Raw genomic sequence first — 144,179 nt, forward strand, 5'->3', positions numbered from 1 at the left:
AGATTTCTGTAAAACAGACATTTAAAGGTACCTAGCCACATAGGAGATATTATTCAACAAACAAGTTGCAGTTATATTTTTTAAAAGCTTAACAAATGTTTTTATTTACAGCTGATATTTTTCCAAAATGTAAACTTAGTGACTCTGATTATACAGTATGAGTTTATTTCCCCATAATTTTTAAGTTGGCCAGGAACTAAGGGGAGAGTAAAATAAGTCCTGGGTTAATAAAATAGTGGACAAAACACTTTAATCAAAATTTGATAAATCTATGAAACTTATCAAAATATTTTCCTTTATAGAGTTCTAAGTATTTTTATTATCTTATTTCTAAATCTATAATAAGTCCAACTCTAGTGTGGCTTAGAAAGGATGCACAACATTTTATTATGTTTCCTTTTGTACTCAAATACAGTTAAAACAAAAGGGAATAAAAATAGTATTCCCTTTGCAGAGGACTAGCTTAGTAATTAAATTCTTTTATACAACACTCTCTTCTTTTTTTGTTATCATTTGCAAGTACAGTATACTGAACCCTTATTTCATGTAAAATGAATCTGAGATGCTGCTATTAAGGTCTACACTAGAAACTAGAATTACAAAAAGTACAAGGAATGAGATATAGGGTAAATTTTCTTTTTTACAGTTTCTAAGTATGCTAAGTGATACTCTATTTTAATTTTCCTTAAAAACTCCACAACTTGAGGGTTTTTTTTAATCCTTGGTCTGACATGATGATCCCTAGAATATAATCCAGGTCCTCTTTATCAGTTGGCTATAAAGTGCATTTACTCCAGTTCAGGTATGATGGGTATTGACAACTTCTGACATGGAAGAGGGCTGAAGTAATATGAAAGCATTGAAGAGAGACCTTAAGAAGCCACTCTGGTCTTCAAATAGTGTTAGCAGGAGTATGATCTAAAGATCTTAGCGTGAGAGAGAAGTGTTAACTTTTTTTGGAGCGGGGGAGTACTGAACTCGGGAGCACTCAACCACTGAGCCACATCCCCAGCCCTATTTTGTATTTTATTTAGAGACAGGGTCTCACTGAGATGCTTAGCTCCTTGCTTTTGCTGAGGCTGGCTTTGAACTCACCCTCCTCCTGCCTCAGCCTCCCGAACCACTGGAATTACAGGCGTGCCCAGCCAGTGTTAACTTTTAGTCTTATTAGTTTTTATTCAGGTCCATTTACTCTGGAGAAATGACTTGTGAGTTCTTTGCAGGGAGGAATGCAATTTACTTTGTGAATTAATCACTCTAATGACATGTACACATTCAACATAGTAGATTTCCTGAAAGAGAATCATCTTTATTTCAGAAAGCACATTTACTCTTTTCTAAATTATATTCATGTTTTGAGTCAATATCAAAAACACACAGATAACCAATTACCATAGCCAAAATTAAAGTTAAACCATTATTTGGAGAACACAGATCTTTTCGAATATAATACAGTATATGAAATTTATAATTACAATTTTAGTAAAAGTCTACATTTATTCTTCTCCACTTTGGAAATATAGAGGATGAAATGGCAAATTTCTTATTTTTTCCCTAAATCAAAAATGGATATATTGGGATAGCTAAAATGTATGGATATGTTAAATGTATTATAATTCAAAGCACAGTAAAAATTTCTAAAACAAAAGTACTAAGTAGTACACTAAAAATGGAAATTGATATCTTACTGCTTCCCTGGATGATCGCATACTCAACGTTTACCCTGGATTTAGCAACTTTTAATATGAAATATTCATTATGCAAATTAAATAGAAATTTTTGATTTTCAAAGAATTTAGAGATATTTTACTGCTTTATCGATACTGCAAGAAATTCTGCAATAATGTTGGCAACTGGAGCTGTGGGATAAGATGTAATCTTGGTCTTCCTATGCAATTTCGGATACAGAGTCGGCAGAGTTGGCAGAGAGAACTTGGGGTAGCTACAAAAAGACATGAACATTTCTGTTAATTAAAATCCAAATGAGTTTTTATATATGGCAAGAGAGATGAAACAAAACCATAAGACACTACAAAGCTTATTAGGAAATAAAGATAGTATGACCAGCATACTAGGAAACTTTATGTAAGCATTTATGTTGCTTTTACTTATGAGATCTTGTAATTGAGATATATGCCATGCATGTTCATTAAAACATTATCATCTTCAATATTATGAAACAATCATTGCATTAAGAGCCTAAGAAAGAAATTGGCCTTTTTTTAGGAGATATAAATCAAAAGCCACAAGAAGCATTATATACTAAAGGTGAAATTTAAAAATTATATGTTTTCCCTCAAGTTAGTTTTAATATTTAAGCTAAAGTAAACTTTATTATAGTCTCTGAACCAGACTTAATAAATTCTGTTTAGAACAAGAGTCTTAAGTGTTAAAATCATCCCTTATTATGTTTCTTCAATATGTTACAGAAGGCACATGCTCTTATAAAACAGGGCATGTTTCCAAATATAAATGATAATTTAACAGATATTATATCAGAATACATGTTATGCATTGTCAAAACAAGCTGAATATATTTAACTAGAGGAATATGAAGGTTTAGATATGATGAAAAAAGAGTATTAAAATCATCATGCTATCTTCTTTGTAGACATATTGGAAATATTTCTACTTCCACAAAAAAAATGTTCCAAATTATACGCCATTATTATTTTATATGCCAACAAAAGGTCTTTCAATTTCATTTGTTTGGAGCAAATATACTTTTGTATTTATACATGTTCATATTCACATCTGTCCTTACCTTCATGTTGAAGCAGTATTCTCTCTACCATACTGTTAGATGTAGATACATCTATAGGTCGCAGAAGCTCTGTATTTTTGGCATTGATATCTGCTCCAAATTCTAATAGTAAATTTACAATTTCTGTACTGGATTGTTGAGCAGCAGCATGTAATGGAGTATCCCAATATTTGCCTTTTTGTACATCAGCGCCTACATGTGAATAAGGAGTCATGAAAAAAAACAATAAAAAATTATTAGATGAGTTAATTCCTAAGTGGGGAAGAAAGAGAAAGTCCTTAAAGAGGGGGACAGAAGGGACCTCAACTTTGTAATGGCTTATGCTTTTATATATACATATATTATATATATTCCATATCTTCTTATCCTTGTATATGCACAAATATCTTTATATATACATATATTAATGTATATTATATATTTCTCATATATACATATAAAATCTTAAACTTAGTATGTTTGAATGGGGAGGTACACACCCACAGTATATTTTTCTCAAATTTTATTTGTATTCTTGAAAGATATCGCAATAAAGAGATTTTAAATGATTCAAAAATTAATTGTATTAATTATTATAAACAGTACATGATTAAATGCATACATATCTATTTTCATGATAGATATAGCTCTTAAGATTATTCAAGGGCTTATTACATTTTTTTCTTTTCACTTATTTAAGGCAATAGAGGTCTTTGATTTCTTAGAAAACTCATGAATCTAGACATGTGATCCATCTAGGTAAAAATGGATATAGATTTTCCTGGTACTTTTCACTCACAAAGATTTAATCAATAAATATATGAAGACACCAAGCCTCTCAAGTGGGAAAGCACATCAATGATATCACATGCAAAGTAATTTTTTAAAAAAATACTCACACTAAAAAACCCAACCCTAAAATGTGAAATTATCTATTGCATAATTATTATATTCTGGTGTAGAGCCTGGCATATGGTGATCATTTAATGCATGTACAATAAATACGTGATGTTTAAAATTCTAATATTATAATCCCATTTTCTGGTACATAAATGGTTACAACACCAGGAAATGTCTACCAGTAAAAATGCGTAAGTTCTTTTCAACTCTGTTTTCTGAAGCTGTTTGAAAAATTAATGATGTACATAGGAAACAGTAAATTTTCAGAGTTTTTTATGGTCCTTCTGCTATTTTAAAATTTCAGTATTTTTTAAAGCAAATATAAAACATTTAGTGGGAAAAATTACATGCCATAGTAAAATTTCTATAGAGAAAACAGACTCTTGGTTATAACAATCATATGAGATAATAATAATCAATCAACAATTACTAACAGCACTTTCTTGATATTTTTAAGCCCATTATAAAATGTTCCTAGCCAAAAAAAAAAAACAGGGGTGTTTTATTATTAAAGCACAAGTCCAATGGTTATACCAAATTTATGGGAGAACATGGCTAGAAAATAACAGTCTGCCAACTATCATTAACAAAAGTCGTGTTTAAGATTCTAGGTGTAATGAGAATAAAATAGTAGAAGCTGACTCAGCTTGTAAGATATTTATAAATAAGCTAAGATAATGTGAGTAATATATAAAAGATTTATTATTAAAATATTTCTGAATGTATTTAGGAGATCAAATGACTATCATAAACAATAGTAGCAAGAAATAAATCCATTTAGGTTTTTTTTTTTTTTTTTTTTTTTTGGTATATTCTAAGCATCTACCACATGAGAGGGACCCTGCTAGATAGATGATGGGGGAGGGGACATAATCCACATCCTAATGGAGCTCCTAGTCCTTTTCGTGGTAGAGATCACTATGGTCTCAACAGAATAGGAATGTTTCTCAGAGGGCTACAACTGAACCTTGTGTCATTTCACATAAGTAGAAAAGAGTATTAATTCTTTTGGAGTAAACAGAACAAAACAAAGAGTCAGGGAAAAATGTGTGAGTTTTTATGGTTGGTAGAATATAAGGCCATCCAAGCAGTTACTATCCCTAAAATTTCTTTTCATGGATTTATTCACAGATATATACTTACTCAACAACATTATATTAAACCTTGAGGATCTTAATTTTATGATCTTTTATAAGGAGGGCTTTCAGGCTCCATTACATACTCAAATGTCAGTTAATGCTGTGTGTGTAAAATATAGATAGCATATTAATCTGTGAGCTTCAAAGTATTCTCATCAAGCGTGAGGTTCTTTTATTAGTTATATACTTATAAGGGACTTATAAGGGAGAATGTTTGCAATGAAAATGTTATTAGCAATGAGATATAATTTTTAAAGATGCTTAGCTAGGAAAATAAATGCTTACGTAAGGAACAGAATGGAAAATGTTTTAAAGAAAAGTACCGGCATAAAGAAGTCTCCAGATGCAATGGAATTGCTGTGACATGCAAGCTACATAGAGAGGAGTTCCCAAATGAGGAACATCTTGGTCAACATCTACGCCCCAGGATATCAGTATGTCGAGACATTCATGGTGACCTGCCAACACAAAGCAGAGATGAGTTTACTTTAGCTTTCACTACTCTCCAACACACGTGCACCTCAACCCATGCGTCCCTAAAATTTAATTTACTAAATGGTAAATGGAACACTGAATGTCAAAGAACTCTCTTCCCTTTTGACTTTATCCCCTAACTAAGTTACCTTTACTGGCAGCCTCATGTGTGGGAGATGGAAGACAGGACTCCAGCTGGGCCTTCGCACCATATTCCAAAAGAAGTTCTGTACAGCTGGCACTGCCTTGCGAGCATGCATTGAATAACGGAGTCACACCATCTATTGTGATTGCATTTACCTAAATCAAACCCAAAACCTAAGAATAAGATTTATGAATCATACATGACTGACTGAGTTATGCATTTTCAAGTTATGTGATTGCTAACCAAAGTAACTGGGAATCTGTGTGCTGTAAATATGACAAAGTATATTTAGTTCTTGTAGATTGATAAGAACGCTTTAATACTTCAAGAGGTAAATAAATAGAAATACAATATGGCAGAGAGTTCCCAGGAATAGATGTACAACTAGTGAAAAGCATGAAAAAAAATCTCAATTATTGAACAAAAACGAATTCAATGATTAGGTAAATTTCAGTGAGGGAAACAAATGAAGAAAAAAATGTAATGTTGATGAAAGTTGGGTGGAAGCCACTTTACTGGTGGTTGTTTAAAATGGTAAAATTGGTCATTCTATTTCTGAGAACTTATCTGAGGAAAATTATTCAAAAGATGAGCCATTGTTATAGGCTTGAAGATTATCCTCTAGAGGCATGAAAGCAGAAAATAACCTAAAGAATATTCTATATTATTATGCCGCATGCCACTCATTCATAGGATTGTTGGAAGTCCTTTTGAGAGTGAAATGAGAAGGAAAACGCAATTCAAGGGCTTTATTTTTATTCTATTATTTTTGAAACTACTCAGAAAGAATGACAGAAAAGCAAAATGCTTACATTAGCTCCAGCTTCCAGAAGAGCTCTGGCACAGGCCACGTGATCTCCCAGGCAGGCTTCGTGTAATGGGGTGACTTGGTCTATAGTGACTGCATTCACATTATAACCCTAGGCATGGCAAACAATTTTGAAAGGTGAGCAAAGAGTTGTAGAAAAATCATCTCCCTAAATGTCATTAGAGAATGCTACATTTTAAATATCAAAGAATCTCATGCAAATCATTTTCCGGTTTAATAGGCATGGCCAATTTGAATGCCATGGAGTCAATCAGTTGCCAAAACGCCTTAGCTGTTCTATTCTAGTTATTCATGATGTGAATTACAGGGATTGTGAACTAAAGTCACTCCACTGTCATCTAGAGCACTAGAACTCACCCATGTTCTGTGCCTGTTATACAATCTCCCTCTATTTTCCCTCTCCCTAAGCTTTTCTTTCTCTATAATCATTATTCCACATTCAGATTGAAGGTTTAGCTTTTTTACATGCAGTATTTGTCTTTCTGTGTCTGACTTATTTCTCTTAATATATAATATCCTCCAGTCTCTCCATTCTATTACAACTGACAAGATATCATTCTTTTTATAATCCAATAACATCCCAATGTACCACATCTTCTTTCTCCATTCATTTATTAATAGGCTTCTAGGTTGATTCTGTATCTTTGCTACTGTGAAAAGTGCTGCAATAAACATGAAAGTGTAGACATTTCTTTGATATGCTGATTTCATTTCCTTTGGAGCAGGAAGTTTCCAAATATAGAGTAATGATAAAAAGATGGAATATTAATTACTCCTGATTTAATCAGTATACAGTATATGCATGAATTAAAATTTCACACTGTACTCCATAAATATGCATGATTATTGTTATTCAGAAATTATTTAAAATATTTAAGGAAATGAAAACACTACCTTGATTTGCTTATTATATACTGTATACATATGTTGAATTATCACACTGTAGTCCATAAATATGTATAATTAAAATTTTTTTTTAAATCTTCTTAGCCACAATGTTGTAGTACCATCATGCCTTGAGATAATAATACCTTAAGCATTTTGTTCAACAGATTCTGGTATTTTTTAAAATTTTGCTTTCTTAACTGTTTTGGGGGTGGTTTTTATTTTGTTTGGATTTTTGTGTGTGTGAAATTAAAGACTATTGATAAGCTGGATCACTTCTTTTTTTTAAGAGAGAAAGAGAATTTTCTTTTAATATTTATTTTTAGTTTTCGGTGGACATAACATCTTTGTTTGTATGTGGCGCTGTACCTGGGCCCCATGCATACCAGGAGAGCGCACTACCGCTTGAGCCACATCCCCAGCCCAAAGGATCACTTCTTTTGATTAGGGCTATAAAATTATACGTCAGTCCAGACCGGGGAGAAAAATACTTTAAAATTTAATAAACTGCTTTGTAAATTTCTATCACTAGAAAGATATGGCTAAAATACAGACTAGGATTAAGAACTGTCACTATAAAGCCAGTTAGACAGTTTAAAACCTAGCTCCATTAAGCAGTAACTTTGCAATTTGGACAAATACCTTATCTTTTCAAGTTTAGGGTATCATGAGAATTAAATGAGGTAATGCCTCTGGGCACAGTGGTGCAAGCCTGTAATCCCAGTGGCTAGGGAGCCTGAGGTAGGAGGATCTCAAGTTCAAAGCCAGACTCAGCAACAGCAAGGTGCTAAGCAACTCAGTAAGACCCTGTCTCTAAATAAAATACAAAATAGGGCTGGGGATGTGGCTCAGTAGTCGAGTGCCCCTGAGTTCAATCCCTGGTATGCCCCCGACACAAACACACACAAAAATGAGGTGATGTTTGTAAAGCAATTATTATTATAGCACCCAGTGTATAGGAAATATTAGATTTTATTATTTATTTTAAATATTAGAATTTATTTTTCAGTCAATACTAAATACTTTTTAATTTTAGCTCAATTAAACCTACATTATAAGACTAAAATAGTTAAATATTAGGGCATGAGATCCTTTGCAATCTTGATGTCACTAAGTAATTCATTATCTATTGACACTAATACTAAGCACTACTATTTAAGGAAGAATTTCAAGACAAATACTCCTAACATATTACAGATTGCCAATATTCTATAACTAGAGATTACTAATCTTTAATACCAGAATGGACACGAAGCATCATAAAATGAAGGCACACGTAGAGAATAACACCAAATCTTTGTCATTAGTGAGTGGGAATTTTTAAGATCCTTTAATTATCCCTGCAAAGATTTCAAGTTGCTAGCCAGCAGATTTGGAGGGCTGCCCTAGACTGCTGTAGAGTGGCCAGATGACACAAGCAATTGAGAAGGTGGAGGTTCCCTTCCACATGGTGCTCTGGGGCAGCCTCTCTCTCTTCTTGGCTGGCCTGCCTGTGGATAGGAGATACACGTTGAGAAATACCTTAGGACTGCCCTCTTCTCAGAGAACCGCGTGACACTCTGAGGGATTACCATTTTGAATTACTGACCTTTTGATAGGGCATTTTTTCCCCCTCATCAAGTGATAAGCAAAACAAAATAGTCACATGGTTGTCACAGAACTGGTTGGCACCAAGGGAGTGTCTCATGCATATCTTCATTTTGCAGATGTGAAAATGGAGCTTGGACAGACGGTGGGTCAGCCCTAGTGCCAGCCCAGAATGCAGGTCTCCTGAGCCCCAGGCAGTGCCATTTAAACTGGGCCACGGGACTCTTCCTTTCTCGGCCATTCCTTGTCCTTTGATACTGGGAAACACTAGTACAGTGACTCCTAGAACCGGGTGTATATTTAAATCTGAATGGAATCTTAAAAAATAAATGCACAGGCCCATGCCACATACTCTGTTTCAAGAAGGAATATGTTTTTCACTTTTCCTCTGGGGAGTCTGATGAGCAGGCAGGTGTAGAAATGAGCATTCTGTGCCTCCGTAGACCACTCCCCACATTAGAATACCATGTCACAAAAAGATTGATTCAGAATCTAGTCTAATCACTCTTTGTGGTTATTATGTGACCAAGTCTCCAATTAGCTACACACATTAGACAGAGGTGAGCATATTTAGAATAATTAATAAATAGCCGGGAGCTGGGTTTGTGGCTCAGAGATAGAGCACTCGCTTGGCATGTGATTCTCAGCACCACATAAAAGTAAAAAAAAAGATATTGTGTCTGCCTATAACTAAAAAATAAATATTAAAAATAAATAAATAAATAGCTGGGCGCAGTGGTGCAAGCTTGTATTCCCAGGAGGCTGAGGTAGGAGGATTGCAAGTTCAAAGCCAGCCCCAGCAAAAGTGAGGTGCTAAGCAATTCATTGAGACCAAATTTCTAAATAAAATACACAGTAGTGCTGGGATGTGGCTCAGTGCTCGAGTGCTCCTCAGTTCAACCCCCAGTACCTCTCCCAAAAAAAGAATAATTAATAATACATACAATTATTTTTTGCTTAAATTTCTATCAATGAACAAACATATACTGTATGAGAAATTTAAAATGCCAAAACAAAGGATTATACCAAAATATTTGTAAAGTAATTTCAAAGATAAATGAGAAACTATTGACTAGCCTGACACATGTTATAAAGGTAGTAAATTTAAGCAATTTTAGTAGTTTTGAATTGATTTGTTTTCACAGTGTTCTATGCTGATGGGAAGGGGGCGTGTCTAAGCTATATGTAATATTTTACCTGTGATAATAATGTTCTCAGAGCAAGAAGACGACCTTGACTTGCAGCTTCATGTAGTGGTGATCGATCTGCCCAGGAACCTGTCAAAAAGAAAGAAAACCAAAATTAGTGAGTCAAAGCAAAGCCTAATAGGCTCAATCAATTCCTGTGTCATAAATTATTCACATTCAGCATTCCACAAGGTGACCCGGATACTTATCCTACCTGGTAGGAAATTTGATTTTTACCAGAAGTATCCAAATAAGTAGTTTGCAAATCTACTTATAATGCAGGTTCTGCAATTGACCTACCTCAGACTCAACTGCACCTATTGAGTTGACTTCCAAAGAGGACAATGATTAAGATACTACGTTGGTCACCCCAAAAAATAACCTCTATATCATGATTTTTCAGACAGAACCAGATTTATTTATTTATTTATTTATTTATTTATTAATTTACCGATGACAGCAGCCAAAATATTCACTTCCCCACACTCCCCACCTGCCATGCCCCTGAGGTGCACAATATGTTGCCAAGGAGGCAAATGACGGAGCCCCAAGTATGAAATAATGGAACAGTCAAGGTGGGCCCTAAAGAGAGAGCTCACAGGCTGGGAGGGACACAGGGCCACCGCATTTGAAATGGTGTAGATAGTGAAGAACATGACTCTCCATGTGCCAGGTGTGGATGTCCCCTCTACCCTACGCTTTGGTGATACCACACTCACTCATCATGAGCTCCCAAATTTTTGACTTACATGTTTTTTTGCACCTTCGGTCTCTTCATGTGAGAAAGCCACCTTTCCTTTACCCCAGTACTTTTTGGCAGTCAGCCACTACCCAAAGACACAGCCTCCACTCCGATTTCCCTCACACTGCGGCTGCACAGTTTTTTTCGTTTTTTTTTTTTTTTTTTTTTTTTTTAATATGTCAAGTTGGTGCACAGTGAATTCACTGTAATTTAAACAAGACCAGCACCGTTGGTTCGATTTACTAGACATAAGAAATAATATTAGAGGTTTTGATGTGATTAAATGAGCAGGTTATGCACGCCAGAAACAAATTTCACTCAAAGGATACTACTGGCTAATAAAGCAACATTAGCTAGAGAGAAAGTTGTCCCAACATAAGATGGTTATGGTTGGTATCTGCCTTCTTGTCTACTACCTCGTTTCCTCCCTTTTTAAATCCACAGGATGCAATAAATTAAAATATTTTTAACTGCTGATTGATTCCAGCACAATAAATAGATTCTCTTAACTGGTACTCAGAAATATTAGTTTTATGAAAAGCATTTCTAATGTTTGTTTAAATAGGCTAAGCAAATTATTGGAAACACAGCTGCAGTAGAATACTGTGCTTATTCTAGAAACTGTCTCCTATCCCCACCTTTCTGTGCTTTGAAACAATCTACACATGATTCCTCCTATGATTCTATATTATAGTCTTACCGCAGAGCTTTGCCACCACACTGTAGGTGATACTTAAATTAATTCTATTAAATAAAATGCAGGGCACATATCACAAGGTAAATGCAGCCACCAAGTGAGCTTGGTGCAGAGAGCAAAAGTTAATTGCCAATCACCAATCTTTTTACGTCTAATGATACTATAGGATTTTACTAGAAATACAAATCCTAAGGGAGAGGAGGTAGAGTACAACTTCTTACCATTGATTTACCAGTAATGATCATAATAGCTAATGTTGAATAGCATTTACTGTGTGCATAGACTAAACCCTATGCACAAGTAAATTCTATACACAGTAAAATCACTATGTGTAGTATCTCATTTAGTTCTCACAATGATTTGAGGTACATAAATTACTACTTCTATTTTAAAGTCGAGGAAATAAAATCGAGAAAAACATGCAGTAATATAGAAGTCCACATATTCTAAGCACACAGCTGATAATCCTAGCCAAAACCCTGCTCACTGATCTGGACATTGTTTGTCTGTGGGCTTATGCAGAGTGATTTACTGTAAGGAAAGTAATTAGCTGCCTCCAAGGTCTTCCTGAAACAATGGTGATACACAGAAACCAGAAGTAGAAGGCTCAGCCAGTAACTTGGTGACAGTGAATTCCTGGGAACTTGGGTCTAGAAGGAGTAGGACTCAATTTTTAGGGTTTTGCAAATGCCAGAAAACTAGTATGAATCATATTGATTAAGTATAATTTACAATGCGTAAAACTTTCTCTGTTAAGAATGAAAAAGATCTTCAAAAATCTGTTGATGCACTGAGTAGAAACATAGCTGAATACTTTTTAGTCTTATCACACACATCTAAGGATCTGAGTTATGGAGTGTCTCTTCTCTGAGTTCTTTCAGGTTTCCAGAGTGATTATTTGACAATGTTTGAATTCTTCCTTTAGCCTCAAATACTTTAAAGCTTATTTTTAAAATAACCTTAGTTTTCTTATCATTCTGAAAATTCTGGAGTGCATATAAGAAAATTGTCTTCAGCCATTAGGCTTGTCTTTATCTCATGGTTATATGTGGGTCAGAGAGACCCAATCGAAGGATAAGGCACAAGCATAAAATGACCTTCCTTCCCTGACAGACTTGCAGACTTGAAGTTGTTCTGAATGTATTTAGATTATTACTCTTTTTCTTCTTTTTTTTTTTTTAACAATATCTGGTTGTGTTGTCCAGGCTGACCTTGAACTCCTAGGTGCTATTAATATCCCTATTCAGCCTCCCAATTAGCTGGGACTACAGGAACACATCACTGTACCCTGCTGGATTATAGTTTTCAAGTGTATGCGATTAATGAAACTAATACCTGTGACAGGTTTCTGATTGTGATGCATTTTCTCCTTCAAAAGATACTGAAACTATAGCTATTATCATCTAGAGACTTTAATCTTGTTCAGAAAGGGTTCCTCATGCAATGGGTAAAAATGTTCTGGAAATATCTTAAAGTGCTATTGGCAACCTTTGCAGTAACAGCTTCAGAGCTAGTTTCTTCATGGATAATCTGACTAAATAAAAACAAAAGAATACTGTTATGGTTTGGATGTGAGGTGTCCCCCAAGAGCTCATGTTTGAGACAATGCTAGAAGATCTATGAGAAATGATTGCATTATGAGAGCCTCAATTCAATCAGTGAAGTGATAATTGAGTTTCCCACAGAGTTTCATACACATGTTTATCTTAAGTCCCAAAATAAGTGTAAAATTTGACTAAAGTGTAAAACTTAACATACTATAAGTCTCAAAGGAATACTGAATTATATTTTTTCTGTTTATAATTAGATACATATTTTAAAGTGTCCGCCTAGCATGATTACTTGCTTATCTAGAAAAATTAGTAAGCCAGACACTGACTTGAGTCTTGAGTTACAATAGGAATTAGTATTAGTTTTTGTATATTTTTTATTTGCTGTGTACAACAGTGCTGTCTTATATTCAAAGCAGAATTATAATCATGCACAGCATTAAATAAATATGTGTTCACAGGATGAAATTTGGGGGCAAATAAATAATCTATAAAAATTGGAATATTATGTTCTCACTAAGTAAAATGTAAAATACATCATCATAAATAATGTTCTTTGGGGGAATGACCATGTTTTGAGTTCCAGCTTCTAAGATGAAATCTGATGTTTACATATCATGCACATTTATTTTATCATTAAGAATCTTGATTTCAGAGAGAAAATCTAAAGAACTATAGAATATATATCCATTTTCATTGTGAATATTTAAGCAAAAAAATGAGAATTATAGTATTAATTTTCCAAATATATTAAATTTGAGAAACCACTAGGCTCAGTTTAATCAGCAATAGCAAATTAATAAAAATTTAAATAAACAATGCTTAAATATATGTTTTAAATTAAGTAATCACTTGCAACATTTGTAATGATCAGGTTTTCCCTTCCTGCATAATGATTTAATAAAGTTTATCACCTTTATCTCTAAAAACTATATGCTGAATATACAACGCTGAGTTATTGTCACTGCTGTTATTTCACTGTCACCAGCTAACATGATAATTAGCCAGAGGTAGGCATTGGCAGAAGCCGACAGAAATGGACTTTTTGATTCATTTTGGATCCATTTCTTCAGTATATTATGAAGACCTTTAAGGGACAACAAAGCTAGCAATATTTGCAGCCGAGGGCTACTTGGTATTCCTCCCAGCCAGCTCTCCGCCTTTGCATTCTAATGTGTTTGTTCTTCAAAATGATTGTATTAGCCTTCTGAACAATTTTTGCATTACTTGCCAGTGTTTCAGAGGGGCAGAGAGAGAAAGAAAAGGAAAATGATCATTTTGCAAACGGTCACACAGAGGCCAAAATAATCTTTTCTTTCTGAAATAATAAGAAATAAAGCCATATCAATCATGAAAGGAAATAATTTATACAGCATCTCTGCCACCCAATGAAGAAAACCTTTTGCTTTGAATTCTGCTTGTTCAACTCCCAAGCAATCTCACCTCATTTTGCTTCTTTGTAATTCCTTCAAATAATTTCTGTAATCTGGTAATATGAGAATCAAAATATACTTGGTCATTTTCCAGGTTCTGTTTTGAAGTTAAGTTTTCAACCTAACCTGTGTCTCCCCTTCAAAATCTGAAATTTAGCAACTACAGGTTTCTATTCACATATGTGCAATAATAAATATCTTACCTTTCAATAGAGATGTGGCTTTATATCAGATTAATAAGCTTTACCAAGATCAAAAAAATATAAATCTCTCGATGTATAACTGTTTAGTAGATTTACAATTGTGTTAGATTGGAATAGAGTATCTAGGATAAAAGAAACAAAAGCCCTTTCTTATAAAAAATATCCAATTTAACTCTTCAGGATAAATTATTCACTGTGAAATTGTTTTACAAATTATCTGCAACTTTCATCACGTTAATCAAATGCCTACTGCTACGGCTCTGTAGCTACACAGGAGGTGACTTGGCCTATATTTAGAAACACTAGTTCCCAGACATCTGGTATATAATTTACAGGGTGAGAGCCTGTGCTGTTTTGTAAATATCACATTGCTCTAGCGAAAACATTTATGATTTAAAATATGCGTAGTTTTGTAAAGTTCTATATCATACCTAAATCACCATCTCCCCATGGCACTTCAAGCCAGCCACTGTTGAGGTAGATCCGACTCATGTCTTTTTTTTATCAGCCACGAAAAATAAAATCACTTGTCATTAGCTGGTCTGCTACGGCCATCTTAAGGAGCCCTAAGCTCCTTGTAATATGACCGTTCACCTCCAAAAGGAAAAACAGCTTTTGAAAATCTGACTTATTTTCCAAATTGAAGCCACACTTTTCTAATTGATTGTTCTCCTTTATTTGACAAATTACTGATCCAATTTATTTTTCCTCCTTACAATATGACCCCCTCACCCCTGCAAGGAAATAAAATCATTTCAATTCAATCTGTGTCTGTGTCTATGGTGAAACCATTTCATTATTAAGAGAGCCTTTACTTGTTCTAAAGCTTAGCACCATCAATGGAAGCAAGATGTGAACACATTCAGCAACTAACAGCACCCATGCTGAGGTATTTGGGGGGTTTTGTCACCTTTTCCTTAGTGTTCTCAAAATAGGAAACATAGGACACCCATCTCAAACAAGGAATTAAAGGAGGTGGGAAACGTTGACATTTTCATATAACATTTTCTTTTCAGTGAAAAATGCTAGTACATTTTATAGCTCTCTTAGCTCTAAAATATTAAATCATATCTTCTTCACAGTGGAAATAGATTTACTATGAAGCAAATGCAACTTAAGTTCAAGCCCCCTAACTTGCACGGATCCTTTCTTAAGACAGTATGCAATTTCATGACTTCTTTTTCTTACAGAAGTCCCCCAAATGTATAGCATATAAAATTCAGGCCCAACAACATTTGACCCATCCTTACTCCCAAGTTTACAAATTAGTCACCAGGCATTTATTGACCTGAGCTTTCAGAGAACCAGATTAGTAGAGCTATAGAAATCCTTAAGGAACATGATTAGTAAGGGGGAAGTAATATGTTTTCAAAGCCAGTGACTGTCGTTTTCTTCCCATTCTCAGCTCTTTGAATGCTCCTCAGAAAAAATGGTAGGCCACATGTGAAATCACCAGATTGAGCTGTCCCCAGTTGCTACAGGAAGATACCCAGAATTATACAGACATGCAACTTACCCTAATTAATTTCTTATGGTTCACTGTTTATGAGCCCTTCAGACAGAAAAAAAAAGATAATACACTGCCGTAATTTATCTCAAGAAAAATAATTAAATTTTCAACAAGCAAAGATAGTAGTTTCTCCCATGAATATCCAAAATTCAATAAAACAGAGTTTTAAAATCCTTTTCAGAAAGTAGGGCTACTTTTGGAGGGAGATCATTCTGTCATTCCAAATACCCATTATTGATCATTGGTGTTGTGAGCAAAATGTACTGAACTTGGTTGAAAGATAGCTCTGAGTTCCCATTTTAGGGTAGATGATTACCACTTATGTGACCCTTGACAGTTAACATTTTGGAACTCAATTTTCTTAACTGTAAAGATAAAGAAAATTCTACTTCATAAGGTTGTGGTCAATATAAATAAAGTACTTACTTAGTAACAGTATCAAACACATTTGAGATATCACACGTACAACCCAAATTCCATTTTAAAGAATTATTTTCATATGTCTTCCCATGACCTTTTAATTATATCTTATAAGCAGAAGAATGAATAACTTATTTAGGACTGTGAAATTTTACCTTATCCTTTCCTCTTGCCTACAGCCTGTAGGAGATAGAAATACGTAGGGAATGGTCAAAATTTGGGGACATTATCATATCCATATGGATAACCATGTAATCTAGAGTTCTTTACTTTGCTATCTCCCTGGGATAGAGATATATTTTAGTGGTAGAGTGCTTTTCTGGCATACATGAGGTCCTGGGTTTGATCCCCAGATCAAATGAACAAAAAAGAATCCTGATCTTCCCCCAAAGTTCAGTTCTCCTATTTTAAATTTACTTCTGAGCATTTGCCTACATATTTTGCTGGCTTCTCAACATTATTTCTAAAAGTAAACTCATTGGTTCTTCTTTTTGGCTTCTCTGTTGGTCTAATAGTGTTGTCATTCCCTCTATCACCTGGCAGTAATAATACGATTTTACACTTAAGCATAATAATTTTCAAGGAAACCTCATATAGATTGACTGGTTCTGTATGAAAGGAGGGGGTTACTATCGGCCCAGCTGTTCTTTTCCCCCTTGGATCCTCCTTGTCCCAAGCTCAGTCCCCATGTCTACCTACAGGCACTCTTGAGGAAATCTCTTCTACTCCATTGATACAAATATTATCTATCTGATGATTACCCCAGTTATATTTCTGCAGACCAGTCATCTCTGAACTTGAGACTTTCAGTTACAGTTCTACTGTCAACTTTTCCACTTGACAAACAGACCTAACATGTCCCAAACTAAACTTTTAATTTTTCTTTTGTTTTTAATAGGCAGAATTCTCTTTTGTATTTTTCCATATTTTATTGGTGCATTATAACTATACATAATAGTGGGGTTCATTGCTACATATTCATATATGCACATCATATAACAATACAATTTGGTCACTATTGTTTCCTACTACTTCCCTTTTCCCTCCCCTCTTTTCTTCCCTTGCTCCCTCTTTCCTCTATTTTAATAGTCTTCCATCTATTTTCATGAGATCCAACCCCTTTCTTCTCCTTTTTCCTTTCTAGCTTCCATGTACGAGAGAAAACATACAACCCTTGACATTGGCTTTTTTCACTTAACACATACTCTCAAGCTCCATTCATTTTCCTGAAGATAACATATTTTCTTCTTTTTGGCTGAATAAAACTCCACTCTGTGTGTGTGTGTGTGTGTGTGTGTGTGTTATATATATATATATATATATATATATATATATATATATATATATATATATCACATTTTCTTTATCCATTCATCCATTGACAGACACCTAAGCTGGTTCCATAGTTTGGCTATTGTGTATTGTACTGCTATAAACATGGGTCTGCATGTATTGCTGTTGAATGATGACTTTGATTCTTTAGGATAAATACTGAAGATTGATATAGCTGGGTCATCTGCTGGTTCTATGCCTAGTCTTTTGAGGAAACTTCTTATTGATTTTCATAGTGGTTGTACTAATTTACATTCCCACCAACAGTGTAAAAGTTGACCTTTTGATTTGATACTCCCCAAATCTCCTTGTCTCCTCAATGGCAATTTCACTCACTCGGGTGTAAAAATCTTTTACATATTTCTTATTTTCTCTGACTCCATAGGCCCACACCAGTAAACACATTTTCCTCTACCACTCAAATGTAATCCAAACTCTAACTGTATCTCAACCTACACTGCTGCTATCCACACCACAATTATTCTCACTTTTTTTGGGGGGGTGGGTGTACTGGGGATTGAACTCAGGGGCACTTGAGAACTGAGCCACATCCCCAGCCCTATTTTGTATTTAGTTTAAAGACAAGGTCTCACTGAGTTGCTTAGCACCTCGCCATTGCTGAGGCTGGCTTTGAACTTGCTATCCTCCTGTCTCAGCCTCTGAGCTGCTGATTATGTGTCACCATGCCCAGCATCACCTGACTTTTTATAAAAGCTCCTAACTGGTCAGTGTTTACCACTGTGCCCTTCCAACTGTCAGCACCAAACACAGGAGTCAGAGACTCTTTTTTAGGTTTAGTCAGTTAAACTCCAGTGGCTTCTATTCACATCCAGGTTATCACCCAAAAAATACTCTGAATGGCTTGATTCTTTTTCTGCTTAGGTTAGACCATAACCTCCTAAATGATTTCCTGACATCAGTCTACCCGCCCTTTCTTGTCTATATACTGCTTCTGAATAAGCACCTAGAGGCCCAGATAGTCTATATGGTGCTATATGGTAAACCAGGGAAAGGAACCCCTTTCCTTTCACAGGCCCCACACTGGGTGCACATCCAGCATATGGCTGCCCTAAAATCACCACTAGGACCTTTGGATTTTCAGGCTCAAAATTGCTCATGGCTCCTGACTATGGTCTAACATGCTTTCTCTGTAATTAGAGATTATCTCTTATATGTGTTAGATCTTTTTCTTTTCTAATAGTATCTTCACATCTCCCCTATTTAAGCTAAATTGGACTGTTTTGCATGTTCCCCCAAACAACTTTTTTTTCTTTCTAGCTTCATATTCTCTTTCCTCCACTGGATTCTTTTTCCTATGTTTCACAATGATTTATTGAGGTGTACCTGTGTTTTCTATCTGTTTTTCCTGCTTGGTTTATAGGAGATTATGAAGTCTGAACAGCTGAAGTGGCTTCAAGATAGTTTCTTCTACATCCTGAGGCTCCAATTTGGAAGAAGTTACATAAGTAGGGAAAGAAGGAAAGAGAGAAGGGAAAGAAGAATAAAGTGGTGGGAGAGAAAGTGTGAGAGGGAAAGAATAAATGGCAGAAAGACAGAGAGAGCAATTCAGATAGACTTTTCATATTGGTCCTGAGTAATAGGAAGAATCTAGGTCTATTGCTAGGTCGTACCCCTGAGAGTTAACAAGACCTTAAGGAATAAGGCAAGGAACAAGGAACAAGACAGGCTCTTGTGTCTACATATTTGGGACAGAATCATATGCCTTAAGATTGGAATGGAGGCAATAAATTTGTTGAACTTTTTTTCCAAAGGAAAAAACAGATGGATCAAATTTGTTTATCAGTAGGAAGCCTGTGGAATGAAGGCCAGTTGTGCTACCTAAGTATATCAACATTCACTCTAACTTTTCCACAGGCTCTAAGGGAGACGGGAGAAAACATTATTGAAAAGATGAAGTTCCCAATCAGCCTGGTAGAATGGGAGCTGAGGCCATATTTAAATTGGATACTAGGGGCTGGGTTTGTTGGCTCAGTGGTCCAGCACTTGCTTGGTATGCACAAGGCCCTGGGTTTGATACCGCTCCCACCCTCTGCTTCAGCACTTAAAAAAATTAGATACTAAACAAACCTGTCATATTTTTAACCATATCAACTTTTGAGTAAAATTCTTTCCCACCAAAATGCAATAGTTTCTCTTGAGTCTCCAACCTGCCCATGTGGCAACGCCCATCTCAAAAGCTTTCTCCTCCAAGAAACCTTCTGATAATTTTAGAGAAGTGCTCCCTCCTATAATCCTCAAGTCCTTTATGTGTGAGCACTGAGAGAATGAGGCCTTCTAGTGCTGCAAGTATACAGTCTGCAAACTCTTAGATTGTTTAAAATCACAGCTTTCTAATACTGATAACTCCAAAAAACAGGGGCTGTGGAGGAAGGCATAAGTGAGTTGGACTCTAACACATATTGACTATTAACATTCAGTATGTTTTAAAAATTGCTAAATATATGGTCTTTACATCTATAAATGAAGTCAATACCACCCATATTTTCTACTTGTTGTAGGGGGTTATATGGGCCCATGAGTGATGTCTAACACAAAGTAATATCCTTAATAAAGTCATTATTGTTTCCATGGTACTAACCTTCCAAGAGAATAAATGACTTGCTTCAAGTTACAAAGAATAAAGAATAAATGATGAAGCCAGGAAGTAAACTCAGTTCTTTTGAATGCTCAATGAAGTTTCACAATACAATATTCTCTTCAATCCCAAAGCTCATAATGTACTTAGTGAACTGCTAACCCATAAAGGTTCCACAATGAATAATGAATAAGCAATGAACTAAACAAGTGAAGCAGATTACCTGTTAAAAATGAGAAGACGAGGCTGGGGACATAGCTCAGTTGGTAGAGTGCCTGCCTCGCATGCACCAAGACCCTGGGTTCAATCCCCAGCACCACAAAAAGAAAAAAAAAAAGGCCTGCAAAATTTTGTTTTCCACATTTTTATATAACAGAATGCATATCTGAAAGAGTAAAAAATATACTACAACATAAAAACAATATCTGCTTGTTATGGTGATTGTAAAGGTGATTTTATGTATCAGATAAAAAATGGCAAATTCATAAGAAATCATAATACATATTCCTAAAACAGCCATTTTAAATGTTTTAGTGTATCCTCTACCTAACTTTTTTATAAACACACAAATTTTTAAATCAAGATGCAGCCACACTATTCATTTTTTAAATCTATTTGTTTTTATTTAATAATATCTCATTGATCCATGTCACAAAATGATTACTTTATGGTATGTATTCCATTGTATAATTGTACCATTATTTATTTAATTGATCACCTTTCAAACGTTTAAGTGAGTTTTAGTTTTAAGAAATCAATGTTAATTGCTTATTTTGTGAATATGTCTAATTATTTACTTAGAGTAAATTCCTAAAATTTTTATGCATGTTATCAAGTCACCTCTAGTAGGATTGGGCCTATTTACATTCTCATTAACACTGCTGGGAAAATTTGAAAGTAAACTAAATCAAAGTTTGTTGAGTCTTGTCCTTTTGAACTTTTTTAAATCAAAGGATGAATCATTTCTCCTTTATTATATCTTCAGTAATCAAGCAATGTAAAAAAAGATTACATAAAAATGGATTGTCTTTACACAAAATTAGACTTTGAACATTATTTTATAACTTATTTTCAACATCTACTATCTCTGTGTTGAAGATGTAGGAGAATCACTCAGGCAAATTCATTTACTTTTCTTTTCTTAATTTTGTTTTGCCAAGTCCCACAAATCTATCCTTCCTAATATCTGTGGCCTACTGCATAATTAGGCAATTTACCCTTCATTTGAAAAAATGACAAGATTCTCTTTATTTCTACCATAATTGCCTGTATTCCTCCAGGACTTTAAGGGCCAGGAGGTGATGAGCCTATTTATTTCAGCTTCCCAGCATCTAGAGCACTGCCTAGAACACAGCAAACCAAGCATTGGTTGAATTGTTAATTTGTTTTCTTTGTGGTCAACTTATTTTCATTCATGCTAGTGTGCTCTCAGTTATTGTTAAAAAACAATAAAAAGGAACTGTGTTTGGGCTTAGAAGAGAGAATCCAGTTGCTTTTTCGATCTTGTAAAGAAATGTTAATATTTGATCCTGTTTTAAACTATGCTTTGTTTTTAAAATTTATAATCATTTATAAATAATATTCTTCAAACCGCAACTATCCCATAGCCAATATAATTATTCTTATTTTGAAAGGGGAGATCATTCATTATCTCCAAATCTGCATTTCCAACATTTATGTCTTCCATGGCCCAAAAAATGATGCTCTACTACAATTTACTGTACTTTTCCTTTAAAAAATAATTCCCTTACATAACTCCTCTTTGGTACTGTGCATATTTTTCTCCTCTTATAATTTTCTATTATTAAAGTTAATAACTTTGTGTCAGAGCATTTTAAGGAAGCTGTCCTATTCATTTTCTTGCCTAATCATCCCTTTTAGCTGCTGGTTTAATTCATATGATTTAAAATTTCCATAGAAGCAGTCTTTTCCCTCCCTTAATATCCTGTTTCCGTTTCCATACCAATTTAGAAACACCTGCTGAAACAGAAAAGGGAACACAAAAATCTAAAAGTTTACCATCATCCAGTCATAAAAATGAGACAGCAGCTGCTTTTTCCATATACTAAAAGGTGAAAACAGTGCTGTCTTGTGACATGCCATACATTTCAGAATCCACATTCTGGAAAGCACCCACAGTTTAAAGTTAGTATTTGCAAAAACAGGTCTATATATTTTATTTCCGGTCACCAACAGATTTGCAAAGGCTGCTGTACTAACCTTGACTGGTCAGAATACCCCAGCTAGCTTTTCGTTTAGAAGAATATTCCTCTATACTGGCTAGCCTTCTTTTCATGAGGATCTGCTTAATGCAGTTCCCTTCAACAGCAATATCTGCGGACATAGTTTGGTGGACGTCTCTGCCTGTGACAAGCAGGTATCATGAGTGCAAGTGCTCTAGCCAGAAGGAACATTAGCGTCTGGATTTCTACCTACTTTTTCCTTCCGTTCAGACTTTCTCAAAGGTGCCTGTGTGCTGACTGGAGAATGGCTTCACAGTGAACTCTATTCAGAAACCCTGGGAGCAGGGCTGGTTGATGTAGTGTGGGGGATGGGCCAGAAATGCTGTAGCATTTTCTATTTTTAAAGTGGAGACTCCCTACTGCCTGAAGTCTTTAACTGTTTGTGTGATATAGAAAGAAAAACATGGGTAAAACTGCTTTTCCTGGGTGAAACTGTATAGAGTTGAGCTTTGTCTTTAAAATATAAATGACTATCTAAATCATCTACAAATCGTTCAAATGTGAAATGGCCCATTGATAGTTGCTGCAAGGAGAATATCACAGAAAGCCCCAAAGTGATCAGTGATGAGGTAGTCTTTTTCCTTCATCCTCAAGAATAAATACTTTGTGTGCATTAGGGGCAGCCAGTAGCTAGCTCGATGTTTTAATTTTGTAAGGATCTAAGTTTAGATCTGGCTTCAGTACAAAAATCACAGCCCTTATTTATATAGGCACAGCTCACAATTGTGATTTTTGGGGAGAGGTCACTTCTAAGCCAAAAGACGTCAGCAAGCAGTTTAAGGGCAGCTGAGATTTTTCACCCTAAAAGGCAGAGGAAAGGGTAGCTGGAAAGAGGAGAGGAAAAACCAAACATGTGCCTGTTATTTTTTGCTGGCATGTAGAGCTGAATTAAGCACACGGTCCATGATGGAGTCAGGAGCAGTGACTGAGCCCTGTTGGTCTCCAGGGATTAACTGAGCTGGTGATCAAGTTACTGGTATTAACATATTGAGATTTGTCTGGATGAAATATGGCGACAGATTCTGTTATCTGTCTGTACTTTTTTTTTCTGTCTTTACTTTTTAGTCACTGTTTTTAATGTTCTAGCTTCTGTTGGTATGTATGTACAGGGAACAAAACTGGGAAGTAGCAAGTTGAATAGTAGAAAAGAGCATTCCACCTACAAAATGATTTTCCATGTGCTACCTTATTAATGTACGCTGCTCCATTATGTTGCTGCTGTTGACCTCAAAGACAACATCACTAATGAACACCAAGAATATGTTTTCTTCATCTTGAATTAATTTCTACTGTTGGTGTGACCCAGGGCAAGTAACTTAACAATACCTCAGCTTCCTCTTCCATAAAATGAAGAGCTTTGACATAATCATTTTCTGGTTCTAACATGCTTTGGTTCAAATTTTATCACTAACACACAAAAGGCAATTTAGTATATGAGTTTTAAGCATATTATAGTCCCCCCAAATTTAGAGCCAGCTCAGCCTGGTAATTTGCTTAGGTGGCATATTCTCAAGTAGTTAGAAAAGACTTAGAAGGGGGAGTTAAGAGGATCACAAGTCCCAGGACTGTCTCAGCAACTTATTGAGACCCTGTCTCAAAAAATAAAATAAAAAGGCTGGAAATGTAGCCCACTAGTACAGCACCCCTGGGTTCAATCCCCAAGTACTAAAAGAAAAAAGACAAAGGGATCTATATAGGTCCAGTAAATTTACTTAAACCAATTGTCATTAATCTTTGACTCATTGTTCCCTAGTTAGTAATTACTGAGGGAACATGATAATCTACACTAGCTATACAATAACACTACATTATATTTTTTGTTTAAAATGAATTAAATCAATTAAAAGAAAATTAAATTTTAAGCTTATCTGACTTTTCAGCTTTATGCTTTTATTAGGTAAAATAAATATAGGAAGCTTTACTATAATTATTGGGAATGATTTTTGTTTTTAAAACAATTTTAGGTGCCTTGTATTATGATGATCTACTTCAGTGTCTGTATCTCCCACTAGACTGTGCACTCTTATTACAGGGACTGAATCTGTTTCTCCATTGTTTCACAGTGTAACTCTTAGATAGGGACATTCAAAAAAGCGTCAGTTTAAAGAGTAATTCAAATATGGGGGCTGGGACTATAGCTTAGTAGCTCAGTTGGTAGAATGCTTTCCTCACATGCATAAGGCCCTGGGTTCAATCCCCAGCACCACACACACACACACACACACACACACACACACACACACAAAAGGAACTTGAAAATACTTCAAGAAGGATTTTCGTAGTTGTTGGTGATGATAAATGAATTTCCAGTGCAGTGGGGAAAGAAAAAAGAAAAGAGACTATTGGCTTTGACCTTGACTACAGAGTTAACTGAGATGTGTGCGAGACTGTGGGTTGGTAAGTTTTATTCTCTCAAAAATTTTAAATAGATCAAAAGCAAAAGTAACTTTCAACAGTGATCCCATGAAATTGAAGGAAAATGTCATGGTTAATTCACTAGGGAAAAAAGGAACAAAATGTTGTATAGACTGAGTATACTCAAGTGCACGACTTCATAAAAACAGTATACAATGAAGTGAACAGGTTTGGGGCAGAATCCTTTAAATGTTGGGTATCTGTAATTAAATAAAGGTGTACTGTGGAATCTTTAGACATATAGAAGAATGTGGCATCTTCCCTAGTGTACAAACAAAACAAATTGGATAAATTACAGGATATCATTAAGTCCTCCTGTAAATGGGACAAAAGTTTTAAAGAGAACCCATATCACATACAACATGAGGGAAAATAATCAAAATTAAATGTCATAGGAGATATTATTATTTTATATGTTGCAGAAAAACTTCAAAGATGTACTATAGATCAGAGCTGGACTGTTATTACTACTTACGAAGGCTGGAATAAAATGCTAAGCCTTGTAGGAAGGATAAGGGATATAAAAATCACAATAAGAGGAAATATGGTTGGGATAACAAGAAAACTACATATAAAAACATATCAGGGCCTGAACACTGTGTGCAGGGGGTTGAGATGTAAAAAGGTCGTTTCAACTTTACCAACTTTGGTACGATGAAGAATAATTTCCCTTTAGCTGTTGGTTAAAGATGATTTCTATCTACTATATTCAAAGATTTGTTAATACTGACAGCTAAAAAAACTTCTCAAAACATGACACACATAATGTCTACACACAGAATGGAAATAACATAATACAATTTTAATCCCAGGGCCTAAATGCCTAAAATTAAGACTACCTTAAGCTCCATCTACTAAAGTATAGTAATTTTCAGTTGTGTAATGAATGTACAAGATGGTGAAATATTGATTCATTCATTCACTCATTCAGTGTTCATTGTGTGCCTACCAGGTGTCATGTCCTCCAGACACAAAGATGAAAAGACAATTGTTGCCCAATTGAACACCAAACTCTAGTGAGGGATTTGAGAGGCATTGTAGAATGCACAAAGCTTGGTCATAGTAAGCAAACTCATAGCGAAATGCTCATAGCTAGGTTGCAGGACTGGCCTTAACTGCTAAAGTAGACCGTAAAATATCTAACTTCCATATACATTTTACTGGAGTTAAGTAATTTTTCAAGTAGGTCTCTAAATCAGTGATTCTCAATATAGAGGGCATGGCATTATCATGGATAATACATTTCCATTACTAAAATTTTTATAAACAACAAAATAATCTGTGGAAGAGTAAGGTCAAAACTATTTTTAGTATTGTTACTGTTATTTTTTTTTCAGTTCTGGGGATGGAACCCAGGACGCTATGGAACCCATGCTAGGCCAGCCACTGAGCTATGGCCCCAGTCCTTTCTGTTATTCTTAAGATATCCTTGAAAGTATTTGGCTAGCATGAAAACTGTGAAATTAACAGTGGAAAGATATCAAACAAAAAGATGCCACTCTGAAAGAAAAAAAATAAACAAGGAAAATCTAACCAAAATATTGATTCATTTTTCAAAATAGAACTTTTTTTTACCGACTTTGCTAAATATATATTGAGAAGAAAACACATACTGCTTTAAAATACATATATAAAATATACACAAGTATATACATTTATCTACACTGATTTTACTTTTTAACTGCACTACATCGAAATAAAACATTTTAAACTTGCATTGATAAGACCATTTTTTATAAATGCTACTTGGTCAGGAGTTTACCTACATTTGAATTCAGGATCTCAGTAGAAATGCTCAGAGAATACACTAGTTAGGAGTCTCAGCTCTCTAATCAAAAACCACCAAAATAAGGTCTATAGTCCAGCTCATTCAAATACTAATTTGCTATCTTGGGAAAGCTAATTCATAATTTTGTCCCTCAGTTTCCTCATCTAGAAAATGGATGACACTAGCACCTGCTTCACAGGATGTCTGAATTGCTAAATAATTTCATAAACAATATATAAATAGGAGCAATGCCCAGTACACAGCTAGCTCCAATTAATGTTAGCTTGTCATGGCGTTATTCATAATCGTATATAATGTAGATATTAATGCACTATTCACACATTCTTCATTGAATCTTGCCTTCTTACCAAGGGATAGAGTTAAAAGGCAAATTTAAAAACCGCACCTCAAGCATTCTAGTTATTGGTAACTTCAGATATTTATGGTTCATTACTTGCTTGCTAACTTTGAGACAGTTCTTGGCAGACTGTGTGTAAATTTGCCTCTTTATAAGGGAGACCAAACCAAACCAAAGAAAAACTCCAAACAGAAGCAAACAAAAACAGTCCATGCAAAGGAAGTAACAAGAAAGCAAAGACTAACAGAGCCATTGATTCAAAAATATATCAAAAACTGTGGCCCTGGTAAGTCTATTGGTTGCAAAGAAATAAATGCTGGTAGATACAATATAAAATAGCCCTGTCATTATGATGTAAAATAGAAAAAATAGGAAAAGAACTTAATATATTAGAATAAAGAATATATCCACAATAGAGGGAAGGGAGCAGAGGGTGGAATGAGGGAGTGGGAAGGAGAGGTATTGGGGACTGAATTAGAGCAAGATACATTCTATGCTTTTATAATTATGTAAAAGTGGATTCTACTGTCATGTATAACTAAAAAGAACCAATTAAAAACAAAGTCTAAAGGATCAGGAAGAAGCCACAGAGTTTGAAGTAATTCAAAGAAGTAATACTCTTTTTTTTTTTTTTTTGGCCCTGGAAATTTAATCTAGGGATACTCTCTACCTCTGAACCCTTTTTATTTTTATTTTTTTAGATAGGATCTTGCTAATTTACTCAGGCTGGCCTTGAACTTGTGATCCTCCCGTTTCAGACTCCCAATTCACTGGTATTCAGGTGTGTACCACTGAGCAATATTCTTGAAGCACAGAAATCTCCAAAATATCCTTATTGACAGTCTCCAGGTTCTTGTCCATGGTGATAAAACATCTAATCTGAACAATTTCTCTCTGCAGGTTTACTGAGCTGAAGTGAATATGTAAATTCCAGAGTCCTGGACAAAGAACTGATGACATTTCTTAAATGTATAATAATGAAGCATCATGTGTTCCACTGAAAGTTTATTAATAAATTTAATTGTCGTTACCCTCATGACTTTCAAATGTTGATATGGAAGTATGCATAGTCCAATCCATTGCTTCATCATGTCAATTCTCTACCCTCAAATTTCCCTTGATTATGTCAATATTCTTTCAGTTTTAATATCACCATTGAGATAAAGGCCAGACTAAGCTATTGGAAATATTGTCATCATTGCTAATGGTTCTCCCCACATCATTCTGGTCACCATCTTATCCATTTCCTTTTTATTGATTAAAAGTCTGAGATTTTCTTCAAAATAATCTGCAGGTAACTTTTGCAGGTTTGATTATATTCTGCAAAACAAGATTGTATCTCCTAATAGAGTACTTACTCTGTCTGATCAATTTATGGGTCAGGATGCTATGTAAAACAGAAATACTTATTATGCTATATTTCTTAGAACCTCATGCTAGATTTGGTTTACTGATAGTTATTTTTTGTAGCTATATCAGTAAGTGAGATTGATCTGTAATTTTCTTATGATGACCAGTTCAGTCAGATATCAGTAATGTATCAATTAAGTTTTTTTTCTTTATTGGTGTGTTTTTGGGTTTTTTTTTTAAATTGTACCTGGACATAATACCTTTATTTTATTTATTTATTTTTATGTGGTGTTAAGGATTGAACCCAGTGCCTCACACATGCTAGGCAAGCGCTCTGCTCTACCACTGAGCTACAACCCCAGCCCCATAAGTTAAGGTTTGATCACTCTGAATGTTCAGGAGAAGGGACATATTATGCCAACCATATCTTGTTGTATTGCAAGATCTGGTTAAATATCTGCCCCTGGTACCAGCAAGGAGAACTGATGTCAAGTAGAGGAGGGTAAAGCTGGAATGATGTCTATCAACATTTCCATTCTCAGTGATGTGGATCATCGGAGGAGAAGCTGTTGTCCTTCATCATAGAACTGCACTTGTTCCTGGCCTAGGACTCAGGACAAAAGGGGAGACCTGATGGAGCAGAACTAGCTGTGGAGCTGGGTATTACAAAATTACCTGTGTGACCAACCACAGCACCTGGTGCCCTACACCAAGCTTCAGCATGTACAACTGGCAGCTCCTCACACTGCCATCCAAATCTTATACTCACTTCTCTTCTGGTCAACTCCACCCAGAACAACACAGGAAAGGGAAGCAGTTCTGGCATAACTAAGTTGACCAGCACAAAGCCATCACAGGTGGCCAATCCACAGAAAGTGCCCCAGCTAGAAAGATTTTAAAATAGAGGAATAGGTTAACAGAAAACATTACACTCCAACAGGAGAAGGGAAACATGTGGCTCTTCTCCCCTTGATGTTCTTTATTCCATTCTGTAGTGCTATTTGGACCTCCTGCTCTCCCTAATTGCCCAAATCTGCAGAATCTCTATCTGTTCTACCACTGAGAGCAGTAAGAGACTTTATTTCTCCCATTTGTGCTGAAAAAGTAACTGTTCATCTTTATGGAACAAATAAAGCACCCAACACGACCTTGGAACTTTCTCCTAGTACTGGGAATGTGCACAGTGGAGAGGACAAGAACCTTTGCAGATAGAAGAATACTCCAGAGTGACTGGGGAGCAAAATTGCCCATAGTGTACTCCAAATGACCTTGGATGGCCCTGGAAAGAAGTGAATAAATAAAATACCATTTTCAAGGACACAGAGAGTGAGCGCTTTAAAATAATTGTCGTTGCATGTTAGTTTGTGACTTGAGGCAGTTGTTCTGGGCAGTTCTGTTTATTACATTCTTCAAGTTCTGGAATGAGGTAGCTGAGGTCATGGGTGCACTAAAGTCACAAAAGGTAACTTGGGTTTGCTGTGCTAAAAGCTTCTCTGGGACAAAAAAATGATTCACCAGAAATCGAAATAGCATGAAAGAATCAGCGTTTCAGAACTAAAAGTGGACATAGATGTCATCTACTTTAGTGATTTACAAATGGCTTCAGAGAGCCTTATTAGTTCAATAGAGCCACTGCAGAGTATGCTGGCAAAGTGTGGGGCTGTCTTCAAACAGTGCAGTTTCTACTCCATCAGCTTACAAATTGAGCCTTCACATCATTGCAAAAGAAAGGGCCAGTGGCTTTTAAGACAGAGATTGAAAATCCCCTGATCCTAACTTCTTTCTTTTACAAAGGCAGAAACTGAGGTTGAGAGAGGGTAGACTGTATCCTCAAAGTCACCCAGGGGGTGAAGGGCAAAACAACACTGGAACAGAGATCGCCAGCTTTTACCTTGTGCTTTTTCTGATGTACTCTTTTGCTACCCAAAACCACATGCAAACAAATCTGAGCCAGTGGATATAAAATAAGGAAGGCAAAAAAAAAATCTAATGATCAATAGCACCTACATCACAAGATTTTTGACAGGATCAAATGAGTTTTGCAATGTCACATTTTAGAATAGCCCCTGACACATGTAATAAAAACAAGGAGTTCTCTATTCTCCTAATATGACACTTTTTTTTTGCTTCTTATGTATTTCTCTTGATTTTCCACATACTATTCTATCTCTACCAACTGCCTGCTTGAAATCTTAAAACAATTCATACAAGAAAAGAAGTCAGCAACCTGTTGTCTTGGGGAGAAAATCTGATATGTATCACAGATAAGGGTCTAATGTAAGAACAGTTTTACCCATAATCTTTCTCCTCTCTATACTTCTAGCCACAAATAGCTTTATCACCACTAACCACGTGTTTATGGAAGGTTTACACACCAACAGCAGTTAGAGTGTGTTTTGTTGATATTTTTCATGAAAATTAAGTGTACTTATAAAAGTAGCAAAGAAAGTCAGAGGTCCCAGAGATGCCTCAACAACAGTGTTACATATCAGCTGGGGTATATCATATTGGCAGAATAGCCTGGGTGTCCTGCAGGACTCTGCCTTGGCTTAACCCACTGGGAGAGGAGGGGATGCTACTTTCTCATTGCTTGTTGTTATATCAACAATGGGAAAATTGTTCCTGGTACTAGACACAGAACATTCCTCTCAGTGTGGTCCTCTAGAAGCCCGTGGATGAATTAGCCAGTTGTGTGTATGGCAAAGGCAAGACTTCTTAATTTTACTTGTTTAATCATTTCTATCACTTTGCTAGATAAAACACATACTACAAAATTTGGGGCTCAGGTGTGATGTACATAGTGGAATGAAGGGTCAAGATTTAAAGTTCAGAGGTCTTGTTTTCAGCTAGTTCTGATTCTCAGTTTTCTATCAGCCATGTCCCTTCCTGTGACCCTAGCTAACACTTGACAATGTTATGATCTGCTTTAGGGAAAAAAGATAATAACTGCACCCTCCTTCCAGTTATTATTCAGGTATCTGGTGTTTGTGGGAGTTTCTGTTTGCTGTACACACTTTGAAGTACCATGTTGAGTGTTTAAGTTCAAATGAATAAAGAGACAACATTTAATAATATTTGAAGATTGGCTCAGAAAGTATAAAGCTTTAAGAATTCAAGTATATTCACTCAAGATGAAATATCAAAGGTGAACAAGCAGTGTTCCTCACCAAAGGAAAGAATCTTTGAGTTAATAAGGATGAAGAAGATACTTGAATATATTAACAGCCATTAACTGATCCCAGTTAAAAAGAAATACAAAAAATATTTCTTTTATTTGGGGAGGGGACTAAGGATGATTTCATGAGGATAAAAGGTGTTGAGAAAAGTGACAATAAGACTGATCAAGGATGAAGGCATTACCTATAGATTCAACTTCAGGACAGTATTTACTGTCTTTATTTGTTCTTGGAGATTCCCAGAGTCAATATCCATTAACAATTATTTGAATGCATATGATTTCACAACATTGAATCAGACATGATTAGAGTAATGACTACCCTGCATTGAAGTTGAATGTGGTAATAAAGTCCATTTATTTAAGTTGAATCCTCTCACTTTCTCCCTTCCTTGTTTCCTTCTTCCTGTATTACTTCCAACCTTGAATATTTATTATGTAGCTTCTGTTTGCCAGGCACTTTTCTAAGGATATAATGAGTCCTCATCTTGGTGAGATTTATAAGCTCTTAAATATACCAACCTGACAGTATAGCATGTTGAATTTGTTCAGGTTATCATAATACAAAACAAAGAAGCAAAACCTCACGATGGTAAGTCAGGAGTGATATGAGAAGCAACCTCAGAAGACCCAGGCTTACATTTTCACTTTCCTCTAAGTGGATCAATAACCTGAGTAAGCTCCTCTACGTTTTTAAGCTTCTGTTTCCTTCTCTGCAAAAGAAGTGCAATACCATTGACTTAGAGGACAGTTATAAGGATGAATATGGGTAATATATGTGCAAAAACTTCATGAATTACGAAATAAATATAATGTTTTATCAATAGGAAATGTGAGGTGGGGCATGCCAAGTCAAAGCCTAGGTTTGGGTAATATCAAGAGCCTGGATAATCACTCTATTAAGTTAAATCATAGGGAATTTAAACAAGGGATTCACTCTATGCTGAAGAGGATGTTTATTTCTTTCCATGTTTCATTTTCTCCTCTGTCTAAAATATTAACCACATAGTATTTACTAGAAAGACAACACATGGAGTTACCTCAATTTAAGAAAATGTAGTACATTAGATGAATAAATTATTTATTTTAGATGGGACTCCTTTAAATAAAAAGTTTATATAGTGTAACAAAAATTCAGTAATTTAAGCCATTTTATATACTACATATAAAGGACAGCTGTACACATATACTGGCATATATATTTGGAATTTTAGCAAATTTTAAACATAAATTTTTACAGCATCTAGCATTTAACTATTATGAAAAACAGCAATTCTGTTAAAATACTACTGTTCTAATATCATCACATGGAACTGGATTTCTATCACCTCAATGAACAAATGGTCGGTACCAATATCAGTATTATCCTTAAGAGTCTACCAAAGGGCTGGGGATGTGGCTCAATGGTAGAATGCTTCCCTGTTATGTGTGAGGTTTCAAGTTCAATCTCCATCAGTGCCCAAACAAGCAAAACAAACAAACAGGAATCTAGTTAAAAAACAAACAAACAAACAAACAAAAACAAGATAAACTGAACCACATCCTGAAAATTTTGGAGGTTGCCACAGACTGTTATTACTCAGACGTGCTACTCTTAAATTTGGGAAGTCACCATAATACATTCCACTTTGAGAAAGTTCCTTGTCGTTCATCATATTCCTGCCAAGCTTTCAGTAGTAAAACTTCAATTTTGACTCTAGGCTGAGATTTGCACTTACCCATATTGTAGGAAAATGCTAGCTTCTCAGATTTTTCAACTCTCAACCTTAATTTTCCTATTAGTTCAATTGTCACTTTTCCCCAATTGTAATATTTATAGTTTAATGGTCTCAAACTGAAGATTGAAGACAAAAATTATTTTAAAAATAATCTTCTAGAAAGAGGCATGCCCACTCCCCCCATAGACTTTGCAGTGTCATGATAAAGCAGCAATGGCCCAGGGAGTCATAGCTCTAGAAAGGACACTTCCAAGCCTGTCATAAAACCCTAGGTAATTTAAAATATGGACCAGAGTTGAGGCTTATTGATTACATGAGATAATTCTGTATCCATATATATTGTTCATTTTAAAAACATATTTTTCTCCTGTCTCAAAAAAAAAAAAAAGAAGAAGAAGAAAAAGAAGAAGAACTTTTGTGAGTTAGTCTTAGTGGATAAATTATATTTTGGTCACTTCCTGGAGAAGTGACTTGGCAGAAAAGAGCAGAGGAAAAAAAAAAAAAGAAAAGAAAAAGAAAAAGCCAAATAGCTGAACTGGCTGACTCAGCTCTTCACTACTGTTGTCATTATTTTTTGTCTTCTCTTTTCAGCTGCTGGGGATTAAGAGAAAAGAAAATAAAAGACCAAGAGGCTTTTAAGAAGCATGGCTTGGCAGAGGATGTTAATATCCATCCGGTGCTTTGGTATGTTGGAGGTTAAGCAGCTCCAACTCTTTCTATGATGGTGACTGTAAGAAAGAAGCCAGAAATTTGCCATTACATGTCATTGTGACAGACTGCTACAAATTTGTCAAAGAATTTCTACAAAGGAAAATTCCTTTGATATATAATATGGTAGAAAAAATATCTCCAAGTAATTTTTTAACTCCCAACTTCTGAAATAGGTTTCCCACCATATCATTCTGCCTAGGATCTTGGCCATAGGAGCATGGCTTTGCTCCAATCCTGTAAGGCCTTACTTTGTTTCATAAAGTATACCAAAGAGAGTGTCTGAATAACATGAATAACTTAGTCTTTTTGAAATTTTTTGTTGTTGTTGTTGCTGGACCTTTATGTAATTATTTATATGTGGTGCTGAGACTTGAACCCAGTGCCTCACACATGCTAGGCAAGTGCTCTACCACTGAACCACAACCCCAGCCCATGAAAAACTTTGTTTTAAAGGCATAAAATGCATGGATTATTTTAGTTGTCTGTTAGAAACATTTTAAATAATTAAAAACCTCTGCTATGAAAAAAGCCAGTAGACAAAGTACATGGATGGTAGAGACCTGATGAACTTGATTTAGCTGCTCACACTTGGTGTCCTCAGAGTGAAAGACCACGGAGTGAGAGAGGTCACTGACCAAGAGCGAAAAGCTCAGCCCCAACAGGGTCTCATTGGAAATTCTGCTCCTTCCTAAACCTTCCAGAGCTCCAATTCTCTACCTAATGGATAGCCATGATGCTAGAGCCCAGCCCATGCATAGTAGATTCATCCTGGTATTCTTACATGTTTGTAGCAACTCCTTGGCAAACACAGTTAATTATCTTTTCTTATTGATGATTTTCTGTGTTACTAAATTTTAGCCAGTTCTATTTTGTTTATTAAAAAATTTATTATATAAAAAGCTAACACTTATGGAGTGTGAACTAGATGCTAGATACTGTGTGGAGTGGTTGAAGTAATAAATTGTATCTTATGTAAGACTGACATTAATCCTTTATGAAGTACCAATATCTCCATTTTGCTGCTGCTGAAATTGAGGCCTACAGAGGTCATGCAACTTTTCTAGGATCACACAGCTAAAATGTGCCAAGCGAGTTTGAATAATGTGTGTCCCAGTAAGTCATTAGGTTACATGCCATGTGATCTTAACCTCCATTTTCTCCTAGATAAGGGTTTTTTTTATTCTACAAATATTTGCTGACTTTCTTCAATATCCAAAGCAAGCGTTGTTTTTTCCTGTATGCCACAGACAGTTATTTCAAGGACCAATTGACTTTATGTCTAGTAAACTATCATTTCCTGCTCCAGAATAACAGCATCTTTGAAAGATCTGCTTTAGCTGTCATACCGTTACAATTCAGTCTCCATTCAAGTATTTAGCATAAATTGCATTTGCCCCATGAACTTTAGGTTAATTCCAAACTACTTCTTCCCCTTTTTACTTAACTACTTTGCCTTTCAAATTAATCAAATAATAAAAATATTCATTATAGTGCTGTAAAACCAGATCTGTGATTATAAGTGCATACTTCTTAAAATGAAGCTTTAAATGATCATAAAAATCTCTATCATCAAATCCAATTAACTTTCATAAGCAAAAATTAAAAAAATAAACAATATCACTATTGCCTGTGAATCCAAAATATTGTGCTTATTTAAACAGATTTCTCTTACATATTCTTGAAGTATCTTCCCAATTACATAATGCAAGTATTATTTAGGACTTAACATTCATTATTCTTGTTTTTTCTCCACACAAACCAGCCTTGCTTTGTTGACTTCTCTGAATAGAACTTTGCTCCTACCCTATTTTTACTAGATGAGCAATTTCATCATAACTATGTGGGGGGCGGGCAGGGGTTGAGAGAGAGAATGAGATGCTCAAGTTTTCATTTGTCTTTTGTTTATTTATTTTTTTCTTTTGTACTAGGGATTGAATCCTCAGGCACCAAACCACTGAGCCACATTCCCAGCCCCACTTTCTTTCTTTTTTTTTTTTTTCTTTATTTTGAGACAGGGTCTTGCTAAGTTGCTTAGGGCCTCTCTATTTGCTGAGGCTAGCCTCAAACTTAGGATCCTATTGCCTCAGCATCCTGAGTTGCTGGGACTTTGGCCGACTCAGCTCCTTGTCTTTTAGTTCTTGGAACATCACTATGAAGAAGTACTTGTTCTTTCTCAGAAAATGAATCTATGATTCTGTGTATCTCAACTCAAAAGGACCAGCATTTTTTCCTTTTCTACATTTGCCCTTCTGGATCATAGTTCAAGCGGGAAAGAAGACATCTAACTTCCGGATTCAGCAATACATTTGGTGCAACATTTTATTCTAAAAAGTTAATTTTACTTAATGGGCGATAGAAATGATCGTTTCTTAGTGAGTGAGGTAGAATTTGGAAAACAGTGTTCATAGATCTTCTGAGTGGTCATCAAAGACGGGTTTGGTTGTCACTGAGGAGCTGAGTCAGTCCTTACTCTTGGTGGTCATTATTTAACTGCTGCTGGAGTGTGTTGAAACCTTTTTGGAGAAAGATGACTTCCTCTCACATTTTGGTAGCCTTACCTGATTCGCTCTAATAACAAGGGACTTTGCAGCATTATGATAGTGAAGAGTGGATTTTCAATGGATGAGGCTTGACTTTAATTTTATCATTGTCAGTTTTCATTTAAAGCTGCACACTTGACAGCTGAGGCAATCCAGTGCTTCTATTTAAGAACATGAGTGGCATTTCGGTATTAAATTTCAGTTTGTTTGTACCGTGCCCATAGTTTAAGACTATAAGCCTTCTGGAAAGAGCCTACGTATTTCTGAAGGTTTCTATTTTACTCAGTAGGTAATGGTGACATGGAAATTTTAGCTGCCTAATGGAGACAGGATGCCCTTGTGCCATTTCACATAGTTATGCACATTCCTGACAGGCCCCAAATGTTAACTGTTCTTCTAATCCCTAGGAAAGAATGTCGAAAAGATGTTCAGTATATGACTCATAGAGTGAAGGTCTGTAACGCGATGCACATAACTTAAGTAATATTTTAAATAAACTGGGACAGTTTAGTTTTAAACATTATTTTATCTCTTCCTTTGAAGAAAATTTCTCCTAACGTCCAACTTATAGAGATTCATGAAAGCAGAGTTGATCTATATAAAGAGGAGAAAGAGGGCCATGAGAACTTTTCCCCTCACACCACTCAAGCCTGTCAATCCCCAAGACTCTTCTAGAAAACTCTTACATCTATTTAGAAGACACATTTTCAAAATCCTGTCCCACAGAAACCAATGGGGCTTTGTAGGACTGAAAAAAATTACTAATTATTCTAAAATGTCTGCTCTTAATCTAAATTCCACAGAGCGGGCTTGTTTACTCACAGACCACAGGGAAGTTTCTTTTGGCACTAACAATTTGACAATTATGAAACCCTTTAGCATCTCCCTTCCTGACTTGATAGTATTTTGAGTATTTTCATTCTAAAAAGCCAATGGTCTACTTTATAGCATTGCAGGGGGAAGGCTAGAAGAAATGAATCATTGTTCCCTATGCAGCTGGTGAAGAGGAAATGCCAAAAGTTTTATACATAAGGAGTAAGAAAACCCCTCTGTTTCTTCCTCCTCCTTTCCTTTTTCCACCCTTTCTTCCTCTTTCCTTCTTCCCTCACTCCCTTCCATCCGTACTTCCTTCCTTCCCTCCTTTTCTCTTTCTCTACCCTTCCTCTCTTCCTCCCTCCCTTTCTTTTCTTCATTCTAAATACCCCACCTATTTTTTATACATTTATTTATTTTATTTGTATGTGGTGCTGAGGATCAAACCCAGGGCCTTGCACGTGCCAGGCAAGCACTCTACCACTGAGCCACAATTCCAGCCCCTCCACCTATTTTTTAATAACATGGTTTATCTGTTACTGGGAATAATCTTTCTCCAGTTTAGAAAGCGTGCCAAAATTCTTGCAGAGATCCATGAAACTGCCATGGAGCCACCCAGAATGTGCACCACTGAGCCAGTGTCCGTGAGGTATTCCATCTTCTCTGACAAGTAGTTGATGAAATGCACATAATAGCATATTAAATAATTACATCAAGGATTTTATAAAATACTTATAGCAGTAATTATCTCCATCATTGGCTCATGACTCATACACTGAATTCAGTAAAAGCATTAGAGTGTTCTCTACTAGGAACTTTTGGATGCATGATTTGAAAAGATGTGAAAGATGTGTCCATTAGTACACAGTTGACCACTCAACTGTGTATCTTCATCTTTAGCAAGCATGCTCCAAAGGGACCAGACTTCTTTAATTCCCCATTCTAAACTTTTTCTTTCTTTCTTTTTTTAGTCTGTGCATTCAATTTTGTTTCATCTCTACTTCTTGCGTAAAAACCTGTGCCCTGACTTTGAATTTCTGCCTTCAGTTCTGCCTTCTCTGTGAAGTGCCTTATATCTCAGCTGAACTCAGTTTCTTCCCTTCCTGACTTCTAAGAGAACAACTGTTGCAAAACTTGACTGACTTCAATTCAGCACGTATGCTTTTATTTTTTGCTGTTTGGTTGTTTTACATGTGCAAGGTTTGACTCACCTCATCCAAGTTCTTCTCCTTTCACTCAGAAAGCAAGCCATCAGCAGCAAATATAAATTTTTGTAACTTATTATGTTCCTAGAAATTATATATCATTTACATATATTATATTCACATATATTAATATGTGTACATACAGCATTTACCTGTCAGAAATAAAGATGATATAAAAGTAGTATTTGTTTACTCACAGACCATATGGAAGTCTTTCAGAACAATTTGGCAATTATGGAACCCTTTAGCATCTTCCTTCCTGACATGATATTATTTGAATATTTCCATTCTAAAAAAAAACCAATGGTGGCTTTTTGATGGACTGAGTTAAATTCAGAACTAAGTCAATTACATCAATGAATAAGAGAAATAGCTTTTTAAAAATAACTTACCATTTTCTAAAACAGATAGTAACATGGGAAACCAAAAGTTAACAACTAGTTTTCACTCACTCACCATCCTTATTATATGATTTTTTTAAAGACTTGACTATGTCCAGTCAATCAAATTCTGAAATTTTCACCAAAGTATTTGTAATTTTTCAAAAAGATTTATTGATAAGCAATGAATATACTTATCATTTTCCTAAAACTAAAAAAATTTTAAACAAGACTCTGAGCTTAGATAAAGCTTTAGGTAAGAGATATTAGTTTAAAAATAACAAGTGAAAAGTGAGTTAATAAGGAAGGATTGAGAGAGGAGAACTGGAAAGTTGTTGAGCATTATGAACAAAAATATGTGCACAATTGAAGGGGAAAATATGTATATTTTTAGCACAGCTTTTTTTTTAACTGACATACCCCAGGAAGAACAATTTTTATTTTCTCTGTACTCTTACAGCACCTTTTTTAACCTTGTAAAGTAGTGTTTATCATGTTTTTTTTCAATTACGTGGTTATGATTTCTCTCCTTCCAGGCTACACACATTTTAAAGACAAGGATGTGAACTTTGGTAAATTTTATTCTTATTACATAGCACAGTGCCTTTGACCTAGGACATATACAAATAAATGTTGTACATGCTGCAAGTGGTAAATGAATAGGTAACTGAACAACTAAAGAAGAGAAGAACAAAAATGTTTAAGAAGAATACTTCTAGAAAAACAGCTTCTTCCTAAGCTACTACCAATTTTTTTAATTCAAAAATTCATGCATTTTTCCAAATATAAAGGAAAAAGAAAGATATGACTAAAATAGGAGAAAGTCATTTCTAAACTCAGAACTTTATTCCCATATTTCATTTTTAATTTGCTGGATTACATTGGTCTCTTCTGTAAAAAAAAAAATGCTCTGGTATTTCCAAAAAAATAATAGAGTTTGGAAAAAAATTAAAACTTTTTAAAAAAATTAGGAGCATTTTTGAATGTAATGTGATACCTTTTGTCAGACAAAAATGGTTCTATTGGTTTCAGTTATTCTTATGTAGTTGTTTCACCTAAGTACAGAATATGTGTCCAAACTATATTGAGGCTATTTTTGTACATTCATATAATGAAAACCACCAAAGAGGTCATCTTGCAGATTTGACTCCTGAGATTTTGAGAAATGTTCCTACCATAATTAATCTTGTGCACAGTCAATATGGTAGCACCAAAAATCATATAAAGTAAATTCTTCCTTAGAAACGCCTGAAATTGCTGGCAATGGCCTTCGAGTTGAATTCCTAAAGTTGATTTTAATCCTAGGATGGACTTTAGTGATGGAGGGGAAAAAAAGATATTTTATCATATAAAATTATAGACACTTTTCCTACCCAGGTCACACTACTCCCCCAAACTAAAATTTTTTTTTTTAACTTGAGGTGGCATGTTTACACCGTATCCTACTTCCAGGTGTCAATTGCAGTTGGAACCAAAAATAATTATTCGATTAATGACAACCTTAAAACCCAACTTACAAAAATAACAAGCAAAATCATTGTATTGGAATGTTCTACATATATTCTACGATCCACATAGAATAGTTCCAACCATAAAAGGAGTGCCTGGTGAGGCCGAGTGTCAACAGAATGCTTCTCAAGTGGCCCCATAGATACATATTACCTTGAGGAATTTTCCACAATCCAAAATTTGGCCCAGGGCCTTGCAGACTCTGAAACCTGATCTATTAGCAAAGCTGGTAAAAATCTACCAGAGATAGATAGATTTATAGCTCAAAAAGCACAGGACACTAAAGATTGGTATCAAGATGCTAACATACTAATTTATAATAAGCACTAAAAGTCTCAGAAGGACTAGAACTCTCTGGTGGGTAAGTCAGCACATTCATTTTTAGTGAGGGAAAAAATCATAACCAGAAGGCTGGCTACCTGAGAACAGGAAAGTGGAGCAAAGGAAATACACTAAATAAATCAACTGCAAGACTAGAATTCAGATTCTAGTTACCACTTTCTGTTTACCTTGGTTTGTCACAGTAGAGATAGGTAGGTGACCTTCTATACACACCAAGTAGCTGAAGGTCTACCTCCCCCAGGTGGCCTTGCCTGGGAGCTGTACATTGACCTGCGTGGCTGATCAATCCCTCTTCTGACTGTCATATTAACATCTCCTTCTGGAGACCCTCAGTTACCTACAGTAATGATTGCTCACTCTGCTAATGCTCTTTAAAGTCATCATCAGATTCATTCTTTTTTCTTTCCTTTTCTCTTTCTTTATTTTTTTGTGGTTATTCTTGATTTTCTGTTCACACCAGTATCATCAAATCAGTTTAGCCTCATCTATGGCAAGGTTCTAACTGACCCACTTACTGCAAATCTGTTCCATTGTCTAATCCCAAAGATGACTACTATATTAATCTACCTTGCATTATGGTTTCCTACATATTTTTTCCTATCTTCCCAACTTATTCCTACCAAAAACTCTTAGTGACTTCAACTGCTTTCAAAGTCAAGTCCAAATTGCATAGCTTGCCATTCAAATTCTTTCATATCTGAGTCCAAGTTATTATTTCTTTCTACTGCATGAACTTTCAACTCTAGCCAAACTCTTTGTTTCACAATATACCACAAGCATCCCCAAATCCATGCTTTCACTCATTTCTGAGGTCAACTCAACTTTTGTCTTCTCCATAAAGATATCCCTGAAAGTCCATATCTGAAATTGATCCTTTCATTCTTTAATTTGTTTGCCATTTAGTAGGTCTAAAAGTGAGTATCATATGTGGGTGTCTCATCTCCTCAATAAGGATACAAACTACTTAAGAATAATAACAATACATTTTGCATTTTTTGTATCCTATATCTTCATTATCTTGATAATCAAAGATGTTCAAGAAACAGATGCCAAAAACTGGCCCCGTCTGCTTGAAGGTAAAACTGCCAAATCCTTTCAGAGCCTAAGATGGAATTTGGAAAGTATTGCCCTTAACAAAAGAACTGCCTCTTAATATTCTTGGGATATTTGTAGTTCATGGCTTTGGAGTATTTCTATGCCTTCAGAGTGATTTCACCAAATGAACATCTTCCTCAACATCTATATTTGTCCTCTGTACTGTTTAATATTACATTGAAAACACCTCTCAATTCTATTGAATCCCACTGTTGTTCTCAAAGTATAGTGCTAGCTTTAAAAATAGACTTGACCTCTGATATACAGAGTCATTTAACAGCAAGAATGATACCAGAGATGGTTAAATAGAAAAGCATAACAAAGAATAAGTCCCTTTAATATGACGGTGGGGTTGATAAATCTTCAGAGGTTAAAAAAAATAGGTTTGTAAAATGTATTCGAATCACAAAGGGATCAAGAAGGAAATGTTTTAAGCTATTTTAACTACCACATAGCTTTTCGGCATTCTGGTATATAATCATACCTAGGTCTCAGCTGGTTGGAAATTTCTTTTAAAAACTACATTTGTCTGCTACTGTGAACTGTAATTATATTAGTACTGAGAAAAACCAACAGCCTCTTTTATTTCAAACCAAAGTAGTTCTGCCCAGGAGGAGGACATCTAGAATGTCAACAAGGTCTTTGATTATGAAAGACATGAAAACATGTACATCGTATTTTACTCCATGGAATTTGGCAACTGCTCACAGATATTTTGGGGAGCAATCTGGCTAATCCTTGAGAGTAGGAATGAGAAACCTAATTCAAAGTGAAATGAAGGTGATAATCTTTCCAAGGAAGAAGGAAATTGCTGGATTAAACAAAGATAACTGAACCTGAATAGTCAACCTGGAAGATACAAACAAAATAAAATTAGTTTAATTATAGTAAAAAAAAAAGGGGGGGTGGGGTGGAGAGAGAAAGACAAAAATTTATGCTAAATGGAGGAAATAATTTCCTGGGCAAGGAAGAATTTTTTCTTAGCAGTAAGAGACTAAGAGTTTTTGTAAGTACTTGATTTAGTCTTCTAATACTAAAATAAAATTATATACTAATTGTGCTTGCACTGAATAAAAATTACATTTTCTATTGTTAAATATATAGATTAATGTATGATATTGGAAAGTAGAGTTTCGTTAAATAGGCCTAACATTAAAAACAACACAAAGCTTTTTATAACTTCATTCCCATTTTAGATTTACAGGAAAAAATATTTTCTACTAGTGAGTATTGATTTCCTTCCTGACTCTGTGTTGAGACAAAATCCTAGAGGTCTAATATATCCTAAGATGAAATCAAAAGAGTTAATGGGAACACGGGAGCTATTTCCTGTATAAGCCCACTAAGATCATTTTAAAGGGAGATGTCTTTGTCGTTATCTCTGTTTCTCTCTCTCTCTCTCTCTCTCTCTCTCTCTCTCTCTCTCTCTCTCTCTCTCTCTTTCTCTCTCACCATGCTGGAAATTGAACTCAAGCATTTTGCTTGTACTAGGCACATACTCTATCACTGAACTACAACTCCAAGCAGAACTGTCTTTTTATTTGTAAATATGAACAAAAAGGAGTTTTTAAAACATCCTCCAAAACCCTTGCCAATAACTTTAATAAAAATTCTTCTTTTTAGCAAGTATTCCAGTGTTTTATGTAAGTTAATACTCATTGTGCATATATAAGATTTCACTATGAAGTAATGACCTATAGGCTGCCAACAAGAGTAAATTTTATCACTTCAAAATCTTACCTGTTTTAAGTTTAATTTTCTGTGTTTGCTGTTTTCACACAGAAGTATCCCATTTGTCAACTGAATTTGTTATTTTCAGTTGGATGACATAGTAAACAAGTCGTATTTAAATATTTATGCCTGTTTTGAAGCAGAGTTATTAGGTAAAGGATTGAATTTTTCCTATTTCCTCTGGATTTCATGTTTCCTATTACAATTTCCTATTGGCATTATGATTTTCCTCCTTTTGAGTGAGTATATAAATTCCTCACTTTCCACAAAAGTAATCTTTCTCAGAAAAAATACTCTATCTACCTCACACATCACAAAATATTTTCCACTCAAGTTTCCATATATTGATAGAGTAAGATAGATTTTAAGATGAATTATGAAACAAATTGACAAGTAGTGTTTAAGAAGTTGAACTTTCTACTCTAAGTACTCCTTTTTTGAATTCTGTATTTTCTAATTATGTGACACTAAATTTTGATAATGAAAATTTAAATTGCTCTAGAGGTATTTGGGCTATAAAATGTTCATGCATGCCTTGATTCATTTCAAATCAGAAATGAGCTGAAAGACTATAAGAAATTAAAATGTCATTTTTAAGCTCACCATCTGAATCATTTTTACCAATATCATAGAATATTGGTCCAATAGAATATAAATGGTTTTACGGCCTTTAAAGCATATGATTAATATTGCAGTTTTTTCATTTCACCACACATTTCAATTTCTTCTAACAAACATGGATGTGCTTGGCTGCACCCATAGAAAATTTGCTAATTCATGTTCCTATCCTTTTATAATCAATTTTTCACAAACTGAGCAAAGCAATAACAATCCCTTTAGGAAAACACATGCCATAAATCTTCCTTTTTTGTGTTTTGCTTTAGAATTGAGTTATAAAATTGTGTGAAATAAAATCTTGAAATCTCTTTTGAATAAAAATTCTTTTAACTACTAAATATTTGATTTAAACTATTATAATGCAGGTGCAGGTCAAAGCACACTTGAAATGCAATCAGTTACCTTTAAAACCATGACTTGGCAAGAGAAATGTTTAAAGTTTTTAAACACTTATTAATAGAAAGAGATATACATGAATAACAGTGTTTTTCCATCAACCAATTTTGCAAGGATACCTTGATTTTAACCCAAACATGCACACTGAAAAGTAATTTTCTTCTTCATGATGCAATGAAATGAGTGACAAGAATTTTTCTTAACAGAAGTTTACAAAATATTTACTTTGAAGCTGTCCATAAAGAAAACATGTGATGTTTTCTTGGATTACAAATCAGATGATAGTTAAATTCAACTTGAAACGGGAGAGCGAATCGCAAACGTACCTTGTCCTTGGGTTACTCCATAAAACTCAGCTGCTATCCTCGCCGCTTCCTTGCGATTCCCTTTCACAATGTAGAAATGACTGAGGATGGCAAGGCTGATTTTCACAAAAAGTTTAAAACAGAAAAGTGAAAGTATTGTAAAGTAGACATTGGATAACTGTTGAGCAAATGGTCGACTTTCTTCTAACACCGACATTGCTGCAGAAGAATCCGCAGCCGTCTTTAGTTAGATCCAAGTCTCAACTGTGCCTGGCTCTAGTCCGGGATGCTCCTGAACAGCTGGTCCTAAGGGAAGAAAATATCAGCTGGTAATGATGCCCACGGCTCAAAATATTTATACTGTCCATAAAAGTTCTTCGCAATCTCCTATTGGTCTGACAATATTCCATGGAAGCAACTGCATCACGTTTCACAAGACTCCTGACTTTCCGTTCTCAAGATAAAATGATACTGCCACCTCTCTGCCCTGAATTTCAAGACCTAGATATTGAAATATAATCATGCCTATTGTTTCCTTTTTTGCTGTCTAGTCATCATGAACAATTTAAAGGTGTGTATTTGGGGTCTCTGTGGTTCATGTAAATAGTATCAAAATATTGAAAAGTCCTTCGATTCAAAGCTTTAAAATGGTACTATTTATGGACCATGAGCTAAATCAGCAAATAGGCCATAACTTGGATCTTAATGCCTGCTCATCAAGTTAGTCAATTGTATTCTTTTTCATTGTTGGTAGGAAAACGTATTTTTTTTTACAAGTAGTTAACTTGGATCCTAGATTAAGAACTTGATGCTGTTCCTTTATTCAGTGAATGCTTTTAAAGTATCTTCTACAAACAAGCATTTTTATACATGTTTGGGGGAGACAAAGATGAATATAATAGTCCCTGCTTCAAGGATCTCATAGTTTGTAGGAAAAACAGACAAGAAATCAGAAAAATACAATATAGGTAAAGACAAAGTATTCTGTGAGCAAAAAGAGGAAGACCCTAACCCTGATTTAAAAAACAAAATGTCAAAAATGTCTTCCTGGGGAAAGTAGAACACACAGAGGAATTATTGTGTGAATGGGTATCTCATCAAGAATGGCTAAAACCAACAAAACAATATACTTTTTAGGCCTATAAACTTTGATTACCCCAATGGATTTATTCATGAAAGAAATGTAATTGTATGCGCAGCTATCCTTAAATGAACTAGACTTGAAAAAAAATAGAGTAAAATTATTATGAAAAATAATGTAGAATGGCAGTATTTTGGCATTTAAGTAAAAACAATATCAAAGTATAAAATATGTTATAGAGGGATTTTACTTATTTATTTATATGAGCAGGTTTGGAGCCTGTTCCTTGTACTCCCAAATTCTGAGAATTTTCAAAGTAACAAGTAACCAAGTTACAAGAAAACAGCAGTGGCTCTTCTTGAGAAAAGGAGTGCATCTGATGGGTGCAAATGAGATGAGCTATGTGCTTATCTGCCTTGGTATATACTTGTTATCCTGTGTGACTTGTCTAATTAGGTTGACTTACATGAAATATTCCTATGACAAGGGACGGATAGCTGTTAATGAATTTGTCAAAAGAGGCAGGCTGCTTCTTTCCCCAGTGAATGAATGGCTCCCAGTAAAATAAATCAGACTAGCACGGTAGAAGAAAATCATCAAACTCTTCATGAAAATGGCCCTTGGTATTGTTTTCAATACTAGCTGAACCGTCCAGGATGCCATTTCATATGCACTTTGGAAATCAGTGAAAACTGTCTTCAAAGTATTGGAGATAAATGAACTGCATGTTCCTCTCTCTCACCAGTGTTGACACTGTGTCGGGTAGATGAGTACAGATGACTATACTGCAGTGAGTGTTCCCTCTGGCACAGTGATGCCTGACCACACACTGGAGAGGCATTTCTGTGGACAGCTGGGTCATCACAATGCTCTGAGTCACCGTGTGACTTCCACTCCAGTGCTTTAGAATCAGAAATAAACCCGCCTTAGTCACACATCTAAGTGCCTGGCTAAGGTTTCACTCTTTTCTCTTTACCAGTAAGTGCTATTATAAATAATTATCTCCACATCAGCTCATCAGGAGCCTGGATTCTTTGGGACTAAGAAACATTTCTATTTCACTAAAGCTGCTGTCATTGGTGCATTAAGTATAAATCTTTGCCAGAAAAAATACTACTGTACGATCTTCAGGATTTCACATCAAGATGTTGGCTTTTGCCAGGCACGGTGGTACACACCTGTAATCCCATCCGGTCTGGAGGCTGAGACAAGAGTATCACAAGTTCAAAGCCAGCCTCAGCAAAAGCAAAGTACTAAGAAAACTCAGTGAGATCCTGTCTCTAAATAAATACAAAATAGGGCTGGGGATGTGGCTCAGTGGTCAAGTATTCCTGAGTTCAATCCACAGTACAAAAAAAAAATTTAGATTTTATTTTCATGAATTCCTTGATTCCCACTTCAATTTTTCTGTGGTGGCACTCTTCTTCAGCTAATTGTACCATCTATAAGCCTGTTAATTAAATTTAAGGCCAAATCAAATAAGTCATGGTAAATGAACTCAATCAAATACAAATCAGATGCTATGTTTTTGTATTTAGGAAACTTCCAAATGAATAATATGTTCAATAACTCTGTTAATACTTACAAAACACACAAAAAATATAGTGCATCTATTTTCATGACATAAGCATTTTCTTTTTCTTTCTTTGTACCAGGGATTGAGCCCAGAGGCACATAACCATGACTGAACCACATCCCCAACTCTTTTTTAAAAATTTCTTTTTTAGTTATAGATGGACACACTATCTTTATTTTTATTTATTTATTTTTATGTGGTGCTGAGAATTTAACCCAGTGCCTCATGCATGAGAGGCAAACACACTACCATTCAGCTACAACCCCAGCCCCCTTTTTTTTTTCAATGAATGTTTTTTAACTTTATTTACATGCGGTGCTGAGAATCGAACACAGTGTGTCACGCATGCCAGGCAAGAGCGCTACCTCTGAGCCATAGCCTCAGCATGCCCAGGTCTTTTGATACTTTCTTTTGAGACAGAACTTCCCTGAATCGCTCAGACTGGCTGTGAACTTGTGGACCTCCTGCCTCAGCCTCCTGAGCCACTGATATTACAGGTGTATGCCACTCCCTGACCTGAATCAGTATTCTCTTTAAAAATAAAATAATTATTAGTAATTTAATAATTATAAATGCTATTATAATTTACCATTTTGAGAGAATATTGTAAGGGATTTTAGTGATAAATGTCATACATCCCAATTTTCCTAATAGTTCAGTTTTATTCAATCAAACCTAAATGTAGAAATTGAGCACAATATTGTGCTTACTAGAATGAATGGCCTGGGGGAAATTTAAAATATAGGAAGAATTAATTTCTTGAGGGTCATTGTATGATATATACACACATACATACATATATATACAAATGTGTGTATGTATGTGTATGTGTACACACATTTCTATTTGATTACATCTTAGGAGGGTCTTGCTGTTATTTATGTTTTAAAGATGGAAAAGTTGAGCCTATGGAACTTTAGTGACTCATAAACATTGATTATGGGCCACAATACTATTTGAACATGGTTGTATCTCTAAATCAGATGCTCAAGTTGCATTTAACGTTTTCTCTGTTTAAGCACTTAAAATTTGACCGAGCAAATACAATTCAAATTCTCTATAGGGATTGAGACAGTCACACAGATTCTCACACAAGTGCGTGCAGGCACACACAGTAGATCAATATTATGCACCTAAATTAGTGAGGCAGGCTATATACATGCTATGATGATTAAAAGAGATAGAACCTTGTATGTATTCAACAAATGAAAATGATTCATAATGTGACTAATATTTTTGGACCATTCAAAGCTTAGAGTTGGTGTGTGTCCCCCATTAAAATAACAGAGAGGAAACCAAAAGGGAGTGAAAGGGCCATACATTAAACATACAGCGTCTGAAGTAGGGTCAAATGACAAAGCAAGAGCTCAGAGGATAAGAATAAAGAAAAGAATATCAAGTCTGGCCAGGAGTTCAGGGATGACATTTAAGTCAGTATTCTGATAGATAATGGAGTAGAAATCATGACATCAGTGTCGAGAGGGTAAGCCTTTAAAGCCATTTCCAAAAAAAAAAAAAAAAAAAGGCTCCTTGGCTTCCTCCTGATCTGCCCTTTCTGTTTCTTACAGGTGTCAGAGAAGTCACTATTAGGTCTCCTGTCACTCTTCTCCTTTAACATCCTAGGGTATTACAAAAATTGGCCATTTATATATTTGAGAGACTTAGTTTCATGTCTCTCACAAGTTGAATAGAATAACATTTTTCAAATGTGGCTAGATTATCCTGTAAATTCTCATTTTTTTAAAAAAGCATTTTATCATCTGAGATTGTAGGGCTTCTTTGACTTAACTACAGTATTGATCCAAGTTATTATATTGAAAACGTTAATGTAAAATAATGCATCATCATAATAATTTTAATAATAATAATTGTCTGTTACTATTGCTTTATGATCTATAAGTCATAGTATAAGCAAAATGTGTGACTCCACTGAGATGACTGCTTAAAAATAAATAAGAAATGTGATTATTTATTCTCCGGTAGAAATGAAAAGTCTCTGATTTAATTTTTAAACCTTAATATCCACTCCTGCCAAAAAACACAGGAACACATTTCAAACAGCAAGGTTGATAATGTTCAGTACCAATGCAAGGATCGCCCCAGGTCCAGAACAGGGCTGCCGAGAATGACTTATTCATAGTGAATGCAAACTGAGAAAAGTCATTTTCCCATAAATGTGAAGGTCAATCAGCTAAGTTATTATTGGCAACCAAATAGGTCATAATTGGTCTTAATTCATCATTGGGGAAAACAAAACAAAACAAAACAACAACAACAACAAAAAAAAAACCACTTCTTTTGGTTGTTTTGTGAAATCGCTGAGAGAAAACAAAAGCAAATGAGACCCTTAGATATTTAGAATACACTGGAACTTTAGATGTTTAGGATGCATGGGAGTTTGAAATAAAAGCACAAGTGTTTACACGTCAAGTGGAGTTTCTTCAAGGATATTAATAACTGGCTTTTAGTCTTATCTACATTTGATATATTGTGTTTATCTTAACTTATCCAAAAGCTGTGCTCATGGAAATACCTTGCTTCAGAAAGATAAACCAAAGCAGATTATCATAATTCCTGGTACAGATTTAGACATGACATCATGCTTCTGTCATAAACAATATTCGAAGCAGAAGTATAGACAACAAAGCCTTAGGTTCCTATTAGTTATCCTTAATTATTCATGAAGGAAACACTGCCATAGAGATAGTAAATGTCATAATAATTATTATTTATGTTGCTTGTGGGGAGAGTATGGATAAGACTATTCTACTTTGTTTGACTAAACCTCTTGGGAATGAATGCTTGTTTTTAGCCAATGGCCATAGTTTTTGTATAATGGAACAAAACAATAATTTCTGTTAGCATTATGATATTCCTTAAAAAATATTTATCCACAAAGTTTTCATTAACAGCTTTCCATTGCATTCAGATTCTTTGGGGAAACTCATTGACTTTCTCCAAATGACAAAACAGCCTCTATCCTAAAAATGGAGTCCTATAAAACATCACACATTGTGATCTGCCTTACCTGAATGTTGCCCCCAGGTTAAACAGGCTCTAGTCCTCTATGTGTAGTCCAGGAAAACTTGACTGAAAGCTAGTAGCTCTTCCTATTTAAGGAGTTTAATAGCTGGATTCTATTTCTATTTATTTTATACTATTTAATATACACTTATTAAATACCTATTATGTGCCACACACTGTTCTAGACATTTCACCTACTATAAGGTTTATTGAAAACCCTTTATTTCTCTTATTTATTTATTTATTTTTGGTTGGTACTAGAGATTGAACCCAGGAGCACTATACCACTTATCTATATCCCAAGTCCTTTTATAATTTTTATTTTGAGACAGGTTCTTGCTAAATTGCTGAGGTTGGCCTCAAACTAGCAATCCACCTCAGCCTCTAGAGTAGCTGAGATTACAGGTATGTGCCACCTATCCCAGTCCAGAATTTCTTTAAACTTCATCTCCTGGCTCCAGGGAGGGATGCTTGACCAAATCAGGCCAGTGAAAGATATATCTGACGGAGTTTTAGAAAAGGTCCTCTTAATCTGTAGGGAATGAGAAGATGAAAGTCCTAAGCTAAAAGATGCTAGGAGCTCTCCTTGATAGTAAAGAAATAGCTTGCTGAGGAATTAAGCCAGTACAAAGGAAAGTGCAGTCAAGATGTGGACAGGCACAATCATGGTACCATCATTTAAGCACCTGTATCTAGTTGAACTTGAAACAGCTGGATTTGACGCCTTTATGAATTTGACAGTAATGTAAAGTAATAAATCCCTTTTATATTGTCAAGCCAATTTGAATTCAGAATTTTCTCACTTGTACAGAAAATGTCTTGATATATTTTCTGGAGTACTTATACATTTCTTTATAAAGAAATTATTATTGTTATCCCTTCTAACAGATGAGAAAACAGACCTCTAAAGAAAACAAGTGATTTGCAAGAGATTATACATCCTGGGGTGGATGTATGAGGATTTCAACCCAGATTTTTCTCACTCTGATTCTTCCCAGATTATTTTTCAAACATTAGAGCTGAAACATTCATGTTGTCTGGTTTACCACTGTCCTCCTGTTGGACCACACCCTGTGATTCAGAGCTCACAATTGTACCATGTGTGGCTTATAAATAGCTTTTGGCTAAATGCTTATGTATTTCATTTGGCTGAAGCTAATGGACTCCACTTATGTCTTTTGTGACTAAGAATTTGTTCTAATGATCTCATTTTAACTAGCAAGATATTTAAAATACCACATAAAGGAAAACCTTTTGGTATGCCACATGTTGAAGATCAAAGCATGGGACCACATTAGCAGAGGAATGATGTCACAATGATCCTTCAAGATCTTGCAGCAGAGAAATTAGATAAGTATTTTTAGACACTTAGAAATTAATAATTATCATTTCCACTAAGTGATAAAACATATCATTTACCCTAGAATGTGGTGAATTGGCTACTGAAATTGGAGTCTGTGAATGACCCCATTTAGGATCTTAAGATTAGAGTTGCTCTAATATCATAGGTACTACCTTGTGTGCTGTTTGTTCAAGTCTATTCATAATTTCAGTAATGAACTTCAGAGAAAAATCACATTTTAAATATATTCTCACTAGACTTAAAAATTTTATACTCTTCTTGTAAAAAAAAAAAAGTAATACTAATATGTAGTTCACCTTTTCCCAGTGACTTATATAGTCAGCTTTGTATTCTCTATATCCCACTTCGCTCCAGCCTTCAATCTCATAGAAAATGAGCCTTAGAACATGTGAGGCGGCCATAGTCATCACCTGCCAGTGGACCAACATCCAGCCTCTATGTAGCCTCTGCTAGTCTCTGGTGCTTCTGGCCTGGAAAAGCAAAGGAAGTACTATTCATGTCTTGGCTGGTGATATTCACAATGTGCCTTCTGACCATCTTCATATTTGTAGGCAATAATATAAACATGGACATGGAAGCATGCCAGTTTCGTGGGGCAGGCACTATCTGGCTGATTCACTTCCTTAATCCCATTAAACTCAGGTGACAAGAAGGCAAAATTAATTGGTCACCTGTTAATAGAGAAAATGAGCTGGTTTCATCTTTCCCCTGATTAGTTTAGTAAGATGCAATTGTACGTGAAAAGGACATTAAATATCCAATCTTCCTCTGTCTAATATTAGATAAGTTACCCAGGATAGTAGCATATAACTTAAGTGCAAGTACTATCTTTACCAAAGTTAAGTAATCTTAAATGAATCAATAATGTCCTTGTGCCTCAATTTGCTCATCTGTTTGAAAAGTCTCATATGCTTATAATCCTAGCAATTTGGGAGGTTGAGGTAGGAGGATGGCAAGTTTGGTGCCATCCTTAGCAAATCAGTGAGATCCTGAACAACTTAGACTTGTCTTAAAAGTAAATAAGTAGAACTGGGGATGTAGTTCCATGGTATATTTCCCCTGGCTCAATCTTTAGTACTGAAAATTAAAATAAAATTTAAATTTAAAAACCTCACAATTAAAAGATTTACTTCATACCTTGTGAGGTTTAAACGCAATAATTTATATAAAGCACTGCCATAGGTACAAGCTCAGAAAATATTAACTATATCGTAATGATTTCATTACTTTTTTACTCAACTTCTTAAGTTAGACTTTTGCATACCAGGCACTTAAATTTTGCTGTGTGCTTGTTTAATGAAATGTGCAACTTGCAGTAACACTATACCCACTGCCTATTGTAGACACATAGTTACAGAAATCTATCAGACACCTCTGTGTTAGACACTGTGTCCATTTCTACAACCAAATTAATAACCAATATTGTATACAAAAGGAATGATAGATCATTTACTTTCATGATATGAAAGATGATTATAACTTTTAGGGAATTTAATCATCACACATATATTAAAATATTTTATTTTACACACACACACACATAGATTTTACTCTTCCAGGGCTCAGGACAAAGATACTTAGCAGTTTGGGATACATGAGGAAGAGAGCAGATATAAAGTTTAGAAATGAAGCTGATTTCATACTGGCATTCATGGCTTCTAGTTTAAAAAATTAAGTTTCTAGGATTACAAAACCTTACCTGAAGATGTGACAACAGCCATAATAATAAAAATGGTATCAGCAACATGTATTTTGTTAAATATTATTATGACTCTAATCTGACCCATGAATTAATTGAAATTATACCAGTAGGCAATTGAACACAAGGGAACCTGCAAGGCCATCTTAAAGCTGAGTCATTTGCTCCAATGAGCCTCTAGGAACTGACATTAGGTATGTCCCAGGATAATCAAGGTAAGTTGGCAGAGGTGCTATTATAAGGTTCTTATTAGTTGCTCTAATAATAATCTATGTTGACATGGGTGCTTTTTGAAATTTCTCTGACCCTGTTTTCTCATTTATAAAAACAGAATAAGTGTTATCTCACAGACTTGTAAGAGTGCATGAAAATTTGCCTTGTATTTTGTTTAATTTCTTCTTAAAGGTAACTCCTCAACTTGTGAACCCCTGATTTTATTGCCCTCCCCATCCAGTAATAACTCAGACTTTTACTGCTACTAAAGAAGTGCAACCTTCTCTGACTGGCAAGTCAAGATATGGCCCCTTCTTTTATCTGAGCTTCCTAAGTACTTCCCATGTGCCAGGCACTGTTGGGTCCTGAGGACACAACCATGAGCAGGCAGGTGCTTTGATGACGTTAAACTTGACATCACCTCACTTAGTCTGGACTTGGAACAAAAAAATATTTAGTTTTTTAACAATTGGTTTTTCTCTCAATTTTGCTAGTTTTCTCTTTGATGCCTAGAATGCCAAATCAACAAAAAAAATCAAGAGGTTTCTTGTAACCACTAACTTCAGCATTAGTTTGTCATTTATATTGTCTCCTTGTCTTTCTCATTTGGTGCTAGAAAAATTCTCCAGTCTCTCTCTCTCTCTCTCTCTTTTTTTTTTGCCTCCACTTAAGAGTTGAGTTTTGCTTTTTCATGGAAACTGCCTCCTGGATTGGTCTGGGTCAAACTTTCTATGGAGAGCTCCCCCACCTGGTCTTGGTCTGTAATGTCACCAGAGGCAGTAGTGAGCCTTAAAGTATTTGCCAAGATAAATATGCATTACAGCGAAGTCTATGAAACCAAGATCAGATTATTCTTAGAAATTATAGAAAGCCAACTTTCACAAGAATACTGAGGATACATGAGGTCACCTTTAGACCTTCCATATATTTGTCATATGCATTTGGAAAAATCATAGAGAAAATGGAAGATAGCTCTCTGAATAAGTGAGCAAATTTTAGTGCAGACTTGATTGGGGTCTGCAGGTATTCAAATTGCTTCTTTGTTTAATCCTTGGCTTGCAATGAGTCTTTTTTGTTTGACAACATTGCTACTCAAAAAGGCACATTTATGTTTTCTCAATTTTTGTACAGTACTGTACTATAATGAACATCTGCAGCATTTTTAGTGAACCTGGTTATATACAGCAAGGTTATATGAGGACACATTGAAGGAACATCCTGTTTAAATATGAATACTCCAGAAAGACAACATTGCCTCTCGAACCAGGTAGTATGGATTCAGATCCTGACTCTCCTCCTCTAGTACTGTGACCTCAGAAACTTAGCTTCTCTGTACCTGCTTCTTCATTCATGAAATGTGAAGGCTAATAATACCTATCCCAATGAGTTTTCAGAATTATTATAAATAAGTTAATATTTTAAAGTATTTGGTGCAGTGTCTAGCACACACTGAGATCCTTGTAAGAGATTTTTTTTTAATTTTAAAATTAAAAAATGACAACTAAAACTAACTAATGAACACTAAGTGGGGGATGGAGATTGGTGTAAAAAAACTCCAATAATATAGCTACACCTTAAATTTAAATATGACTGCCCTCTCATTTCCCATGACAAATTAGATTCAAAGGAACAGTCCTGAGAATGGTCATAAAAGATACATTCATATGAATTTAAACGGGAAACAACATAAATGTCCATCAGCAAGAATTGGATGAATAAACTATGGTTTCTTTAACAACATATTATAGCTGAATAATAAAAGGAATAAGTTACTTGTATGTGTGAAAAATGGATGAACCTCAAAAACAAGTTGAACAAAAATATATATTATATAATTTTATTAAATGAACTTGAAGGTCAATAATATAATGAAAGAAATTAAACAACTGATTGTTGGGGTGGGGTAAAGCAGGAGAGCTCACTGGAAAGGTAAATGATGTGACTCTCCAGGAAGATGGGAATGGTATCTTTACTCAAGTGATAGGAACTCAGTAACATACATTTTGGAAGAAAATACCAGAATAAAATCTCAACTGCTTTTATAGGATCTGTGCATTTTACTCGATGTAAATTAAACCTTAATGAAATAAAAGCAACACAGAAAGAATAAATACATCCTGGTAGTTTCTGAAATGGCTGTCTAATTAGTTTAGAACAAACCTCCCTTTGGATACAACCACAATTTCTGAATGAAGTATAAATTTTCCTAGGAGCATCAACAAGCTATGAAGAAAGTGAGAAATCACTAAACCAAGAATCTTGGAGCAGAGGAAAATCCAAAGAGAAAGTGTGGAACATAGGACCACATTTGCCCTAGTAACAGTTTCCCATCAGGAACAGATGGCAGAGAGATTAAGCAATCCTTCCAAAAGTCTCATAGAGAAAAAAGACATAAAAGTTGAAGTACAAGGTCGATCAAGATTAGGATCATGGCAAAGAAAATGGAAAAATAAACTATGGTATATTTAAGAACACACTATATTTGAACAATAAAAATAATAAGTTACTGATATGTGCAGAAAATAGTTGAATTTCAAAAACAGCAAAAATTTTTAAAAATGTGTTTAGATTTGATATCCATAAGAGATAATTATCTTAAATAAGGATAAATGAGAAGTAAAACAGGATTATGGATTATGCAGTCTATGTGGTCTAGAAAACTTTAATCCTTCAAATTGAATTAAGGTGCTTCAAGATTGCTAGAGATGCATGGCCACCTGACAGAAAGAAATAAACAATGCTTTCTGGAGAAAAAAAAAATTCCAGCCCTTAAATTATTTCTATACATATTTTTCAAAAGTGTCTAGCAGTCATTCAAACACAAGGAAACACAAAAATACATGCCAATATGAGTAAGGACAAGAGCAAACAAAAACAGAGCTGTACACATGCCAAATGGTGAAATTTTCAGAACAATAATATGCATCAGCTTATAAAGATAGAAGTCAAACTTTAACATCTTAACAGGAAGCCAGAATATTTTAAAAAGACATCACAGATCTAAAAGCAAACCAAATCATAGAACTAAAAAATGGTATTTAAAATTAGTAACCCAGTGACTGGGTATATCACCAGATTAGATGGAATGAAAGGTTAGTTATTGCTAAAGATAAGTCAAAATAAACTATTCAGGTTGACATAGGCAGAGGGAAGGACAAAAGGACTAGACAATATAATTAGAAAACTAACATTTAATTGAATTCTTAGGTTGAAAAGAAAAAGTGAATAAAAGCAAAATTTGATAGATGATGACTGAGAATTTTCCAAAACTAAAAAAAGACATCCATCAATAAATTTTAAAAGCCCAGTAACTCCCAAGCAGGCATAATATATATATATATATATATATATATATATATATATATATATATATATATATATAAGCAAACATCCAAATCTTTCCTGGTCCATCAGGAAAGATCTAAAATTTTACACTACTTGAGGTATAAAAAGTTAGCAAATCATTGTTTCATGACTGTTAATAGAACATAGGAACCTCCTAAGTCAAAGATTTTATTTCAAGTGAAAGAATTTTATATTCATGGTACAATAAGCAGCATTTATTTAGTGTTTATATCAATTTCTCTTTCTCTCAGGGACAACATGAAGGGGTTACAGGTATGTGCTACCCATGCATGAGATTTGTGTCATAACTGAGGAACTCCACACTTTAGGAACACAGATCTTTTATGATGGATGGTAAACCTAGCTTTACCTCTACTTTACTCTATGCTTTAAGAACCTAGACCTTTTATAATGGGCAGTAAGTATACCTTTACTTACTCTTCATTATTCTGTAGAATAAGCCACTTACCTGTATCACCCAAGCTATTTGCTATACAAATATCCTGGAAAAGATAATCTAGAAAAAAATGTTCAAGTGCTTTGGCTTACAAGAAGAACACATCTATAAGAATTCCACAGAGAGTTATCTGCAAACAATATCCAATTTTCCTTTTTATTTCATTTTGCCTTATTACAATCTTTCCTATTAAGTCTATCAATCTTTCACCCACCATTATTAGTCTGATCAACAGAGGCTAGAACCAAATTTTTTGAATTTGTCTCATACAGAGTGTAGTAAAGCTACTATTTAAGCAGGATGAGGACAATCTGCAGTTTCAATTTTAACCACTCCTCTCAGAGACCTGGACCCAATCAGTTGGACAATTCTCATAAACTCAGCACCCACTTTCCAGTGCTGAGGTGGTTTCATTGATCATCTGACAAGTTAGAGACAAATTTTACACCAACTTTTCTGCAAGAAGGACTCTCACTATAGGGATAATTACTCTCAGAATATGCATAAGTTTCTCTGGGGAGTAATTCCAAGAAACCAAGGCAGTCTCATTCTGGAGAGATCTTTGCAGTCAACAGGACTTGTGATCTATTGATGGTATTTTCTAAATCATTCCTTAGATTTTGTTTTCAGGATGGAGAAAAGTTAATGTCTGGTTTCCACTCAAGATGTGCAACCCTACCATAATCATGACGTCTCTGGAAAGAAAATATTGTTTGTAATTATTGGGCTACCTACATTATATGTGGTTAGAGGGACACAGACTGACAGTGCCTCTAACAAAACAGCTTCCTGATATATCTTAGGATTCCTGTTTGGTTTGATAATTGAGTCTGGTTCATAAATTTTATGGGACTGACTGAGGCCAGTCAGTGCAACCGATCCAATTTGTTCACATTACAGTGGATGGCATTCACCTGGAAAAGCTGAGTGATGAATTAGTGATAGGAATGCAGAAGACTTCTGAATGAATTGACTGGAGCACAGGAAATGAAGCTGTGCCCCGCTACTTCCTGTAGACTTCCCTCTACAATTAATAGATTGACAATCAAATTGTGGTTAGAGTCATTTGGCTGAAGATGCCAGATTCACCATCTGAATGCTCCCTGAAACTGAAAACTCTCCAGAAGGCCATATTTCTCTATGAGGAGTGGATTAGATGAGCAAAGATCATTAATGCAGGGACTACAGGTGTAGCTCAATAGTACAGCCTGTGTTTATACACACACTCTGGGACCAAGAAAGAAAGAAGACAAAAAAGGAAGGACCATTAATGACACTTCCTTACTAAACCTCCCATGGTCAAAAGTATTTCTTCTTCATGTTCCCTGCTCATAGTGTCCCCCCAACACTGCTACAAAAATGGTCATAGCTTATTCTCATAGTCAAAACTTTACATTTATTTACATTATCTTCTATTTACACTCAGACATTTTGTCCAGAAGGATCAAATTCAATGGGGATAAAGTAATTTTTATAACACCTGGATACCCATTATCACCCTCATGATCTAGGACCTCCAATGAACTAATTAAATAAAGTGGCATAAGTATCAGTCTGCAAGAGCTCCTTCAGGCTGGGCTACTACCAAGAGTGCTGATTACTGTGCTGGCCTGGATTGCTATGAGGCAGAAAGAAAGGTGTATCATTCTCAGCAATGGTCAGGGCAGAATCCCTAAATTTCAGGATCCAGATAACTCTCTACGCCATTCACTCTAGTTATTACTCAGGAATTAGAGCAAGGAGATGCTCCTTTCCTGGAGACAGACACATTCAGCCAGTATTCTGCTGGTGTGGATCAGGAGGAGGAGAAGGAGGTAAAGTCAGAAGTTTTTCTTAGTTGATCTTTGAGGTAGCTGTTTCAAAGTTCATCAATATTAGCTTTCATTACATAGTGAGGAATATGAGGTGTATCAAATACCATCACTATCTACCCACTGTTGAATACCTTCTGAAGTAAAAAGCACATATTGTCAGGCTAGAAATGCTCCAGAAAAATGAGCACATTATACACATTACACTACTTTCAAGGAGCTACAGTGGTCAACTGACTTGACTGTATTATTGTCTGAAAGCCCCACCCTCCATAAAAACTCATGTTGAAATTTAATTGCCAATGTAATGGTATAGGTAGTTGGGGCCTTTAAGAAGTGATTAGGTGATAAGACCTCCACCCTTGTGGGTTTAATGCCTTAATAAAAAAGGTTCTGGAATAGAGTTTCTCCCCCTCTGGAGGATGCAGTGATCAAGGCACCATCTTGGAAGCAGACAGGCTCCTACTACCAATCACCAACCTGCCAGCACTTTGACCTTGGACTTTCTAGCTTTCAGAACTATGGAATAAATTTCTGTTTATTAATAATTAATCGGTGGTATTCTATCACAGCAGCAAAAGCAGATTAAATCAGATAGGAAAAACAATATCATAAGCAGAAAAACATATTAACAGTGGCGAGGCTCCACAGACAGCACCAGGGGAGGGTCAAAGGTCTGCCAGAAGTGGGCAGGGACTCGCCCCATGACAGGAAGCCTTATTCACTGGATGTCACACAAATCAACTGCCGACAGAAGCCACATATCTGAGGCAGTGGTAGCTCTGCATCAAAAATATATAAAGTTCTTTGTTTCCTGTGTATCGTGGTGAACATACTGCAAGTTCAGAGTGATAATGAATCAGGCAGCCATGTTTGCAAACTGAGTGACACAGACTTAGCAGCTTGACTCCGTCTCAGCTCGTTTCATCAGAATTGGCCCTTACCATGGGCGTTGACATGAATGACCCAGATGGTTCACTTAATAGTCGCGATTTGTTTCCAGACCTTGTGCCCCAAAGAGAAGTACCTTGAATGTGCCACAGTGCAGTTTGCCAAGTGGCAGACCAAACAGCCAGGCTATTGGCTACAGCCCAGGAATCAATAAACTCTAACAAGGTTCATCAAGGTGACTATTGGCCAGAATTCTGAAAATGGCATTAAATTCTACCCACTGAGTGGAGCAACCACATCCATTTTTAATTCTGCATTGTTGGCACCAAGGTTGAACAGACTCAGCAGCCCCAATGGTTACCATCTGGTTTCAGCTTAGCCAAACCATCAGTGAACCAGGTTATAAAATCAAGCACAGCTACACATGTATGGCTTTCACAAACATCATGTTGAAGAAGTTATTCTATATACCAAAAACCAACCAAACAAAAAAAAGGTAAAGGTACTATGTAATTACATATGTAATATAGCTCATATAAAGGTAAAAGTGAAGCTTTGTGGTTAGAAACTCATAGATGATAAAAGCATAATAGAGTTCCTTATTTAGGATAGTAGTTATCTTTGGAGGGAGGGACATGAGATGTGAGAAAACATGTCCTATTTCTTGAACCTGGGTGATCACTCTGTAAGCATTTTTTATGATATACATTCGTTTTGTGCATTTTAAATATATTTATTTTTTAAAAATGAATATATTCTCTAGTATGTTAATTAAGGAATTAACTTAGTTTAAAGGAGGTGAGTCCAAAATCAAGTTCACTTGCTTTGTGAGTTAAAATTAAAAAAAAAAAAACTTCAGCAAAATTAAATTAAAATCCAAACATGATTTTTCTAATTTCTATTTTGCTTAGTCTCTGTCTAAAGGATTCCCAGGAAAGGGGTAGAGTTAAAAAAACTGCAACAGCCCCAGCCAAGGTTCTCATTGAAACCCTTAGGTCCTCAAAAGTCACATTTCAATGCCAGGTGCTTGGTGTTCCTCACTTGTCGAAGAGCTCAAAGAGATCATAGGACATGTGAGGTTATCAATAGCCCTGGCCCCATACCCAACAATTACAGAAAACAAGCCAGTACCCTTTTGCTGGAAATTATCCCAGGAAAAATTACATTTCTATAACACAGTATTAGTATTGCCAAAAGCTATAGCAGAAACTCAATAGTGTCTGAGTGTAGGCGGGTGAATATAAAAAAAAAAAATTGGCTTTTATCTTCACCAGATTGTCTATCAAAAGATGCCAATGGTACAGTGTCTGCAACTGTGAACTTAAAGAGAAGAATTTCTCAGTAGGAGTTTAATTTCAGTGCTACAAATTTACTATATGTGGAAAGGGAAACCCACCCATACATATACTATCTCCTCTCAGAAAGTGACGTTTGTGACAGAAGTCTTGTGGCAAAGCTTCTAATGCAGTGAAGATGTTTCCAGTCACCAGGTCTTGTTTGAGGTACTTTTCTTTTCATCCTGTAAAACATCTCAATTTCCATTTCCTATTTGAGCCTCATTTTCTAATACAGTTGTGAATGAGCTCCCTAAGCCAAAAGTGCCTCCAGGGCATCCTATAAGTAGTCATTTTTAGTCTTGTGCCAAAGAGGTTGTTGCCACTGCCTTTTATTGTGGAGTTGCTTAGGTTTGAGAAACTAATGTATTGGAGAAAATATACATGAAATTCCCTACATTTGTTCTAACTGGAAAATCACCCTCAGTGAACTCCTGAACTGAAGCTGGGAGTTTTAATGCCTGTTCCCCAAGAGACCCAGGGAGGCCTGGCTCTCCAGTTACTTTTTTACAACTTTGAATTCAGAAATCTTCTCAAGAATATTCTCTCAATCTGGATTAGAGCAAGTTTGAACAGCAGCTTGTTTCTAGCCTTAATGTTCACTCTCACTTAGATGTTTATCTGTTGATTCTTTTTAGTACTCTCATATATGATTTGATGGAGAAGACACATGGATTCAAGTTCATTATTCCAGAGTGCAACTTGTGCCTGCACAAGAACTTTAAGAACTTTAGTAGTGTTTGGTAGGAATGAAGCAATCAGCCACTTGGCATTGTAAAAGTTAACAAAATATATTCTGCATCCTATTATCTAAAAGATTCACAGACAGAAAGATGTTTCCCTAAAAAAAAAATCTTGTTCCAGCTCTTTTCATACTGGCATCTGTTGAGATCCCTTGCTCCAAAAATGTATGCCAAGTGTACCTTTAGTGCAAGCTGGAGCAACCTGTGCCCTGAGACTGCACTCTTGCTGATGACCTTGTCCTTCTGCTCAAGTGCTTTTTGCTTAATTCTACCTTCATTAGGAATAATCACTCACCTGTGGACAGAACAGAGTGACCATTGCTTGCATCCATCAGGGTCAACATCTACGGGAACACTTAACAGAGTTCAAAGCAATTAATGTCAACTAAGCTGCTTTAATCAACTGAACAACCTAACAAAATATGTTACAGACTATTGAGCAGAGCCATATTATAGGTTTTTTTTTTTTTGTGGGCCCTGGGCACTTCTGCTATTAGGAGATTCTTTCATTAAAAAAATTAAAAAGCTGTTAAAATATTTAAAATTTTATTTTATGACTGCATTACTATAAAGACAACCCAAGATAGATTATATGTATTTCTTATCATCAGAATTTAAAAAAATAAAAAAAAGTTTCTGAGAGTCTAAATGTATCATAGGCCTTAATCACTGTGCCTACTGTGACTACAGGTTAGTCATCCCTGACATCAGGTCTACATGCCCTCAATACATGAAAATCTAAGCACCAGTCTTAGGTGACCAGTTCATTTTGGGCTTAGTTTCTTACAACATATTTCTTAGTAATCTTGGCCAGTGTAACAAAATGTGAAGTGTTGAGGGAACCCAGTAGATGACATCTTTATCTTCCCACAGAGAAGACCAATATGAAAACTGAGGGTCAAAATATCACCTTAATTACCAATAGGTGCCAGGTAAAATAGGAAACATCCATTGACTCTTACATTTATTGTAAGAGTTAGAAAAATGTATTCACCCCTTTGCAGGCAAGGCTGGACTGAAGCATACTGCTCCACGAGTCAGACAAGAGCTTGCTTGTGCAGGAACAGCAGAGAACACCTCCTCCTCTTGGTGAGACGGGAGCTCCTGGGAGCTAGAACAAGGAACGGAAAAGCTACCTACCCCCCTAACATTTATCAATCATATAAGTTACTTCATGCCTGCAGGAGGAAAGAAGGAAAGCCAACCAAGAAGCGCAGAGAGATACTGCTTGAGTCTCTCCATACACAAGTGCTTGAGTCTCTATGCACAAGTGCTTGAGTCTCTTTACCCAGGGATAGACATCAATTCAGAAGATATGGTCCCCTCAAAAGAGTCTATGTTAGATGTTAAGAATGTTCAGGAGCTTTCAAAGGATTGGAAAGGTAGGAGAGGAATTATGCTCAATGTTATTTTGAGTTTTAAAGAATGTTTTATAAGCAGAAAAATGGAGGAATGTGATTAAGTTTATGTCACATACTCAATAAATCAATGCAGTTTATTAAAATTTGGTTATGAGCCAGGCACAGTGATGCATGCCTATAATCCCAGTAGCTGGGGAGGCTAAAGCAGGAGAATCATGAGTTCAAAGTCAACCTTAGCAACTTAGTGAGTCCTTAAGCAACTAAATGAGACTCTGTCTCAAAAAAAAAAAAAAAAAAAAGGCTGTGGGGATGTGGCTCAGTGGTTAAGCAATCCTGGTACACCTAAAAACAAATAAAACAACGATTATGACCAAGTTTATTAGAAGAAAAGGGGTTAAAAACATTCTAAGCATTTTTCAATGCATGATTGAAGAATATTCATTAATTCGTAGTGGTCAAATTAACAATTACAATATAGATAAAGAGGATGAACATGACTCCTTGTACTTGAGTTTCTATTGCTAGGCTGAGTAGCACTAAATAAATGCAAAGCAGAAATGTCATAAATAAAATCAACCTTTACTGTTATGGAAGGATTTTGGTCTAACTCCATTCTCAAATCCCTGTGATGTTCATTATTCAATTAAAAAAACCTCTTTCAGTGTCTTCTGTTTTTAACTATGAATACAGTAATTTTTTAAAAAGGCAGCCTTTGTCTTCATGGAACTTACATTTTTTTATTCCCACATTCTTTATTGGGGAATTATAGTTGTACATATTGATGGGATCTGTTGTTACATTTTCATACATGCATATAATATAACAATATAATTGGCCAATATCACGCCCCAGTACTTTTCCCTCCCTCCCCACCTCCCATCCCTTGGTCCTTTTCCTCTACTTATCTTCCTTTGATTTTTAGGAGATCTACCTCCACCTTTATTTGCCTGTTTTCTCTCTAACTTCCACATATGAGATTCTAGTCTTCTGAGTTTTCCTTATTTCGCTTAACATTATGGTCTCTACTTCAATCCATTTTCCTGCAAATTACATAACTCCATTTTTCTTTATGGCTGAATAAAACTTCATTGTGTATATATAACACAATTTTTTATCCATTAATCTGTTGATGGACACAGAGGCTAGTTCCATGGTTTAGCTCTTGAATTGTGCTGCTATAAAAATGAGTATTCATATATCACTGTAGTAAGATGACTTTAATTTGAGGGGATAAATACCAAGAAGTGATATAGCTGGGTCATATAGTGGTCCCACACCTAGTCCTTTTGAGAAGCCTCTGAACTAATTTCCATAGTGGTTATATTAATTAACAGTCTTATCAACAGTGTAAAAGTGTTCTTCATTCTCTACATCCTCTCCAGCATTATTTGTGTTCTTGATAACTGCCATTTTGACTGGTGTGGGATGAAATCTGTGTGGTTTTGATTTGTTTCCCTAATTGCTAATGATGTTGAACATTTTTTTCACTTATTCGTTGGCCATATGTATTTCTCGTTTTGAGAAATGTCTGTTTAGTTCATTTGGCAATTTATTGATTGGGTTATTTGAATTTTTGGAACTATGTTTTTTTGAGCTCTTTATATATTCTACATATTAACTGGTTGTCAAGAGAGTAGCTAGCAAAGATTTTTCTCTTCATATTTCTAATTGTGGGTTTTCTCTTCATATTTCTAATTGTTTCCTTTGCTATGCAAAAACTTTTTGATGCCATCCCATTCATTAGCTCTTGACATTATTTCCTGAGCTTTATGGGTCCTGTGCCTAAAAGTTGGGGTGTTGACCCTATGTTTTATTCTAGGAGTTGCATAGTTTCTGGTCTAATTCCTAGGTTTTGGATCCATTTTGAGTTGATTTTTGTGTAGAGTGAGCGATAAGGGTCTAGTTTTCTATCATCTACATGTGGATAATCAGTTTTCCCAGCATCATTTGTTAAAAAGGCTCTCTTTTCTCCAGTGTACATTTTTGACACATTGTCAAGAATCAGATGACTGTATCTGCGTGGGAACTTACATACTTGTATCTTAAAACAAAGGAACTCAAAAGGTTCAAACACTAAAAGGAAATTATACCCAAATGTTGATCTATAGTTCCTTAATGATGAACAAAAACTCCCAAATATTATTGATAAAAAATTGAAAAGATAGAGTAGCCTTTGAATTCTTGAAATTACTATGACTAGTGAAAAATAATATTTATTGGTCATATATATTATTAATTGTCAACTATTCCTGTCTCTCATACTATGTGTAGATATAAGAAAGTATATTCTTATAATCAAAGAGCAGAAAATTATCATAATCAATTATTAGTCAAGCAGGAGGCAGCTTTGTTCAATGTTCAATGTTCAATGGTGATTTTTTTTAATTTTTTATTTTTTTTATTGGTTGTTTACAACATTACAAAGCTCTTGACATATCATATTTCATACATTAGATTGAAGTGGGTTATGAACTCCCAATTTTACCCCAAATGCAGATTGCAGAATCACGTCAGTTACACATCCACAATTTTACATAATGCCCTATTAGTAATTGTTGTATTCTGCTACCTTTCCTATCCCCTACTATCCCCCCTCCCCTCCCCTCCCATCTTCTCTCTCTACCCCATTTACTGTATTTCATTACTCTCCTTGTTTATTTTCCCATTCCCCTCACAACCTCTTATATGTAATTTTGTATAGCAATGAGGGTCTCCCTTCATTTCCATGCAATTTCCCTTTTCTCTCCCTTTCCCTCCCATCTCATGACTCTGTTAAATGTTAGTCTTTTCTTCCTCCTTGCTCTGTTCATAGTTGTTCTCATTATATCAAAAAAGACATTTGGTATTTGTTTTTTAGGGATTGACTAGCTTCACTAAGCATAATCTGCTCTAGTGCCATCCATTTCCCTGCAAATTCTATGATTTTGTCATTTTTTATTGCTGCATAGTCAATGGTGATTTTTAAAAATTATTTTTTAGTTGTAGATGGATACAATACCTTTTTTTATTTATATGTGGTGCTGAGGATTGAACCCAGAGCCTTACACATGCTAGGCAAGTGCTCTACCACTGAGCCACAACCTCAGCCCTCAATGGTGATTTAATTCAAATAACTATCCAAAAATATTTCCTTTATTCTATTTTAAGTCTTGAGGCTTTTTGCTTTCTCAGTTTTATTTCATGATAAGCCACTTTATCAATTAATGTCCATCTTGGTCAAGATAACATTTAGTCTTAATGAAGTAGTGCTCTGTTTCATCAATAATTGTCTGGTAAATTTTTCTAATTAAGCTTACATTATAGGCCTTGTATAGCTGTTTGTGGTAATCTCTTATAAGATGATTATCGTTTAAATTTTGTTCAACCACATAGCTTTCCAGTAACCACAAACCTGGATAGCAGGCTGTCTTTAAAACTCATTTCCTTTGTCATTTTAATCTTATCCCTGAATAGCCCCTTAGTAGGGATAGCTCAGTTTTAATTTACTTATCATCATTATATTATGGTAACAATATTGTGCTTTTCTAGGATGAGCATTACTGTAATATACTTTTAAAAATCACATGAAAGCTGTTTGATATGTTTTTTTATTGGTGTTAATAATTGCAATTCTCTGACTGATAAACACATAATCAATTTGATCAGTCCAGACTGCACAATCATGAAGTTTCCATAATGCCAAAATATGGGGTGAAGATTTATATTCATTCATTCAATAAAAATTTATCAAATGTTTATCATGTACCAGCTCTGTATTTGATGTTGGCAAAATAAGTTTGAGCAGATTGATGTCTATTTTGTCATAGAGCTTTTTCTTGTGGAAAAGTCAAATAATAATCATTAAAAAGATAAACAGACTGTGATGAGTGTAATGTAGGAGATAAAAAGCAGTGTTGTGATGAAGCATGTCAGTGGTGACCCAGTTTTGGAAGTGGGGGATGCCTTTTGGAGAAAGTAATTTACACAAAGACCTAAAGATCAAGAGAACCAGCCGGGTGAAGAGCTGGGAAAGAGTATTCCAGGCACTGGAAAGAAGGTGCGAGGATCTGGGTTTCCTGGGAGCTGGCAGAAGGCCAACATACCTGAAGCATGAGTGAAGGAACAGTTGTCTGGGATGCTACTTGAGAAGTGAGCACTTTTTCATGAGTGACAGATATAAATGAGAGATGTTGATTGTGATTAGCATTCTAAAATCTTCCCTTGTAGTTAAGCTCAACTGATAATATCTATGAACTCAGTTTTTCACTGAATAACATACACTGAAGAAACAAACAGCAACGAAAAATAATTATATATGTGTCATTTAGGATGTTTCTTTTAAATAACAATTATTTGAGAATCTGCCTGATATCTGTAGCAATGGGTCAGCTGCTTACTTCCTTTTTGACAAAATTGAGAATTAAAAAGAATTTTAAGAAAGCTATAATTGGGCAGGAGTTATAGCTCAGTGGTAGAGCAATTGCCTAGAATGTGTAAAGCACTGGATTCAATTCTTAGTACCATATATAAATAAATAAAAATACTTTTCTTTAAAAAAGAAAGCTATAATTGATTATTTGCACTCACTATATAGGATTGCTTTTTAAGAGAGTTATTTACAATGTGTTAGGTCTAAAAATGACTGATAATAGTAATGAAATACTTCTTTTGTAATTTCACAAGGTCTTTGAATAACTTATTGCAGGAGATAGTGAGGCAGCTGGGCTGGGCGGACTCTGGGCTCTGTCTATTTAGTGGCCTTAGTACAGCCCACTAGAGAGAAGGGTTCTATTTTCTTTGTTTCCACAATTGATTTTTCTCTCAGCATATGAATTTGCAGAAGGGGCTGGCTGACGTCAGTCCTTTTAGCATCCTTGTCCAAAGCAGCTTTTTGAATAGAGTATGTGCTAGAGTTTCCAGTAGGAGTAGAAGGATCTATTTGAATCCACCCCTTAGTAATAGAGCATTGGCCTGCCATTGTTCAACTTCCTTTTCAACAGATTCTCTTCTTTGTTACCCAAAATCACTGTGTTGGACAGCAATTAAGCAGAGGATGAACACATCTCTATCAAAGCAATATTATGCAAAGACAAAACCCCTCTGGTAAAATGACCCTAAATTAGATATAAAAAAGAAACAAAATACAAACATTATACCACTGTTTCATGGCCTGTAAAACAGACTCCTCTCACACAGCTGATTTAACTGAAAAAAAAAAAATTGTTTTGCTTTGCCCAATCTAGTAATATACAATTATATTTGTAGAAAAATAATTATACTAGCTTACATATATATCAGTACATAAACTACATACATGTATATGTATTTAAATAGTTTCCAGATCTTATTTTTAAAATACATTATCTTATTTAATTTTATAGCACATAGCACATTAATTGAACAAAAGCACTGTGTGGGCTACATGGAGACTCCAAATAACAATGGCAATTTATTTAATCTTATGCTACATTATCTAAAAAGTGGCTTTCAATCATTTGAAATCATTAAATTATTTTTGGTTTTATGTAGGCAATGAAGACAGGCACTAACAATTATTTCTTATTTTGAGGTCTCTATCAAAAAGCTCCACTTAAAATAATAGTAGTTTAATCAACATCTAAAAATACATTATGAAACTTTGAGCAAAATATCTCAAAAATGTTAAACATCAAAAAGATGCTTTAAAAGATTGGTGAGAGCATACTGTAAAAGGGGTTCGGCGGAGCATCAGAGGGAGAGACCACACAAGAGACTGGCTCCATGCAATTGGCAAAAGGGAGTTTATTGAACCAGCATGCTGGGGCTCAAGGCTCACTCAGGAAGGGAGAGCAGCCCAGGGCCCAGAGCAGAGGTCAAGCAGAGCTTAAGTTACACTTTTTGGAGAGGGCGGGGGGCTTTGCATACATCAGAACAAATCATCATGAGGCATGGGAAAATTGAACAACAACTCTGAGACAGGATTAGTACATTCATTGGCGGGAACAGTCTGGGCAGGGCTGATTGGTCATTTCTAAGCGGGTACAAATTTAAACTGATTGGTTTTGGAGCCTAGATGCTTACGTGCCAGGCTACTTGGAGCCCTTAGCTATTAAACAACCAGGGGACCAGGAGAAATATTTACTGGGCAGTTCAGGTATTGTTCTAACAGCTACAGGGATTACAGGTTTCAGGGTAGCAGAGGAATTGTAACAGTACCTGGTCATTTACTTTTTAGCCCAGGCCTTGAGATTTAGAAGCTTTACAATGCCCAGTCTTTTACACTTTAACTCAGATGTTTGCAGCTTAGAATCAGCTTAGAAATTTTACCTTTACAATACAACAAATTAGAAAGTAAGCATCTATCTCTATTCTTTCTTCATAATACCTTTGCTAAAAAATATTTCACACAGCTATTCTGTACTTTTACACTGATGAACATGTTTTGATAACACCTATTTTTCATCATGACACAAAGCTATTGAATGTTTAATAGCTATTGTAAATAAACAGGAATTTAATGGAGAGTATTTGTCCAGCTCTAGGTATTAAAAAAAAAAAAGCAATGTCTATTTTCTTTGCTGCCTGGGTCAGTTTCCCTTGCTGACCCTTTCTCTGAAGACTACAGTTTGGCTTTGAAAGTTCTGTTCACTATCCATCTGTTTTTCTTTCTTCATATTTTTGGTAAAATATAGGTTTTCAGTTAGAAGCAAATAGCAAGAAGATCTCTAGGTATCACCAGCACAGGGACAGCTGTGTTTATTACCTTTAAGAGTCAGTTCCTAACAATGGCTCTTTCTGTATCAGAAAGGGCCTCAGCCTTTTATTTGGCCCCTTTCTTTCATCCTTCTAGATATCACCAAGTATTTACACAGTGTGGGAAGCCATTACTGACACGTGATTGGGTGGCCCCCGTTAAGGGTCTGAGGTGCTTTGGCTGTGTCAAAGCTTTCCCGGCCCTTTCCTGATGAGAGAGCCCATCCGTGTGGGGGTGTGCCTGACCACTGACCCCGGGGACCCGATCACTGACCCTGACCTTGGAGTGAAGCCTCCCCCTCAACCTTCATTGGATGGAATTCTCCTCTGAATCTCTTGTTCCCCAATAAAAGGCTACTCCCGGCGTGTTCACTCTCTCTCCTGCTAGCCCTGAGTAATCCTTGCTGCCCTGCTGGGCGGTTAGAAGAGGGAACCAGAGAGGGGAGCCGTCTGGGACCTAGCAATAGAAATAAGATAACTGAGTCTGTGTGTTTTATTTTGATCTCTTCTAACTAACTTTATGCCTAGAACCTCATTAATGAAACCATTGCGCAGGCCGCATGGTAGAACACAGTAAGCAGTTCTATGGAAGCTCTGTTAGCCCATTTTAATATGTCAGAACCGGTGTGGGATGACCTACTATTACTAATAATGCATAATCCTGTATTCTAATAATAATGTACAATTAATAATACTGTATTCTCTACCTGTGGCTTAGATCACTCAAGAGGCTTGGATGCCCTCTTGCTTCCAGTACCCTTTTGGCATCTTTCTTTATACCTTCACCTGCTCCCTAACCCTTACCTCAACTGCCCCTAGAGCTGAGTCATCATTTTCACTTCTATCACCATTAGGTAGGAAAACACTTTATATTTCTTAAATATCATTCTTGGCAACACATTGTGGGGACATGTTAGTTTTTAAATCCTTTTTTTCTTTTCTGATATCTAGGATAGAACCTAGAGGCGCTTTACTACTGAGCTACATCCTCAAACTTTATTTTATTTATTTTTTATTTTGAAACAGGGTCTTCCTAAGTTGCTTAGGGCCTCACTAAATTGCTGAGGATAGCTTTGAACTTGTGATCCTCCAGTCTTAGCCTTTCAAGTTGCTAGGATTACAGGTGTGAACCCCTACCCCAGCTCAATATTCATTCTTATTCATTCATCATGAATGCCCATGTGGGATGGCCTAAATCAGAGACAGGTTTATGTTTACCTAAAGTAAATAATACATGCATTGGATCCCTTTCCCTCTAACTTACCCCTGGGGCAAAGGGATAAAAGAGGGTGAAAACATCTTCACAAGCTGCCAGACATTCCCTAGGTGATGGACAGGGAATAACAGAATTTCTGTTATTGAAACTGATGAAAAAGCCTGCCCACTCCTTACCCAAACAGACACAGAGAAATATAAAAGCAAATTTTTCTTCCTTTGAAATGGAGTAGTGAAAAACTGATGTGACTCCAGTTTTGAGAAACCAGCTTCTACCTCAAGGCCTGTCCTAAGGAAGGGGGCATGACTCTTGTCCTGGGAAAAACACACAGAGCACTCCTAAGCACATACCCACCCTGCTGAGTTGTTTGTCTGCTAATAACAGGAGAGATCTGCTGTGGCACCAGGTGTCCCTGACTCAGTCAGGCTAGTCATAGCAACCCCCTAGCAGCAACCAATCAGCATGAGACAGGAAATAACCTGGTGTTAGGTCGGTGGCAGCGACTTGGTGGCGACTTAGTGGCAACTTAGAACAAAGCAGCCCGAGCTGCTTTGAACATCAATCAGATGCCAGCGGAAACGCCTGTCAATCAGCCAGATCTCCTGACTAATGCCTGTCAATCAACAGGCCAAGAGGACATCAAAATCCCTCTGACCCTATAGCTATAGGCAACAACAAAGCAGATTCTATAGCATGGGAATTAACAACAAAATTCTCAGCAGCTCCTATCCTATTTCTGTCCACCACAATTAAGCCTAACTATTCTCCACAGGAGCGACAGGACCTAATAGCCCAAGGTGGCCACTTTGGGAAGGATGGCAGGATTCTTCTGGGGAACAAAATTGCCCTCCCTAAACAGCAAGCTAACAGCCTGTTAATGGACATACATAACTCTCTTCATATTGGCCCCAAGCCCCTTTTTCAGTTTTTACAACCCCTCTTCTACTTTCCAGGAATGAGAACCACTCTCCAACAGGTTCACTGGGCTTGTTCTGTCTGTGCTGCAGTATCCCCACAAGGGGGCATCAAACCTAAACTCCCCACACATCAGATGAGAGGCCACCAACCAGGCGAAGACTGGCAGATCGACTTCACTCACATGCCTAGGCACAAAAAGCTGTGCTACCTACTTACTTTGGTTGATACTTTTTCAGGTTGGATAGAAGCCTTCCCTACATCCAGGGAAACTGCTGACACCGTCGCCTCCATCCTCATTGAGCAGATCATCCCAGGTTTGGACTTCCCACTTCCATCCAGTGAGACAACGGTCCGGCCTTCACTTCTCAGGCTGTTCAACTAGTTTCCAAAGGCCTCAATATCACTTGGAGGCTCCACATCCCCACTGACCCCAATCCTTGGGTTAGGTTGAGAGGGCTAATGGCATTCTTAAGGATCATCTCACCAAACTTGCTATTGAACTCAGACTGTCCTGGCCCAATCTTTTGCCATTGGCTCTCACCCGCATTCGGGCAACCCCAAGAGCCCCCTCAGGCCTTAGCCCCTTTGAACTGCTCTATGGGCGCCCTTTCTTAATCAACCAAAACTTTCCTGTCACTCCTCCTCCCCTTGTGTCCTACCTGCCCTATCTCACACTTCTATACAAACTCCTAAGGGAACACGCAGACCGGTATCTTCCTATACCACCTGTTACTTCTGTCCCAATACAACCAGGGAAGGAATCGGACCCTCTTCAACCGGGTGATGCAGTCTTACCTCGAGAGCTACATTCTCAGTTGTTGAAACCTTGCTGGATGGGACCCCATACAATCATACTTACCACTCCAACAGCAGCCAAGCTCTTGGGCCACTCCCCCTGGTACATGTCTCTGGCCTTAAAAGAGCACCTGTTTCAAATGTTCAGTCCTGGACTTCCACCACGTTGGGGCCTACCAAACTCAAGATTTCTTGCCAACCCTCTCCTTTTGTTACTAATCATTAATCTCTCTCAAGCTTCTATCCCAACCCACAGATGGCGCTTCTACATCCAAGTGACATGGCAACAGGATGGCACCACCTGCTCTCAGTTTATGGGCCAAGGCGATTGCCCTTTCACTGGCTGTAATAGGGCTGTCACCCTTAATGTTACTGGATTCAACCGGGCCACCTAATCCCACTTATGTTCAGCAATGCTATGCTTCATATCAGACCAAACTGAGGAATCTTGTAAGCGCTGGCCTGACACCTATGGCGGGTGCCCTTATAATTCATGCAAGAGACGCTTCCTAGATAAGCCTTGCTATGAGAATCAAGCATACACTAAATTAACTATTTGGGACCCATGGAACCCAAGATGGGCCTCTGCTGTTGATGGTAAATTTTATTCATGGCGTTTTGCCTAACACCCCTCAGCCTCTATCAGGATATGGAGAACTTATATACAAGTGCTCCCTCAAATTCACATAACCATCCAGGAGCAAGAGAGGGAACTCCAACACCAGCTGGTTGCAGTTGCCCATCCTAAAGCTGACCTTTTCTCATGGGTGGCCCTAATACGTCAGGGTCTTCAGCTTCTCAATTTGTCCAAAGTGAATAACATTTCAGACTGTTTCTTCTGCGCAGGTTTGGATCGTACTCCATTGACTGTGATTCCCCTTGATTTTCCACTCAATACCTCGACTAGACCCCAAGGACCCCCCTCTCCAGTCTTTGAGGAAGTACCTCTTTTTCATAACTCATCAGGGAATTTCCCCTGCTGCTACACTGCCTCTGGTTCAGCACCATGTGGCCTCATCATTCGAATTCTTCCTTAACCTTTGCTCCGCCTGGGTTCTTTTTCTGGTGCAATGATACCCTAACAAAAAATCTAAGTCTCAACATGCCGTTTGCTTTTTGTGTTCCTTCCACCTTGGTTCCCCAGTTAACTCTGTACAGTGAGGCTGAGTTAACATGGCTTGTTACTACCTCCCTTTCCAGGACAAGAAGGGCTGTCTTTCTACCAGTAGTTGTTGGACTCTCCCTGGCCTCCTCCCTCGCTGCCTGTGGACTCGGGGCAGGAGGACTTGGTTATGCAGTAACAGCTACTCAGAAGCTTGAACAACAACTTCGGGAAGCAGTAGAGGCATCAGCCACTTCTCTTGCTTCCCCACAAAGGCAAATAATATCTCTTGCCCAAGTCTCATTGCAGAACCGTCGACCTCTGGACCTCCTCACAGCAAATAAAGGAGGAACCTGTCTGTTCCTGAAAGAAGAATGCTGCTATTATATCAATGAAACTGGATTGGTCGAAGAGAATGTTGACACCCTCCGTAGTTTGGGTGAAAGGCTTAAACAGCAACCATCAAATGACCCCTGGCCAGGCTGGCTAAATTCAACCCTTATTGCGTGGCTGACTCCCATTCTCACTCCTATTTTAGTAATAGGGCTTCTACTAATGATTGCTCCCTGCCTCCTCAGGTTCGCTCGAAAGCACGAGTGATATTGCCAGAGTGACCTACAACCAGATGCTCCTACACCCCTACAGTTGCCTCCCCACCGAACCTACGTCCAAGCCACTCCCCCCCCACTATGCCCCCAAACAAGCAGGAAGTAGCCAGATGAAATTCGCCGCCCTATATCACCAAAAAGGCTGGAATGTTAGGTTGGTGGCAGCGACTTGGTGGCGACTTAGTGGCAACTTAGAACAAAGCAGCCCGTGCTGCTTTGAACATCAATCAGATGCCGGCGGAAACGCCTGTCAATCAGCCAGATCTCCTGACTAACGCCTGTCAATCAGCAGGACCCCCTGGCCAATCCTAGAGTTCAGCCAACTCCCCTGAACAACTCCAAGGGGGCAAGGGATAGAGACACCTTTTCCTGTTCCAAGCCCTTCCATTCCTGCTGTAAGCCCCATAAAAGTCCATTCCGGTCCAGCTTCCACTCGGTTTCTCCTCAGACCCTTCAGAGTTCTGCCTGGGAGTGATATCTCAATAAAGCCTGTTCAGCGGCCCTTTTAAATCTGCCAACTTTGGTTGCTGCCTACCCAGCCTGATCTGACACCTGGGATGCCAGATGACCCCCCCCACCAGTAGTTTATGGTGGTTGATAACATATTGGGAAACCATGTAGTTCAGCACGTACACCCCTCGTGGCTTAAACCAATCAGTTCAAAGGAATCCCCCTCTTTTACTAACCAATCACCCCTACCCAACTTGTTCCTGCCAGTGAATGTGCTAATCAATGTTAAGAGTTGTTGTTTGGTTTTCCCGAGGTATGAAATGGTTTGCTGTATGATGTTGTGACACATAGTGTATCCCCCCAAAACCTATAAAATCTCACTGAACAAAGGACCCGGACTCACTCCCTGGGACTGCTGCATCAGAAAGGTTGTGAGTCCAGGTTTGAGCTTGTAATAAAGACCTTTGTGTGATTGCATAGGATTTGGCTCCTGGAGGTCTATTGGGGTCCCACAAATCTGGCATTACAGTAGAAAGGATGGTGGTTTCTCACTCTTACCTCAGGAAAGTAAATACAGCTTTCTAGATAAACCCAGGCCCAGGTGTTTGCAATTTAAAGAGGGCTCTAGGTTTGAGCTTTGTGTGTGTGTGTGTTTGGTGCAATGTAATTGCCTAAAGGAAAGTGCTCTAGGCATCCTGATACCAGGGAATGTGACCTAGTCTGTAGTATTCTATTGGTTCTCTCCAGAGATCTGAAGAATATTATCTCTTCAAATCAGAGCAATTGACTAAGCCAAATAGATGGAGATATAACCCTCCTGGTATGTGAAGGGTACAATGTTTTGCAGAAAGTCAAAGCAACATTCCATATCCGTATATCAGTTTTATTTCCAAGCCTTAGGTGCATAGGATGTTTTATAGGAGCACTGAAAAACCAGGGACATTTTATTTCCCATCTGGGAGTAGGGGACACAGGGAAGGGGACAGTGTCCTGTTCTCAAAGCAGAGTTGCTTAAATCCCCAGTGATAGAAGTTTTGGTGGTTGTGATTTGCATTTGTTCTGTGATATCCCATTCTCTTCCCCTCCCCCTCTGCCCCCTCCTCCTCCTTTTTCTTCTTCTTCACTGTGTTGCCATGGTTGGCCGAGAACTCCTGAACTCAAGTGATCCTCCTGCCTCAGCCCCCAGAGTACCTGGCACTAGGGGAGCAACCACTGAGTCAGGATGAGTTTTTTTATTTTTATGTTTTAAAGACTTTCCATCCACATATCTTTCTCCTACCTCAGAAATTGAAATGTGAAGGGGTGGTAGTATTTCTGGTTTACCCTTACTAAATAGGTAGATGTCACTTAATGACCAGGAGAACTTCTCAGAACTGTGTCAGCATGGTATACTTATACAGACCTAGATGGTCCAGGCCAGTCACTTGATGTGGATTCCAGATGCAATCAAGAGAGATGATGAGCCAGGTGCCATGGTGCATGCCTGTAATCCCAGAGACTCGGAGGCTGAGGCAAAAAAACTGCAAGTTCAAAGCCAGCCTCAGCAACTTAGTGAGGCCCTAACCAACTCAGTGAGACCTGTAGCTAAGTAAAATACAAAAAAGTGCTGGCCATGTGGCTCAATGGTTAACCGCCTCTGGGTTCAATCCCTGGTACCAAAAAAGTAAATAAAAAGAGATATGTGAACATGAGATGCATGAAACTGCTGCTGGTATAGCATGACAAATTATTTAACAATAAACTTTTTTCTTATCAGTATCAGGAGTACACTCTAAAGTAACCATTAAGAGCATAGTAACTGCATTAAACAGTAGCAGAGCATTTATTGTCATCATCAAGTATCACACGCTGTACCTAAGTTTATTTTTATAGGACTGGTAGTGCAGTGGGTTTGTTCATAACAGTATCACCACAAGCATGTGAGAAATGTGTTGCACACAAAGTTATGGTAACTGCAGTGTTATTAGGTGATAGGAATTTTCAGGTCAATTATGATCTTTTAAGACTATCACCATATATCTGTTATTGACCAAAATGTCATTAAGCAGCATGTGACTGTATTATAACTTTCATCAACATCTTCTGAAACCTTCTTTCCTGCTGTCTACAAACCACAATTATGGGTAAGATTCAAGTTGTAGCCATTAAAATTCCTAGGTTTTAATATGGTGGTGAGTTACCAATCCATACCTGCTGGTGTCCAAGAGCTTTAGTTCAAGAGCTGTCACGTATGTGCAGTTACTATTTACAACCCAGAGATGATGTAGAAGATGAATGTGGTTGATAATAAAACACTCAGCCTGCATATATCATCACTCATCTGCTGCATTGAAGGCAGTAAAAAATGTTTTTTTTTCTTTTATGAATTGACAGGTACTAATCAAACATGTTGTTTGGATTGAATTATTCTTTCAGAATATACTTAGGATGACTTTTGCCAAGGATAATGTTTTCTTCCCCATTCATTTTGTATAAAATAATGCTGCCCTATAGCCTGGCACAATAAAGCAACTAAATTATATTGCAAGTTTTTATTTTCTTGTAGATGATTATGATATATGCAACTTTGGTATTTTATCATGAATTCTATTCATTTTATTCATCATCTCTAGGTTTTAAATACTAACTACACTGGCAATGCAGTTAAATGCTATTTTAGTTCTCCATAAAATGTTTTATGTAAACAGAGATTATAAAGCCTTATTCTAAGTGCTTTTCATAGTAGCTCCCTTATTACTCATTTATACCCCTATTATGGACTTAATTGTGTCCCCTGAAAATTCACATACTGAAGTCCTCCCCAATGTGATTGCATTTGAAGATATGGCCTAAAAAAGGAATTAAGGTTAAGTGATATCATAAGAGTGGCGCTTGATCCAATAGGACTGGTGTCCTTATATGAGGAGGAAGAAACACAAGAGACTTTCTCTGTCTACATGTGTACAGGGAAAAGGCCATGTGAGGACACAGTGAGAAGGTAGCCATCTATAAACCAGGAAGGGAGGACTAGCCAGAAACCAGTCTCAACGGTGCTTTGATCTTTGTATACTAGAATTGTAACAAAACAGACTTCTGTTGTTTAAAGCACTCAGTCTGAAATGTTTTGTTTTGGCATTCCTAGCTAAGTAATATAAGCCTACAAGGTAACAATATTAATAGCTTCATTTTACAAGTAAGGAAAAAGGCCTAGGAAATGTTCAGTAACTTGTTCAAGGTCACAAACCACAACCATTTTTAGCAGAATGGATGGCTACAAGATCAGTCAAAATAAGCTAAAAAGATATGAGGTGGTGTAAGCAAGAATATTTAAAACACAGATACAATTTATAACAACAAAGCAAGTATAATCAAGATTGCTTATACTGTGATTATTATTGCTGAAAGAAAAATATGGGCAAAGAGACATAATCTTGTAGGGAATATCAGGGGACTCAGAAAAGAAAGAAATGGGTTTTATTTTTATTTTTATTTTTTTGAGACTGGATAACCTTTGGAGCAAATTCAGAAAGAATTTTCTAGGTTGACCCAGGAAAACAAACAAGGGGGAGATAAAGACTGAGTCAATTGTAAAAGTTGCTGTCCACACTAATCAAAAAGAGGAAAAATCTGCTGAAAATCATATTTAGGGTAAAGGCCAAATTCCTTAACATGGGCTACATTTGTAGTATACTGCCAGAATTTATTATGCAAGCCAGAACATTTTTCAAAGTGACAATAATTTTGCAATCTTTTTCTAGGAAAATGTTTTAAACTAGGACAGTCTAAGCACATATTTCTATAAAGTTACCCTTGTCTTATATCATTTTCTCCCTTCATGTATCAAACTCATTCTTGTTCAGAAACACAACACATACTTTCAGCTCATATATGCAACCTTCTCTTTTCACTTGGGTGACTTATAATCTCAGGAGGGCAGTTACTCAGCCATTATTACCTTCTAATTCCCTCTTCGTTCAACCTTGATTATCTCTGATCCTCCCTCACAAACCTGTCACCCTGGGAACTCTGCTATCACATCCTTGATCAGGGAGGAATACTGAATAAGTCAACCAGCTATGGCAGTCCTCTGGGTACTGACTTAAGGAGGAGGTACCAGTTTAGAGCTGCATATGGCAGAAAAAAAAATCCCTATTAGTGGCTTGAACAAACAAGAAATTTATTTGTCCCTCACTGCAGAGAAGGGAGAAGAGAGATAGAAGGTTGAGGGCTGATGTGGCACTACAGCTGTCAGGCACTCATCATCCATATTGCTTTGTCCCCTTCAGGATGTGCCTCCAGATCTCAGCCATCATGCTTACATTCCAGAAGCAGGAAGGAAGGAGGGTCGAGGTAGGACAGGTTCCCTCTCTGGAAGTCTATACTCCCAAATTACTTCCACTTACATCCCATTGATAAAACAGTCACAAGGCCACATTTAGTTATTAGGTATGCTGAAAATGTCATCTTTATTCCAGATGGCTGTGTGTCCAATTAGCCTGAAGGAAAGGACTTAGTCTATGAGCTTAGTTAGTTTTCTCTCCCCTGATGGATATCAACTAGAATCCTAGCTGCAACAATATTTAAGTGACAGAGAAAAAAAAAATCTTTTAAGTGTTGGAAACAGAACCACAAAAAGAGCAAGGTTTAAAAGGAAACTGATGCTATGGAAAATAGAGCAAAAGGTAGAACCCAAGACCATGAAGATGTAGTTGAGTCACTAAATCCAACAACCAGGGAAGCTGCTCTACCTTTACAGGTCCTATGTCCTAACATGAAGCAATTTCTTTATTTTTTCCTTTCTTTCTTTCTTTTCTTTTCTTTTTTCTCTTTTGATGGTGTTGGGGCAAGAACACAAGGTCTCCTGCCAGCTGGCAAATGATCTACCACTCAGCCAAACCCCCAGCCTGAGAAGTAGTTTCTTTATTGTATAAGCCACTTAGGTTCAGAGTTTCTTCTTCTTCTGCCTGAAATCATCTGAAATGAACTCCCTGTAAGCCTTCCTAAACCCTCAATCTCCTTAGAGTCGATCTTTTCCTTTGCAGCACTTATTACAATTTTGTAATGTAAGGTTAAGAGTTTATTTCTCTCTCACTGAAAGACAGTTATGGCTAGGATGACTGGCACTCTTGTTCCCATCCTGCAGGAAAGGGAAAAAGAAATAAGGTAATAGAACAAGTCCTTCCCTTCAGTCTAATTGGGCTAGTGTGGCAGAGATGCTGCTAGTTGTTCTCCAGGATCCGTTATTATCCTCAATTTGTAGTGGAGCACAGAGCCTCCTGGAATTCAGATTGCGTTTCTACACTTTTCTTATAACAAGATGTGGCTCTGTGAATAGGTGTAGAGCTCTGGGATGTAAGAGGAAGTAATTACAAGTTTGAATCATTTATCTGTTACTTATTTAAAAATCTGTCTGCTTTACTGGGGTGTAAGTCGTGACCTTTAGAACTCCATCTGTTTTGTCCATTATTGTGTACCTAGTGAGTGAAATGAAATGGCTAGCACACCATAAAAATGATGCTGAATGAAAAGCTTCATTCCTTAAAGGTAGAGCTAAAACCACACAAAGTCCTCGGCAAGAATAGCTTTGGGGCTAATTCTCTCCTTTACTCTTTAGATTTTTGTCATATATTATTTACTATTTTGACTACATCAAACATCTGTTTTATAGCTTGATGAGACCTTGCATTTTGAATATTGGGGTACTGGCTTGGTCTGAAAAGGAGCTACAGCAAGGACAAGAGCACAGAGGACACTTGCAGCTGCAGCCTTGATGTCTGTGCTGTTAATGTGACTTGGGCTCCACAGGCACAGAGGGTACATAAATGGAAATAATTCTAACAGTCTCTTCCCTCACATTACAGTGTAGAAGCCACATCTTTTCAAACACTGGGGACCTTGACTGCCCTGCAGGTGGCAATCCTAGTCAAGTCTAGGAGTTGAAACTCCTTTCAAAAATATATATTTGTAGAAGAGTATATTTTAGATTTAAAAGTATCCTCCTATTAAAAAGGGTTTTGAGATTTAATTCATATATATTACCTAATCATGGATATTTTGTTTTGAAATGGAGATAAAAATATACAAAATCAGCCTTCTCACCCCTATACCTTCTCTCTCTGGTCCCATGTTTTCTAGCTTTTTAGTGCAATAATTCATGACCTCCCTCTTAACTTCTAAGCCACAGGTTCAATGCTATAGCTATAGTCAATCCTGTCTATAGCAAGGAACATGTGGTGTGAGCAGCATCAATACCCTCACACCCTGGAACTCAGCAGAGTCAATCAAAGATCCCTATTTGGGATCTGGGAACAGAAATATGACATCTTAGCTCCTTGAGCCTCTCTACTGAGTAGCCATGTTTGCTCACAAAGTATAATTTTTCCCATCCCATTCCTCTTACCATCCCTTTCATTCCTATCTTACATAGGACTGAGAGGCTTCCTTGGTCTTTATTTCTGACTTTAACCAGATCATTTAATGAGTACTCTGGGACTACCCAGTGATATCTCATGGTCTGCATGAATGCATCTTACTAAATTACCACCATTCACCTCCCTAATCCTAAATATTGCCTCTATTTTAAGTTTCTCAACACTGGGTTCTGCTCTAATACACCAATTAATGCCTGTGAAATAGAACTTCAAAGAATGATCAAGAATTACTTTTGTATGAATTGTTGTAAATAGCCAAGATATATTCTTGGATCTCCATTATCTATATGTTGTATTGTAGCAACTCTCTCTCCAGGCTCTTGAATAACTTCTAAAACCTGCTATAAACATAAGAAATAATTCTCAGAAATGTGAATTCCAGGCTTCATAGGAGAATTGTAAGTTCTCTCTAAACTGTCAAACCAGTGCAAGTGTCATCTATGTCTCTCTCTGTATTTTAATTTATATCCAAAGGCTCAACAAAAATGAAAAAGAATAGTTTTAGGATTCACTAAAGGTTATACTTTCTTTATCCTTGTGAAAATAGAGAAGAAACTCACGATTCTTGGTCATGATGTCTAGAATCACTTGAATTCTCTGAGATATTGTCTGATTCTCTAATCATCTGATAATTTATATTACACATGTCTCACAGAAATGAACAATATAGATAGGCATCCACAGAGTTCATGTGTAACTCAGTCCTCATTGCTGATTGTTCCCAAATTACAACTGTTCTTACATGACTCTCAGGCACTGGGTCTTGCCAGCCTACATGGTAAAATCAGTGCACACAGCAAGATCTATGTTCTTAGCAACAGATCTCATTCCAGGCTACAAGTTCTTTTCTTCCCCACCCACTCCTAGAATATCATATACCTTATGACTGATTTCTATAATATGACACATGATTAAACCACCAACGCAGAATTTTTGGTTTAATAATTTCAGTTTTAGTACTATATTCACATGATTCCAATAGTACCTTGTACTTTCTTCCAATATAATGATTTGCAGACATGTAATAGAAAAAAATTAAACATATTCCAGTATCCAGATGCGAAAAATTACTCTAAAATAATTTTTTTTTCCGGAATAGACTTTTCCAAGTAAGATATGAAAAATTTGGATATTTTGTTATGCTTTTTTTTCTACAGTTACCAAGTAGAATAAATAAGAATTTCATGTGGATTTTTATCTTTGTAGGTATTCTATGTAATAAAAAAGCATATATAAGATTTTCTAATCTTCTCTGTTTAACATTGATTTTAACTTCATTTCAGCTTTACAAACATAAATGAGGAGGATGAAAGTGGCAATAAGTCTAAACAAAGAACATACCTGTCTATCACAGTAGATTGTGCCTGATTTTTTTTTTCCTTTGTAGAAGTCAGATGGGCCTATGAAGCCACTGAGTGGCTCAGTCATTAAGAATTAGCAATCAAAGCACTTCCCATCAAATGCTGGGAATGGGTATCAAAACAGAAAAATGAAAATCAAGACTGAGCAGGTAACAAAAGGTCAAGAATTTAGGAAAATATGTCCATATGAGTTCACATGACAAATGGGCCCAAGATGGTCAGTGGGAACTGAAGAAAGCAGACAGGGAATCCGAGCACTGGGCATTAAAAATGTCTGTACAACAGGTCCATATAGCAATCTGAGCAAAAGATTGAGTTTATATTAATAGGAATTAGGATTAAAAGAAACAAAACAATAAAAAAAGACTCTTCTCTTTAGAGAGTAAGACAGGGTTAAGTTTCCCTAGCTTTTATAGCAATCCTTAAAATATTCTGAATATGAAAGTTTACGAAATAGGAAATAGTCTTTGCCACAGGAGTCCCCATGACCACCCTATTAGCAGGATTAGAAGGACTCACAGGATTCAGTACAGCTAAGGTTAGCATAGTGAAGGGATACAAAGTGACATCAGCAAAAGAAGTGCTGCAGGAAACCACCACATGCCCCCAAGAGTCCGTTCCCAGTGGATCACATAAGGAACACTTAATTCTTCCTGCAACAGATTCTGACATGTAACTGCTGTCAACCAGGGAAGCTTATTAGAGTCTCGGTGCCCAGGAGTTTTATTGGGGGTGGTCTGCCTAGCACAAACCAAAATTCCAGATGCCCAGAACAGCAGAAAACCATATGTATGGCAGTCACTCTTCTCATTTATAGAACATTTTATGTCTTCAGCACAGGGAACAGTAACTTTTTTACAATAAAGAGAACTCAAATGAATAAAAGAAGGTAACAAATCTCACCAGGCAAAATCTGAATTGCTGAATCTTACTCATTCTAGAGCTTTGCTTATTTGAATGTTATATAAAGGAGGATTGGCTCAACTCTATGTAGTATGTAACATCCAGCCTTGATGCTAAGAACTCTTTCATAGATCCGTTTACTTGAGCTGGGACTAGTTTCTTTGGAATGTATATGAAGTGATACAAATTAGAACCTGAGCTACAGTTTCCACAGTGAGTTTCTGGATGAGTCAGAAGAGGCCAGGGAGAGAGAGAGAAGTTGACTAGGTTCTTCAACTAAGAGAATGCCATAGGCTTCACCAGGAGCAAGACAAACCGTCTTTCTCAAAAAGGATGTTTGTCCAGATGATATCAGCAGAGAAGTTGAATGTTAAGTGTCTTAACTATTTAAAGAATCTCATTAATTTTTGGATGTTTTTGACTGACTAGAGAAATGGCAGGACTTCTTATCCATTTTTCTTGGGAAGGCGAGGTATCAATCTTCAGAAACCAATGGCCTCTGGTAAAGTTTGGTTCTTCTTCTAAGGCAATATACATATAGTTGGCATATGCATATAGGGTAGGCAGCCATGAATACCTCAGATAATTTTTCAAGCAAGCTAATAACAAAGTACAGGTGGGGCAGTGATAGTGTGTCAGACGGCCAGGTTCAAAAATGAAGTCTGGGTTGGGTGTCATGGCACATGCCTTTAATCCTAGAAACTTTAGGCTGAGGCAGGAGGATCCCAAGTTTGAGGCCAGCCTCAGCGAGGCACAAAGCAACTTTTGGAGACTTTGCCTCTGAATAAAAATTAAAAATACCCAGTACCCCTTCCTCAAAAAAAAAAAAAGTGGGTGAGGGGCTGAGATGGGAATAAAGAATTAGAGTGCAAAGATAAGATTAAAAAAAGTAACATGGGCTGGGGATGTGGCACAAGCGGTAGCGTGCTCGCCTGGCTTGTGCAGGGCGCTGGGTTCGATCATCAGAACCACATAAAAATAAAATAAAGATGTTGTGTCCACTGAAAACTAAAAAATAAATATTAAAAAATTCTCTCTCTCTCTCTCTTAAAAAAAGTAACATAATGGGAGGATGAAAATATGGAATAGAAATTAGTTGGAGAACATTATAGAGACCCATGGCCAATAATGGGCTTTTATGAGCTCTCTAGACTTTGGAGTGAATAAATTAGCTTTATTGAAAGGTTTCAGGCCAAATAGACAATTTCAGTGTAAAGGAAAAAAAAAAGGAAAATACATGAAGGAAATACACTGTTACAAAAATTAAAATATATTATTAAATTTTAATGTATTCTGTAGGAATCATTCTTAGAAAAACTTAAAAAGGGATAAAATGACCTGAAAGTCATAAGGGTTTTTTTGTTGTTGTTTGTTTTAATTTTCTTTAGACGTCTGTGCTGACAATCCAACTCAGTGCCACACATGCTAGGCAAGCATTCTACCACTGAGCCTCAACCCCAGCCCAATGATAAGTTTGTAAACTACTCTGACAGGCCACAGACTTCTATTGATAGAACAGCCTGCCCTGGGGGCATCTGGGAAATTGACAGGTAAACAGTTCCCTGAATTTTCCCTAAGTGATGAGTGGCCTGCTGTGCCTAAATTGTAGAAAGATATTTTATGCGCAACACCTGTTTTCTTTGTGGGAGTTTGGAGTTTTGATATGTGCTTGGCAGAAAACAGCTCTCCTTTTTGCTTAACTGTGTGTGTGCGTGTGTGTGTGTGTGTGTGTGTGTGTGTTTGTTTCGTGGTTTTCTCTCATTCAGGAGATTCACAAACCTAGGACTCCTAGAATTATTACAGTGACACAGTCTATTTACCAGTCTTGAGGGACAGCTAATTCAATTAACGAAACAAATATCTTCAAAGCAACCACCATTACCACAACCACCACCACAACAAAACCTCCTGTGAGGATATCTCATCTGGTCTACTGGTGGGAGGTCTCATTCTTTGCTATGAAACTACTTACCTACCTAGAGCCTATGTGGTCATGATACAATTAATGTAAAATCTCCAAAGTTTCCTTGTCTCCTGAATGATGTTCACACTTAATAGCATGTCATTTGACTTTTCTACAATTTGTCCTTGGCTTACATATCCAATTTGGCTTTACATTTTGGCATTTTATCAATTACCTTTTCAAATGTTTGTCACTTGTGCATGATGTGCATTCTTTACATCAAAATTTCAAAAACATCATGGTCTATGTATTTAGGGTAACTCAATTCAAAAAATATTTTTCAATACTCTTTATTTTTTAAGCATCTACAATGTACACAGTTCAGCATCCTGACCACTGAAAGAGGTTAGAAAGTGTACAAGACATCATTTTGACTCTCCATGGGGACAGTATGATTTATAATCCCTGTCTGAAAGCCATCTCAAACTTGAGTCCTTAACGAGCCAGACCTAAAACATGCTCCATTGCAAGAACTTCCTTACATAGCTTAGTGCTTCGTGGACTCTTTAGATATTCTTAGCAACAACATATTTGATTGGAATGTGAGCTCTTTAGGTTTATCCCCTTTTAAAACAGCTTAACTGTTTAACCATTTGCACACAGATTTACTTAGAGTATTTCCTCACAAATATAATTTATTCTTCTTCCATATCCTTAGCTGCATGTTACAAAAGAAAAAATATTTGCAGATAAGATCAAAACTTCACCTTCATCCTATGTTTCTTCCTATTCTTCAAAAATACAGTTAGGGATGTCTTCCCCATTTGACCATGTCCTACTTATCTGAGTGCTGGTAAAGCATACCAATTGCTCCTCTCTTTACTGCCATTAGGTTCCGAGTATAAACTATCTAAGTGTACAAGGATATTTAATTTAAAAGTCCTAAATTTTAATTGGAGGTTTGTGGTATTATTCTACATAAATCACAGCCACAATTTCCATCTGTGCAATCTTGATGTCTGACAAGTGAGAATTTGGAGCAAAAAAACACTAAAAAATGGATATTTTATAATGCTTAAGATTAGCATTCATGATGAACATGTCACAGTTCCTAATATTTGCTTACCAAATATTTAATAATTTTTATAAAGCAGACACTGTAAGAAATGAAAGAAACAGACAAAAACACATTAATACTGGAGAGTTTAGCAACCCTTTCAATCCAAGAAAATCAAGAGTATAAAAAACTACTAAGGATATGAATGACGTAAATAACACAATAAGGCAGATCTCATATATATATTTGTGTGTGTGTATATATATATATCAAACTCTGTGTACTATTAATAGAAAATGCAAATGTACCCTGAATACAGTAACTGAATACTCTTATTCAGGGTTTCTCTTTTCATCGTTTCATTTACCTGGTGTTAACCAAGTTCCCAAAATATTAAATGAAAAATTTCAGAAATAAACAATTCATAAGTTTTTAAATTGCACACCATTCTGTGCAGCATGGGACGAATCTTATGCTATTCCCTTCCTTCTTGCCCAAGACATGAACCATCTTTCACCTAGTTATACACTGTACACTATCCACTCCTTAGTCACTTACTAGCCATCTTGGTTATCAGACACTAGTGCTGGTGTTCGAATAGCCATTGTTTTACTTAATAATGGTCCCAAAGCACAAAAGAAGTGATACTAGAAATTCAGACATGCCAAAGAGCAGATATAAAATGCTTTAAGTGAAAGGGACAAGTAAAAGAAGATACCTTGAGAAAGACTACATCCATATAACTTTTATTGCAATATTGTTATTATTGTTCTATTTTATTATTAATTATTGTTGTTAATCCCTTACTGTTCCCAATTTATAAATTCAACTTAACCATAAATATATGTACAGAAAAACATAGAGCATATATGGGGTCTGCTATTATTTCTGGTTTTGGCCATCCACGCAGAGGTCTTGGACTATACCCTCCATAGACAAGAAGGGGAACCACTATATTCACAAAGGAACTTTTTTAGGGTATAAGAAGACCCTGATAATCCAAAGAACAGAAATACTACAAATGGCTTTCTCTGCCTAAATTAATCACATTAATTTAAAACAATCAAAAGGAAATCCTGAAAACCCCCCACCCCTCCCACAATTAACTCTTTAGTCAAAGGAGAAATACAAAAGTTTAAGCACAACATATCAGAAGTTTTAGAATATAAGTAATGCAGTCATTAAAGCAGTAAAAATTTAAAAATATTAACTAAATATCCCATACTCAATGCTAACAACTTAAGGAAAAATCGGATGTTAAATACAAAAATTAATCAAAAAACAAAGAACAGTAGAGTTAATGAGTAAACACAAAATTTAGTTCTTAGAAAAACAATTTTTTGGAAACCTGACAGCATTATCTTTCTATCCATAAATGTGGAATATTTCTTCCAATTTATTTAGTTTTGATTTATTTCACTGAAATTTTATAGTTTTCCTCATAAAGATTTTGTATATATTTTGTCAGATTTATGCTTAAGTATTTCTTTATTGGTGGGGTGGTAATGTAAATGGTAATGTCTTTTTAATTTCAATTTTCAATGTATTCATTGCTTGTTCATTGTAATAGAAGAATGATAGATGTTTATTAACCTTGCATGGTGAAACCTTGTTATAATGGCTTATTAGTTCCAGGAGACTTTCTTTGTATTCTTTCAGATTTTCTAAATAAATGACTATCATCTATGGGGGAAAAATTTACATATAATTAAAACAATATAAAAGGTTGAAAGCACACACATAATGAGAATTACAATCAACAGTCATTAAAACAAAAGAATAACATCTCCTGGGAATTCTATCAAAATTTTAAAGACAAATGATCCAAATGCTAATTAAAATATTTTAGGACAGTAAATATAAGGAAAACTTGAAAATTCATTTTGTAATTTGAGTATATCACAAGGAACAATGAAAGACATATCAATTCAACTATTAATATTGATGACAAATTAAAAAAAAAAACAATTAGCAAAGAACATCCCAGAGCATATTGTTAGGGAACAGACAGATGAGGATGGTAGGGAAAAGATGAGAATAATTCTATGAAGTGGGACTGCCCTTCTGCCCACCACATGCATTCTTTGCTAAAAAGCAATTTACCTGCACCCCTGTCTGGCCCAGGTAGACAGGATATGTAACATTCCTTAGTAAACTACCTATTACCTGCAGATGAAATCCCGGCCTGAGATAATGTGGATGGGAGGAACCCAGGAGACTTTGGTGACTAGATCCTGAAACTCAAGGATATAAGAATAATTCCTTATAACCATAAAATCTGTAAGAATGTATGATTAAGAACCCAATTAGAACGGGTCAACATGGGTCAAAATGATCTACAGTTGCCATGGCAGTGGGAACTGCCATCTTGCCATCTTGATGTCATCTTGCCAAGTCAGTCAAAAGTCAAGAGATAGACCTGGTCAGGACTCTCTGAAACTTCTCTTGGATCCCCAATAAAATTGGAGTGCAGGCGAGGCACACTGTCCCTTTCCTCTCTGAGAACCTGCTCTCTCCCTTGAGAGCATCTCCTATGAAGGATATGGAAAAGGAAAACAATGGGCTCTGGGCTTTCACAATTTCCCATATCTACAAACTGTTTCCCTGACTGTCTAAAAGACATATTCTGCTATGACTTAGTCTCACCCATATAGCCCTATAAAATTCAGACTCCTATTGTAACTAGTTGCCATTTTCCTCTTGAAAATGTGCCCCTCTCTGCTTAATAAAGCATTCATGATCTGTTGAGGTCTATCTCCATTCCTTTTTCTTTCTCTTTCATTTGCTCTCATCCTGTCTCTATCCCTCCAATAATCTCACTCCTATTACTCTGAGACACAAGTCTGAAATCGTTCTGACTTGATAACAAGAATTGGGGTTTGAAGGGTGGTTCTTTGAGGTGCCTCAGTTTCCCAGAAGGCCTCAGCTCTGTAACAATATTACAGACTGATTCAAGTGGAGCCATTAATGCTTAGTGGTTCAATGTATGAAATCTATTCATATAACCTGTCATATTAGAAGAGAAAAATTATGTGATTGCCTCCAGAGATACAGAAAATGCATTTGAAAATAATTCAGTACTTGTTCATGTGTTAAGAATCCTGAAACAGGAATTAATGAATAGTTCCTTAAAATTATCATGTGCTTCATATTACACAATGATATATGTATACACACCTTTCCATCTCAGAACTAGAGTTTCCCTGTTGGAGAAATGAAACTTCTCCTCTTAAATCAAGAACAAGACAAAGATAACAGTCATCTTCATTATTATTAAGCAGTGTGTTGGAAACAATGAGCACTGAAATTAACAAAACAATAAAAGTATAATAATTGAAAAGAAAAGGGCAAAATGATGTCTAATGTAGATGATATGATTAAATAGCCAGAAAATCAAGAGAAACATTTGGGAAAATACAATAGAATAAGATAATTTCTTATTCCATTCTGCTCCTGTTTTTTTTTTTTTTTTTTGGTTAACTTCTATGTATTTTTGGCTTTCCTGACACAGACTGAAAATGAGGTGGAGGCATGGTTGGGGATAGGCTCTGAACTGAGAGTAACTTCCTCTGATAGATAAAAGGAAACAAAAGCACATCTTGACAGGTACCAAAGAAGCACAGAATGGAGACTGTCCCCCTTAAACCTGTCTCACACAGGATTATTAGGCATATATACATTTCCTGACTTTGTTTCTTTTTTCTTTTTTTTTCCTTACTGTTGTCCTTCCTCCCCTGCTTCTTCTTTAAAAGTTCTCAATTTCAGGGATTTCAAATGTGGAATATTTTGAAAGAGTTTTCTTGTTTCTTCAAAGCTGAGTCTGAATAAAACCTATTTTCCTACCAATTTGACTCTGAATATATCATGGAGCAGTTAGCATTGTGGCCTACCCCATTCCTCCACAGGTGGTATCAGAGTCATTCTGTAACACTCTATTTACTAACATTCAAAACTGTGGTGTCATAACAATACTATTAATCCCACTTGTGCTTTCACAATCTGCTTCTATTTTATATTTTGCCAAGAGAACCCTTATCTAAGCAGTTGCTAAGTCATGTACATTTTGTCTTTGAAATGTCCATTCTAGCAATCATCTTTTTTTCTGTTCCATTGCCAACACTCTCAATTGTTTACCCTTCTCATATATCTTATCAATGGCTGGTTGCCTACTTGCTTGGTGAGGCTACTCTTGTTTAATATGTAAATTCCTTGATATAAAGTCCCAACTTCATGACCTGTTTTTCTAGAGTGGGCCCTTATTTTAGGTTTCCAGATATACTTCTGCCTAATCTTTTAATAGCACATTGTTTAGCTGGACCAGACTAATGGGTGTTTCTTATATGCCTGTACTTGCAACGCAGTATATTTTGGAATGATCATCCTAAACATTACCATTTGTAACAAGCATCCTTTCTCTAAGTTACTCTATAAGAATAATAATGTGTGTTAACATTTAGGCATTGTGTTAAATATTTAGTATATATTGTTTTGTCCTGTATCCACAGATGTGGTCAGGTGCAGTGGTGCATTCCTGTAACCCACTTAGGAGACTGAGTTAGGAAGATCCAGTTTGAGCTGCATCAGAAACTTAGGGAGACCCTGTTTCAAAATTAAAAAAAAAAAAAAGGACTGGGGATATAGCTCAGGGGTAAGAGCTTTATTTAATTATTTTATTATTTAAGCTATGTGAGGTAAAAATGATATTAACACATATCTCTTTGTCACTTGCACCACAGTTGCCATTTAATAGACATTTGCCTTATTGAATAAAGCATGGCTGCCTGAAAGATAAAAATTAATGTTAGAAACTCAACCAAGGATCTCTCCATTTATAGTGAATACGTTTTTCATTTCTTAGCAGTATTCCATTTGAGCAGGGGCTTTGCCTTATTACTGCTGTATTCTCAAGGCTTGGAACTGTTCCTGGCACATGCTAGGCAATTCCAATTCTACTTGTATGGCTGTAGGAAAATTAACTGGTAATGAATGATGCAAAGAAGCAAAGGCTCAACAACAGACAACATAAGCCAGGATCAGGTTTAGATCATGTTTTTGGTTTATACCTATCATATTCTATAAAAGGTTTTCTTAACTATTTATGGTTCATGGTTGCAAATTTAAAAAAAATTAATTATCCTCTGAATCTCATTTTTATAATTACAAGTTCCTTGCTGTGAAGGGAGCAAAAGTATTGGTAGATAGTATATACAAGGTCAAGAATTGGCCCAGTCTGAACCCTAAACCCCCTTAAGTATTGGAAATGTGATAAATCAATCCGTTACTTATTATTAACTTTACGTTCTTACAGATTATGCTGTATAGCAATTCCATAGCTATTATTTCCTTTGGGCCCAAGCCTAGAAAGGTTAGCTTTCAGTAATCAGAAATTTCTATGTTAAAATGCAAATATTTAAAACTGGTATCACGAACCCTTAGTTTTTAAAACAGCTAAGGCAGTCTGTAGAAACAAAACATTAACAAGAATTGGACCAAGGTTGAAGGTGGAAAGCAAAGGAGCGCAATGACGGTGTACATGTGACGGCTTTAAGAGACCTGGGCAGCCTCCCTCCAGAACCTCCCAAAAGGCTAACTTTGACTAGCTTTGATAGAGCGGGGAGAGGACCACGCGTTTTGTACAGACCTGCTTCCAAACACGACACATAAGAACAGACTCCAAACCATCTTGGCTTGCTGCTGTTTTTAACTTAAAATGAATAGCACTCAAGCAACCAAGAAGCTTCAGTCCCAAACCACCTGACACAAGAATCGAGAAAAGAGGGTGGGCTATTTCCTCCGTGGCACTAAAGAAGGGAACTGACAACTGGAGGAGGCGGGTCTGATTTAGGACCCCGCCCTCTCCCTGCTCATCTCTGATTGGTGGCAGCGTTTGGAGGGGCGGTTTCACAGACGAGGCGCTCCTGTTGGCGCGGTCCCTCCCGCGCTGTGGGTGTGTCGCGGTGGGCGGGTGCGCGCGCGCTCGCGTCGGAGGACCGGAAAGGAGGCGGGGCCGCGGCTGCGCGCGCTCCCGGAACGTGCGCACCGCAGGCGGCGCGGATCGCAGGTCCGCTGCCGGAACCGGACCCCGGGTGCCTGTGTGGCGACAGGGCTCGTGAGAGAAGGTCGCGATGAACACGGTGCTGTCACGGGCGAACTCCTTGTTCGCCTTCTCGCTGAGCGTGATGGCGGCGCTCACCTTCGGCTGCTTCATCACCACCGCCTTCAAAGACAGGAGTGTCCCGGTGCGGCTGCACGTCTCGCGGATCATGCTGTGAGTGCGGCCGAGACTGGGGCTAATGAGGCTGGGCACCTGGACCCGGCCTGGCGGGGGCCGAAGCCGGGCCGAGGAGCGGGGGACGCCGGCGGGACTACCGCGCTGTCCCCAGGGTCCCCTCCGGAGCAGCCATTCACCCCTAAGGCAGATGTCCGGGGTGGACTTGCGGGCTCCCCCGGTTTTCCCGGCTTCCCCTCGAAACTCGCCCCCCTCCGTCGTAAATTCCCGGGCTTGCTCTTAAATTTTAATTTTGAGTTGCTCCGGTCGGTGCCTCCGCTTCCTTCCTGTTCCTCACTTCCCTCACCCACGCCTGGCCAATGAGGGAGCAACACAACAGCAAACCCGCGCCGCCGCCCGGGCCGCCGCCTCCCGCGCGTCCCGGGGCCGGTGGGTCCTCACACGTCCCGAGGTGCTGCCGCCGCGCGCGGGTCGGCGTCGGGCCTGGCTCCGGGGCTCCGTGACGCTTGGGGCTGAAGCAACTTGCAGGACGGCTTTCGTGCCATCGATAACCGGAGTTTGTCCTGTTTGACATTCCCTTTGCAGTTTTTGTCTTTCCACCTTCAGAACGCAATAAATACTTGGAGCAGCTTGGAAGTTAGGACGGAGGTTAAGATGCACTGAGAGAATTTTGAACATCTTAGCCTTCTGATGCAGCCTATTCTTGTTTTTCTAATTTATTTGCATTTTTTTAAAGCAAAACTTTGCTTGAATAAATCTGCGAAGACGTCAAAAGTAGAATTTTGGAATCACAGTTGCATTTCTTTATTGCCTATTTGCCTTTTTTTCTTTTGTATTTTTACTTTAAAATTCTCCACCACTTTTGTCTTTGATTTGTGACATTTTTGATCTTAATACTCAATTATTCTGTTCCATTTACTAACAAGATCTGCCTCCTTCTGCAGCCTTAGTTTAATTTCATTGTCAGATTCACTAACAAGTCAGTCATCTAATAGTGACTCCTTCCCCCCCACCTCCCTTTTTTTTTTTTTTTTTTTTGTTAGATACTGTTCTAAATTCACATAGACCTGGGTTGGAAGTCAGCACTGCCATTAAGGTCTATGAGGGCTTAGAATGTGTTTGAAACATTGAATAAATGTTTGGTGTTGAGAAGGTTTCTTACTCTTCTGAACCTTAATTCCCTTTTATTCAAAATGAAGGTAATGCCTAATTGGTAGCCTTATGAAAATAATTTGAGATAATTGTGAAAAATACAAAGTGGATTAGACATGTGGTAAAGCACTCAAGAAAGAGCAGCTGTTATTTTAGTTTTCCATACTGCCTTGTAGTCCTATGTAATCTTAAATCTACCCATCCTCCTGCTGTCACCAGTATTTAAAGAGTCTCTCTTTCTCTTTTTTTTTTTTTTTTTAGCAGTTCTTATGTCTTCCTTTGAGTTTTACTAGAGATTTCTTAATTATTTGAAAATAATTGAAGACATTTTTTAAAATATTGAATTATAATATTTACCCTGTTTTCACACTAAAGATTTCTCTGGTTTTTACTTGTTTTTTTGTAGAATTGCTGTTCCACCTGTATACCAACTAGATCTTTAAATTATTATGTGAATAGTGTATACCTTTATTATAAAGGATGGTAAAACTTTTATCTTTACTTCTAGAAAAAATGTAGAAGACTTCACTGGACCAAGAGAAAGAAGTGATCTGGGATTCATTACATTTGATATAACTGCTGATATCCTTTAAGGAAATATTTATTTTCTTTTTCTGAGATTTGGGGGACAGTGAGTACCACCCAGTTGAATCAACCAAACTTTGGAAGAAATACTGTCACATATATTTTCATCAGCTAAATAGTTTTAATACTTGTTCATACTTAGAGAAAACTGTAGATTCATGAGTTTGTTGTGTGTATGTAATTTTAAATTCTTCCTTAAAGTGATTGCAATCTATGCATGAATCTCTTTGTGAAAAAAATTAATAAAATTAGATCATTTGAATTAAAGAAGGAAAAATGTTATCAGAGCTCAGTCTGCCTGAAATATTTTATGTACAGTCTCAAAGAATCCATATCTTATGATAGAGGAGAGAAACATGTTTAAAAAGAGAATTGCATTTGTAATGGTTCAAATGGCTGTTATTGAAATGGATGTTGTTAAATCATGTTAACGTTTTGTTATTGTAGTTCTTTTTATAAGTACTGGTAGAACAGTCAAAGAAATCTTAATGAAAAGAATGACTTTAAGGGGATGGTTTAATTATTTTCTCCTTATCCTGAGTTTCCATCTCTTAACAACTCTGGTCATTTTGGCCACTTTAGTCTTATTTAGGCTTATATGTAAATATATTGGCAGTGGTGTTCTCTGCCATTTCTGACCTGATCCTATCTGCCTAAGACCCATGATTTAAAATGGTCATGGAGATTGAACAGTCTGAACTTGTGTAGAGCAACTATCTGAACAATTGAAGCAGATAATATGCCTGGGGAATTTTTCTTCAGTTCCTACTATCTTGGAATTCCTTTTAATTTTTTAGAAATGACTGAATTTATAAGTAGACTAGGAATTAGTTCTAAAGGAACTTTTTTAGGAAGTAGAATGTGCCATCAGGCAAGTCTTACTCTAAACTTTGTGTGCTTTTAAGTCTTGACATCATTTAAAAAAAAATCGATTCAAGCAGTGTAGATCTAGTATGAAAGTAGTCATTTTGTGTATCTGGAGAATAACAGTGAAATTTTCTGATATCTTCACTATATGTTACCAATCTCACTATTTATAGTTTATTTGGGTTTTCTTAATGCTACTGAAAATACTTGAAATTGTAGCTGTTATTGTAAAGAACTGTCTTAGACTTCTCAATTCCAAACAAGTGATTCTTAGTGGCTACACATAATTAAAAGTAGAATGTGACAAACCTGTTGCTATAAATATATAAATATACATAATAAAATGACAATTTACATATGATATTTAATAAGATACAAATATAAAACTCTGCTCATGTGGAGGTACCAGTATGTAGTTTAACTCTAGTTAAAAGTGTACCTCCTTCCCCCAGGCTGAATGGTACCTAGTTAGCAATCATTTGCTTCTTACCAAAGCACTTTATGTAGACATTTTGATTTCTATGGACACGTAACAAAAGGAACATACATTTTACTGTACTTGGCTAATAACTTGAACTTAGTTCATGTTTGCATATTGTTAAATAGTGGTGATTTGGTTATACTTTAGAGCTCCAGTATTTCATGAATGTCCATGAAATAATAATTCATCTTTCTTTTGGACATAGTGGGTTAATATTAGAAATCTAAATTTTGGATTTTTTGTTATTTTCTTGTTAATCAAGGTATCTTAGCTAGTAATCCTTGCAGGAGTAGGGGAGCATGCTGACCTTACATTCTTTTTTGGCTTTGGAATGGGTTGGATTTTATAAAATATTTATCCTCTGTATTATTAAATTAGTGACTCAGTATGTTTCTGGACCACCTCTCCTTTTTTTCTATTTTAGTGTTAGTATTGCTGTGGACAATTAATTGAAGATAACAAAGATCTTTTAAAAACTGTGTGCTTCCTTCTGTCTTGTGTAATCCTTAATTTGTTTACATTTAGAGAATATATTTGATTGGAATGTTAAGCAGTTGTTTCTTTATTTATCAGCAGAATATTCAACAAAAAATAATGTAAGTATATGTATTTAAGCATTTTTTTAAAATATTTTTTTAGTTGTTGATGTACCTTTATTTTTTTCATTTTTGTGTGGTGCTGAGAATTGTGCTAGGCAAGCGCTCTACCACTGAGCTACAACCCCAGCAATTAAAGCATATTTTAATAGTTTCTTAAAACCTTATTCTTTATGCACAACAAATAGAAATGTTCATATATTAAAAATATCTGACCCGCATAGCTTAGTAAACACAATCATATGGAGAGGTGACTCTGCTAAGAACATTTTCTCTCTGGTAGCCTCTTTTTTTTTTTCCTGTGTGTACTGTAGCTCCTTAGCATTGTGGCTTCCAGAATGGTGCGTATGCACAGTAATTGATAGGTATATAAGGGATATTAGCGTTTCTGTTATGTATTTCCAACAGAAAAATTTAAGCTGTATTAATAGTTGCTTTGCAAACTCACATAAGGACATTCAGTCCTTATCAGATGGTCACATGCCATGGAAATATTCTGGAGGAAGAGAAGGAATTCTCAGTGCCCAGAGGTTGACCGTACTACCTAATATATTCATTTATTCACCTTTAGCATTTTACAAAATATTGTAGTATATAGGGGATTGTATTATCAAGTTCTAAATAATTGCTATTAAACAGAAAAATAGCTAAAAAAAAATGTCCTGCAAAGAAAAGAAAGATTGAAGATAATGCTGATATTCCAACACATTAACAATAGGAAAATGGTAGAGCCCATATGTCTGTTCTGTTTTATCTGTTAAATCATGTTAAAGGATTAAAACAAAACAAAAAAACCCAAAACACCTCAGTAAACTAATTAAAAGAGGAGAGAATTCCATTAGTTAATATTATTTGCAATGAAAATTTGCATTAACTGTCAATGATAAATAGTACATGTATATTATATACATAATAAATAAAGGGCATGGCTTAGTTTATGCTCAAAGTAATTTATGATCAAAAACTCTTGTAGACTATTAGTGGTAAGATGAGAAATGGTGGTGCTTAACTCTGAATTACACATGAAATGAGGAAGTACTAGTGCTGCTCAGCTATATGTTCTTTAAGCTGAATGTTCTTTTATCCATAGTTGAGAATAGAAAGCTACTTGACAACATAAATAAATTAACCGAATTTGAGATCTGGTTAAAGCTTTCATTATGAAGATAGGTAATCAAAACCTGTGAAGATTACTAAAAATTTTTGAATCATCTGAGATTATTTAAAAATGTATCCTAGTACCAAATATTTGTATTTTCTTTTTAAAAAATCTATAATAATGAGCTGCTTTGGTAGTGTTAATAAATCATATATCTTCAATTAATATCTCTGCTTATTGAGAACTGTTTTCCTTTGTTTTGGAATTGTATGAAATTCATCAATCTGAGTACTTGAAGTAGTCTTTATAGTTTATAATAAATTTTATAATAAAACCTATCAGGGCTAGAGTTGTAGCCACAGTGGTTCAGTGGTAGAGCGCTTGCTTGGCATTTGTGAGGCCCTGGGTTCAGTTCTCAGCACCACATAAATAAATAAAACAAAAGATCCATTGACAACTAAAACAACAACAATAACAATAACAACAAAAACTATCATACTATTAGATAAAACACATCAAAATGATTTATTTTGTGATTGAAGGTGATAAGTTCAGTCTGATTTAGCACTCTGTTGCAGGTTAGGGTAGGCGTTAGGATATTTATATAGAATCTTGTTAAATCTTCTTAGGTTCTATTTTTAGTATTGATAACGAAGGTATAAAGTTGTAGACTGAAAATATGTAAGCAAATATAGGAATTATAATGTTGCTTATATGTTGTTGAGTTTCTTTTTCTTTTTTGGTTCTAGGGATTGAACTCAGGTGATTTAACTCTGAGCTACATCCCTAGCCCTTTTCTATTTTTTGAGACATCCTCTCGATAAGTTGCTTAGAGCCTCTCTAAGTTCAGGCTCATCTGGGGCTTGTCCTCTTGTCTCAACCCTTTGAGTTGCTGGGATTATAGGGACATTCCACTGCTCGTGTCTTAAGTATAGTGGTTTTCACAGATTTTCATCAATGTAGGCTAGAGATAGATTGTAGTTAAAGATTGGTCTATGTTTTATTTGACCTGTATTTGTTTTCAAGGAAAATATATATTAATTAGTTTAATCAAAATTTTTAGCACTTCAATTAATTATACACTTATTTTGAAAATAACAGGTGTTTCGTTAGGATGTGGGACTATTGGGATGAAAAAGTTTTGATTCTTGTCCTTCAGCATTAACAAATGTATAGTTGCTAAAAGAGTAGCAACTATACACAAATATTGACAGGTTTCAACAAATTGTTGAAATAACTGTAACCTTTATGATTAATGTACCAAAAATATATTTATAATCCTGGCTTACCCTAGCATAACTAGTAGGAAAATGCTAATTTGGAACTTCCCCAGCATCCCTGGCCCCTTTATTTTTTATTTTGAGACAAGGTCTTGTTAAGTTGCCAAAGCTGATCTTGAACTTGTTGTTGTCACACCTTAGCCTCCCAAATTGCTGGGATTACAGGCATGTGCCACCAAGCCCAACTATTTCTTCAATCTTAATGATTTTTAATATTTTTAATATTAGAAAGAGATTTTAAGATGTTGGTTTAAGCCCTGTTTTAGAAATAACTTCTCTGTATTTCTTATCAGTTAAGGTAGTCATAACATATTGAGCATTCAGCCTCACTAGCTGATGGATGATAGCTTCCATGAGGACAAATTCCTTGATATTTAGTAGGAGTGACAAGTTTTTTCTTTCCATTTTATACTCTTAATTTTTGTGGAACTTGGTTGTAATACATTGAAATAAAGTGGCTTTAAAGAATTATCTGATATCTAGAATTTTGCCATGATAAAACAGTGATGCACATTTTATTGTAAAGGGGGAAAAGATGTTATGCATTCATTACTTTGGTGTTTCCTTGATAATTTTAAGTTCTTGAAGATTCATCCATTTTCCTGACATCATCTCATGTTAACTGGAATTAGCTCACTTTGTTTTCTCAGTATCATCCAGGGTCCACTCTGAGATGGACAGTATTAGAAATTTCACAGAGAAAAGAGATTTAAAAGAATATTTCCTATCCAAGGATTCTAAGGACATTGCTTTTGGAGAGCATATAGATATTGAACCTTTTAGTAAGATCTGAGGGCCTTATATAATAGAGTTGACTTGAGTAAAAGGAATGATTTCCTTAGGGAAATAATTTTTCTCTCCATGAAAAGTTTGTCCCCTTCTTTATATTATCTACTAGTACATATTTGGTATGCATCAAGATTTTAGCAAGTCTGTTCAAGTTGGGTTCCTTCATATGTGAAATTATTTAATTATTAATACTTTTAAATGATAAGATGCTGTTTCTGATGAGTTACCTAATTAATTTTCATTTTAATATAGGCTCTGAACCAAGTTGTCCTCTGGGACAAGATTGTTCTGAGAGGTGATAATCCGAAGCTGCTGTTGAAAGATATGAAAACAAAATATTTTTTCTTTGATGATGGAAATGGTCTCAAGTGAGCACTTTTTTATTTTTTAACATTTAGTAAAATGTGAAAGAGAAAGATGTAATATGTTTTCATTTTAAAAATATATTAGAGGATTAAAAGGAAAGTTGGGAGAGAAGTATTTATGTAGCGCTGAATGGAAGATTGGGAAGAAATATAAATTGGGATCTAAGATAAGTAATTTGTTCTCTTGCAGTTTGTAAAATGTAATGGTCCAAACTAATAAAGGCATACAGCTTCTACTCTTACGTGTACAGGGAGTATAGGATTACTTATATATGATAATGCTATGATTGTCAAATTAAAGGTCTCCTTTCTAAACATAAGTCAGAGAAACCTTAATGAGAAAGCAGTGCATTGGGTCTTGGAATTGATACTCAGGTTTCTAATATTGGTTCTCTTGGCTTTTCTAAACTTCTGTTGCTCTCATACAAAACGAGGGAATCAATGATTGACCTCTCAGGACATTTTTGCTTCTTACACTTTCTGAGGTATTATCAGAAAGAATTTTAAAACCAGACCTACATATTTACAAATAAGAATTTCAGATCATAATACATTTTGATTTGCTCCAGTTTGTGAAACTAGATAATGACAGAATTAGGCTTCAAATCATTGTCTTCTGATTCCTAGCACAGGTCTCGTTTTATATTCACTGTGTTTCTTGCATGTAAGCTTTTTAGTTGTTATTAACTGCAGTTGTGAATAAGTTTAGATTGTTTTTTAAGGAATTCAATGTAATGTAATTCAGATGTAATGCTGGTGTCTTTCAGCATTGTCCTTAGATTTCAAGTGAGAAGAGAAAATAGTTCTGTTTACAGATTAGAATTCCTGTTATGAATAACCAGTTATAAAATATTTGACACCTCAGTGCTTGTTTTAAAATGTTTTTATTGAACTATAAGTGTTTCTGCTGACTTCTGTTTATTATATCTTTTTATAGGGGAAACAGGAATGTCACTTTGACCCTATCTTGGAACGTTGTACCAAATGCTGGAATTCTACCTCTTGTGACAGGATCAGGACATGTATCTGTCCCATTTCCAGATACATATGAAATAACGAAGAGTTATTAAATTATTCTGAATTTGAAACAACATATTTTTATACTTAATGAATTATATCTCATTTATCTCTTCCCTTGCACCTTCATTTGTTTTGGGTTGTTACTTTGTGGGTTTTTTTTTGGTTTGTTTTTGTTTTTGATGTAGAAGTAACATCAAAAGGCATATTTGAAGGGAAAGGTTAATAGCATACTCAAACTTAACCTTAAAAACAAAACAAAAACAAGGCTATCAGAGATAGCTATATCTCTGATATAAGAATAAGGATATAAGAATAAGGCAACAACATAATAAGAACTTGGTATATATTTGAAGTATTCCCTGTATTTCCATTATTCTTTATGGAATATAAAGTGAGCATGAAGGGTTGTTAAAACTTTCAGGTGCCTGTAGAGTTATAAGAACTCTGAATTTTATGCTTGGCATTCATGCAAGTTCACATTGGTTGTGACTTAGATGTAGACATTTTCTTTTATCTCTTTTAGTGTATGTTAGATTACTGGAAAAATTAATATAGTTATTCGTTAGAAGCCTGGTTTACAAAAAAGCCAAAAGTGATAGAATTTTATTCCATTTGTTTTAGGATACCCATAATGTGTGTTTTTCTTAGATGACTAGCAGCTTTCTCCACTTAAATACTAAATACCTCTTCTATGTTGTAAATCATTCAAACTCATTTTTAAGTCTCAAGTCAACCAAATATGTGTCTTTTAGTGCTATCTCTAAAAATGTTCCTTTGTGTATCTTTATATACTTTTTAGCATTGCCATTGAAAGTTGAAAATCTTTGCATGATTTATCCTTTGAGTTAAGTTTGTTCTTGTGAGCATGCCAAGTGCCACTAAGTGGTAATTATTTGCAATTATCCATAGGTTCACATTTTAATAATTATTGGAATAATAATAATATTTGGCAGTGTGCTTTTCCATTTACAAAGCACTCTTGTGTTTTATGTTAGCCTCAATAATCCAAGGAGGTAAGTAGTGCAAATGTTAGTTCTTTGCAGATCAAGAAACTGAAACCCAGAAGTTTATTGAATCGCTCCAAAGTTAAGTAGCAAGGAATGAAGTTAAAACTTGAGCTCACATCTCAAGGTACTCTTAAGCTTATCCTTTCTCTTACACCTCAGTTTACAGACTAATCAAATTTGACTTGTAATTGTCATTATGTTTTTTATTACCCCAGACACCCTTTGTATCACTCTTAGAAGATGATTCCCATTATGTATGAAAACGACTAATTTTCAAGTTGCCAACACTTAACATAGTGGTAATATCTCATTTTCCACGTAAATTCATTTTACTCACATTAAAAGTATAAAAAATGTAAATGTGTGAAAAAATAATGTAGAGATTAAATACATAATACATAATTGAGCATATGAGCATATTTAAGATGATTTATTTTTTCTGTAGAGGAGAAATAAACATCCTCAAAGGTAGAAATTGCAAATTATTATTAAAAGCAAGACCAAGCACTGTAGTACACTATCAGCAACAACCAAAAAGGGCTAATATTTTCTAAGAATAGTTTAAATAATATTTGTTTTGTTTACCTCATGAAATACATCACTGTTTAGTTACATTCATTTTTGACAGCTATCATATGTGGTTCATGTAAAAGCATGTACATATGAGTTTTTAAACCAGCAAAAATGGTCAAAGTTATAATATGAATACTAGACTGGGTTTGGCTCCCAGCTTTTTCATTAAACTTTTCAGGGTCTCAGTTTCTGTATCTGTAAAACGACAGAGTTGGAGTAGTTTTATGGTGATTCTTCACACAAGTCTATAAAATTTGTTTTATCTGATCAGCTAAGAGATTGAACAGAAAAGCACTTTAGTGATGTGAAGATGGGAAGATGATTAAAAGGTTAGCACATAAGTCATACTGATCTGACTATTGCTGTTACACATTTTACACCTACAAAATTTAACTTTATACAAATATTAGACATGTAAACTTAAAATCTGCAGAAGTAAAAAACTTATAAAAACTGGGAATGTTGTGATTAAATCAGGCTCGCCCAGTAAGCCTGAAGTATTAACCAGACATGGATTCTAGTTTAATAGGTGTTATACCTTTGGGGTGAGCGGATCTATTACTCTAAAAGAGATTAATATTGAAATTGAGTTACGGTTTGTTCATTTGACAAGCCCCCTTTTTGGGAATTTGGTGAGGGAGAGAAATAGACCCCACCAGTACAATATGGATGAAGTTTTTCATTTTTACTGAACTAAGGGAAAATGCTCAGGATTAAGAATGCTTCAACATGGGAATAAGGAATCTGCATCTCAGGAACTCATTTTTGGGTGTGCTCAGCTTTATTAGTTTACCATAATTCTACTTTTTGAAAATTTGATTTGTGTTCAGTTTGATAACCATATCCTTGGTCTCAGTGTTTTAAAGAGGTCTCACCAAGTCTCTACAAAGACACAAGGCTTCAGACGTATAACGACCTAAGTATGACCAGAAATATCGGAGCTCGGAGATTATTCTGAGCAAAGAGAATAATAATTACTGGATACTTGTTTAAAGTAATTACAGTTAGAAGTGAATTTAATTTTAAAATGTAGCACTCATTCTTTAGCAGTTTAACCTTGGAAAACTGGCTAAATCAGTGTTTTTTATTTCCATACTTGACTACCTTTAGTTTCTCTCTGCTGAAAGGAAAATAACAAAAAGCTTCAGAAATTCCTAAGGGTGTAATAGGAAATGGATTATTTTGAATTTCCTTTCCTGGACTTATTTTGTAGTTCTTTGGTGAATCTGGCCAGCCAATTAAAAGCTTTGGTGTTGGGGTGTCAAATTAACAGGTGTTACTTTATAATACTTTGAATTGACTTGTAATGGATTTATGGGGGAAAACTCCATAAGCTGTGAACATAAATCTATCCATTTCAAAAGCTTTCCTTGCTTTTAGCAGAGAGCCTGTGTACATTACATTAAACTGCCAATAGTTTAAAGGATTTATTTCAAAAAGTTGTTGCATGTTTTGATGCAATTTGGAAAATTGTTTACTTCAAAAACACAGATTCACAAGAAAAAAATCCATAAAAATATGTTTGAGGATTTTCATAATTGCAATAAATATTCAGCATTTTTTCTAATGAAAATGAATTTTGTTTATGAGTAAAAGTATGCATTTTGAAAAACTTTCAGATTTATGCTTTTTATGTGAAGCTGCTGGATTAAAAGTAAAAGGAAGAAACCAAGTCTAGTATGTTTTGGGGGGTGAGGTAGAGGGGAGGCAGTTAATTACACCTAAATTATCTTCTCCAGAGACTGTATGCTCCTATACTAGACTGTAAGCCCTTTGAGGACAGGCTGTTGGATTTATCTTTGTACCTTCCCCAGCACCTAGCATAGTGCCTTGCACATGATAGGCACCCAATAAATATTGATAATGAAGCTATTGTGTTTCTGATATGGCCAAAATATGGGGACTGTTTGTAATTAGCACTTTTTTCCTTTGTAACTGTTACTTTTTTTCATTCTTGAGCTCCTCCTAACTTTAGATGAAACTATTCTTCCTCCTTGCTTTCAAGCTCATTTGACTATCCAACTTAGGTAAATGGTGCTCTTGCTCCAAGTACTCTGACCTACGTTGTCCCAGGCCTTTCATAAGGAAATAGATTTTATTTATTATTATTTTTATTTATATACTTTTGTTACCAGAGATTGAACCCAGGGGTGCTTAACATTTGAGAACATCAAACCCTTTTTAGTTTTGAGACAAGGTCTCCCTAAGTTTCTTAGGGCCTTGGTAAGTTGCTAAGGCTGGGTTTGAACTTGTGATCCTCATGCCTCAGCCGCCTCATCAGTAGGGACAGGTGTACACCACCACACCTGGTGGCAATATGCTATTTTTTAAAAATATATTTTTCTAACTGATGGACCTTTATTTTATTTATTTGTTTATATGCGATGCTGAGAGTCAAACCCAGCACGTCACACATGCTAGGCAAGTACTCCACCACTAAGCCACGACCTCAGCCCTGCAATATGCTGTTTTAAGCTAAGCTTCAAATGCTGTTTCAATCCTTTTATATCATGAGATTATCTTCCCCCACCCCCAGTGAACCTAGGTTTGTTAGAAGTAAAATTCCGTTAAATTTAGATTCTGCATATTTGCCACCTCAATGAGTGTGCAGTGTCCAAAGCTAGCTCCCCCAATACACCATAACCTGTTGGAAAAATAATGAAATTCTAGGCAACTATCGTGCACTGTTGTGTGGCTAATTTAGCTTATCCATTGTCTGTGAGTAGTTCTTTCTTGTACTTTAATTATTACTGCACTGGGTTCAAGGCCTGGGTAATAAGAAAGCAAAATGATGGTGGCTGGTGATAAAATATATAACTTGTTTACTCTAACACTTTAAAATTCCAACAAACCTGGCTTGAAGACAAACATGCATGTTTAAAGCTCTGGGAAAAATGGGTTGAAATGTACAGCTGACTAAAAGCCAAATGTGTTTACTTAGCCTCTATCCTTGGGCTTATTGACTCTGATGCAGCTTCACTGCTACCACACATGTATCATCTGACTGCACTGAACCACTGAACTGTGAAAATTCTACTTTTTCTTTCTTTTTCCACTCAGAAAAAAGCAACAAAACAAAATGCTATCAAGACAGTAGTAAAAAATATAAGCATTTAGACTAGATTTTTTTTTTTTAACCTAAGTTTATACATCAGGGACGTGATGTCAGCTAGCTTTTGCTTTTGGTTTTGTTTCTCCTCAGTCCTTGGGATATTTTCTCTCTCTCCAGGTGAAGTATTAAAAACAATTCTGAGTTCAGTAGAAATGAATGAGCTATTGCTATAGAAAGGTATCTAATAGGTACACCTTAGTGTATCCAAAGAAACCTTGAGCTTGAAGGACCTTCCTTTTCCTGTGTATAATTTTATACACATTCTAATAGGGAACAGAAATGTGAGCCATGGGAACCTGAGGTTACAGGGATAATCATATAAACTGGGTTCACTGTTTTGACCCCTACATCTTTTTTTTTTTTTTTTGTATCAGGGATTGAATCTTAACCACTAGGCCATAACCCTAGCCCTTTTTTGTTTTTTTTTTTTAAATTTGGAGACAAGGCCTTGCTGAGTTGCTTTGCTTAGGGCCTCACAAAGTTGCCAGGACTGGCTTTGAACTTGAGATCCTCCTGCTTCAGGAGGATCTAAGCTGCTGGGATTGCAGGCGTGTACCATTGCACCTAGTTATTTTTTATTGGTTTGTATTAGTTATACACATTAGAATCCATTTTGACAAATGCATGGAATGTAATTTGCTCTAATTACCTAGTACTAAGCTATAAGTACCTAGTACTTCTGTTTACCCTCCCCCGGTTCCTTTTATGTATCTTTCTATTTGCTTATAGACTTTTTTTTTTTTAAGTTAGTGTCTTGTGGCTATACATAATGGTGAGGGCCACTGTGGTATACTCATATATGTACATAGGAAATTTAGGTCAGATTGATTCCTTGCTTTTCCCATATCCTGTCTGTCCTCTCTTCCCCTCAGTCCCCACTGGTATTTATTTTGATGGAATCCCCTCCCCCATTTCTTCTCTATTTTCCCATTTTAGACTAACTTCCACTTCCCAGACAAAACATTTGATCTTTCTAGGACAGTCTTATTTCACTTAGCATTATAGTCTCCAGTTCATCCATTTATGAGCAAATGCCATAAAGTCATTCTTTATGGCTGAGCAATACTCCATTGTGTACATTTACCACATTTTCTTTATCCATTCACCTACATTGGTTCCACAGCTTGGCTCTTGTGAATTGTGCTGCTATAAATATTGATGTAGCTGCATCCCTATAGTATGCTGATTTTAGATCTTCTGGGTATATATGGAGAAGTGGAATAGCTAGGTCATACACTGATTCCATTCCTAGTCTTTTTGAGGAATTTCCATACTGCTTTTCAGACTTGTCCTAACCAACATTATTTGTATTCTTGACAATTGCTATTCTGATTGGAGTGAGATGAAATCTAAATGTGGTTTTGAGTTGCAGTTCCCATTTTCTCATATATTTGTTGGCCATTTGCATTTCTTTTGAGAAATGTCTAGTTCTTTTGCCCATTTATTAATTAGGAAAACCACCATTTACAGTATCCTCAAGAGCGCGTGCGCCCACACACAAACACACACACACACACACACACACACACACACACATCCCTCGGGAATTAATTTAATGAAGGAGGTGAAAGACCTCTACAATGAAAACTATAGAATACTGAAGAAATTAAAGACCTTAAAAGATGGAAAGACCTTCCATGTTTATTGTCAAAATAGCTATTCTACCAAAAGTGTTATAAAGGCTCAATGCAATCCCCATCAAAATACAAATGACGTTCTTCACAGAACTAGAAAAAGCAGTACCAAAATTCATTTGGAAAAACAAGAGGCCCAGAATAGTCAAACCAATCCTGAGCAAAAATAGCAATGTTGGTGGCATCACAATACCAGACTTCTAATGATACTACAGAGCTCTAGTAACAAAAACAGCATGGTACTGGCACCAAAACAAAGACCTCTAAAATAGAAGAAGCAAACCCACAAAACTAGTTATCTGCTACTAGATAAAGTTACCAAAAATACATTGGAGAAAAGATAGTCTTTAATGGTGCAGGGAAAGCAGGGTATCCTTATGTAGAATGATACTTGACCCCTATGTGTCACCATGCACAAAAGTCAACACAACTGGATTCTGGTCTAGGAATTAGACCCCAAACTACAACTGCTAGAAAAGAAAGTAGGCCCAACACGCCAAAATGTTGGCACAGTAACCGACTTCTTTAAGAAGACTCCTACAGTTCAAGAAATAAAACCAAAAATCAATGAGTGGGATGCCTGAAGTTAAAAATCTGCACAGCAAAGGAAATGTGTGAAGGGAGAACCAACAGAATGGGAGAAGATCTTTGCCACCTGTTCCTCAGATAGGGCGTGCTTTCTTTTTTAAAAGCTGTTTCCCTGTAGCCCTGCCTGGCTTAAATTGGCAGGATGTTATGCTTCTCAGCAGACTACCTGTTATCTGCAGGAGAAATGCAGGCCCGAAATACCAGTAAGAACACAAGTCATCCTGAAGTGGGGGACTTTTGTGATACAGACCAGATCCCAGAACTCAGATAAGAATAATTTCCCCTAACCACAAAATCTGTAAGAACAGATTTTATTTATAATGGATTAGTATGGACCAAAGTGACCTAGAATTGTCACACTGGAAAATTGAAAGCCTGATGTCATCCTGAAGTCAGCCAAAAGTCAAGTGGTAGACATGGGTGGGACCCTGGACATGGCTGAAGGACAGTAAGTGTGTGGTCCTCCTCTCTGAGATGACCCATTCTCTTTCTTTAGAAGGTTTCCTTTTCCTATCCTTTCTAATGAGCTTGGCCTGTTATTCTTAGTGACATGTTTGATATCTCTCCAGCATAACTGCAGGAGTCAGAATTGGAGTCAGAATTGGAAGGCGTGGAGGCCTCTGAGGCCACCTCAGTTTTATGGCAGGCCTCTGCCCTGCAATAATCCCACTTGTTTATCTGTGAATGTATTTGGAATTGGGCATCTGGGAGTTGAAAAGTAGAGGGGCTGAGCATAGAATTATTTATTTCAGACAAAAGAGCTTCTGCTCTTACAAAGGTTAATGTTTCTGTGTTTCTAAGCCTCATTCCCTTTTAGGGACTTTTTAGGGACTTGAAATGGTTGTAGCCTCCTGGGTAAATGAATTAGTACAGAGTGGGAGAGAATCTACTGGCTGTGGGTGAGGAGGAGGAATGTTCTCAGATGCACTGAGGGATCCAAAACAAAGTTATTTAAAGGGAGTTGGATCCTGAGATGTCTTCTCAAAGTTGTGTGGGCATCTTTCAGGTTTATTTTAGAAGTCGGGCTTGTCCCATTGCACAGCCTCTGCTGCTGCTTTAAGAATTCCCTTAATGCTGTTAATGCTATATATGCAGAAACAACCCCAAACTACCAATAATTTAGTTGGAAATCATACATTTTATAAAAGTTTTCAAATGCCATTTTAGAAGAAGAGACTGATTGCTACTGATAGTTACTCTCAGCTCCACATTTGAGGGCATAATTAAACACTCAGTTAAAATAACACCAACCAAGAGCTATAATAGATAACATTAAGATTTCAGTGACTTAAGAAAACAAGAGTTTATTTCTGCGTATTCAAGGAACAAGTGTAGTTGTTCAGACAGCTTTCATATGGTGTGCTAGGGCCCAGGTGCCTTCCATTCGTGTCTGTGACCCCAGGGTTTACAATTTTTCACTTCAAGCTGTCTGATCTGGGTTGGAAGAAAAAAGTAAGAGAAGGCTTACATGATTGGTTGGTTTGGCTCAGTAGTATCACATCACAAACTCATATTCCAGGGGTGAGAATGAATTGCACAGCCTTGCACAGATACAAGTGGCATGCTGGAATCACAATCTATAGAACAATCACTTCTCAAAAACAACCGTACGCCAAGCAGGAAGCATGAATCTTGCATTGCTTATATTCTATTTTTGCTTATGTTCACTAGCTTAAATTGATCATGCTGTAACAGCTCAGTAGGGAATAATGAACTGATTATGGTGAGAATTTTAAAATATTTTTTCTGTATCTTGTCTGTAGTGTGTAAGCATTTAGGATTTTCTGAAGATGAACATAATAGATTTATGGGTTAAGGGTCTAATCTGTATTGGGCTCGAAACTCACCATATACAGCTAGCTCTTCTATTTTAGTACTCTATCCAGAACTATTTTTTTCTTGCTCAGTGTTATGATTTGGATATATGGTGTTCCCCAGAAGCTCATGCATGAAACAGTACAAGATAATTCAGAGGTGAAATGATTAGATTATGAGGTGTAGTCTAATCAGTGGATTAATTTACAGACATGGATTAACTGGGTGGTAATTGTAGGCAGGTAGGGCGTGGCTGGAGGAGATAGGTCACTGGGGGCATGCTTCTGGGGTTTATATTTTTGTCTCTGGTGAGCAGAGCTCTCTGCTTCCTGATTGCTGTGTCCTGAACTGCTTTCCTCCATATTCTTCTGCCATGATGTTCTGCCTTAACTCAGGCCCGGAACAATGGAATAGACTGTCTATGGACTGAGACCCCTGAAACCATCAATGCCAAATAAACATTTTTCCTTCTCTAAAATTGTTCTTGTCAGGTCTTCTGATCACAATAATAAGACACAAAGCTAACTAAAACACATAGTTTAGATTTGTCCCCACCCCTCCCCTATTGATGCTATTTATATCACTTTGTTCAATTCAGATATGCAAAGGATCTCTTTCTAAATGCTGCTCAAAATGTTAGCTTTAATCCACAGTTGCCCATGCTTGGACTTGGAAGGGATACCTGGAGTGTGACTCAGTTATGTGTAGGTAATTTTAAACATTTGGGACTTGTCAAAACTGCTGGGATCACCATAGGTTTGATATAAGAAACAAAAACAAAATTTGTTTCACTGAAATCACACCACCATATGCACACGCTGCAGTCACTTCTAACTTCCTTACTATCCTCAAACTTGCTAAGAAGATTCCTGCTGTAGGGTTTGCACTCATTTCTTTTTTCTGGATGATGATGATGATGATGATGATGATGATTATCATCTTTGCAGTATTATTCTTTATAGCTCTTGTTGCCCCCTGAGACTGATTACACACACACACACACACACACACACACACACACACACACACACTTTAATTGATTGTCAGTTTCATGGTAGGGAGGTTTTTGTTTCTATGTTGTTTTATTATAGGAAACAATACAGATTTGCTGAGTAAATTGAATTAATAAAAGGCAAGAAAATGAGAGTGTGGTTAATTCAAATTTTATGTGCTATCTACCGTAAGTGTCCTAGGGAGACTGATTACCAAGGAACTCCTGCAGACATTTGGAGATATTCAAGTCCCTTATGGAAAATATTATAGTGTTTGCATATAACTTATGCACATTCTACCTTATACTTTAAATCATCTGAAAATTACCTATGGTACCTAATACAATGTACATGCTATGTAAGGAGCTGTTAGATAATTGGTAAAGTGACAAGAAAATAATGTCTGTACATGTTCAGTACATAGCCTTTGTAGATCCAGCTGCATAAGTAGAGATCAACAACAAGGAGACTTTTTTCAAATGTGTTTGAAATGCAGTTGGTTGGATCTACAGATGCAGAACCTGCAGATATGGATGGTTGACTATATATTGGTTTACATGGGAGTTTTGTTTGACATAAGGCAGGCATTGCAGAATATTGCTTACCAAATTTTCTAAGGATAAATGAATTAATTTTTAGAGTGAAAAAGTTGTAGCAGTATCTCATGGTGACAAATGCTGAATATTAAATAGTGGAAGGAGAGGGATACAGAATAATTTATATTTGAAATGGATTAAGTAAAGGATAATCAAATCTTTTAAAACGTATTTTTAGTTGTAGATAGACACAATACCTTTAATTTATTTATTCATGTTTATGTGGTGCTGAGGATTGAAACCAGTGCCTCACATGTGAGAGGCAAGCATTCTACCACTGAGCCACAACTCCAGCCCAAGGATAATCAAATATTTATGAGCTTATGTCATTTACCTCTTTTTTACCCTTTTAAGGGAGAAAAAGAAATACAGAAAAGTGCATGAGATATTTGTATATGGTTTAATGAGTAATTATAAACATGTGCCTCTGTAACTACTACTCCAATCAATGATTAGATGAGCACTACTATCCCAACCTTCCCACACCATACTTCTGGATCACAACCTCTTCTTCACTGTGTTCATTTTTGTATGAGTGGTTTTCTTGCTTTATTTGAAAGCAACTATGCTGCATCATATTAGTTTTAGTGCCATGATGAACGGTAGGATCAACTTAGTTTACTTGCAAAAATTTCTATTTCTTGCTTCAATGAGGGTGAATGATTGGATATACTCCTCATGTCTACAGAATGTATTCCAGAATCCAGATTGAAAACACTATTGCTTTTGGGACACTGAAGAGCAGTAGCATTCATGGAAACTCTTAGAGCTTCCAAGAGTTACATTTCTAAGCAATGTAGTTCAGTTTTGTTTGGTTATGAATATAAGTGAAAACTTACCATAGTAATTGTTTGGGGCGTGTCCTGCTGCCTTGGATGAGTGTTAAATTTAAATGATTCATTTACTTTTTGTATAAAACTGTAGTTTATTCATTTTCACCATCACGCAGTGGCCTGTTTTTCTATATTGCCATTCATAGAAATCCATAGAAGACATAATTGATTGATGTGTTCTCTTACTGATGGATATTTACTGTGAATATTCTTGTTTAGGTAGTCTGGTATGTGTGTTTGTTTCTCTAAGGAATGGATCTTCAACTTTTTGGGCTTGTATATTATATGAAAGATTTTCTGAAAAATATAAAACATTATTAAGCATCAGAATTTTTCAATATATTAAAATAAAAATGTGATTTTGGCACAAATATCAACATTTTAAAGTACAAACTATCACCTTCTTTTGCATTACTTTTAGTAAATATATTAAGTGCATTACATCTAGAAGAATTTAAATACCATAATGATTTGATACTCAAAACATCCATTTTCTAAAGAACAAATTCTCCCTTAATGGTTAAAAATTTTATCATTTCCTGTTCTCTTTCAAATTATAAATACATTTCTCTCTCCAGCCAAATTTTATTCTAATGGTAATAGTATAGAAAGAACTTTTCAAGTCTTACTGATTACCATACTTTTTGGCAGGCAATAAAAGTACATAAGTAAATCGGAATTGAGCTTTTTGTTTTCTGTCACCTCAATGTTTGAAGTGTTTAAAAATTATTGTAGGGTAAATTATTTCTGTAATTATCAATAGTATACAACTGACAAATCATTTTACTGGAAGTTTTGATAAATAATTGTTAAATGCAACTCTTGATGAGATGGAATCAAGATGGGATAATTTTTGGTGTTTTTATTAATGAAAGTGTCAACTTATCTCTTTGTTCCCAGGTTTTATCCCTTGCAGCAATGCACCATAGTAAGATTCTGGATGAGGTATGTCTTTCTTCTGAAAAGGTTGATTGTGAAAGGGAAAATGGAAGAGGACCTCAAGCTTGGACACACTGTCAACCAGATTAGTTTAGAAAAAGAATGCAGGTGAGAGTAGAGCTGATTTCCATAAAGCAGTCTATTCTCATGTTCAGAGTTTCATGTTCCTCCTAATTAAAGACCAGTACTCTCCATATATAGCCAAGACTGGAAATTCCTGAATTTTGAAGATTTCAATACCACCATCTTTATATCACCTTAATTTCTCAAAGTGGGTTTTCTAAGTATATGAACTCTCTTAGCTTAGACTTTGCTTACATTTTGGTTTGCAGACTTCAGTTCATGGAAAGCTAATGAATATCTAGTGGTATGTAATTTTGTTTATAATTTTCATTTCCCTGATTGCTAAAATATTAGATTTTTCAAGTGGATTTTCTGGAATTTTTTAGAAAGTGACTATTAAAGCCTGCAAATTTTCTATTTTCTATTGATTTGCTGGTGGCAAGGACTCCTTTAATTCTTCTCCCAGCTTATGTGGTATATAAGAGAACTAGTGTCAGCTTTGAAGTCAAAATATTTGAATTTGCATTCTGGTGCTGCCTCTTTGTGTCTAAGTACACTTGGGTAAGTTGTCTCAGTTTTGTAATAGAGAGTAAGTTGCCCAAGCATTGTGTTTGATAGTGAATTGTATGTGCCTGCTGTTATTATGTGTGCTTTGCATATATTTAACTCGTTTAATGCTCACATCAACCCTGTAAGGTAGGTACTATTATTATTCCCATTTTAAAAAAGAGATAGCTCATATAAAGATAGACAAGTAAATTGACCAAGGTTATAAGGGTAGTTCTTGGTAATGTCAAAATTGAAACCCTATTATCTGTACCAGATTCTGAACTGTCTTTCATATAGGCTGTGCTGGTTCCTCAGAAACATGGAGATACTCATACATTTCTTTCAGAATTGATGTGAGAAAAATGTTTAAGAAAGAATCTTCCAGTATTGTTGGCACATAGCAGATTTATTATTTCTGTGAAAGGTAAGACAGTAGAATAGTTAGGAAACAACTGAACAGGACATAAACTTTGAAGTCTGTTGACAAAGCACATGCTTTTTTCTTTTACAAATAATTACAAATCAAGTTGTGTAGTTGTTTCATGTTATGCAAAACAATGAGTCTTGCTCCAGTGTCTTTTAATTAATATAGGAAGCATATTCTGTAAAGAGCATACCAATTTTTCTGGTTGGAATAAAAAAAATCTATTAGAAGACTGTGTAATGGGAATAAAAGAATGGAAAAAAAATCTGTACCTGAGATAAATCATGCAGATAAAGTTATTAACAATCCTGAAAACTATGGACAAATTTACCCTCATTTTTACTATCTGGTAAAAAAGCATCAGAGAGAAACAAGAAATAATAAAACTTTAACTAGAAGTTGGTGACACAATGCATCAGACAATGAAGATGATTTTATTCTGGTGATTGCAATATGTGGATCATTCATTTGTGCAGAATAATGTCTCAAAGAAAAGAAAAGAAGGTTGGGGTTTTTCAGAGGCAGATAAAAAAGGAAGTCATGGGAAATCATGGACAGAGCAAGTCTTAACTGATCTAGGAGGTTAGTTATTGAATGTGTCAGAGGAGGTCCCTTGCAACATAAAAGGTCAGGAATTTTTTTAATCATTCTCTTTCCTGGGAGTACATGGCTCAGAAAGTGTTCATCATTGTTATTGGTATTGGGAGAGCTGCAGAACCTCTAGTGTAATAGAAAGGTCATGGGTCAGAGTCCAAGTTACAGTGGTCAAGGTAATAGGTCACTAGCCTCATCCAAAGACTAAACCTTCAAAAGAGATGAGGAACATGAGGCAATTCCATCTGAAAGGATTTTTAACTTTTACCTTAAAAACTGGTATTTCACTGACTACCTGCTTTTTATACTGATTATAAATCAAGACATTCTATTAAACAAGTAATATTTACTCAGCATCTTCTCTGTACAAAGTTATAAAAATTATTTATATTTAAAAATCAGTGCATTGCATTATTATTTCTCTGATTTGGTCATAACAATTCTCCACAATCTTTCCCATTGTGAAATAAATTCTGTAAGATGGGTTCTAATATTTTTCTTTTGTCTATACTTCCAGACTAATTAGAAATATGGTTTTGTTAGGTAATTTAGCAACAATTTTAGTTTTGAAAGGGTGATGGATGGGAAAAAACTAAATATATTATTTAAATTCCTTTATTGATCTTTTAAAAAATTACTATTGGTTTACTAGAAGTTGCAAAAACATCAGTTTCAATGTACTTTTCATGTAGTTTTCCCTCATGGTAACATCTTTCATAACTGTAGTTCATTATTGAAACCTCGACCTAGACATTGGCATTAGTACAATCTGTAGACTTTACTCAGGTTTTATTAATTTTACATTTTTCATTTGTATATGTGTTACATTACACTTTCTTAGGAGATTTATTTTGTTTTGTAGTAAAGTGAGGAGTTCTCAGCCCTTGCCTTTAAGATTTCTCCAGTTGTCTTAGAGAGTTAAAAACAAAGCATTGCAATTTCAAGGATTGTTAATTGCAATTTCAAGTGATAAACACTTTAAGATATTATAAATCATTTCAGATGGAATTGCCTCATGTTCCTCATCTCTTTAGAAGGTTTGTCTTTTTATAACATTATCACTTGTCACATCAAATCCCTTAGCCAAGATTCTCCAATGGGTGCAATAGGCAAGGAAGTTTAAGCTCCTAGGTGCCTTAGAATTCTTACAGTTGGCAAAAACACTAAGGAACTTCATTGCCTGGATAACCTGTGCTGTGTTCAAGTTTAGGGTAACTGGTTGTAATGAAATGCTCTTGACCATTGCATGACCCATGAACTGGTAACTCCCAGACTCTGAGGGAAAACATAAAAACTGTCTACAGTGTTGTTACAACAGATGATCTTACCCATTTTTTTTCCTGTAAAATATGTTTCAGAGCTGCATTAAGTACCAAGTCTTGAGTGATGTCAGCAAAGTTCATATAAAATGAGAGAGGTGAGCTGCATTACTTGGTTGGTATTGCTAATTGAGGCCAGAGAGACTAATCTTAAGTCTTATGTTGGTCACTTCCCTTTGAACAAAGAGGATACAAAAGATCTCCAGAAGAACCTATGAAGATGGTAGATCTATGTCAGTATCATTTTTCTTTTATGACACACTCATACCACATAAAAATGCATTGAAGCTTCACAAAATAATACTTGGATGGAGATATGGTACTTTCTTCTTCTGTTTCATTTTAAAAACTGGTTGTTGTTGGGGTTAACACTAGTCAATGTCTAGGAGAGCTTGTTGTTCCAGGCAGCAAGGTAAGAAGTGCAAGGTAAGAAGAATGTGATAACAAAATGGGAGAGGGAGCTGGCCACTTTCCTTGTCTCCAGTCTTCAGGTCGGGATCAAAACAGAGACCTTGGTTGTAAAGTAAAAGAATGTACTATGAAACACCTGAAGAGATGCACCTGCATAGTGGGCGTGAAATCTATCCCATATATTCCACCTGCTTGCAGGCACAGTGTGTGAAAGAGAATATAAAAAGAAAAAGAAATGGAGATAGGTCTCAAGGGATCAGTGATGCTTTATGAAGCAGTGGAGGGGCACATTTTAAGAGGGAAAGTGGCAACTGGCTACAATATGGGTCTGAGTTTTATAGGGTTTAGAGGGGCTGAGTCCTAGCAGAAAACATGTTGGTACAACTGGAGGGAGAGCTTGGGCAGCCAGGGGAACTGCTGTCGATAAGGAAAATTGCAACAAGTTCAGAGTCCATTACTCTCCTTTTCTCCTTGTGGGTGGTTATTTTCCATGTCCTTCAAAGAGTGTGTATAGAGATTATAGGGGATCAGTACCAGGGACAGTCAGTTCAGCTATAGGTGGGGCCCAGGTGCAAGTCCTTTTTCAGCTGAGGCCTGGGCTTCTATTTTATCCTGCTGCAATGACAAACACTCCAATTTACCCCAGACATTTTCCCCCCACACATGGCAGGAGGGCGGTTAGAGGAACAGTTGTAGATAAAGGAAGTTCCCTGGGGCCTATTTTCCATATCCTTCAACATGGCCCTCCATGGTGTCCAGGCCTGCCCCATTGAGGAGTACATATTAAAATGTCCAGAAGTTCTCTGTTGAGTCCTCCATGTTCTCTCTTTGAGATCAGAAAACAGTTTGCTGGGGTCTTTGCAAGTCTGGGGTTGAATAGTGATCATTACCTAATAAATTAATTTCAGGACTCCTTGCTCAAAAAAAAGAAAAAAAGTCAGTTCAGACAGAAATAAAAATTGAGAAATTTGGAGCCTAACAAAATTAATAATAATAGCTGTAATTTATTGGCTACTTATTATGTGGTAGGTGATTTTAGAACAATGATCAGTCACAATATTCTTGGGATTCATTATTCAATAAATGTTTATTGTGTTTCTATTCACCTGATAAAGCAGTGACCATAACAGAAAATTTCCTGCTCTCATGTAAAGTATATTTCATATCATAAGTACTATGGAGAAAGTAATCTGAGAAAGGGGTTAGGAGTGTTGGGGTGCTAGTATAAATGAGGCAGTGAGGAGAAACTTTTTTCATAAGATAATCCCTGAAGGAACTGAGAAAAGGAACCATATGCATACCAGGTAGAAGAGAAATCCCACCGAGGTCACAAGAGCCAGACCCTGAAGCCAGAGAGGAGCTTCAAGGGATGTTAGAAGTGTGATAAAGATACAAAAATGGATTTGGGATATTTAGCTCAAAGTGAGACGATAAGATGTTTTGAGCACTGCTCTAGCTAATTCTAAAGTCAGAGCATTCTCCATTATAAGAGATGGCATGTACTAGTTAGAATTCACCTACTGTTTTAGTCAGTTTTTTTTTTTTTTTTTTTTTTGCCACTGTGACCAAAAGACCCAACAAGGACAATTAGAGGAGGAAAAGTTTATTTTGCGGCTCATGGTTTCAGAGGTCTCAGCCCATAGATGGCTGATTCTGTTATTCTGGGCCCAAAATGTGGCAGAAGATCACAGCCAAAGAGTGTGGGGAGGGAAGGAGCTCAAGACATAACACCCAGAAGGGGGCGGGGAGGGCAAAGGGGAGAGGGAGAGAAGGAGAGCGGTGGTAGCACCTGCACACGCTAAGACACACTAGGTTAGCAAGTGCTCTGCTCAACAAAGACAAAATATATGCCCGAAAGAGCACCCTTAGGGACCTACCTCCTCTAGCCACACCATACCACTCAGTTAATTCTTATCAGGAGATTAATCCACTGATTAGGTCAAACCTCTTATAACCCAATCATTTCACTTCTAAACCTGCTTGAGTTGACTTACACATGAGCTTTGTGAAGGACACCTCATATCTAAACCATAACAACCTACTATACATCATCACCTCACTTTTTACTCTAAAAATTTGGCAGTCATCTGACATTGTCCAGTAAAGAATTCAAGTAGCTCTGAGTAGAAGTCACATAATGAAGGAACTTGTCAATAGAAAAAAGACTCTGGGTCTCCGTGAACTTTACAAAGACTAATAGGAGAAAGAGGCAAATATATCCTGTGCATTTAAATGACAAGTTAGATATGGAGAAGAAATCACTTTCTTTGTAAAAGAAATGTTTTCAATTCAGTGTAAAGTCACCAAAGCAGGAAGCAATTTTTAGCAATATATTTTTTCTTGTTTCTTGGTTTTAAAATTCATTTCTTTACACTAAAAAATATCCAGACACTATACCTTGAGCATTTCAGCTTACTTTCCCAAAGTGGAAATTCATGCCTCCAGTTGTGTTCTAATGAAAAGTTTTGGAAAAAAACAGAATGCACCATCATTGTGGTCTTTTTCTCAAATACTAATATTTTTTTCTGATAATTGGTCCTTTGGTGCCCTCTGGTGATTAGTTGGTGAAAACAAGTAATAGTTGTATTTATACAGTATAGCGTTCTCTCTTTCTCATATTGCCATTTAAAGTTTGCAATACTGAAAAACAAAGAAAAACTATCAACAAAAATGAGAGTGAACTTGTAATTCATTTGGTCTTGACTCTATAAAGATCATTAAAAGCTTTGAGAGTGTTAAAGTAAGAGAAAGCAATGTCTAACTTCATAAGCTCAGGTAGGCTCAGAAACCAATGTCAGGGACAATAGTCCAATTATGGAACTAACCTAGGTGTCCATCAATAGATAAACGGATAAATAGAATGTGGTATATACACACAGTGGAGTTTTACTTAGCCATAAAGAAGAGGAAAGTATAGCATTCACAGGAAAATGAATGGAACTAGAGAACATCATGTTAGGTGAGATAAACCAAACTTGAAAAGCTCTCTCTCATATGTGCAAGATGAGAGAAAACCAAACAAACAAAACAGAAGGAAAAGGAATTTCATGAAAATAGAAATAAGATCAGTAGAGTAGCGAAAGGTGATGGTGAAAGGGTCGAGAGGAGGGGAAGGGGATGTTCAGGCAATGACAGGCCAAGTTATGCTATGTGCATATACAAATATATCACAATAAATTTCCCAGTTATGTAAATATTGGAATGTACTGATAAAAAATTTAAAGGAAAAAATGCCATAGGAAAAATTTATAAATCTTTAAGAATGAGACTAACAGAAATACATCAGTCTTATCCGTTCAGTGTACACTCTGTCAATAAATCCTTTCAAATTGAAACAATACAAATAAATTTAAAAATCAGATTAAAAACAAAACACACTAACAGTAAGAAAGAATGGTTATTTTTCTGGGCAACCTGAACTATCAACAGGTTGACAAGTGTAAATGATATGGTCCTATATGGTATACAGCTGCTCATCATTTTTACTTTCTCCTTTTCTTGTCATTATATTTTAGGTATCTCTTGTCTCAATAACATGAAGCAGATTTTTGAAATCAGGTTGATAAATTATTTTAATGGGGGGGTCATAGTGATTATCAATATATTTAGACTTATTTCTCTCCTTTTACTTTGTACTTCATACACAAATGTATTTCCATGCTTGTTTCTTCCTCTTAGTTTTATTTTAAATTAACTGAAACGTTCACTTATTTTTATTTTTGTTTAAATTTTGTTTGATTAAAAAATAGTGTTAACCTTGAAATATTACCAGGAATATGTAACAGATTATTGAGTTAATGAGTCTTAAACAATACTTAAGAATGTAAAGTATTAAAAAGTGAGCTCCACGGTCTGGGGTTTTGTCTGTCTTTGCCTACTGCTGTATTACCAGCTCCTAGAAAAGCACCAGGCAAAACATGTGCATTGGAACATTTTAACCATGTTCACTTGCTCATGACCTACATTCTGCTGAAGCTTATTATTTTAGTGGTTTTTTAAAAAACTTTAACACGGATTTGACAACATCATTTTCTCTATCACCACTACAATATAAGAAAATATAGATTTTCTTCTGTATTTATCATTTGATCTACTTGCTATTACTTCTTGCTTTTCACATTTTTTTTTGAAGTCCTTTGTTATATGTTTCTTTGGTAAACAATTGAGGGTGGTAGTGCTCATAATTTTTACAAAGCAATTTGTTGTCCATAGTTTTGAAAAGTTTTTCTGGGTATTTGAGAGAAGATGGACTATTATTTTCTTTCACATTATCTTTCTTTATAGATATTATTTCTCTGTCTTCTGCCATATATTTTAGCATCTAAGAATACAGCTGTCAGTCCAATCACTGTGTCTTAGTCTGTAGAATTCCCATGGATTCTTATTAGTCTTTTCTTTCCTTTTTGATAAAAGTTGTATTTTGTATGTACATGCATTAATTTCTTTTGTGTATTACAGAAAGTTTTCACTCTTTAAATGTTGCCACTCTTTTTCGTATGTTCATATTAGACATGTTATACCTTACTTCATTTTCCAGGAACCTAACTTTTCTCTTATTTATATGTATACACATATATATGTATATTTGTATGTGTATGCACATTTTTCTCTGAATTATTGTCTTCAAATCCATATTCCAGGCTACTACTTCTATTTTTCAATTGTATCTAATTAGCTATTTAACTCTCTCTTGAAATTATTGTTATTTTATTATGTTATTTTTAAAAATTCCACTTTGTTCTTTTAAAATTTCTCTGACCCACCTTTTTTTTTCTTTGAGTTACCTAGTTCTTTCTCATGTATTTAATGTCATCTTTTGTATTTGAACATTTTGTACAGTATTTTTTATACTGTGTCTGAAAATTCTAATGTCTCAAGATTTGTTTCCCAACGAATCTCACTCATAATAACTTATTTCTTGTGTATTGGTAATTTTAAAAAATGTGCTCCCACATTTGATAGGACTTTTAAAAAATGTTGGGCACCTAAATTGGTGATTCTCTTTAAAGGACAATTTGCATGTGCTTCTATCTTGGCCCAGTTTATTGTTCTGACCTGAAAACTCATAAATTTTCAAGGATTATAACTTATCATGAGAATTCTAGGTCTCCACCCTTCCCAGCCCCTCATCTTTGTGTGGGCCCTTTTTACTGAGGGTATTAGTCTTAATTACGTGATATAAATATGGTTACAAATACATAGTGAAATAAGGGAAGGCTGCATCTGGAAATTAGGAGACTTGTGGTAAAAGCTAACAAAATAATGGAATATGTAATATTTTAAAATATTTTTAAAAATCCAAAATATTTTAAATATCCCAATCCAGCAATTCCCTGTACAAAGATTTACCCTAGAGAAATAATTATAAATACATGTAAACATATGCAAATGCTTAAAAATTAAGATACTTAATTTGTAAGTATTTGCATATGTAGTTGAGTCCCTAGGAATGAAGGAAGCCCTGATCATTGTACCAGCAAAGAAATCCCAACCACTTGAGGTATAGAATGGGTAGTAGAGAAAAGAAATTGTAAATTTAAACTAAGCCTTCATGACTAGTTATAGTAATAAACATTATGGTAGCTTCCATTATTTTTTTCCCTTGCATGATCAGATATATATTTATTAATTTACCTCACCTATTTGGTTACTTTTGGTTAATTTTACTCTTCTATCCCATAACCTAGAGAATATTAAAATAGAGTATTGAATTGGAAAATGAACAATGAATGCAATTACTGATGAGACTTTGGGTCTGTCTTGTCAAGGTCAGCGTAAGCATATTTTTGTTTGCATGAGGGATACTATTATTGTTAGGAAAAGTTTCTTTTTTTAAATGTAAATGTTGAAAGGATGATGTATATGGATGTTGTATTGTCAAAGAGATAGACTTCCAAGGAAACTGGATTGCCTACGTCAACACCTATTCTTAAGAGTTTTCTAGTAGGCAGAGGCTACAGAAGTAACATCACATTCTCAGTCTTGCTTGTTGCTAGCACTACAGCTAGTGGTTTAGTTTCTACCTAAAAGATGCACTCACAGGAGCCTCATTCGGAATTGAGTCACTAAAAGAGAGAGGCAGAATATAGGATATCCATTTGGCTGACACAAATTACTTTAGTAAATTAAGTTGTATTTCTGAAATAACTGTGAAAGCAGTGCCATTCTTACCATGGCAATGACAGAAATTTTATTCTCTGCCCAGTTTTGTGGTATCATTCAGGAAATTATTTTTGCAAACTTAGTCTAAACACTGTTCCTTCTGATCTTCTACCAGTTCTGTGAGCTATCTAAGTAGACTTTAATAATTCCTTTCTTTCTAAACTGTAGCAGATTATATTGTTTGAAATTAAAAACACTAGCCAATATTTTATACATAAGTGCACCTACATGCTGACAGATACTTTATCCAATATTCGAGGGACTGAGAGATTAAGCTCAAAAGATAAGTAAGACTTATTTTATATACTTAAGAACCTTATTTTAAAACTAATCATAGCTCTTGAGTTCCAAGCTATGGCCAGAAATAAAGGAAATGCAGTGTGGAGAGGCAATAGTCAAGGAGTTGACTTTGAGTGGGGCACACACATATACATGCCTACATATGTATTTAATAATACATATTATGCTATTGTTTATACAAGAATGAAATTCAAAAAAATATATAAATATATATTATAAATATGATATACTTACAAAAGTGGGATATTTCATATTTACTATTTTGACACCCATATTTCATTTATGACACGAAAATTTTATCATTTTGTTAAATATTCTACAATATTGATTTGTATGTATTACCAATATTAACCAAATTGATCTATTATTTGACATTTAGGATTTTTTTGAAATAAAAAAACTTCAGTAAGTATCTTTATTTGTAAGTATTTGCATATGATTACATGTATTTATAATTATTTCTCTAGGGTAAATCTTTGTACAAGGAATTGCTGGATTGGGATATTTAAAATATTTTGGATTTTTAAAAATATTTAAAAATATTACATATTCCATATATTAATTAAAATGGCATTTCAGAGAGGTTATGGTCAATTTTAAGACACCTGATAATTTGTAGGGATTTTTTTTTGCACCCTTGTTCACAGATTTTATTATTTTTTAAAAATTATCAATTTATGGGTGTAAAAAAATCCACCTAATTTTAAAATTATGTGTTTGATTATTGTGAAATTGGAATAACTTTATGAGTTGGGTTTTTTTTGTTATATTGCTTCATCATGGAAGCCATGATTTGAATTCATCTCCCAAATTCATGTGATGAAGACTTACTCCCCAGTGAAACAGTGTTGGGAGGTGGGGCCTTTGGGAAAGGATTTAGACCATGAGGACTCTGCCTTCATGAATGGACTGATTCCATTATAAAATGTGTGATGGAGGGATTTGGTACTTTATTGCTGCTTCCATCCTTTCTTCCATGTGAGAACACAGTGTTCCTCTCCTCTGGGGGAGGCAGCAACAAGCCACCATCTTGGAAGCAGAATGGGCTCTCAGCAGCTAGCACTTTCATCTTGAACTCCTACCCTCTAGACCTAAGAAAAATAAATTTCTATTCTATGTAAGTGACCTACTCTTGGATATTTTGTTATGGTAGCAAAAACAGACTAGCACAATGTCTTTTCTAATATTGTCCTATGATTTTACAATATTTTTAGAATTAAAAATAATTGTTTCTTCTTCTGTCATAGAGTAGAAAATATGAGCTTTTGCCACTTACTATTTGTGTAGTAATTATTATTAGTCTTGGTTTCCTTAATTTTTTATTGTTTTTAGTTATATATATATAAAACAATAAGATTTATTTTTATATAATGATAGAAGCATGGAATTTAATTTGTTCTAATTTAGTCCCCAGTATTCATCTTTCCCTCCCCTCCTAACTTCCCCTGTTTCCTTCCCTCTACTCTACTAATCTTTCTGCTATTTACTTACAGACTTTTTTTATTAGTGCCTTGTGGATGTGCATGATGGTGAAATTCACTGTTACATTTATATATGTACAGAAGAAAGTTAGGTCAGATTAATTCCACTGTCATTTTTTTATCCCATCTCTCCTCTCTTCCCTTCATGCCCCTTTATTTACTCCACTGATTTTTCCTCTGTTTTTTATACCACACCCTCATTTTGGATTAGCTTCTGTATATCAGAGAAAGCATTCAACCTTTGACTTTTAGGGACCTTGCTTTGTTTCATTAGCATGATAAGTTTCCAGTTCCATCTATTTACTGGCAAATGCCATAAAGTCATTCTTCTTTATGATTGAGTAATACTCCATTGTGTACCTATACCACATTTTATTTATCCATTCATCTGTTTAAAGGCACCTAGGTTGGTTCAATAGCTTGGTTATTGTGAATTTTGCTGCTATAAACATACATATGTAATAAGAATTATAATGCAAACAAAACAAAACAAAACAAAGTACATGTATAAAGGCATGAATTGGCGTGACCATACTGTATATTCAAAGATATAAAAAGTTGTACTCTATATGTATAATAAGAATTGTAATGCATTCCACTGTCATGTATTTAAAAAAATAAAATCAATAAAACTAAAAAAAATGGGAAAAGGGAGTTGAAAATAAAGCAATGGGTTAAAGATCAAAACAAACAAACAAAACAAAGAAAAACATTGCTGTGGCTGTGTCTTAGTTTTTTGATACATCTCCATTCTGCTTTCCAGAGTGGTTACACTAATTTTCAGTCCCAAGAACAATATACACATTCTCACCAATATTTTTTGTTACTTGTATTCTTTATAATTACCATTCTGACTGGAGTGAGATGAACTCTCATTTTACAAAATAAAAATTTAGTTTTGCTTTGCATTTCTCTAATTGCTAGAGAACATTTTTTCATGTATTTGTTGACGATTTATATTTCTTCTTTTGAGAAGTGTCTGTTTAGTTCCTTTGCCCATTCACTGATGGGGTTATTCATTTTTTTGGTGTTTTTTGAGTTCTTTGTATATACTAGATATTAATGCCCTCTCTGAGGTGTAGGGGGCAAAGATTTTCTCCCCTTCTGGTGGCTCTCTGTTCATGCTTTTAATTGTTTCCTTTGTTGTAAATAAGTTTTTGATCCCTACTTGTTGATATTTTATTTTACTTGTTGCACCCTAGGAGCCTTGTTAAGGAAGTCAGTTCCTGAGCTGACATGTTGGAGTGTTGGGCCTACATTTTCATCTGGTGATTGCAGGATTTCTGGTCTAATTCCAAGGTCTTTAATTCACTTTGAATTTACTTTTGTGCAGGGTGAGAGACAGGGGTTAAATTTTATTCTATTACATACGAATTTCCAGTTTTCTCAGCACCATTTGTTAAAAAGTTTATCTTCCCCAATGTATCTGTGTAGTATAATTCAAGGCCCAGTATTATGATGCCTCCTATGTCAATTTCTCAGTAAGGATTGCTTTAGCTCTTCTGGGTCTTTTATTTTTCCAAATGAATTTTGCAACTACTTTTTTTTTTTTTTTTAGTTCTGTGAAGAATGTCATTGGAATTTTGAAGGAGATTGCATCGACTCGATATAGCACTTTTGGTGGTATGACCGTTTTGACAATATTACTTCTGCCTATCCAAGAACATGAAAGATTTTTCCATCTTCTAAGACTTTCTTCAATATCTTTCTTTAGTGTGCTATAGTTTTTATTGTAGAAGTCTTTCACCTTTATTGTTAGATTGATTTCCCAGGGTTTTTTTTTTTTTTTTGCTATTGTGAATGGGATAATTTTTATAATATCTTTTTCAGTGGGTTCATCATTGGAGCACAGGAAAACAGTTGATTTACAAGTGTTGATCTTGTATCCTGCTACTTTGCTAAATTAATTTACGAACTCTAGGAGATTTCTGGTGGAGTTTTTTGGGTCTTCTAATTATAGGATTATGTCATCAGCAAACAGATAATTTGAGCTCTTCTTTTCCTATTCATATCCCTTTTATTTCCTTCTTTTATCTGATTGCTCTGACTAGAGCTTCAGAATTATGTTAATTAGCAGAGGTGAAAATGACCACTTTACGATGCTAAGATAAATTCTATCACATGTTTTTTCTAGTGTTTTAAACATGAATGAGTACTGTACTTTGTCAAAGTTTTTTTCTGCATCTATTGAGATAATCATGTGATTCTTTTCCTGAAGTCTATTTATGTGGTGAATTACATTTATTGTTTTCTGTGTGTTGAACCAAACTTGTATCCCTGGGATGAAACCCACTTGATCAGGGTTCTCTATATTATTAATGTGTTTTTGTATATAGTTAGCCAATTTTTTTTCAAGAACTTTTGAATTTATGTTTATCAAGGATACTAGTCTGAAGTTTTCTTTCCTTGATGTGTCTTTGTCTGTTTTTTGTATTGGGGTGATTTTAGTTTCAGAGAATAAGTTTGTAAGTGTTCCCTCCTTTTCTCTTTCATGGAATAATTTGAGGAGGGTTGGTATTAGTTCTTCTTTAAAGGTCTTGTAGAACTCAGCTGAGAATTCATCCAGTCCTGGGCTTTTCTTTGCTAGAAGGCTTTTGATAGCTGCTTTAATTTCATTACTTTAAATTGATCTGTTTATGTTTTCTATATCTTCCTGGTTAAATTTGGGTAGAACCTGTCTCTGGAAATTTATTAATATGATCAACATTTTCTGCTTATTGGAGTATAAATTTTCAAAATAGTTTCTGGTGATCCTTTAGATTTCAGTATTATCTGTGGTAATATTTCTTTTTCTATCTTGAATTTTGATAATTTGAGTTTTTCCTTCTTTCTTTTGTAGATGTGTGTGTGTGTGTGTGTGTGTGTGTGTGTGTGTGTATAATATCATTAACTGTATTTTTAGTTCTGTAAAATCTTTAGTTAGTTTTTGTTTGGATGATCTATCCAATGGTGAGAGAGGCATGTTATAGTCACCCAATACTATTGTATTGTAAGGGACCAGCGAAACGTCGGAGGAAGAGACCACCAAGAGACTGCCTCATGCAACAGCAAAAGGGTTTATTTGGGGACCAGCATGCTGGGGGTCAGTGCTCACTTGAATAGAGCAAAGAAAGATAGAGCCCTGAGAACAGCTTAAGAAGAGCTTATATACTTTTCTTGGAGAGGGCAGGGAGGGAAGTTCATTGATGGGTCAGGGTGAGTGGGCAGTTTGCCTGCAACTGAGTGAGGGAGTGCATTCTGCAGTTTGGCAGTTGGGGACAACACATTCTGGGAACAAGATTAGCAAACAGTTCTCAGGATTTTAACAGTGTTTTGTTAAGCATATAGAAAAACAGAGTGACAAGTACCTATTTTATTAACCTTTCAGTATTGTATTCTATTTGGCTCTTCATATTGAGAAGGGTTAGTTTGATGTATATAGATGCTCTGTTGTTTGGGGCATAAATATTTACAGTCATTATATCTTGTTGTATAATTCCATTAAGCAGTATGAAATGACCTTCTTTTCTCTTCTGATTAATCTTGGCTTGAAGTTCACTTTATCTGATATGAGAATAATAAACCCTGCTTGGTTATGAGACCCATGTGAATGGTGTACTTTTACCTATTCTTTACCATCAGTCTGTGGATGTCTTTACCTGTGAGTTGAGTCTTTTGCAGGAAGCATATTATTGCAGCCTGTTTTTAATCCCATCTACCAGTCTATGTCTTTTGATTGAAGAGTTTATACCATTTAAATTTGATGTTATTATTGAGAGATGATTTTTATTTTATTTGCTGCCATTTTGATTCGTTCCTTCATTTCTTTCTTTCTTTCCTTCTTTCTTTCTTTCTTTCTTTCTTTCTTTCTTTCTTTCTTTCTTTCTTTCTTTCTTTCTTTCTTTCTTTCTTTCTTTCTTTCTTTCTTTCTTTCTGCTGGGGATTGAACCCAGGGCCTGTGCATGCAAGGCAACACTTTACCAACTGAGCTATATTCCTAGCCCCATTTTGATTTATTTCTAATACTTAAATTGAACTTAATTATCCTTTAATTGACTATTTTAGTGTAATTCCTCCCTATGATGGTTTTCATTTTGTTTTTTATTTCTTCTTCATGAAATATTTTATTGAGTATGCTTTACAGTGTAGACATTCTAGTTATGGATTCTTATATCTTTTGTTCATTATGGAAGATTTTTATTTCATATTAAGTTCTGAAACTTAATTTGGTTTTCTTGTTTTGCATTCTTTTCTTTCAGAGCTTGGTGTATATTATTCCAAGTCCTCCTGGCTTTTAGGGACTGGGTTGAGAAACTGTTGAAATTCAGATTGGCTTACTTCTAAATGTGACTTTTTTTTTTCTTGTAGCATTTAAAATTCTATCCTTATTCTGTGTTGGGAGTCGTGATTGAATTGTGGGCTTGTCTGAGCCATCTCTAAGTGGAGATGTGCCCCTCAGAGAACTCTTGGTGTCATCTCACCAATCTGTGATCACTCCTTTGCCTTGGCAATGTCTTGCTCAAACGGAATTCTATGATACCACAGAATTTATTTGTTCAGACAGCCCTAGGTTCAAAAGCGACTCCCTAGATGTGGAAAGAGTGTGCCCATATAGCTTTGAGGTACCAGCTGCCTAGAGGAGGGAGAATTACTGTGCAAGTGATAAGTTTCCAATCAGGCTAATTCCCTACAGCCTCTTACTTCTTGTTTATCTTGTAAATGTTTTTCTAATGATAAATCTCCCTTTGATATGTTTTACTGTGAATAAAACATTCATGGACCTTTTTCTTGGAGAAGAAAAACTAGTTATAGATCAGACCCATCAGGTCCCATCTACCCACCAGGCCCCAACTGTGAATCTATTTTCCATGTTTTTGTCTTTATTTCTAATATTTATTTCACATTTTAAATTTCTCAGCCAGCTCACACCTCTCTGTGCAGTTAACTGACAACAACAATTGTTATTGTTGTTGGAAACAATGACAATTACGTATGTTAGGCATTTTCATTATAATATGTTATGGAGTTAACCTATTGTGATTTTGTATATTTGGAGTCTTATATGCTTCTTATATTTGAATTTCCATCCCATTATTAAGATTTGGAAAATTTTCTGATATTATTTCATTGAAAAGATTGTCTATTCCTTTAGCTTGTACTTCAGAGCCTTCATCTATACCAACCACTTTTAAATTTAACCTTTCAGTGTTACACCATGTTTCTGGAATATTCTGTTTATGGTGTCTTCTCATCTTGTCTTTATGGCTAACTTTGTTTTTAAGATTATGTATTTTTTATTTGAGAGCTGAAAATCTATCTTCAAAGTGGTCTTATCTAAGGGTGATGCTTTCCATTGAATTTTTTAAAAAAATCTTTATTTACTTATTTTTATGTGGTCCTGAGGACTAAACCCAGTGTCTCACATGTGCAAGGCACTTAGCTATAGCCCTAGCCCTCCACTGATTTTTTTAAAAAACTTTTTTGTTAGCTGTACATGGACACAACATCTTTTTTAAAAAATGTATTTATATATATTTTATGTGGTTCTGAGAATCCAACCCAGTTCCTCACATGTGGGAGGCAAGTGCTCTACCACTGAGCTATCATCTCAGCCCTTTCCACTGAATTTTTAATTTGAATTATTGATTCATTCATTTCTAGGATTTTCATTTTCTTTTCCAGAATCTCTATCTCCTTATTGAAGTTATCTTTTACTTCCTATGTTTTTTCTCTGATTTCACTCCTTAAATCTTCTTTTAGCTCATTGAACATTTTAATCATGAACTTTCTAAATTCCTTCTCTGATATTTTTCCACTGAGGTTTCAATGAAATCTATTGTTGAAGATGTTTGAGGATGTTTGGGATATTTGAGATGGTTTGTTCCCTTGTTTTTCATATTATTTGTACATCTACCCATCTACTGGTATAATTCTCATTTCTTTTAAGCAAAGGACTATTTTTGAGCTTCTTCTCTTAAAAGCACTGAGTTGAATGAATATACAGAAAGTGACTCTGTAATATCAGCATCTCTTGAAGAGATGCCACTTAGCCTATGTACTATAATCACTTCAATACCAAGCCTTGTTCTATTCAACATTGTAAGGCACAAAAACTTGTTGCAATTACTATCCATGGGTTTTTGAAATTCAGGTATAAACCAATGGTAAGGTTCTAGGATAGGTTAAATTTACTAGACTTACTATTACCTTAAGTGAGGGCTAAAAGTGGGGAGGAAGAAAGATTGGACAAAAAGGAGATGGAAAGGGGGGTGGAAAAAGATATAAAAGAACAATTTACACCAAGGTAGAAAGGAGAAATAGATGAATGGTGGGTATTTGAGGTAGTAGTAGATAATGCAAGAGGATAACTAGGGGGTAAGAGGAGCATGTGTAACTAGAGTTAGGAAAACAAAGATAGGAAGATTGATTCCAATTACTTCTTTATATCATTAGATGAAATATATTCAAAGGGTTGAAGGTACAATGTTGGTTACTGGGTTAACAATTATCATTTAAGTATAAGAGTTATTTATATGATTAAAGCTGACATTAGAGTTGTTTATAGTAAACCATGTCAAGGTGAAAAAATTCTTGTTGAATCTTGGTTTGGATTTCATTGGAGTTTGAACATTTAGCAGATATCCCTCTGTCTTTGGCTGCAGATCTCTCTCAAGTTTCAAGGGCATCAAAGCCAATTCCATAGTTGCTATGAACCTTCTACCAGCAACTTCTGGTTTGTCAGCTCAGGGGCCTGAAGCTGACTGTTTGGAGGGCACAATGTTGTGTCTCAGCTGTTTCTGTTTTGTGCAGAAGTTCAGAATGCAAGCTCTGGAGCATCTCAGTGTACTTGCTCCCCTCTATAGGATCCTTTTAAGGGTAATGAAGATCCTGGTGGCTATCTCTTGAGTGCCAGAACTCTGGTTGTGGGTTTTCTGTGGGTATTCTGTGGTACAGAAGTATTCCCCTGGACTATGCTGCTCTCTGTAGTGAAGAATCTCAGGTGGTTTACCTTGACTCAAGTTTCCACTGCCCCAGGTTGTTAATAGCATGCATTGATTTCCTCTGTTTACACAGTCTGATGCAAAGTCCCCAAAGTATCCAAACGATGTCCTTTCACTTGCCAGTTGTGGTCAGAGCTTAAATGTCTACTGACTCTATGACCTTGTTTACTCAACATGTCAGGAAGTCATGTGTCACATAAAACATACCATGTCCTCAGGGGATGTGAGAATTTTACAACAGATTAAGCAATACTCTTACTTATTTGCTCTTGGCATATTAACATGTATTTCTGTTTACCCAGTTAAATGCATTTATGAGTTGTGTTATGTATTTTACATTTAACTAACCACTTCTTTTCCCATCAGGGTTGCCTGGGTTATGCTGAAAATGTGAACAGTCCCAAAATTTCAGTGGCTAAATAAAACATATTTATTATTATTTATAATACATATTAAAGAGATTAAAAGGGTTCTAACCTTTGTAATCCAGTCCCTGAACTTGACAACTGAGGACTCAGTCTCAGCACAAACTTCAGGATTTCTGAGGCAAGGAAAGACAAGGAGAAGGAGAAGAAAAGTGAGGTGGGTGGGGTGGGGGTGGAAGAGGGTGGAGAGAGTGAATCAGACAATGTCAATCTTTCAGATCATTTTGAGTAGGAGGATTATTTGCAATTTATACAATAACAACAGTAAACCACAGTCATCAGCTTTTGCTTCTGAATCCTCCATGGCTTCTAATCTCTTTTTCTTGACTGGTTACAAATCAGGGATAAATAACAAGTCTATTTGTTCTTGGAAGGATTGTCCTGTTTGGTGGCACTTTGTCAAAAATCCAGTTATTTACCTCCACTAACTTGGTCTTAGCTATTCTCCAGCATTAAAGGAGAATTAAAGAAGAATTTCAGAACTACTCTGTACAACATGGGGCCTCTTTTCAATAAAGCACCAAGAATGGATCTGTACAGAAGTGAGTCCAGCAGAAGCCAGGTAGTCAGGATAATTTAGAGAAAAACAGTACTAGAAATGGCAAGAAAGGGAAAGTTGGTATAACTCTGGAGTTGAGTTTAGTGTTTGTCTGTAGAACATTAAGCAGACTATAAGAGTTTGTGCAAGACTACTGAAGATAAACATATAGCACCAGAGAAGAAAATTTTTAAAAATTACATTAAGAATAAGAGCAATTGTTTAAAAAATAAGTGAATGGGTGACACACACACACATCTACAATTTGACTCCTTCAAATTAAGTACTTTGCATTCTTCAGATGAGTAAATCGATACCTAACACTGGTTGGCTGATAAGTGATGGTGCTACTATGCTAATCCAGGTCAGTTTGATTCTGTGGCCCATGGTTTTCTAATTTTCAATAAGGAATATTATTTCATGTACTACATTTCATCTTAACTAAAGAACATTTATCAATGTCTTGAATTATGAGACATTGGTTGTCGATAAGATCATGATACTTCATATTTTATAATCAGATTGTATAGCATGTTCAGGTTATTTTCAAGCAAATAACATTTTGTGGCAAAGAAATGCTTATTTTAAGGTCATTCCCATCAGCCTTTGATGACTGAATTAATTATTGTGAGGCACTGGAGCGAAGAAGAAGAGCAATAACACTTATAAAATGAAAGCTAGCATTAAGTATTCACTTAAAGTAGAAAGTGAGTCTATGACAATTTTAGTTGATTTCCACTAGATGGTACTATTGAGTTCAAGATTTAACGTGCTACTTATTTTCATGCAGGAATTTGACTAATTATAGAAAATGTGTATATTGTGTCACTTTCCCCTTCCATATTAATATTTCAAAAAATCCACATTATCTCTTATTCATTTTGTAGGTTTAAAATATCAAAATTTATAACCTCTGTAAATTTGAAAACACTAACTTGTTAAAGATTTGGCATGATATCTGATTTTTGAAAACATACTTTATATAAGCAATCTTTCATGAAAATGGTTCTGCTCATTTTTCATGTGTTTTAAGTTTTTATCATAGCTATTTTTCTTTTGAGGCAAAATATAGATTTTATTTTCAGACTATTCAAAGAGTAGAAAATGACAAGAAGCTGAAGTTTTTCAAATTTTGTGTCAGGCAAGATAACATTTTGAGTGGATGTGTTTATGTGTAAAAGTAGACTACCTGTGGGTTCAAATTTTTGTGTGAATTGCCAAGAGACACTACAAAAATTCTGAAATACAAGTAATACTTCTTTCATCTTTTAGTTAGTGAATGATGAAGACACAATATATAACTAATTTCTCTGATTCTGTGAGTATGTTATGGCAGAATAATAAAGAAAAAATGGGACACTATATTTTTATTTGCTGTTTTCCTAACTTGATGTACAACTGGAAGGGATTCTAGGAGTTATCTAATCCCTCTCCATCCTTGTACTAAGGAAGAAACTCAGAACTTGGACTACTTTGCTGAGTACTTTCTTGCTGCCTGCAAGCTTTTACCTGACTCTTGCTTACAGACTGTCCAAAAGCAGGGCCAGAATCATGAGGAAAGAATCAGGGCCTTCAGTCAGTGTTTATGGACAATCTCTATTCTCTTCAATAACATGTATATAGTTAAAAAGTAATATCAATAACATTAGCATGGATAAATAAAAAATACTATGCGCCTTGAATTAGTTTATATAGTAAAAAGGCAAAGACCTTGCTGTCATGTAGAACTGAATATTGAATGACGACTTTCTTGTTACAACCTGTGTGAACTTGGGCAGTTTTCTGTACCTCCCTGGCACCCAGACTTCTCAATTGTAAAATGGAATTAAGCAGCCAGATGCTATGACTGTATCTGGAACTGCAACAACTTGGGAGGTTAAAGCACAAGGACAGCTTGGGAGTTTAACATTAGCATGGGAAAACTAGTGAGACCCTGGTCTAAATAAATAAAAATAAATAAATGTACTATAAAATGGAGTTAAAATACATACCTCATGGAATTGTTCTGCAGCCTAAATGAAACAACACACTAGACTTTCAATAGTTACCCCTTTGTCTCATTAAGAAATCATTTTTTTAATGGGAAATATCTTTTAAAGCTTAACTTAAGGCATGGATCAGCAACATTTGAAGGCCTGAGTCTGTCCATTTAGTGGTTGAGTTCTGACCCTTCTAATAATGATCAATCCTGATTAATTCTTTGGCTCTAGATTGACAAAGCCAATTTGATTGATTGCATAATATGGCCAGATCAAGCTAATACAAACCCATAGACTATAAAAATCAACAATGAGATGTAGAAAAGTCACAGACAACAGGAATGCACTATTTATAGAGGTTGTGTAACTGTTCTAGGATTGAAGTGACCTCGACTGAACTTAGCACAATGCAACAAGGCAGGATTACACATTGCACTCTTTTTCATTATACTCCATTACTTTTCTATTCCAAAGAATTTATAATAACATTAGGTGACAGATTCTAGACATGAAAATATTCTAAAACTGAGCATTTATGTACTTGAATTGTTCCTTTCCATTTCTCTTATAGTCCAGCAGATGTCAGTCATTCTCTTTAGATAGTATTTGTTCCCACCTGCCTATAACCAGCTGAAGAGAAATCACCATTAGTTATGTCGAAGTGACAAGTTTGTTGATCTGTAACAATAATAACACTCCCCATTAACCTGTCATGGACTCAAGGCATTTTGCATTCAAACAATGATGAATTTTTATTTTCTCATTTAATTTTTCAAAAAAAATTTCTTCATCTCAGTTTCCAAATTGTGTAACTAGGAAATAAATGAGAAAACAAGGAAGACATGCAGGGAATGTAAATGTGCATTTGTGTTAGAATAATTTGTTCAGTTGCTAAAAGTGAAGAAGTGCCTTTTTAAAACAAAATACATTAAGTATAAAAGTCACTGTATTCTTAGATGTTTCTCAAAATATTTTTGTGTTTTAAGCCTACTTTCTCTTTTTTATGGAAATTAGTAGAGTATCCTCAAGGAGTATTATGTTCATTAAAAGGGAGCAGTATTTATAGTTTTTTTTTTTTTTGCAAACCCTGAATTTATTCTGGGAAAACTGATAATTTCTATTAAAACTTTTTTGATTCTTGTTCTTCAAATTAGTTTATAGAACCAGTTTGGCTAAATAAAATATATATATTTAATATTTTTTTAGTTGTAGTTGGACACAATGCCTTTATTTTATTTATTGTTATGTGGTGCTGAGGATCGAACCCAGCACCTCACATGTGCTAGGCGAGTGCTCTGCCACTGAGCCACAACCCCAGCCCCTAAATAATACATTTTAATACAGATGTTTATGCTCATATCATGTTGAGCTAGACCCTTCTGGATCTCATGTAGAAGCATCTTTACCTGCTTCAAAAGATCCTCATTATTCATAGGCCATTTACAACCCAGAAAAATAAAAAAACTATTATGTTTCTCTTTATTTATTAGCAATTATTTATAATTACACAGTGCATAAATTCAAAATAATTTACATGGCTTTTAAATAAAAAAGCCAATTATAAGAAGTCTGGATTAAACAGTAGTTATACTTGGAAGCAAACAAATAATCAGTGAAAAAAATATGACAGAAAATTAGGGCAAGAAAAAAAAAAAGAGTTGTACACCGAACACTTGTTAATAACTTTATAAAAAAGAGTACAGTGTCATAGTTGAGTAGGAAAATATGCTATTATAAAATTCTGAAAAAATTACATGCGGAGAGTTTTACAACATGACAGTAGTATCTAGAATAGGTTCTTCCACTTTTTTATAGTAGACCTTTTCCTCATGGACTTGGTTATATTTGTTACATTATAAGACAATACATCAGAATTTATAAGGTAAAAGAAGAGAGAGGCACTTTTATTCATTTGGTCACACATAGTCCACTTTTGTGATTAATTATTCGGCTATCTAAGTGACCATGTACTTAGTTTTCCGATTTTCAGGGCATATGGAAAAGTGAGAAGACACAACAGAAAGGAAGAGACAATAGAACTGTTCAGATAGTAATGATGGACCAGGGACATGATGAAAATTACAGAATAAAGTATAGAAGGGAGCTATATGTGTTCCCTGGGTGGAGGTTGTGCTAATGAGCTGCTAGCATTTGAGAAACACTGATTGATGAGCTTCGCTGACAATTGCTATGCAGCCATATTCCCATAAGAAGTCACAATTGTTATCACAGTATCAGTGCACAGTAAAATAAACACACTGCTTTTTGCATGAACTTGAACATTCAGTCTTAGAGATGAGTACAATGGCGGTAAGTAAATCTTCTTCTTCCTATTTTCCCATATCCCCATTTTTAAAAAGTTGTCAGGTATTCAATCATTGTCATGGTTATATGAAACTCTGAGTCCCCATAGTTTATTATTTTTCAGCAGTGTTTTTGAAATACAATAATTTAGAGATCTCTTGACTCTTGGATTTACATTACAAATGCTAGTGTTATGAAAGTTTTGTTAAATTAGTCTACACTATGAAATATGGGCTTTTAGTATGTTGTATATAAACGTGAAATTGAAACACTGCCATGATCTTTGTTTAAAGATTTTAAAGCTAGTTTTTAAATATTAATGAGTTTTTCTTGAAAATGTTTTGCAAATATAGTTTATATTTCTGAGGATTGAGATTGTAGATTTGCTTAAAACAAGAATGGCAATCAGAACTTGGGTCTCTTCTGGGTTCAACATTTTTTAATGTTTCTCTGTGCCACCTGTCAGGGGCTGAGCTGAGCTGAGCTGGAGAAAGCTGAGCCGCCAGTCATTGGAGTAGTCAATTAAGACAACACAGCAAAATGAAAGCGACAATCCAGTCTTGAATGGCTTTCTAAAATAGTGTTGCATGAAGGAAAAGTTCCAACTTCCATAATGTTCCATTTTCCTTCCAGAAGGACACTAGGTAAGGATCAGGTGTCCTAGTGCACCCTTGGAGGGAATTATCTCACTACCATAAGAGGCCTGAAGAAAACTCTTATGATTTTTTTTTTGATGGGGCAGGGCCAGGGGTTGGGGTTGAGAGTCAGCAGGAGAGGGAAGGACTGAGTGTAGGAAGTATGAGTACTGAGTTAATGCGGAAGTTTCCTCCTGAGTAAGGAGGCCTCAACAGAGCCTTGGAGGAAGTCTTCCACATGGAGTCAAAGTCAACCAGGCTAGAAATGCAGATATGCCCAAGAGTATGGGTGGCAGCGGATGAAAGCAGGGAGTGAGGATATCTTAATTCTGTACTTTAACTCTATTCAGTGCGCTGGCTTTGCAACTAGGTCTGCTTTGGGGAAAGCAGCTATCCCTGGAAGGCCTGCCAGGAAAAGCCTTGGTGGTTTGTTCATGGCTGAGCGTGAAAGATCAGGTGTAGCTAGGAATTTGGCCAGGTGTTAACTGCATGCTTGTCTAAAGATTTTTTTTAATGTGATCTGTACCATTGATTGCCATATTGTTTGCTTCTAAATCACTAGTTACACCATCTCGTTCCTTTATTTTGGAATTGAGTACATATTATTGTTATATCAAATCAAAATCACTCTAGCTAACATTCAAGGCCTCTGTTTATCCAACTCTATATTTGCTCTTCAGACTCTCCTAGACCTAAGATGTTCTTTATCTTTTACTCATGACTTTTCTTTATCAGTTCTAGTCTTTCTATCATGCTTAGACCATCTTGCCTATCAGCTCCACCAGCTTACTCTATTTCTTTTAGTTTTTGTTCTTGTTTGTTTTCTGTGGTGTTGTGGTGAAACCTAGGACCTCATACCTGCTGAAGGAGTGCTCTACCACTGAGCTACATCCCTTGCCCCTCTATTTCTTTTAAAACTCAGCGAGGTTTCTCAATGAGGTCATTGCCTTGCTCCTGACCCTGACTCTTTTTGCTTTTGCTTCTGCTGCTCTGTAAATCCTTCAGCCCCTGTTTGCCTCAGATTTTTCCACCACATTACCAAAATAGAAACATGTATTTATCAAACAGCTTCAAATTATTGTCAAGTTGTTATTTTTTTTAAAGATGCTATAGTCCCACCTAAATATTAGGTGTTACATTCCCGTCTTGGGCACTATATCTATGTCTCCCTGGTGGCGGGCATAGTGCTTGGTATTTTCATTTATGTCATCTAATTTAATCTTCACAAAGGTCCACAGTCAGGTGATTTTTATTATGTTTTTATACAAGATAAAACTGAATCTCAGACAGTTTAGGTAGTTTTATCTTATGTAAAAGACCTGTAGAGTTGTGAGAAGTTGTGTGAACTCTTTCTTTCTCCAAAGTTCATGCTTTTTTTCTTCTCCAAGATGCTGCACAATAGTGACAAGCACATTATTGACAAATACAAGCACAATAGTGACAGAATAAACAAAGGAGAAGTGATGATAATTTATGTTTATATATTCTCTGCCTTGAGAAAGAGTGTGTCTATTTATCTTCATTGATAAAGTTGTTTCTAAGGTTTTACTATTTAAAAAAAAAGATGCTTAGTATTACTAATAAGGCAGTGTCATAGTCATAGGCCTTGTGTCTGTGATCCAATGTCTTCATATTTCATCCAAGCTGTGTCCTTTTTTTTTTTTTTTTTTTTGTAATTGGTTAAGTTACTACGAGCCTTGGGTCTTGTTTTCCTCATTTCTCAGATGATTTCTGAAGTCCATTCCAGGCTTAAAATTCTATATTATTTATTTTTACTAAACTCTGGATTTGTTTTATTAAAAAAGTTCCAATATATAACCTTTATATCTCTATGTCCTACCATGGTGTTATCCTTCTGTGGGAGAGATTTCCATCTGAGAATTAGAGTATGATATTTTAAACATTTTTTTCCATCATATGACTTAAAGTGTCACATCTTTACCTAAGTTTCTCTTAAAAGGTGCCAGTAATGTATTAGTGTTTTATGTAAACATTTAACCTAAGCATCATTGTTGATTTAGTCTCATTCTTAAAGTCATACTTCTGTAATTTCTGGAGTCAAATAAACGATTTTGAGGGTGCTTTCAATTTCTTCAGGTTCTGCACACGTTTTTAATACATTGATATTGTCATTGTCATTGCTACTTAAAATGTATTAAAACATTATCTTCACAGCAGATATCATAGGAAAATTCTCAAGGACATACATTCAGTTGAAGTAGAACAAAAATACAATTCCCTTTCCCTGGTATGACAAGAGGAGAAAAAGAAAAAGGAATTTATTAAAGGTATTCCTACGTGAGTAATACTGTTTTCTATATTTGAACATGATTTGTGTGTGAACTTCAAAGTGTGTACTTGTGGAAAGTCAAAGCAAAATTGAGGAACTTAGTAGGATGTATTTTTCACTATACATTCAGTATATGTTTTAAAACATTGATTTTTTTTCCATGACTGTTCTTTGGTCTTGAGAAAAGGGAAATGATGCAGGATGAGATGGTGAGAACAGTTAATGGAAACAATAGTAATGAGTCACAGTGTGAGTCTGTGTTTCAGAGATTCCCATGTTTAGCAAAAATGCTTGCAGAGGGTAATGAGAAAAAAAAAAAAACACGCGCTGCTTTCAAAAATATTGTAGTAGCCAAGAAGAAAGTTCAAATTTTAAAAAGCAAAATGAATGTCCACGTCATTACATACTACCCCATTTCCTTGAATTATGGCCGTGTGAAATTGATTTCTCTGTAGATTGGATTCACTGGCAGTTTCCTTTCCTGCACGGTCCCACAGTTCCTTTTCCTTTCTTTAAAGAGCAAAAGTGCCCCTCAGATTTATTATAAATCGTAATGTCCATCCTCGCCACAGGAACCAATCTGATACGGCATCTGCTTTGCTGAATGGAGGTGGGCTTTGGAGACCTCCCTGCTTTCTTTGGGGACGTGCACATTTCTGATAAGAGAGGCAGCTACTTCTTTAAAACAATGTAGCCCGAGTTTACACTGGCAAGTGGCTTTTCCTTATTGGTGTGGAAACACAGCTGTACCCTCTGTTTACCAGGGTTCTCAAAATCAAATCTCTGAAGTTGTGATCTAGCTAACAAGCATTTCTGCTGATGATAAAGTAGAGACTTCCCTGAACTATAAAAGGAAACAGATTTGCTTCTTGGGAATCTGGATCTTGACAAATAGAGTTCCTTTCTCAGTGGCTAACCTTCGCTCCTTTCTGCATATGGATCTTGTTAGGATAAAGCATAGCTTTGGAGACATTTATTTTCTAATAAATATGGTAACTGCCATGCTAAAGAATAGAAAAGTCTCATGTTAGTCATTTCTTAGTGATTACAAAGACTTACAACCAAAACTACCTGTCTATGTTGGTTAAATCTACCATCAAGTATACAGATGTATCCAACTGTTTTTCCATTAATATGTCCCTGCTTCCTTACTAAGCTCCTTAATTCTTTTTTGTAAGATAGAAACAACCCTAGTTTCCACTGTAAGTCTATTATTGCTTATAAGTCTACCTCTAACATTAGCAGAGTCCCAACCAAAGAACAGATGTAAGATCCCCTATGATTTGACTAAATACCTAGCAATTTTAAACTAAGCTAACAGCAAATAAAGTAATAATATGTACTATTTTTCTTACCAACTTACCTTATGACTTGGAAGTGTTGATTTGGACTTAAACTTCTTGGACCATCTCAAATTCTGAGTTGGGATATGATGGTAGGTGGTGACAGCTGGCTTCTGGCTTCTGGCTTCAGCTTTGCCCTTTCCCCTACCCATCATGAAAGGCCTCAGATGCATAAATGTGGATACTTCAGTTTAGCTGTGTTCCTAAGCTCCATCCGTACCTCCCGTTTCCAACAAACAGTTGATCAACTGCAGGACCTATAAGCGTAGACACCAATGGCATGTAAGTCCTTGTGGAGAAAAATCCTGGAAATGGGCTTGAGGCTGTTAGGACTGGGGCTTGTCAACTAGAGTATAAGAAGAGTGGTCTTGAAAGGTTAGTATAGGCTCAGTGGTGAAAGGGGTAATGTCCCCTTGATTGCATGTAGTCCTCGGTTCTTTTGAGGACACAGCCAGGAAAATGCAGGGTGTCTAGGAAACAGTATTGTTACTTGAATCATGGATACACAGATTTTATGAAATTGTGTATTGAGGATAGCTAATAATATATAATAACAAATCAACAGCCATAAGGTGTTTCTTAAACTTTCTTTTAATTTGTAAATCTAATTAGAATAGATATCATCTATGCTAATCACATGATGTCATTGAGGAGCACAATATCCGGTGTCAATTATCAAGTCCATCTGAATGACATAGGCAACTTTTCAATCCATTTCTATTTTTGAGACTGATATACAAATAAAATAATCTTTTTATATCTTGTATCTATATCCTTAATAACAATTAAGTCATTTTTAACACAATTATTGAGCATCTGTATTGTGCTAGACATTGTGCTGGCTGCTGGGCAATTCATGTGTAACTACCCCCAAAGAGATAGATAAAACATACACCCTATTTGCAAAGTGTTCAATATTGGAGAAGATAATTATGATGGCATATGGTAAGTGGTATCTGAAGGGATTTAACAAATTCCTAGAGTTAGGATAGTGCAATGTGAAGTAGATGGTCTTCAATCTTAGAGATTCCTTTAATTCTACAACTAAGTCACTTTTTTCTTTTTTGGTGGTGCTGGGATTAGAACCCAGGGCCTTGTGCATGAAAGGCAAGCACTCTACCAACTGAGCTATATCCCCAGCCCCTAGTAACTTAATTTACTTAATTATAAGCCTTAATTTTTCTCTATGATAGATTGTGATAAGAAAAAACATATATAAATGTAGTCTTTACTATGTGCTAAGCACTTTGTATATATTACAACAAACTTGTGAAGTATTATTATTGGATCTTTTGTATAGAGGAAAAAACTGGAAGCATAGAGGGGTTACTTAAGGTACAAAAGGTTAAGTAGTTGGTGAAAATGAAGCCAAGATGACAACCGAAGTAGTTTGATGTCAACATTTCTAATTTTACCTTCTATCTTTACTTCCTTGAATGGAAAAGTACATGTCCTGACATATAGTAAGAGCTTGGTACCCCATCATTATAATTATTGTTAGGGACTGTACCTCCCTAAAGGGGAGGCAGGAAGGTAAGGAAAGTTTTCAAATGAGCAGAGATAAAGAAACTGAACTTGAAGAAGTCATGGGTAGACCAAATAATTCCAGGCAAAGATCAGAGAAAAGGACAGATGATACTGAAAGAAGACTGGGACTAAAGTGAATGCTAGGGAGCCATGAGAAATGGGGACCAGAGTGTGGAGCATCATATACACCAAACTAAGGAATTTGAGCTTTATTGTGTAAGAGATTGGGGGGTGGGTAGACTGACAAACTTTCAATAGAGAAATGATATCAAGTGAATTTCTATTAATGTTATAAATAATGGAAGATAGCTTTAATGATCCTGCCACTCATTTATATGGGAATCATTTAATTCTAAAATTTGAATGGTTGCTGTCTAGAAACTAGCCCTTCACTAGCAGGAAAATAGAAAAAGGATTCAGCTGATATGAAAGTTGTATTTCTCTTCATCTAGTAGCTATAAAGAAAGTGTGCTGTGGCTTTGCTGCCCTTAATGACCAGTTTCTTTTCATTGGAATCCCCAAATTCAGATGGTATCCCAATGATGAACTTCCATGTTGTGTCTATTTGGACTCTTATTTTTTCCATATTGAAATACATTAAAAATAAACTCCATATAATTCTTTTCAATTTTTTATATTTTTGGTACTGGGGTTTAACCCAGGATGCACACATGCAAGACAAGCCCCTGAGCTACAACCTCAACCTTTTTTATTTTATTTTGAGATAGAGTCTTCCTAAGTTGCCCAGGCTGACATTGAACTTATGATTGTCCTGTTACAGTCTCCTAAGTAGCTGGTATTACAGGTGGGTGCCTCCACAGCTGACTAAATTCCATATAATTCTTAAAGTGGATTTTCTCTAAGCCCACTAGAAGCAATTCTTTATGTAAAATCTTCCTCAAATATTTTTGGAATAACTATAAGTAC

The 144,179-nt window shown here is 35.8% G+C and overlaps 2 protein-coding genes across 4 annotated transcripts; one reads left to right on the forward strand and one right to left on the reverse strand.

The window, feature by feature from the left end:
- Positions 1-1,288: 1,288 nt before the first annotated feature.
- Asb5 (ankyrin repeat and SOCS box containing 5) lies at positions 1,289-93,157 on the reverse strand. 3 transcript variants are annotated; one of them, XM_005325533.5, is made up of 8 exons: positions 93,018-93,157; positions 45,066-45,350; positions 9,900-9,979; positions 6,214-6,321; positions 5,406-5,556; positions 5,106-5,240; positions 2,765-2,956; positions 1,289-1,942 (listed from the first exon to the last, which is right to left on the reverse strand). In XM_005325533.5, the coding sequence occupies exons 2-8, from the start codon at positions 45,259-45,261 to the stop codon at positions 1,815-1,817; spliced, it is 990 nt and encodes a 329-aa protein (XP_005325590.2). In that variant the 5' UTR covers positions 45,262-45,350; positions 93,018-93,157; the 3' UTR covers positions 1,289-1,814. The 3 variants fall into 3 exon arrangements, with proteins under 3 accessions (XP_005325590.2, XP_021582193.2, XP_021582194.2); XM_021726518.3 differs by lacking the exons at positions 45,066-45,350; positions 93,018-93,157 and adding an exon at positions 22,593-22,802; XM_021726519.3 differs by lacking the exons at positions 45,066-45,350; positions 93,018-93,157 and adding an exon at positions 14,946-15,077.
- Positions 93,158-93,351: 194 nt separating this feature from the next.
- Spcs3 (signal peptidase complex subunit 3) lies at positions 93,352-105,287 on the forward strand. The gene is made up of 5 exons (XM_005325534.4): positions 93,352-93,644; positions 95,266-95,339; positions 97,210-97,286; positions 100,707-100,822; positions 101,757-105,287. Exons 1-5 carry the CDS (start codon positions 93,502-93,504, stop codon positions 101,887-101,889), a joined length of 543 nt encoding a protein of 180 aa, XP_005325591.1. The 5' UTR covers positions 93,352-93,501; the 3' UTR covers positions 101,890-105,287.
- Positions 105,288-144,179: the final 38,892 nt, after the last annotated feature.

Source organism: Ictidomys tridecemlineatus, chromosome 14 (assembly GCF_052094955.1).
Source record: "Ictidomys tridecemlineatus isolate mIctTri1 chromosome 14, mIctTri1.hap1, whole genome shotgun sequence".
In the NCBI taxonomy this organism is placed as follows: Eukaryota; Metazoa; Chordata; class Mammalia; order Rodentia; family Sciuridae; genus Ictidomys; species Ictidomys tridecemlineatus.

What these genes read in the sequence shown, in the direction of transcription:
- Asb5 (XM_005325533.5), bottom strand. Translation starts at nt 45,261, where the DNA reads ATGTCGGTGTTAGAAGAAAGTCGACCATTTGCTCAACAGTTATCCAAT. An exon ending in TTCTGGAAGCTGGAGCTAAT is followed by an intron (nt 5,557 to 6,213) that starts GTAAGCATTTTG and finishes GGTTTGATTTAG; the next exon opens with GTAAATGCAATCACAATAGA. An exon ending in AATACTGCTTCAACATGAAG is followed by an intron (nt 1,943 to 2,764) that starts GTAAGGACAGAT and finishes GTCTTTTTGTAG; the next exon opens with CTACCCCAAGTTCTCTCTGC.
- Spcs3 (XM_005325534.4), top strand. Translation starts at nt 93,502, where the DNA reads ATGAACACGGTGCTGTCACGGGCGAACTCCTTGTTCGCCTTCTCGCTG. An exon ending in CACGTCTCGCGGATCATGCT is followed by an intron (nt 93,645 to 95,265) that starts GTGAGTGCGGCC and finishes CTTTACTTCTAG; the next exon opens with AAAAAATGTAGAAGACTTCA. An exon ending in TACATTTGATATAACTGCTG is followed by an intron (nt 95,340 to 97,209) that starts ATATCCTTTAAG and finishes TAATTTGTTTAC; the next exon opens with ATTTAGAGAATATATTTGAT.